Genomic DNA, 141,922 nt, shown 5'->3' on the forward strand with positions numbered 1-141,922 from the left:
CTCTGTAACTTCATAAATATTTGAAGGTTATGTACATGCTGTTGTGATATATAATAAACATATCTCTGAATGTATACATACCTTGTCTCTCCTTTTACCTCTACAGCACTAAGCAGGAAGACTTCTCACCTTTCACATGAACAATTATTTGTCAAAACATCTCACATACATGGTGCTTTTCTCAGTTTAATCAAGCACGCTGCTAAAAAAGTTTATTTAAAATATTTGGGGCTTGCTTATATGAAAACCCACTTGTGTATAAAGTTTCAATAGAATAAAGAAATGAGCCCCTGAATAGGTATGCCTGTTTTTCCTTCTCTTAGCAGTAAGGCTTGAACTAGATGTGGCATTTGGTACCCAGATGGGTCCCTGCATGCAACTTGCATGAGATTACAGTCAAACATTCTTGTTTTTAAAAAGTTTGCAAATGCATGGGGCAGGGCGGGGGGAAGGCACTAACCCAGATTAGGACCAGAGCGAAGGGGAGAGGGGGCTTCTGCCTCCCCCCATACCATTTTCCCTGAGTTGAACCAGCCTCACAATGGGGCAAATAATATCAACCCCCCCCCTCCACACACAGTTTGACCCTCTGTGGTGCCACAGTCCCTGTCTGCTGTGGGTGCAAACTTTATTTAAAGAGAGTAATGCTAGGTTGTAACTCTGTAAGAGTTGGGTCAGAGCTCCCTCTCCCTGCCCACTCAAACTTGTGCCAAATTTCTAGTTTGGCCCTTAGTGACAAGCTGATAAACACTCAGATTCATTCTGCGTGATTTATAGAAGCTCCTTAAATGTATCAGGGCTTTGACTAGTATCCTGCTCTAGCATGGGTTGTAATAATTACTGTAAGACTAGAGATAAGAGTTCAAATCCTAACTGCTATGAAGTAGAAGAGCAAGATCTGGGTCCAGTAGCATCTTGGAGACCAATTGGATTTCCAGGGTATGAGCTTTTGAGAGTCAGAGCTGTCTTCAGAGAGTCAAAGCTAATACCGTGGAAATCTAGCTGGGTCTCCAAGGTACTACGGGACCTCTCTTGACCTAACCTACCTCAAAGAGTTGTCATAAGAATAAAATGGAAGATAGAATAACCACATATGCTACCCTGAAGGGTTGAACAATGACAAAATTGGGTCAAAGTCCTGTGTATTCATAAAAATGCAAAGGGCTTTCCCATAAGGATTCACTCCATTGGGTGATCCACCAGCTTTATTTTTAGAAATTAAAATGGATTCTTTCCACTGCACACATCACCATCTGCTGCAGCAATCACCCTAAGAAAGCATCTCAAGCTACCATGTAATAGGCTTCTTGTGCTAAAACATGACAGCTGCGCCATCACTAAGCTGCTCACCTTCCCGCACCCCATGGTCAGTTTGTTCTGTCAAAGGCCTTTTCCACAGTGTAAATAGGTAAGAAAAACAACCCATAATCACCTAGATTCTGTCGGTCTTTCAGCTTTATGTAAATCCCACACCACATTTTTCTTAATAGCCATGCTCCTTTCCCAAGAAAACTAGTATTCTAGAATAGAGTACTGATTCTGTACAACATGCCTTACCTACTCACTGCTGGGTAACTACAGCCTGTCAATTGCACACGAGTGTGATTTTAGCCGCAATTGATCAGAAGTTAAGACCAATGAATTTAATGGATTTTGCTCCCAAGTAAATGAACACAGGATTGTGGCTTTGGAATCAAGGCACACGGCTTCCTTTGAGCGCAGAAAGCAAGACTTGAGTAATCTGAATCCTACATTCAAAGTGACACTGGGTAGCCACTAGGCAGTTGTAGACTCCCAGCTAGTGCATAAATATAAGTCCTTGAACCTAATGCCTGATAACCTCTACATTCCTTTAACTATGTTAAATTGTATAAGAAAATTGTAACGTTCTGCATTCTTAGAACACAACCTTTGAAGGAGGGAGGGAAAAGCCCTCCCCCTCAGATTCTGAGAACTCAACATGCCCAGTGTCAAGGCTAGTTCACTATATATCCTTGGGCTTTTTCTCTCTGTGATCCATTGACTTGCCTTTTTAAAAACAGACATTGCATAGTTTTGCGATGCTAATGTACTTTTTTGGCATCCTGAGGTACAGGGCTGGCAGTATAAAAATCCTTTCAAAAGTTTTCCCGGTGTGGTACTTCAAATATACATCTCATGACTTGCTGAAAGGTATAGAGAGCTTCCTCACTTGAAAAGATATTTGAATCTGTACAGCTGCTTGCATCAAATGGCAATGCTTAAGTAAACTCAAGATGGCCCCCAAGTCCCATGTGCCAGGGTAATCTCTCACTGCAGAAGCATGGAGGGGAGGGAGAATATGTGAGACTAGATTTTCCAGAATGAGGGTTGCTGGTTAATCAAATGTGCCAGACATTCAAGCTTATTTGTTTGCCCTTGTTCTTGTTTGGGGGAATCAGCAGTGACCAAACCCTGTTGGAAACCCCTTCTCAACAGCTCCCACACACCTGGTAGGACCCTTTCCTCAGAGCCAGAGCTATCCTACGCAGCAAGCAGACAAGCCTGCCAGCTGGCCAGGACTATCTGGCAGAACTGGCTCCTGACAGCTCGAGGCAGGTTAAGAGGGAAGGTGGCACTTAAGGACAATGTGTGCAGGCTGTCACAAGCCCAGGACTGAGCTGGCCAGCTGCAGAGGCTCGAGTGGGGCATGTGTGCACCTAAAGATGTAGGTGTGTGGTGGCTGAGAGGCAGGCGCTTGCCCTCTTGTGATGCCAGTTAAATTAGCATTCTGGATAGTCAAGTGCCAAATAACAAAGCCTTTACTGTACTTAAGGAAGCTTCCGTTAGCTTTTCAAACTTCTCAGCTACCACCCCCATCCCTCCAACTTTTATTTGTTAAAAGCTGTAATTCACAGAAGCTAGTTTTGTGCTTGGAAAGGACACAGCCCTAGTTATGCCCATAACGGAAGCAGCAACCAACTGTGAATGGAGGAGGAAGACCATTCAGTGAAAACTCAGTAATACAATTCAACAAAGCAGCACTAATATAGAGATTTTATTCAACTGTATTGAATTTCTTACAGCACATTGTTTTGTCACAAAGCTATTGATCTGATTTTGGAGGGTGGGTTTGTTTTTTGTTTTTCCTGAAGACAGTGACACAAATTCATGAGAGCTGAAAGGAGTTTGGATTAACCATGGCTGACTTCTCTCTCTCTCCAAGTTTTTGTTGTTTGCAAGTCTGTGCAAATGAGCCGAAAATGGAAACAGACCTGAACTTCTTTCACACATACACACTTCTGTACAGATAAAGTTCAGAGCGTGGCAAACTACAAGATCCCACCTTTTGCCATTAAGAAGTGACTCACTCCCTGAAAGGGGCCATGGGGCAATTCAGGGACAGATCCAGTGTTAAGAGGACGATGCTGGCTTTTAGGCCCAAGACCCAAAGCAGGCTGAAATGTGGAAGGTAGTGAAATAGAGAGAAACACTGAATCTGCTGACAATTTAAAAATCCAGCAAAGAGTGAGATGCTGGCATGAATTCAAGCCTGGCCGCGGAGAAGATAGCATTTCAGGTTCTTCTTGAGACGAGAGGCCTAGCACACCCTTCCAACATGGAGGGTCAAATGATCCTTGAGTTAGCTGGGGGAAAAAATACCTCATCATCTTGTTTGTTCTAACCTCCCCCCCACACACACCCGGGGCCCCCCAGATATATATTTCAGGATAAAACGGCATGGGCTTTGCTCATGAAGATCAGTAAAAATGTCAGCAGAGTCACTCTCCCCTTTCAGGAAGTGCTGATCAATAATTGTTTGGATGGAAGTAAAAGTCTCCACGATGGAACAGCCAGAGCTCATGAGACCCCTTTCCAAAAAAGAAATTTACTGACGTCAGATTGAACTGAGGAACATCGTTGCAATGATGATGATGGTCTTTTTATCGTCCCTTGCACCTTCTTGAGTGACAGGAACAGGGGAAAGGTCCCAGGTTAGCCAGTGTTCTCTGTCTCCCATGTATGAGATTGGCATCCCCCCATCCCATTTATTTTCCAGACTACAGTTTTTTTAAGTGCAGAGAAATAACATTAGCAGCATTTTGGACTGAAACCCTCAAGCACACTAAACAGCACATTCCAGGAGGAAAAGAAAACCACGTCGTCTGCCTGCCCTCCAGGCATCAGGTTTTCAGGATAAAGAGCAACCAGAAATAGGTAGACACAAGTGCAGCATAAGGGAGGGGAGAATACACCCGTGGTACGAATCCAGGGAGGCTCAAGATGTCGCTCCTGTGAAAACACCAGTCTGGAACCAGCTACCCAACACCCACAGTGGGCGGGCAGGAAGAGCAGCAAGACAAACTCAATTCTGCTTTCCACATACAACAGCCAGCTGCCAGGACAAAGAGTCTGTTCCCTGTAAGATCACAGGGATTTTGCAGAGAGAGACTCTGCTTGCTTGATAAGGGAGTCTCTCCTCCTCATTTTGGTATCAGTGCTGGCCTTGAGCCCATCAGGGAAGCGGCTGGCAAGCCAAACGCTACTGAAATATTACTACTGCAGCCAGAGCTTTCCTGTAGATAGGCCATTCTGAGGCTGCCTTCTTTCTTGCAGAATTCAGCCTGCCTGCCTTTGTGAGGTGGGGCAAAGAGGGTCTTTACTCTGCTCATGCCTTCCTATTGCTTTGGGGAACAAGGCAGTATCCTGCACCACGTCACTTGCCAACCCTCTGAAGAAAGACACCGTGGTCTCAGATTTAGCCTGAGGTCTCCTGACCATACACAGTACCATAACGTGGGCCATATCATACTCTTTAATCCAATTTCCTCATCTCCAATACATGGGGCACCAAGTGGGGGGGAAAATCGCCAACAGTGCATACAAGGCTCGGTGGTCAAGCGCTGCGTTACCGACCTCCTCAGCTGTAGCAGAGACAGCCCTTTCCTTCCAGTCTGCAAGTTGAAAAGCCAGGCTTGGATTGGCTCCCTTCTTCTGGCATTCAGCTAGAAGCTGTGGCAATGGGCTTCTTCAGGTGCTGGCTCATTAGTTCCCTGGCACGGGAAACCTGGATGTGATCGTAACAGGAATTGCAAACGAGGACTGGATCATAGAGCTGCTGATCGGGAATGGGAAGCTTCAGGTGGCAGCAGCCGGCACAGAACACATTCCCGCAATTCCTGCGCAAGGGATAAAAGACAGAGGGTAACCGGAAAGCATGGGCAAAATTAGGCTGGCGTATGGAGAATTATTCCTTAAGGCAGGAGGCTGAACCTGACCACAGCTGGCTCAGAGATGGATCTGATAATATTGTGCATTCTTTTGTGCTGTGGTCCCTTAGACTTAAAGAATGAACCTGCCTTGGGGACAGCGGAACTTGGCATGAATAAACACAGTTCCTCATCTCTGCTATGCTGGCTTTGTTTGCAGGTGGGAATGGAAAAAAGGTGGCTGCCAGTCAGTGAGATTCTTCTACAAGAACTCCTGCTGAGACCACATTTCCCCTAGTCCACTACTCCTGTTTTGTCCCCCAGCATTTCCATCCCATCCCCACTATTTTCCCCTCTCATTGAATTAAGTTTCTGTCCCTTCTATCTTTTTGCCCTCTTGTAACCTGTACTGGGTTGTTGTTTTTTTGTCCTGTACTGGGCTCTCCTTCCTTGGAGGTATTTAAGAAGAAGTTAAATGGCCATCTGACAGCAATGATGATTCTATGACTCAACATGAATGCACACAGATCGGGAGAGGGAGGGTATGAAGGGAGAAGCTGGCGCTAGGCTCTCGTGGCCCTTTCTTACATGCCCAGGGTAATATCAATCGCCACTTCGGAGTCAAGAAATAATTTTCCTCCAGGCCAGATTGGCTGGGGATTCTAGAGGTTTTCTGCATTCCTCTGGGCACAGAGCAGGGGTCACTGGAGGAGGTGAAGGCAGGAAAAAGCTGTGAATTTCCTGCACTGTACAGGGGGCTGGACTAGATGATCCTTGGTGTGCCTCCCAGCTCTATGTTTTTATAATTTCCTCTTCCTCCTGCCTTAGCAATGCCTTCCCCATATCGTTCTTTCATATTGCTATACTATTACTATACATACACCCATTATCTTCTCTTGGTTTCTGGTGATTGTAACTGTATTCTAATGCAGTAATTCTTAAACTGTGACCTACAGACCACCAGCATCATATAGAGCACTTCCAAGAAAATAGAACGAGCTACCCACAAATACTTTCAGTTATGTAGCCGAGTTGGTCTGCAGTAGAACAGCAGAGTCCAACAGCACCTTATAGACCAACAAGATTTTCAGGGCATAAGCTTTTGAGAGTCAAAGCTATATCTGAAGAAGGGAGCTTTGACTCTCAAAAGCTTATATCCTGAAAATTGTGTTGGTCTCTAAGGTGCTACTGGACTCAAATCCTGCTTCCCCCAAATACCGTTTTCCATACAACACAGTTTAATAATTCTGTTCTAGAGACAAACATTGTCCCAGATTTTTCCCCTTGGAAATCCAAGTTTCCTCTGTCAATATGTAACAACAGGGAATGGTATGTATATAACATTTCTAAGGCCAACAGATATAACTGCCTTGAGTGAGTAGTAACGCAGGATAAACATTTCTAAACAAACAAAAAATCTCATTCATCAAAATAGTGACGTTTTGAACATCTTTTCTTTTTTCCTATATTCTAAATGGGAAAGACCATGTAACTCAACCTTAAGAATTTAAACAATGGTCAATTAGACTAGTGGTGGCTGCTGCTAATTTTTTGGACAAGTGCGATTATAATGAGCTTCCATGTCCTACCAATTCCTAATAAGGAAATATTCATGGAATGCTTCCATTTCCCCCAATCCCAATAAATATTTGGGATACAGTTATCAAGGGAAAAGAACTATATGAAAGGAGCAGAAGTATAGTAACTGGCAAGTATTACCTGCAGTGGTGCCTGCGTTTGGCCAGCCAGAACTCACAATCACAGTTAAAGCAATGTGAGGCCATGTGGTCAGGAACCCAGCGCGTGACCTGCAAAGAAACCACCGTTAACACATTAAGGCTTGTTTTGGCTCTGTTCGTTAGATAGATCAATGTTTGGACAAGGTATTATTAATGGCTTGTTTAGAATTCTTTGTTGCAAGCACTTTTTAAAAAATGGATGTTTGAGGGCTGGGGAAGAATTCAGAGGGGAACATTACAAGGTTGATGGAAGTGGAAAAAGACAAGATGCAGAAGGAATTTTCACCCAGAGAAAAGGAAAACACACTGAACATTTTCAAGCATTTGAAAGGAAATTGGAAGAAAAATGATTATTCCGTAGAGTGAATAACAAAGAACTGGGTTAACTGGTTTAGGCTGGGTACACTACAGAGTAATAAAAAATTTTATGTATCCAGAGCTGACGACTGCCAGAGAAAGGACACTGGAATGGATAAAGCCATTTACCTGAACTGGAGGATTATTCTTATTAAAAGGAGCAAAAGAAAAAAAATCAATGTTATACACCTGGCTTTGAGGAGGCGGAAAAATCGAAATAACTGAAAATACATCGTATCATCCTGCGTCCTACCTCATCGTACTCCTATAAATGGCGTAACAGCTACCGAACAGAAGCAGCCACTCTCCAACATCGTAACTGGCCATTCCAAGGAGAAAAAATTATGTACCTCAGTTTCCCTTTTATCAACAGGCTCCCAGCTTGCTTCAGACAGGCAATCTTCACTATGATCAGAGTAGAAATCTTCATTTTCACTGCCATCAGATTCCTTGAGACAGGTCTGCAAGGAAGGTGGTAAGAGACATTTGCTACTGGTTACACATTGCACACACACCTCTCTTTTGAGCCTCAGGGTCAAACTATGTTTGAGTTTTTAATGAGCTTGGTCCAGATTCCCTGGGCCCAACTTGAGTTCCCCACAGCCACACAGCAGCTGCAGGAAATGGCCTCTAAAAATACAAGATATCCCAGACAGGTTTGGAACACTGTCATGGAGCGAGGAAACGTTCCTCCCCCCAGCTGTTTTCCCAACCAGAAAACAGCACTGGCGGGGGGCACGGATTTCGCTGTTTTCTGCTCCACGTGGAGAATTCCGTGCACGTGCAGCAGTGAAAACAAGGATGTAACTCTGCTCCCCAGAGTGCCGCTGTGTTGCTGAGGGAACCTTGACTCTACTTTTTAAAATGCAAACATGTAATTTGTGGCCCTCAGCTTCAACTTTCCAGTAGCCAAGTGGGAAAAACTGTTCTCCAACCACCAGTACAAAAGAGTGGGAGAAGGCAAAAATGCTGGCATGTTATTTTGGGAAATAGACATGCAGTGAAGAAGGAGGAAAGAAGAAGTATCCTTAAACAGTAGGAATTGGGAAAAGGAAGGAAAGGGAGTCTGACAACCTATATGTTTGTCTGCTCTGCAGCAAACAGCATTATAGTGGATTGTGATCCACTGCTTATGACCATCAGAGGAGGAAGAATCAGCAGCCATGCATCCTTCCGTTATGGCTGGATCCAGCTGCAACTAAGGTCTCTCCCCCCCGCCTTCTTTTCCAGTTATCAACTGTGGCCATCAGAGGGAGGTGGGGATGAGCAGCCCAGCACCCTTTCCCCAGGCTGTGCTGAGAATCTCCAATCAAAGTAGCATTTGCTTATTACTTTAAAAAAAACAACAACGCTGGCGTTTGAATTGGCTGTTAAGTGCGGTTAGCAACTTTGGGAGCCAATTTTTGGCTGAAAAGCCAGATAGCAATACAGTAAAAAAGTAACTAGGACTGGATAATGGATAAACAGAGAACCTTTGGGGTGCATGTGCATATAAAGAAGGGTTTATAAGCCCTTTGGCCCCTTCAATGCATCATTCTGTAACTGATTGCCTTTGCTAAGAAGAAGCTGTGTGGAGAGAACCACAGGAAGTGACCTGGGGCCTTCACTTACAAAGTCATCTTCATAGTCCATCTGTGGTTCAGCTGGAGGTGCGTAGCAATGGCGGATGTCCAATCTAAGCTGCAGCTCTCGCACCTGCCTGCGCAGCTGCTCAACCTCCTGCTTGTAGGTGGCTTCGATCTGCCGTAGCCTGTGCTGGATCACATCTGTGGGGAAGGGGAGCCCATCGTCGTCTAGATAGAGAGGAGGCACTGGGGAAGGACTGTTTGGAGGCACGTGCTTGGTGCCGAGTGCCTGCTTCAAATGGCAGGGGAGCCACAGCCGGCTGGATTTTGTGGCGAGGCCTGTGCAGTGTGTGCCAGAATGGCCCGTGCCAGCTGGGGGCTTTGCACCGTCTTTCAAAGGCCATTGGCCACTGAGACATAGTCCAGAGGTCCAAAAGGGCCTGCTGCTCAGCCTCTTGTTACAGCAGCCGTAGGAGAAGAACCTCCGAGGACCCATGTCACCCCCAGGAAGTGAAGTCCCCAGCCCCTGAAAACTGTCCCAGTTGGCTCCTAGAAGAGAGAATTCACTGGTCTGGCTCTGTGAAATTCCTTTTCGCCACCACTCTGGAGGAGTTTTTCCTATCTGGCTGCTTTCCTCTCTGTGCCCGACACAGCTCCGTTTACCATCTTCCTCATTTTGACAACCTGGAGCATCTTGTTTTGGGACACTAGGGGCTGGCGGGTTCCAAACAGGAGCACATGCTGAAGGCCGCAGGGAAGGCTGTATGAAGTCCCAGGTGCCATTGGATTCCAAGCCAACACCTTTCACATTGCTGCAGGGGGGCTGTTCTAATTGCTCCTCAGTTCTGTCCAAATCCCGTGAAGGTTTCTTTTGGCCCAAAACACTTTGAGCTGGGCAGATGCCTTCCGCTGCTGCTGGACTCACTTCGTTGACCACCTCCTGAGAGATGCCGTTTAATTTCTGAGTCTCCCCATCATCCTGCGTATGTGGCTGATCAATTCTGTAACTGCCAGCGCTGCAACTCCCAACTATGTGCGGGGGATGGAGTTCCTGCTGCTCTGGCATCTGAGGCGGCTCCTCTGTTGTGCTCTCGTTGACTGCCACTGCCTCCCCAGCATTAGGATGTCTAGGCTCCAGGCCTACTCGGACGTCTTGACAGTGGTTGTTAAGATTTGGATCACTTGATGTGCGGGTCAGCAGGCTGCCAGGATCACAGCCTGAGAGCAGGTCATCCATGGATCTTGTCTTTGGTAACCTAAAAACAGAAGACATAGTCAAGGTATCGAAGAACGAACATTTATCATCTAAGAAGGCTCTCATGGAGCCTGAACTAGGAAAAACAAATATTCCCCTAAACTGAGTGGCCGTCATCACCTTCTAGTTTGAGCCCTGCTAACTGATTCTTGGTCTCCAAGTAAATAAATCTTCATGGCCAGCAAATCAGAACACAGTGATGTTGGGCTCTTGCAGCCATAACAGCATTATCTAGTGACCTCTTTCCTATGCGCAAAAGCTCAGCACATCTGCAATTAAGGCCACGTGTCTCAAGATGAACTGAAAAAGTTGAGTTTCAGGTGGATAGCCATGTTGGTCTGCAGTAGAACAGCAAGATCAACAAGATTTTCAGGGTCTAAGCTTTCAAGAGTCAAAGCTCCCTTCTTCAGAACTCATACCTGAAAGTCTTGTTGGTCTTTAAGGTGTCGATGGATTTGAATCTTGCAGAAAAAGCTAAATATCACTGGAGAGGCATCCAGTTCATATAATGTACTTGTCATTTCTAAATGTGTCTGATAAAATCCTTTGTCCAAATTTTTCAAAACAAAAATCCAAGTATTCACTATGCAAGTCAAAGTATTCTGTCCTGTGTTAAGATTAAAATGTGCAGCATATGTGACAATGAATACAACAAAGGTCAAACACAACCTCCAGGGTTTTCACTTCTACAAACTCTGCTGGAACTGGGGAAACTGCAAGAAGGAATGTGGGGTGTGCTCTAGACATGGGTCCTGATGAAAGAGGCATCTCTGGAAGCCTTGTCTGACAAGCTGCAGAGGAGACGGCTCACTTTCTCCTACCTGTCAAGCGATCTGCTGCTAAATTCCTGGCACTGGGACCCAGAAGGCAAGTAAAGGTCCATGTCCTCTTCTCCAAGAGGACATGGAGATGACGCTGGGAGATACACTGCTGTCCAGAGGTGCAGTGCACGCACGTGGCACACTGGATGCAGCACCTGTGATGGGAGGAGAACAGACTCAGGAACAGAGCAGAAAACCTCCCTCTTCTCCAGGCCTTCCTTCGCCGGTGGATATTCCACTCACCTGTTCATTTCCAGGCATGTAGAGCAGATTGTGAAAATTCTTGTTGCCGGCTCTCAGAAGGGACCACACGGAGCAGGTGCGCTTGGCAATGTTGTGCATCTCTCGCTCACAAGGGCTGTTTCCGAGAAAGGTCCCGTAAAGGCAGGAGTAGGTGTGTTGAACCAATTTCACCTGCAGCATCAAGAGAAATTATTTCAGGGCTTTGGATTGAACTCCAACAGGAGTCTTCAAGCGTGCTTCTTTTTTAACCTTCTGGTTTTTCAAAATGTTAAATACAGAAGTCTCTGAACACAGTGTGTACCAAATCGAACGAAATGAATTCAAGAGATATGAATGATTACTTTGGAAGTTTGCTAGATTATCAATGTTTATCTGCATTCATGCATAATAACAACATACTTTGGATGTATACAGTACTTTCACTGCTCAATGATTCAGACATATAATGTAGTAGCAAAAGATTCAGTAGTAAATAAGTTTGGCCGTAAACTACTGAAACTGCTTTCTATGTCCAACCGGCATATTTTGCACGGCGCCTCTTTTGATTCTACAGGGGGGGTCCTTTACATACATGGTGGCATCTGGTACCAGCACTGTTGACTACATAGCCATATCCCCTGATCTATTTAACCGAGTTTTCAACTTCAAGGTTTTAGATATAACATTAAGTGACCACTGTCCCTTGAGACTGTCTCTTACTGCCAACGTTAATGTCCTAGCGAAACCAGTACCAGACCTTGCTGAGAGCATGAATCCCAATCTTAGGAGGCTCAAATGGTCCAGGAAACTACATTGCACTATATCCAATACCTTGTCATCTTTGGAAGTGAATAGACTGAGATCATCTCTTTTACAAAACACCACAGATGTGATTAAAACTTTTGATGAAATTAATTTCCAGCTTAAACCTGCCTTAACAAATAACAGGCCTATGAAGTCGATATTACATGCTCAAAGTGGTTGGTTCGACCACAAATGCAGAGCGCTTAAAAAAGAACTCCTTTACACTATGAGACAGGTCAGGCATAATAGGGATCGGGCTCAGATCAGCAGTCTAACAAAGCTAAGGTCCCAGTATAAAGCTCTAATCAAACAGAAGAAATTAGAACATGCTAAATTTCTCTGGAATCAGTTAGACCGCACAGTATCTGAAAGAAATGACTTGCGATTTTGGGACTTGGTTGCATTGAAAAGAAGCTCCCTCTACTGCCATATTGATTCATTTATTCCAGGCCACCTCTGGTCTTCTTACTTTAATAAAATCTTCAGGCCTCAATATCCCCAACTAGAGGGATCTTGGACTTGCCAACAGGTTATACATCAGGATTCTCCGGACCTGCCAGAATGGGCACCAGTCTCCGAAGCTGAAATTAGAGGACTAATTGCCTCATTACCCACTGGTAAATCTCCAGGTGAGGATATGTTACCACCTGAACTGTATAAAGCCTTCCCAGACTGGTGGGCCCCAGTAGTGGCTAGGGTGTTTACTCAAATTAATGGTTCAACCCTAATCCCCCCTGGATGGAAGCTGAGCATAGTGGTACCTATACACAAAAAAGGGGATAAATCTGACCCGCAAAACTATAGACCAATAAGTCTACTTGACATAATGTAGTAATCCTTACATGAGTCCAGAAAAACAGAACAGCATTTTTAGCTGTGATAACTTAAGAGTGGTGATAAGTGGGGACTGACCAGGAAGTAGCTTGCCAAAACTATTTGGTGAGTTCATGGTAGAGGTGAGAGCTGAACTGGTGAAATGATCACACCTCTTTACTTTAGCCTCTATGCTATTACAGCTCATGACCAAGGCCCTTTCCTGAAACAAATTACTGGTCTGGCATATTGTCAAGTGGAAGTAATATATAAAAACAGAAAAATGTGGAACATAGCATTACACACATTTTTGGACTCTTGTCAAATAGCTAGATACAATCTTGTTATTTATTGTGTGTACTTCACTCAATACCTACCTTTAGTCAAGTCTAAGTATACACATTTTGGTACGCAGTTTTCTTGTCAACTCAATCTAGATTGGATCCCAGACCCAACAAGTTTTGCTGTGGCCATCTTTAGCTGATAAACTCAGACCTCTGAAAAGCTTGCTCTTACCAAGAAAGCTTCGTTGAATTCAAAAAGGCAGGGGAATTGCTTGAGCAGCTGGTGTACAGAATCCAGCCACTGCAGAAACACGGGGCACTGCTCGTTCTGATCTTCTGCCTTTTCCTGATGGCCACAGCGATCCGCAAACTTGTGGCCAAAATCCAGCCAATCTGATTCGACCAACACCTGGAAACCCTGCGAGCAAAAGGAGTGTAAGAATTTCAGCACTGTGTACTCTCTGGTCATGCTACAACAGAAAGGACTGGAGACCTTAGATGCCTCTTTAGATTATCTCTTCCACTACTCAGATCACAACACCTCTCGTCCTCAAATCCCTTAGATGACATCCCTACACTTCTACAGCCAGCATTAACTTTCCTTTTCCCTACTTTTAAAGCTCTCTATAGCAGAATCCCACTTTTAGGCCCTTGTTTTCTGTTATATTTTTGCCCCATTTCCTTCATTCTTCTAATTCATCTACCCTGAGACTTTTGTTTTTTTTAATATGATTCTGCGTATTCTCACTTGCTGTCCCATATGAGGAATGTTTCCTCCCTGAGAGTGCTTACTAACCATCTCCCGCTTGTCCTTCATTTCCCAACCTTAGTTGTAGCCCCTTAGTTCTCATCTCAGCTACAAATACATAATGTAACCGGCTCTGCTTACACTGATCTCTCATCGCCATTGTCTTCCTCCCTTCCCCTATTGTCTTCTCTACTGTCTATTTTAAGTCCTTGGGGGTCATGTATTATTCCTGAAACAATAAACTCAATAAGCTACCCGAAGTCTACAAGAAGGCATGTGGCCTACTGCTTGATCAGCTGAGGATCCAAAATGAGAAATATTCTTGCTTTACAGAAAGACATGGGCCTTTGCAAGATGAACACTCACTACCTCTGACAAAGATCTGTTAAATTAAGCAGCACAGATGACATCAAAAGGGACAAGGAAGTTGGGGATCTGTGAACATCACTTTACTTTTGTCTGCAAAGCAACTTAAAAACAAAGAACAGCTATGCCAGCCTGTGTTTTCCCAGCATCCATCCCTTCCCCAAAGCAAAGAGCCCACAACCAGCTTTTCTCCACTTCACTGGAGTAGGAGGTTCTTCAGAAGAGCCTAAGAGACATCACCTTCATGTCTGTAGGTGCTGCTCATTTGGAAAAACAGCTGCTTCCATTACAGAAGGATGCTTGGCTTGCAAAAGTTTTGTCATCGGACGTGGTTCTCACTGCATCAATTTTGTTACCAATCCCACCCCACAACAGCCCTTTTGTTGTAGCACTCACAACCTGTTTTCAAAATTCAAAAACTGTTCAAAGATTCAACCAAGTTTGGGACTCCTGGACCATACACATGATTGAATTTCATTAAAACTGCCTGTTCAGCCCAACATGATGGTGGCACTCTACCTCCATGGTCCTGTAATAAGGGTCCAGAAGAATCTTTGCCAGGGCAACAATCTGGGGAGTTCTGTCCCAGCCATCTGAACAGTGAACCAGCACAGGGCGCCCTTCCCGGTCTATGGCGTTTGAGACCAATACAGCAGCCTTCAGCATGACAGATAGGTGTTGCAGCCATTTGGTGCTCTCTAGAGCTGACAGCCAACTGAAAGGTACATGTGAAAGGGAAAACCATTACGCCTGTGAATGACATAAAGAATCTCTGAAGCCTTCAGAATTGCAAAGAGAGAATCCAGAACTAGGTGGATCAACTGTACAGAAGGTTTCTAATTCAGAGCTACAGAAAATACGGCTTTCCTTGTTTTTCAGGGAGAAAAGAGAACACACCTTACAAAAGACACGGTTCCCATTTATTTTTTAAATAAATGTTCTTAAATGTAACCTTTTCAATACCAGCAACTGGCAAGCACAAAGGAGCCTAACACAACATAGAAAGCTCCCTTCAGCTCTTTAAACTACTAGCCCTCAATAAGGTGCAAAGAAACATTTCCATAGCAACCGGTGAAAAGAAGGGCAATGCGCCGAGGCAGAAAAGGCAGGAAGAGAGACAGCTGCTGAGAGGGAAGTGATTAATATGGGGGTCACCGCCCTGTGCCGAACGCCACGAGTGAGAGGCAGACTACATTTGAAAAGGAACAAAAAGGAGCAAACAAGAGAAGTCAGGAAAAGCAGCCGTGGAGAAAAGGGCCAGATCAGTCCCTAACACATCTAAGCAGCAGCATGTGGCACAGAAGGCAGACTGGCAGAACTGGGCCAGCGGGACCCTGGGTTGAGATCTTTGCATAGCTGTTAAGTTCAAATAGGTAACCTTGAGCCAGTCACCATCTCAGGTTTGTTGCAAGGGTAAAAAGGAGAGATTTCATGACAGTTGCTGTGAGCTTCTTTGGAAAAGGATTAGTATAAAATATGCAGAAATTAAGGTGGTCAGACCAAAGATCCATCAAGCCCAGTATCTTGTTTCCAGCAGAAGCCAACCAGATGCCCCTGTAAGTCCACAAGCAAGGCATGAAGGCAACAGTCCTTTCTCACTTTTTGCCCTCTGGTACTCTTTGGTATTTAAAGGTACACTGTCTCTGAATATGGAGGTTCCATTTAGCCATCGTGGCTGATCACGGACCAGTGGTTTCCTGTAAACTTCTCTAACCCCCCTTTAAAGCCACTTAAGCTACCAGCCATATCCTATGGCAGTGCATGCCAGACATTCTTTTTTAAAATTCATTTTGTCTGATCTGAATTCTACTGAATTCTTTTTTTATATATATCCCCAAGTTCTAGCTTTACAAGAGCGGCAGAAAACAATCTCTCTCTATTTACACTCTTCGTGCCATTCATAATTTTAAAAGACTTCAACATGTTCCACTCTTTAGATGTCTTTTTTTCCTAACTTGAAATATATATATATTATGCCCATCCAATGCTTAAAGGAAAACAGAGCAATGGGAACTGCCTCCAGCAGAATGCGTCCTTATTTACATTAACATCCTCGTATTCTGCCAGCAGAAAAGAATGCCCGCTGCAGTCCCATCCCGACCACAACCCTCTCAACTGGAAGCAAGGTATCAGCCCACAGCAAACTGGGAAATGCTGGCTGGACGGGTGTGGCGCTTACTTGCTGGGATCTGGCATCTGACTGCATACTGCCCGCAGGTACTGGAAGCTGTTTCGGATGGAGTGGATGTTGGCCATCCCCATGAACACCACCTCGCAGTTGGGGTAATACTCTGAAACACAACACGGAGGACGGAATCAGCTGGTTGCCGGCCTTGAGTGTCAGAGGGAGTGTTTCACAGCAGCCACTTGACCGTAAGTCAGTAGACAGGCCCTGCTGTCTCACTTGATCATAAGGAAGAGCAGAATTCATGGTGCACATGTAAGTACATCAGCGCGTAGATGCACTGTGAAAAGTAGTGGGTAAGTTTCTCTAAAGGACACCACGTGCTGCCTTTCAGTTCAAATCGCTCACCAACCGCACGACGCATCCTCTATGAGCCCTCAGCCTTCTTAAATCAAGACAGGAAGTTGAAGAGTGGAGACACTGGAGTGACGCGGCCAGGCTTTTGTTCATGCCTCTGCCCCTTATGTGCCTTTGGGGTCCCAGCAAGGGTTATAGTGCCCAATGAAACCTGTACCTTCACACTCGCAGCCTCCTCCCTTGGCTCTGTTGGCAACAGCTGCTGTGTAAGACCGGGCATCTAAAATCAACAGCTTCTGTGGTGTTGCTGAACTCTCCACGCTTGAACCGGCAGTCAGTGATGAATCTGCAAGGAAAGAAATCTGAATCCTCCCATCCCTTGAATGAGTGAGAATGCTACAAAGTCTGCTCTGCGACACACCACTCAGAGGAAAGCTGAAGCAAGCAGAAGGCTGAGATGACGTGTGAGGTGACTAGGACAAAGCTTCTCATTCGCTGAATTCATAAAAGCAGAATTAACTGTAGTAGCATTAAGTGAAGGGGATGGAACAAACATCTCTGCTGTCAGAATGAAGACATCAATTGGATACAGCAGAAGTCTTTTTCCTTCTTTGTTGTTTCCAGCTGCACTGGAGTATTCCAGATGTCGCCTTAGCAGTGCCATGCAGAAGGTGACCAATACTTCCCGATTTCTACTAGGAATAACAGATAGCACCAAGACTTTGCTCTCTCTTTGCGGTCATATCACTACGGTGAATGCATTAGGAGGCAGGGCACTGGTAAGACCACATCCATAATACCATGTCTGGTTTTGGACTTGAGAACTCACTTTCTACAAGGAAGAAGTTTGATTGTAACGGGCATAAATGAACGACCACTTGAACAATTTTAAGACTGAAGAACAGAAAAGGAACATGATCACACACCTCACAAATCCATCATGATAACAGATAACGATGAGCTAAGGAGATAAATGAAGAGTGCAGGCGCAACTGTTAACAGCCATGAACTAGCAATTAACACATTTTTGATAATAAAGTTCTCTTTGTGCTCCCAACAGAATTCTTCTGATTTTATTAAGTTCAAGGCAGAGCTGGGAAAATTTGTAACTTTACTGTCACTTTCTCTTTTGGGATCAGGAAGGATTCTCCTTCAGTACAAGTGTGGAGCCTTCCTTCCTTCCCAGTAGGAACACATATGGAGGTGTTTGCCCTGCTAGAACCTTTTGGTAGCACATCAGTCACTACTGTCTGTGGCTCACTGCGGTCTGGAACGCAGACAGGATGGGTGAGCAGACAGTCTTACCCTGAGACAAGGGACTGGCCTAGAAAGGATGCTGCGGTCCCCTTTAATTTCATCCCCGTGCCCCTGTAACTATTTTTATTTAAAATGTTTATGTCCCACTTTTCTCCGTATCAATGGGATTCAAAGCGACTCGAAATGAACCAGACTCATCGCTCTGGCGAAGGGGCCAAATTCTGTCAAGGGCCATATAGCTCTGAAGAAACAAGGGGGAAAGAACCAAAACACATCTCGCTTACCAAACCCAGCATCACAAGCCTCGTTCCCATCGCTGAGCCCAGAATGTGGAGTCCCCCCAGCCACTCTCTGTCCAGGGTTCAAGGCACAGGCTTTGGCAATGGAGGTCACTAGGTACTCATCATCTGCATTGCGCCAGCCCCACCAGCTTATTTCAGGCTGGCTGCAGCGTGCAATCACTGCCCCGTTGCGCAAGTGTCTGAAAGAGAAGCCAAGTTCAGCTAGCCCTAGAGTCCAGGGCCCTCTTCCAAAAAGCCAGTTATTGAATGACTTTGTTTTCTTCACTCTAAAATCAAATCACCAATTTAGAACATAAGGGCCCCTTGCTAAATACAAGCAAGCAACACAAATTAGCTCTGTATTAGACCAGTAGGTCTAATGACAGGGTTTTGACATTATATCAATCCTGGAATACACCAGAGGCGATCAGCAAGTATGAACGAAGGGGGCAGAGATGCAAGAAACATCCCTTGGCTTTCCAGGATCTTCTGCAAAAATATTAAATCTTGCTTGGAAATTTCCTTACTGGAGATGGGTCTTTACGTTTTGCCCCATAACACTGTTAGCAGAATAATTTATTAAAATGAAATATTCTGAGGAAGGCAGAACAATGGAACTCAATCTCACAATGGCCCGATATGTAAGGGACTATGTCTAAAACTATGTTGAACAGCAAGAGAGATACTTAAGTCAAGTGCATAATCCCATACTTGGCCATGAACGCAACAGGCCACCTACAGTGGTAGTCTTCAGCCTTCCAGACACATGACCCACCTTTAACCCAAACATGCAAAAGTGTACAGGGTGATAGTGCTGGTGGTGGGACCCATCTTCGGTCAGGTTGTCACCCAGTTGTGAGTCTTTACCCACTAGCTGAAAGTCAACTATCCTAGACAGTCTGCCCTAATGCAGGTCACTCTATCACTATGTACAACTGCCTTTAGGGTCTGATTTTGGTCAAAAGGTTGACTAGAAATTTAAAAATAAAGCATCTGATGAGATACTCATGAAATCTTGTTTTGGGAGTCTCCAAAGAAAGACAATTCCCAGAATTCTCGGACATAACTGTTTCAGTTCGCAACAGCTCTTTTAGTTCATCACACAGACATAAATCTAATCTTCTCAGTTAAAAGCTGCTGCTTTCTGACCCATTCTCTTGGTGGACAATGTGACGAATTAACACCTCAGTGAAGTTCTGCAGTACTGTTTTAAGAAGCCAAGAAAAACTGGACGGAGGAGAGTGTGAATATCAAATAGAGTTGCAGCAACTCTACCAACACATCCCCTTCAACTGTCCCTGGACTCGTGATCTTCTACAGAACAGATGTTTTCTTACCTGTACACAACTGCTGGAATTCTCTTCCAAGACCGAAAAGAAGCCACATTCTCCAGCTCCTTATCGGTGATCCAGACAGGAACAAGGAGCTTCTGCGGATAGCTTGTACACAACCTACAGAGGAAAAAAACCCCCACAGAGTCTGGCCATGAGATGGGAATAACTGAAGTGACATCAAACTTCAAAACTTTTTAACTTGTAAAGGAATCTGTATTAAGGGACCATCAATAAGCACACTTGATGCTTCCAAAAATGCCATTTGGTTGGGAACAGGAAAGCCAGGGATCTTGACAGATGACAAGGTGGCTATTAGGTACTAAGAAAATGGAATCACTGAAAGGCAAACGTGCTCCCAGCCAAGCCTGGTCCAGACTGAAAGGGATCCATGGGAATTGGGGAAGGAGTTTATTTGTGCTCAGATAATACAATTATTTTCAGCACCAGCTGGAGCTTTTGCAACACAGAACACACCTATATCCACACGACAAGGATACTGATTCTTGAGGCTAGAGAGAAATAGGGAACAGCTCAGCACCCTTCTATTGTACAGAGACCCACTCCTCGCTAAGAACTGCTTTCCCAAACACCTTTTAATAGATTTTTAATTTATGCTCGTATTTTAAATTGCTATTAAGCAAATTTAGGAGCTGGCCTCTGCCTGAAAAGAAGGGTCAACAATCCAACAACTTGCTGGGCTTTTTGCCACTGTATTGTGAAGTCAGTCCTGCATTTCTAGTCTGAACTTCATCAAGCATCCTGCACTGCCACTGTGGGTGCTCTCTCTCTCTCTCTCTCTCTCTCTCTGGAGGATCAAACAGAACTCACGACTCACTTGTAATTGTTGTTGATGCCAGAAACCCTCCAAACGTTCTGCAAGTCAAAGCCCATCCGGGCCAGCTCCATCTCAAATCGGTATTTTACATGGTCTCCTGCAAAGGCAAACATGGTTAATGATGGTCCACACAGAGGACTCCAGACAAAAGAATGTCATGCATTCTGGTGGCGCTTCTGATATGTCTCTCGATAGTTGAGAAAGGGAGAACAATACACAGCACCAATATGCCATGTCAAAAGGTCATCAACATCACCCCCATGACCTTTTGGAAATCATCTTGGAAGCTGCCTGAGAGTTCACCTGGGCGGCAGAGGTGGGCATGTTGGTCCTCTTCATCAGCACAAACCCCCAAGCACCAGGCATGATAAGCAAACGCAAACAGATCTTCTGGCTTTGTAGGGCGAGCGATGGCTCGGCTTAGCCGCTTCAGCCACTCCTGGCATTGCTTGAAAGTAGAGAAATGGCACCTGCAAAACACAGAGATGTACCCATTCACCTGCTGCAAGAAGGTAACACTTACCAGGGGTTTTTCATCTGGACTGTGCGTGTGTATGTCAAAATAAACATGTCCAAAAAACCCTGAATGCAGTAAACACTGAACTATGCACTCTTTTCTGGGACTAGTGGCAACAGCGACTAGCCTAGATGACTAACACAAACACAGCTGGACAGCTTAAGGTAGAGCCGGTCTATCAACTACTATTAGCCACGCCAGCTAAAAACAACCTGCATGTATAGAGCCCATCTGCCTCCGAGAAACAGATGCTGGCGAAGTTCCTCCAGGCATCTAGTGAGCTGCTGTGGGATACTGGCCCTGATCCAACATGACAACAGTCAGGTTTTGATGGCAGCAGTTGGACTACAGATGGGCCACATTGCAGGATGAAGAGCCCAGTTCTATTCTGCCCCAGCTGTAATACTCAAGATGGCATAAGGCAGCAGCTACCTGACTACTTTGGAATCCTTGCAGACAATATGAAGCTGGAACATGTCCCGACTCTCCACGCTTTCCATCATCCTCAAAGGCACCTAAAACAGAGACGCCGGCACACGTGAGCAGGCAGACGCTATTCCGGACTCTACAAGCAGACACCCTGCACACCATGCCCTAGAGTCACCTGGCTCCAAATTGCATGCCATCCGAAATGCTACATGGAAGCAATTTCACAGGTTGGATACAAGTGGTGAATGTGGAAGACAGAGAAAGAAACAGAGATGTGAAGGCCCAGAAAAAGCCCAGAACAATGAGAGGGGGGGGTGTATAGCATTCCCCCCTCCAAGGTCTTTTAATGAGTTTTTTCCAGTAGATTGAAAATTTTAGAAAGGACTAAAAAAAACCCTGCCATGAAACATCATTTCTTTTGGAATGACAAGGTTTCACCCCGAATGTACAGTATGCAGATTTTATGTAAGACAATCTACAGCATTAGAGAATGTTTATGTTCAAATAACACTCTTTCTCCCCTCTACTAATATTGTGTTTTCAATTTTTATTTTTTCCTCCCTCCTCAGTGACCAAAAACTAAGATAAAATGTGTTACAGTAGCACAAGAGACAGCTTTTTGCAGTTCTCTCTCCTGAACAGAATATATTTGCAATTTCGCTTGTAGGAAAAAAAATATTTTCTTTTTGAATTTCATAAATATACTAAATAGTACAGTTTTGTATGTTCTCAGTTATAAATTATGCACCTTATACTGTCAAAGCAGTAAAAGAAGTTTAGGGTGGATTCGGAACTAAGTAGTGTATGTATTGCAATTTCCACAAAATCCATTTTTCCGCCAGGGAAAAAGAACACCTTTGCCATGGCTTCAAGACATCCAGAATATCTCTAGACAGAAACTCATCCTGAGAGAGAGGGGGAGGATTTTGGGAACAAAAAGGCTCAATAAGGCCAAAGAACCTTGAACATTCATTTCAAGGGACCAGAAATCACAAGTCAGCTGGTCTGGAAAGGCCCCTTTGAAAAGAGAATACTCCTCCGCTCATAGGCACAGCTTGAAAGAAGGGCTCACAGATCAGTCCTTTGCTTTCAGGTGACAACAACCAAGTGGACACTCAGCATCAATTCCATGAGGAGCTATTAGCTGGTCTGCAACTCACAAAAGCCAAAAATCATCTAGCAGGAATCAGAGTTGCAGAGGTTCTGTGATCACAAAAGCAAGGCAGTTGCCTTGCCTAACACGGGATTTTAATGGGCTTCAGTTCCTATTCAAAATGTTTTTTGGATGGTGGCGGCTTTTGTTAGAAAAGCTAGGAGAACCGTGTTGACAGCAGGACAGCTTCGCTCTCCCTCTTTCTCAAGGGAGCCTTCATGCAAAATTGCCTAGAGGAGAAGAGGCAGCCAAAGCAAGCAGTAGATCAGTCAGAGGTGACTGGCCTATAAGCTGCAGAAGTGACCCATCCCTGTGACCTGGTCCACGCATGGCTAAAATAGGTTATCTCAATTTAGTTTAAAGAGACTAAGGAAGAGGAACAACGTAGGAGTCTCAGTGCCGCAGAGAGTAAGAACAGAAAAGGGACTACACAGATTTTGCTACCTCCAGTGCAGCAATCGTGGCTTCTCAGTACCAGCTCAAGGCAACGTATGGAGGAAGCAGAATGCCATTATATTCCCCTAAACAAAGCAAGGGCCTAGCTTTGCTCAGGCAATACAAGAGAAACTGACCCTCCCATTCCCTAGCAGTACTCCTTTCCTTGCTGGTGCATGGGTCATGTGGAAAGATCTGCTCTGCAAGCAGTCTGGGTTGACTGGGAACATGGAGTGGGTGTGAGGGTAAGTGCCTAAATGGGTCAGCAGGGGTGGAAGGGAAGACCAAATAGCCTTCTGGCTCCTTCCAACTTCCTGTGTGTGTGTGTATGGGGGGGGTCACCGCTGTCATAAACCACTGGCAGAACAAACTACCCAACATACAGCAAGACTTACATTGATTACAGAGTCCTTAAACTTGATATGGAGCCGGTAGTTGGAGATGGCAATGATGGCGTCACTCGCATGGCCCAGGTATTCCACACCCTCTCCCTGCAGCACCGTGAATGGGACCTGGGAAGAGGAGAAAGGAGCACAGCTGAAGCAACTGGCACTCTGGTCTCACACCCCACATGCTCTCTTGAGCAGATTCTGGAGAGGCAGGGTACAAATAACCCAAACCAAAAAAAAAAAAAAGGCATTCCCACATGCACAGGATAGGAGTGGAGGTTCACAACAAAGGTCAAAGGCTGAAATGTAGGGTCTGGCATTTTGAGGCCTTGTTTTTAAGGAAGACATGCCGGTCTGCAGCACAGGCCCCCTATTTGAAAATAAAACTGGTCTTGGTCCGAGAGGCATTGTGAAGATGGAATGTAAACTAAACCACTGCTTCTGTTCTTCAGCAGCATATGTTCACCCTTCAGAATTGCAGCCTGGGGCTGATCTGTCAATAGGAGGTGCTTTGCGGGCAGAAGGCTGAGCGACCAGAGCGTAGTGCCTGGACCTTGCTCTCTATTTTTTAGTATTCTGGGGCTGTTCTTATCCATTTTCAGCTCCTCCCCATGGAGACCCTTGTTGTCTGTGACATAGGAAGACAGCATGGAGGAGCGCTCTCTCCCTAAACCAGCTGGGCCAAGAAGGAGCAAAGAAATGGCAGAAATTCTGGGAGGCGTCGCATCCAACAGAGAAGTTCTTGACTGAATCACAAATGAACATGACCAGCTCCATCAAGGGTTCTATTTTAACAATTATCTTCCAATTTGATTTGGAAGCAGGGTGTGATATAAGCAAGAAATAAATAAATAAAGCCATATTTTAAAAGAGCTTGATGAGGAAAAGATACCAAGTCCTATAGAAGTTTGCACAGCTCAGTATTTGCTGCATTTAAACCCTAGTGTTCAATCTTTTCTTATCCCCCTGGCTGAAATAGTTTGGTGTAGTGGATGTTAAAAGCAGCAGGACTCTAATCTGGAGAGCCAGGTTTGATTCCCCACTCCTCTGCTTGAAGCCAGCTGGGTGACCTTGGGTCAGTCACAGCTCTTTCAGAGCTCTCTCTGCCCCACCCACCTCACAGGGTGATTGCTGTGAGAATAACAACACACTTTATAAACTGCTCTAAGAGTGGCATTAAGTTGTCCTGAAGGGCGGTATATAAACCAAATATTATTATTGTTTATAAATGGATCTAATAGTTTTGCTGGTTAACTGGAAAGTTTAACACTTGAAATTCCCACAGGACTGTGGAATCATGTTGGCAGAGTGTGATCTGGCTGCTGGCACCAGAAGGGGTTCTGCAGCATCCATAGGACCTTGCATTTCTTTTACCTCTTCAGAGCCAACCCTCATATCTCTGAAGCAGCACTGAGAAATTATGAGGTTTCATGCCCCTAAAATGGGTGGGTGGTGGGGGGAATGCCCATGTTCAATGGAAAGCCAATCTGGGTTTTTTGTCCCTATACTGCTTCAGCCAACAGTGACACAGCAGAACTGAAGGCTATTCCAAAATCTACTCACTGGAAGTTCTCGGTCATTCCTAAGTTTAATCAATCATCAACGAGCAGTGCACATAATTGTGCTCACAAAAGAGAAGGGAGAGTTAAGTTGAATCTTGACTCTTGAAACTGGACACAGCATCTATTTTACTTTGAATTAATATTGTCAGGCCTGGGATGGTGTTTTAAAACATCAAGCCAACAAAAGAAATGAGCTACAAATGCATTCCCAATAAAAACTTGATGCCCAGTCATGTCAAAAGCAAACCCCTCTTGCAGTGCTTCGGAAAGAGGATTTAGCAAACCACTGGAGAAATGGAAGTCCCCAGGTATGGGACAGTCACTGAAAGTTCCTCTCATTTTCCTAGGGCTCACTGCTGGATGGTTTCGAAGCAGAAGTATAAGAAATGCACAGTCCAGAGCATGGCATCCAGAGGACAGCTTGATCCAAACTTTGAATCTCCCGAGGCCCTATTTGATGTGCTCACACCTGCAGAGATGTGGCAAGTAGCCACCGAGAATAAGATGTTCTCTGCTGTGGTGCCTTGCTCATCAAAACTCTCTGCAACACTCCGCATGGCACCAAAGCTATTAGCTTTACAGCTGTAGGCTAAATCTTGCTTTTTGCCCAGGTACTTGGAGATTGCTGGTGTTTCTGTCAATTTGGCCTGCCACTTTGCTTTGCGGCTCTTGGTTTTACAGCCATGCTGAAGTACTTTATATTACTGCTGCAAGTTTTTTTATCTATTATTAATGCTCTTCTATTGTATCGTATTGATGAAGGACAGTTTTAATGGATTTTAATGAGGTTTCGGAAACTGCCTTCAGTACCTTAAAATGGAGGTGGGGAAGAAAAGCAAAGTATAAATAAAATTTAAATTAAAAAAAATATATAGTTGTGCGCATCTGCCTAAGTATATTTGGAGAACTGTGGTATCCATGTCCATGTGACATTTCACCCTTGCTTAACCTGGATGGTGACTTTCACCATAACCACCAGTTTTAACTTAGCACTTTTAATTCAGATGGAAACCTCCATCACTTGGGTTTCCTCTTCATCTTCCTAGTACATCTATTCCCCTACTCAGGGTTGCCCATCTGACATCCACCAGAGCTTGCTCCTTTCTGCAGTGGCTCCCACTTTGTGGAAGAGGCTCCTAGAGGAGGTATAAAGGATAGGTGGCATTTGCTTGTTGTCTTTAGAAGACACTGCAAACCATTAATGCTCATCCAGGGCTTTAAAGGTGGTGTGAGGACTTCAGGCAGTGAAATTTCTGTGTTCTTTTGTGATTTTGATTGCGGTTTTTAATGAAATGTTGTGAGCTGCCTTGAGTCCATGCAGGAAAGAGAGAATATGAATATTTTAATCAATCAATCCAAAAATAAACTGCAAGGTAAATGAATGTAAATGTGGCTATGGAACATCCTAAAAATTCAAGGACACCAGGATAAGGGAAGCCTTTGAAAGTGTTACATCAATTGCTTCTAGAGGTTATTTTAAAAAGTTAAGCAGCAAGAGCTAATTTCACAGCCATATTTTTCTGCCCTAGATATCGATGTCTGAAGAAGAAATCTGTGTAACCCTAAAACTTTGTTTCCTGTTATTATAAACATTAACTGGCCCAATAAAAAGGGTGATCTTTCTTACTATATTTTTCTCATTCTCTGGGGCCAACAATGGTCACTGCCAGTAAGCTCTGCAACTTTCAAAAAATTTCTTTTCTTGCCTGTTAACTGCCCCAGCTTATTGCCATGAATAGCTCAGATTGGCACTTAATGATAACCCACTTTGGGCCACAAAGAACACGGCGACTTTTTGATTTCTTGCCTAGTATTTAACAGTCTTTTTTCCTCACAAATCTCCAGCACTTCGGAGGGAAAATGTACTGTAACAGCGAACGTAGCAAACTGACATTGCCTGGATTCCTCTGACCCCTCCAAGTAGGAGAAGCATAGCAGAAGGAACTAGATTAACAAGCCTTGTTAGGCAAACAAGCCTTGAGCAGCACCTGAGAGGCAGCTGTGCATCCCCAAAAGTCTTAAGACCAGGATCTTCAGCTTCCTGCTTGCAACAAGATGCCTTTCAGACATGCGGTCCCCCGTTCCGGCCTTAAACTCCACCCAGTTCTACAATGCAAACAATACCACTTGATAGGCCCCACCCGCCCCAACCCTAGGTTGCGTACCTGTAAAGATTCTTCTTCCTTAACCAGCTCTTTGTGGGGAAACAAGTCCTTGGCCTGGATGTACTCCAGACTGGGAGGGCCTTCCTCACCCTGAATGCCAAACACAAGAGGACGAGTTCAGACATGCATGTCAGATTAACACAAACATGCGCACGCACACACAAACAGCTACCCCACTGCAGAGAACACACCCTCCCCCAGTGCAAAAGAGACTGGTTGTTCCCACACCTGCTGTGCCCCACCTATCAAATAATCTATTCCCTTACAGGATGTAGCTTTACATGGGCACAGGCAATGCAGCCTTTCTCGGGAGAGATTAACCAGCAAAGATTACAGGACCTAGATGTTACAGAGCATCTGCAATGAGGAGTAACTTATTCTATTGATTTTTTGCATTGCTATGGAACCATGACTGCAGCTCAGGACTTGTATCAGAGGGGAGTAAGCCTCCACCAAAAGGGAAAATCTCACTGTATATATTAAAAAACAAAATGAAAAAGCCCAAAGTTTTTTTTGGGGGGGGGGATATTCCAAAGGATTAGCATGTCTAATCTAAAATATCTATTAGATAAAGTATGATCAACATCTACTTTTCAAGGTCTAGAATGTGGCCACATTCCTTTGCCCAGAATCGCTATCCTTTTTTGTCACAGCTAGGCAAGTTGTCTCTAAGGTGTGGACTGGATCCTGGATCATCTTTGCTTTAATTCTAAAGGCTTCACAGCCAATCTCTGCTTTTCATTTTTTACAAACATGCCCCTTTCCCTAAGTGACATGCTTCTACTCTCCTTCCAAGTCCAGGCAGCTTTCTGATCTAATTTTAGATTCTGTCTCAGTGCCCCTAATCCTAAAACCACTTTGTGAACCATCTTCCACAGTCCTTCTTGGATCACGTTGGCACTAACCAAGTTAAATCAGTATGAGACTGATATACCTGTAATGGCTCCCTTTAAATACTGTGGGAACCGTACTCCAAGCATGATGCAGAGCATTCTCAGTCAGTCAATACGAGTCACCGTAAGGAAACTACAGTTCCCAGCATTCTTGGGTAGGATGCTATGACAATTCAGATGGATTTAAAACTGTGGTGCAGATAAGCTGCCTGTTATTTTTCTAAGGCTGTTCTCTTTGCTGAGGCTGGGTAGCCATGTTAGTCTGTAGCAGTGGAAAAGAGCAAGAGTCCAGTAGCACCTATAAGACTAACAAAATTTGTGGTAGGGTATGAGCTTTCGTGAGTCACAGCTCAATTATTCAGAACTGAAGAAGTGAGCTGTGACTCATGAAAGCTCATACCGTACTATAAATTTTGTTAGTCTTATAGGTGCTACTGGACTCTTGCTCTTTGCTCTTTTCCCAGAAATTGATTGCTTTTATTTGCACAAGAGAAGTGAGATGGGGGGGGGGGGGAACCCTACGCTTTTTTGCAGTCCTGGTCCTGTTCTTAACATGGCCAGGGCAGCCTTCAGGCAGCTCTCTCATTAAGATTGGGATTCCCCTTGCAATTTCTCATCTGCCCTTTTCAGAGCATAGAAGGAGCCGCAAGTCTTTTGTTGGCTTTGGGGTTTACTCAGGAAGTTAGCAGGATGGGGGGAAATATTTCAAATTCCTAGGAAGCAGCATACATTCCTTTTAAGGGGCCAGGTGTTCGAGATATTTCATCCAGCCCTGGAGGGAGTGGGTGGGTTTCATTTTTAACCTGGCTATAACTTCCAACGTGGTTCCATTCATTTCTCCACTGATATTTTCCATAGCCTTAAAATTCCATTTTCACCCCTTGCAGGGACATCAAGTAAGGCTTGGGGCTGCTTTTTTCTTTCCTTCTCATATTATTTTATTTTTACCAATAGCTGATCTGACAAAGTGAGCTTTGACTCATGAAAGCTTATACTCTAGAAAACTTAATCTACATCTACAGACTAATACTGCTACCCACCCGAAACTATCTCCCCATGATATTATTTATCTCAACTTCATAAAACATGAGGAAAATCTGAGGACACTATAAGGACAGTCAGAGCTTCTGAGAAATCAGTGTATTATGCAAGGTGACCTAGGTCCTGGCTTCACACTTCCCTCTTTTAAAGGACAGCGTTTTTGCTGGGAATGGACAGTGATGGCTGGGGATTTAAAGCCATGTGAAAAAAGGATGTAGGCCTTATGCCTTTATAATCCTAATCTAAAAGGGTAGCACATTTATGTGTTCAGAAGGTCCCAGGAACAATGAAGTTTAAAAGTTTCTCAGACAGAAGTACTACGGAAGACCCTCTGTCTGCTTGAAAGAGCTGTTGTCCGTTCAGAGTGCTGTACTTAATAGACCAATGAGCTGAACTGATATAAAGCAGCTTCACCCATTTACTTTTTCTGCTAAACCTGTGACCCACTGCCAGCAGTGGTATTCAAGAAGAACACAGCCAAAGCATTTATATTTTTAAAAAGACAAAAGTTTTAAACTCCACAAAGGGCTGCAGTTACTAGCGGACCTTGCTGAAGTGGAAACGTTTTGGGAGAAGAAAGCCTATGTTCCAGCCACATAATAAAAGTAGTGGCTCAGGGCTACAGCACAGGCATTACACGCAAAAAGTGCCCTGCCTGCCTTCCTTCCTTCTCTGCCTGAAATCTTGGAGAGCTACTGCCAGCTCAGATGATGAAAGACGGAGCTACGTGTACTAAGCATCTGAATATAAGGCAGCTTCATAGGTTCCTTTTCAAGCCTTGGAGAAATTCATTTTGGATGCCCCTGCACTTGATCCTATTAGAGGCGTGGCTTTATGCATTCTGGATTTAGCAATCACTTTGGGCTACTTTCAGGCATGGAAAAAGACCAGAATTTCAAGTATGCATTAAAAGAAAAGAAAAAAAAACCTTTCCCCCTTGGAAAATGACATCATCCTTAATTGGAAATTCAGCACTGAAACATGCACATTCGCTACTAAATATATCAAACTAGATTTTTGCTTGCTTTTCAACTTCACGATGTGAGTCGTTTCACCTTTTATTAAACACTTGGCTTCTCTTCCACATTTGGGGGTGGGGAGGCATTTAATAGGGCAAGAGAGGAAACAGGGAGAAAAGGGTTTAGGAATTACCATTTTTCAGCCTTTTTAAAAAAAGTAATACTTGTAAGGGCTCGTGCCTCTGCTAAGAGAGGGATCAAGACTGCGCTATTTTGTTGGCAGCGCTGAGGAGAAACTTCCTGCAGTTACCCCCAAAGCTTTAACGCAACCTCAAATGTCTTTCACAGTGCAATAATCCTAAATAGAGTTACTCTGCTTAGAATTGCACTGTCAGTCTCAACAGTTCCCCCAATAAGAAACTATCAAACATACTTTGGATATGCACGGAGATTGTGCGTTAATGAGCCACTAAGATACATGACAAGCTTATACCATCTGGTTGCATATTCAAGATGGCAGCACCCAATCCCTTGACAGCAGCGCTGCTGGCAGATATGGGAATACTGTTTTCTATAAGCATGCACAGTACATTTCCAGTACAGAAGTGTTATATCAAGCCAGATACTCAGAAAACCTGGCAAGCCAGAATCTTGGTGGCGGGGGGGGGGGGGGAGGGTTCAGTTGAGATGAAACTGCAAAAACTGAAGACAAGTAGCAAAGTCCACTGGACTTTAGCTTGTCTATAATACAACTGAATGCTAAAAAATGGTCCCATGGCAAGTATGTTTGTGACAGACAATCTGATAACACGTGTTCTATTTGGTGTTAGAGACATTTAAAAATTTTTTTTTATTTCAATTAATGAACTCAAACACACAAGACATAAGCTACAATCATACTATTATCTAAATCATACCGCTACAATCAACCATTACTACAGTCACCAATAATCATCTAGATCAAGCATATAATCTAAACACATCATCTGGATCATATAGAAAAAGACAATGAATAAACTATCATCATTTAAATCATATTGTCATCAATTAAATCATATATCTAAATAGAACTTCCTTATGTACAGTTCTTAATTTTTCACTTGTATTTAAGTATCTTTCCGTCTGGCTTCATTTCTAATAATAAATGTTCTTAATTATTCTTAATTTTTGACTATGTAATCAAAAAACACTTTCCATTTATCTTGAAATTCTGAAAATGGCCTATTGTGTAAATAAGATGTTCCAAGACAGAACCTTTATAGGCATAACCGTAACAGTGTCAAAATAAGATGTTAATTTTGCCACTGACGCATATTCACACAGCTTATTCTTTCATGCCATCAGATCTGGACATCTTTCTGCCTTCCATTTTGCTTGCCGACTTACGGAAACATTTGATCCACTACTGGATTTCATATTTTCAGCGGGAGGCTGCCATTTCCCTTCTTCCCAAAAGACCTGAAGAAGCAGTCTTATACCAGCTCTACCCATCACTATCTATTCAAATCTCCCTATATAGGACGTAGTCAAGAGGCCTTAAAATCAGGGCTTGAAAATCTTTTCCCTCTCTTCCCTCTTCACCTCTTTTGTTTCTTAACATTGAGTCTAATTAAAAGTTCTGGAGAGTTCTGCACACTGGTTTGTGAGATTGGGTTGGTCCTAATTGAGTGTGTGATATGGCTTTTTTAAATATCAAAAATTAAATCATCAGTACAAAACACTGAACAGCAACGTTTTTAATAAGAGATCTTGCCATTTGATTACTCCCAAGTATGCAATATAAAGTACTTGATATTCAGTGAAGGCAGAGAGGCCTGGCCATAGCACAGGAGATCAATTTTAACCATTTGCCCACATCTTTCTTATCACCATTAACTTTGGTCAGACCTTCACACACATGCACATGTCCATTCCTGCCACAGGATCAACATAGTCAGTTTATAACCTGCACTCACGCCCTGCATGGTGGAGGGCACTCCTCGCCGCAGGGCAAACTGCATGCCCAGATCTATGCATAAGGACACTTCCTTATGGTGCTATTCTTTTTTCTCCTCTCATTTCCCTCCTTTAGAACATGCCTCAGTTCTCAGTACCTAAGTACATGTGCCTCATATCCTTTCCCTGGTCTCTGCACCGCTGTCTGTCCCTTGCCGTCTTCTGCTCGGTCAAAATTTAGACAACAGGATTCTTGGGGCAGGGACCTTGTGGAAAAAAACCCGTATGTTCCTCTGCAAAGCACCACATGCATTGGTAAGCAGTAATAAAAACAGTAGCAAACATCCCAGGAAGAACACAGAGATTCAGCCACTCCTCCACTACCACCCCAGCTGCCCCTGGAGTTAGGGTTCCTGTACATTTCTGTTCACAGAGCACACGCCAGTTCAAAGAAGGGGCCGTGACTTAGTGGTAGAGCATGCAGAAGATCCTAGGTAAAATCCCTGGCACCTCAAATTAGACACAGAGAAGATATTAGGAAAGACCTTTCTCTGCCCATGACCCTGGAAATGTGAATAGCGGTTAAGTGGTTGGACTGCAAATCAGCATTCTGCTGGTTCAAATCACACTACTGCCATGAACTCGGCAAATGGTCTTGGGTAAGCCAAGACCTCAGCCCCAGCTCGTATTAGGGGATAATAACAACACTAACTTTGTTCATTGTTCTAAGTGGGGTGCTAATCTGTCTAAAAGAGCAGTATAAAACTGCATTATTATTAGTAGTATTATTGCTGCTGCTGCTATTGCTACTGCTGAGGGAAGACAATGGGGTAGTTTGGGTCTACCTCACCACAAGGCACCTTTCACATGTTCATCAAGAGAAATCAGCAGTTACAATGTTTTGCTTTTAGCCACAGGAGATGCAGCTCTGAGGCTGAGCACATCCTGGCACATTAGGGAGTGGGTGCTGGGAAAGACCCACCAATGTCTGAGACCCAGGAGAGCCAATGCCAATTAAAGGAGATAATACCAAGCAAGATGGACTGGGGGCCTGGCTTGATAGCTTCAGAGGCACAGTTAATAACATGTAAAAATGCCTACCTTCTTAATTTGTACTGTATGACACTACAACAACTAGCAAGGGCTCTGCTGCTCACGCGCACATGCACAGGGACATCTCTCAATCGACTGGTGAGGCTAGCACACCATTCTAGAACTAAAAGATTTTCCACAAGATTCCTTTTTCCTTTCAGAATCAGTAAGTCCAAGCTGCACATACTTTGTGGCCTGGTCAATGCTGTTCCTACGGCTCAGCCATCGAGAGGTCAGAGCACTTCATGCTAAGTAAACTGCACACAGAAGTGCAACCCGTTACAGCCTGCTGTGGGCAGGGTGGAGAGGAGGGACCTCCCTCAGAGGAGGTTAGCTTACCACAGGCAGGGAGCAGGGCACTTTCCCCACTCCTACTCAGCTGGTGGACCATCTCCTCATCCTTCAATCAAGAAAGAATCGGCAGCAGCTGCCCATCCTGGTTTCAGCAACAAATCAGCAACCGCAATGATGGAAAGGCCTGCACTTCACCAAGTCTGGACCCCTTTCCCAGACAGCCATGTGACTGTGATCCAGGGAAGCCCGAGACAGAAGCACCAGAGCTGTCAGAAAGAGAGACCGGCACTTGCAAGACTGATGGGGAATTTGTCCTCAGCAGGCCAAGGCCACTGCACTGCGTCCTCCCGGAGCAGGGATCTGACTTCCTGCCTGCCTTGCCCATTGGGCTTTGCTCAATGAGGGCCTATGCAACTATTTTGCAATCACAGGGGCTGTGACCTCTAACCTTCCAGAAGGGATCAGCCCAACAGCATCTGCAGGAAGCATATGAGATCAATGGGGGGAGGAGGAGAGGGAGCTGCAGAAAAGGGTCAGATTGCCTCTAGGGGGGCAATTCATTGGATGCTGAGCTTTCAGCCTCCTTGCCCTCTCCTCCCTCACCCTTCTGAAGACATGGAGGGAAATGCAGACTTACCAGCAGCCTCACATGCAAGCAGGCAGCACAGAAAAGAAAAGGGGCGGGGTGCGGGGGGGAGGGAGGATGAGAAAGGGAGACCACTTACAAAGCAGTTGAGCATGGAACAGGAGACACGGCCTGGCAGAGTCATAGCTGCTTCCAGCGGGGGTGGCGTGGCCAGGGGCGCACGAGTGGCATTGTTTTCTTCTGCCCCTTTCGGTGCAATGTACTCAGACGCAGACAGATGCCTGGAAGCGCAACCTCCAAAAGAGAGCTAGAGCATCTCCGTCGCAGAGACGGAAGCAGGTGCACCGGCTGCTTCAGCGGCTGCCGACAATGGAGGGGAGGGGAGGAGAGGAGGAGGGAGAGACTCCACCTCCTTCCAATGGAAGTGAGACAAGGCTCTGCCATGCAAGGGACTCCCCAGCAGCCAGCACAGAAAATGGAGTCTCCAGCTCAGCCTGCTAGGAAGATTCACAGCTCTCTGACTCCGCATTCTCTTCTGAATTAGCGCTACGGCATGGAATCCGCCCAGAGATTGCTGCTCTGCCTGCACCCGAGCTGCTGTCCAGAGTGCAGGAATGCAAGGGAACAATAATAGCGGACGGCTTTTGTGCGTTCTGGCAGGAAGCAAGAAGACCTGGCTAGGATTCCGCTCAGAATTCACGTCCTCCCAAGTCCGTGGGACTCGTGCAAAGCACAGCCTCCTGCTGGCCTTGTTGCGTGAGAAGCAAAAGGGACACGGTGATTCTGCCAACTCTGCTGTACAGCTACTGGGCCCGCAATCTCCTCTGGCCAGGAGCCAAAAAATATTCAGCTGACATCTCAGAACCAACACCCACCCACCCTGATAAAGCAGGACACAATGAACCTGGGCCACACAGCCGTGCAAGGAAGAAATGTTGCTAAAATCTTGGTCAGAATTCAGAGGCCAGTCTTCATCTACACACCCAAGCCAGCCAAAGAAGCTTCACTAAAGGTTACTGTATCCGTTGTACCAGAAGCAAGGTAGTTGGGTGTGTTGTAAATGGAGTTCCCTGAGCTAAGAGAAGGACTGAATAGGCAAGACGGAGAGAGTTTAGCCTGGAACGTTTCCCATCATATGCTTGGGAGACAAACAGAAAAGGGTGGGAGAAGGGGCACAGAGCAAAATGCTTTCTTTCACTTGGGAAAAGGGGCAACAGCCTCCACAACGTGGGTGAGCATCCTGATTCCTGGACCAATTAAAACTGTTCTGGGCGATGGTATTGACCCTCCTCCCTCACCTGCCTGTGCTTCACTAGAAACCTTCACATTATGCTTCTGGGCAGCCCACATACTATGATCATCTTTCCACTGGAACTTTCAAAGCACCTCATTGCTCATGCTCAAGAGGGATGCATACACGTAAAATAAGCTGAATTTTTTTTTTTAAAAAACAGACAAAATAAAACAAATCTCACCCAATTAAAATGTACCCCCCTTGTCTAACCTTGTTGTGCTTCCAACAGCTTCTGGCTAGTTCCCAGACCACGGAAAGGAATTATATAATGCAAGCCATGACAAATTTCATTTGGCTTTAGGAATCAGCCCCAAAACTTAGGAGCCAGACTCTTTTTTCAGCTTTCAGGGTTTTCTGATTATTGCTACTATAAAACCTATTTCTAAGATCTTCACAATTTCTCGTAATTTAGTTAAAGCGCTGACAAAAGTGTAAATATAAGATAAGCCTGGCTGTCATCCCCACAGCAAAAAGCTAGCCTCTAATCAACAACAACATTCGATTTATATACCGCCGTCTGCAATTTCTCATAATTTCATTATTGCTTTAAAACATTCAATTTAATTGAACATTGAAACCAGTAAAGAGAGCAACTGGTTAACAAACGAACTGATTTGTTGACATGTAATGGTGTAAAGTTAACATACAAATAAGCAATAACAAGCAATTCTTGCAAATGCATTTTATGTCATACAGAAACATATCCTAATGCGGAAAATACTTTGATGAGAAATGTGCTTTGTACCTATACTGGGGGTTGCAGAGAGACACCAGAATAAAATCACTGCTGAAAATGCTATGTGCTGAAATGAAATTTCTAGACACCATGGCACCTGGGATTTGTTGAGCCTTGGCATAGCGCTCAGCAGAAATCCCTTTGCTACAGACCCAATTAAACATTATTTAAATTTTAGTCTTTACAGAAAGAACCCACATTGTTAAGAACGAAGTACATGCACTTGAAATCATATTTTTTTTAAATTATAAAGTGCAAACAGTTTGTATTAGAACCTGGGAAGGAAGTCAAGCATTTATTAAGTAGTTTTGAGTCTTCCAGTAACAAAATACAGGAAGATTCTAGTTTTCTGGGATCCTTGCAAGGAATATTTGATATGGTTTATTGCTCTGTTCCGCTTCTGATATATACCGTAGGCCTATCTTTTTATGAATCTCAAACATTAGAGTTTTGGTTATTTTAACATTACAGTTCAAAAAATGTAGTGAGTATTAATAATGAGCATTTTCTAGGCAAGGCTAAAGAGCAGAAGAGCTGAAGCAGACTGGGGGGGGGGGAGACCCTCCCGTTTCTAGGCACCAGCATCAGGTCTCCATGTGCTTTGGCAAGCAGCTGTCTGGGATAATTCCTGTACTATGCTGCCCACGCAATCGCAAAACATGGCAACAAATGTATGGGCACACTCTGGCCGTTCACATGAAACTCCCCTCCACGTTCACAGATGTGACCGTAGCAACAATTCACGGCAAGTTCCAATCTGTAGCTTGCACTTGCCCTCAGGAGCAGACGAAAGATTCTTATGTCGTTTAAAGACCAAGTATTTTCCTCACTACACTATGCACCCCACAAGCTGCTAGGGCAAACAGCAGTTGTGATGCAACCACAAAACCCAGAGAAGAAATTGCATCTGGACTGTTACAGAGGGGGGGAAGAGTCCCGCGAACAATTTAAAGATCAACAGATTTATATTATCATTATCATTATTATGCAGGTCTACTTTGTTACATGCAAGACGCATGTCCTCAGTTGGCAGAGACATATATAGAGGCCTGGAGGGAAGGACCATTGTGAACAGTGAGGTCAACATTTCTATGCAGAGTTTAACTCTACACAAGGTAAGCAAGTGAACCTTCACTGCAGAAACAACAGGTGCCAATATCAGCTCACTGGACTTGCTAAGCAAAAGCTAATTTGACTACTATAGCATGCGGAACCCATAATTTCATGTAGGCCCTAACAAGATAGTGTCAAGTTGCTCGATAAATTCTAATTCAGCAATTTCAAAGACTTCCTTTGAAGCTCTTTTGTTGAAGAATGCTGATTTTCAGCAGCAGTGTGTCCTAGACGACCAAAACATTCTCCCACTAGTTTCTGAATGTTGCTGTGTTTTAATGTCAGGTTTGTGTCCATTTATTCTTTTGCACAGAGTTATCTAATTATCCTACATAGACAGCAGAAGTATAGTGTTGGCAGACAAAAGACAGATGACCCTGGAGGATGAGCTCTTGATGATATGGATGACATTATTAGGTCCGTAATAGTGCTGCCTGAGTGTAAATGGGGACAGAGTTGGCACCTGCATCTTTGATAGAGTGGTTTTAGATGACAGCTGTGGGCGAAAACTAGTAGAGCTCTGTCACTTTCTTTTGTGGACCTATCCTGTAGCATTCTGATTACCAATCTGGCCTTGACACTCTGTTTCTTCACTTCACTGGATGCCGGATGTATGAGTCCCTGTCCAAGGATCTAGAACAAATACAACTGCATCACAGAGGTTGGCTGTAGATACTGTTTATATGAGTGGGTAGCTGGAAGCATGAAGTTGTGTAGCGGTCCATGGGTTTTTGGTACAAGATGATACTTCTGTACTCAACATACTGCTGTGCAGTGGTGTCCAGAAAGTGAAGCAGCTGAAGGGACGTGTCCAGACTTATGAAGTCCTGATGCAATCTCTCATGGGATTTCTTCCCGTAAGTCTGGTTATTTAAAAAGTCATCAGTGCACAGGCATTTGGGGAAAGGAGCTGAAGGGGTTGTTCCAAGCCAGCCATCAATTTGTTGGCATGCTGTGAATGCCATTAATCTAAAAGTGCAAGCAAGTGTGAGTGCTAAACTTTGGGGGCCAGGTATGCTAGGGTTTTTTAGTGACAGACTGCAGTCTATCTCTGTGAAGGATGTTAAAGTATAGAGGTTCTAGATGCATAGTTGACAGGATGGTTATTTTCTAGCAGAATGCCAATTTATTACAGCTTCCTCAGGAAATCAGCAGTATCCCAGCCCCATGTATACAATTTACTGGTAGCAAAGGGTCTAACAGGTCCATCCATCCTAAGAACGCTTTCCTGACAGTAAAGCCCACCAAAGGGACCTGAATAGCATTCTGAGTAGATTTGCTTAAGATTGTTCTCTAACAGTGGAAACTGTACAACTGGGCACCTCTAGTAGATTTACTCCAGGACACCTGCAAGAAATTCCTTCATCAGGTTAGGCAGCTTGTAAAACATGGAGGTGAGACTTGCTGAGCATAATCTGATTTGCTCGTGAAAGTAACTGTTCCTTCTTTGTCAGCCTTTTCAATTATGTCAGAATTGTTTATGAGGCTGTATGATGCCTTGCTCTGGCCAGCTGAGGCTGTGGCAAGTGATGCTATAATAACACTGTTTGGTAGTGCGGTGAAAGCATTTCTGGAATCATAGGTGGCAGGAAAAAGCCCCGACGTCAATGTAGAACTGGAACACGTGTGAGAATTTTGCCGGGCAGAAGAAGAGCCCCTCCCTGCAACCGGCCCTTCTGCCTGGCTCAGTGTGGGACAGATAGATTAGACCTCCTGTCTGTAACTGCCAGGTGGGTGGTTTCCCTCCCCCTGACAACTTTTTGTTAGGAGTTGGGGTGAGGAGAAACATTTGCCCCTCTCCATTTCTGACGGAATTCAAGTAAGGAATCCTGACAAAGAAAATGCTTAGAAAAGCTCTGGGAATAGAGAACATTTCCTGTGATAACCTTACATGCCCCAACTTTATTACTGGCACCTCTACATGAACACAAGCCATAGAAATCACAACTGCTTCCTTCCCTCGGGGAAAAAAAAGTTTCTTGTCTTGACTGAAAGTGTGTGGCCAACGTCCAGCCAAAGCTAAGAATCTAAACTCTGGTGAGGGGTTTGTGTGTGTGACAAAAAAGGGAGGAATACTGGGTCTCAGCACCCCGCCCCCCATAGATTTTTCCCATCCCTTCTATTATATACAAAGTAAAAGATGTGTGTGTGTGAGTGCTTTATTCTGTGCAAAGTCCTGCTTTTGAGCTACAAAGTTTTGAGGGTTGCTTTCATCCACCATGTGTGTACTCTTGGACTGTCCCATCATTGTCTCAGTCCGCTTTTGCATCTCAGCAAATGATACCAGAAACCTGCAATTTTCTATAATACCCGAGGGAGTTTTACTTTTTGATGCCCCGGGACTGAGAGCAGAACTGCATGTTACAAGGCAAACACAGGGCAATCTACTGATTACCCACTGCAAACCCCGCTTTAAAAAACTACCTAAGGAGAAAGAGAAGCTTGGGGTGGGATCTGAAGGGAGCAGAAGCAAGCAGAAGAAGGGTCAACCATCCCCCTCCCTCCTCTAAATGCTTTCACTGCATTTTAACAAGTGCAGCTTTGAGAACTCTGCTGTGTCAAGGAACAGCCATCTTGGCTGGAATGTATTTTACACACAAAAGTTCAATGACTTAATAACGCCTCCCCCAAGTAAAAAAGCTTCTCCATCAACAGAAAACTAAGACAATGTAAAGAAAGGTGGTTTGCCTGTTTATTGCTCTAAGTACCCTGAATAAAGAGACAAGTGTTGGACAAATCTCAGTGGAAGCACTTAAAGCAGGGTCAGCAAAAACATTTCAACAAAATAAACTGTATTAAATATTTAGACATGAAAGTACTATTCCAGTGCAGAGTGATGACATTGTTCAGCACAAGCAATTGCTTTTCTGAGATTATATACGAAGAATAATACTTAGACAAATCTCTACACCTTTGGAACCCAACGTCCTCTCCCACGTTTGTGGTATATTTCAACTGCTGTGAAACATGAACATTTCCTCATTCAAACAAACTCAGGGCAGTTCCACAAGATGGTACCCCACATGGCCCGATAAAGCCAACCCTTCTTAAAATACACTGTTGTTCGTCAGTAGCATGTCTACTTTCTCCAACTTAAAACATGCACGCATCAATCTCCAGGAACCTTAGACAGCTACAAGAGCGCCCAGGCACAGAATTCGTATTAGAAAATAATTTCTGGAGATGGCAAAGCTACAAGGCGTCACAGCAATTAGCTATATGGCTCAAGGACATCTACCTTGACCTTGATGAAGAAAAGCACAGATTTTTTTTTCTCCTCTTGTCTCTGATCTTAAGTAGGACAGCAATAGAGACTCAGTTCAGCAGATTTCATGAGCAAACTTTATAAAGGGATGAACCCGGTTAATTGTCATGCTCTCCATCCCTCCTCCCTGGGTGCTTAAGAATCCAACATATTGAGAAAGAAAGAAACCTCAGTTAGTGTAGGCCCATGCACTCAGACATCACAACCAACTGGTGCTAGTGGAAGACTTCTGTCTTCAGTCTCCATGAGCAATTCAAAGGGAAGAGGGAGGAAATGCATGTATGACAAAGAACTAGGTTCATGTCCATCAACTTGCTTGTGATGTATGAATCAAAATTACTCTCTTTTAGAGCAGCACCGGAATTTGGACATCACCTTCCAATGGGCCCTCTAAGAACACAGTATTAATATTTGTGGTTGCAAAATGCTTATAATTGCACTGACAGAAACAGAGCCCTACCCACAGGTTAAGTCAACTAAAGGAATTTCTCCAGGATACACATTACTTTCAGTCTGGTTTCCAGCCTGGTTATAGACAGAAGCTGCCTTGGTTGCCTAACCTGATGAAACAACAGTCTGTCGGAGGGAGTATGTCACCGTTAGCTTTTTTTCTGTTTTTTAATACCATCAAGCACATAATCCTTATATTGTCTGGGATGAGGGGGGAGATAAAAGTTTTGCAGGGGCTATGCTTCTTCATGGCAGAGGGTGGTGCTTGAAGATCACTGCTCAGCCCCTTGGCCTCTGAGGTTCCATCTTGCCTCCCATGCTAGTTAACATCTACACAGAATCACTGGTAGGGGCCACCCACAGATTTGGAGTACAGCACCACCAATCTGCTGACAATGCACAACTCCTTCTCATTTCTATCAAATTCTAGGCATGTAGGAGTAACCCTTAACTGGCATCTGGAGGTGGTGAAGGAATAGACGTAGATAAACAAACTGAATTTTAATCCAGATAAAATGAAAGCTCTGGTGCTTGGAAGCAAAGCTGACCCAATATTAGGGTTACAATATGTTGTAGATGAGTTGTACTCCCCATGAAGGAACATAGGGCTGCTCTTAAACCCACCTCTGCTTCTAGGAGTGCATTTTACGAGTTTAAGAGGGTTTACCAACTGAAACTGTCCTTGTGAAGTTGATCAGGCCACAATTACAAACGCCTTATTAATATCTCTATTTGACTAACATATTCTGTGTGTGGCAGGACTCTGAAGACAGCCTGGAAGCTTCAACTGATGCAGAACACAGCAGAAAGGGTTTTTACGAGAACCCACCACAGCCATCATAAACCTCCTGCACCGGGTGCAGATCTTCTTCTGGGCCCAATTCAAGGTTCTGTGGCTTGTATTTTACTGCTAATCTTCATTTGCTTTCTTGATTTTGTTTTGTTTTCTAAACTAAGCACAATCATTCTGGCTAACAATAAACAGTAAACAAGCTTCAAAAACCTGCTGCGCAAAGAGATCTGTGACAGTTGCATCAAGTCTGTAAGGTCAGATCTGCTTGGTCTGTCTTCCCCAGCACTCGGCATCCCCATCCTTCAGAAACCAACCAATCCATGCAGACATGGAACCAAGCATTGGCAGCCACTGTAGCTGAGTCTAGAGAAAAGATTCTACAGAGTAATCTAAAGGCAGGACAGAAAACAATGCACACTCACCATTGCAGTTCTCTAGATGCCAACTCTGTCTGTTCTCTTTCTGGATTTGCTCGAAAAGATCCACCTATGGGAAAAGTCAACAAAGCCAGTGAAGGAGCTGGATATATTGACCGAGAAGTAACTCTGCTTTCAGCAAAGCAATCCATGTGGCTCCCAAAGGAGCCTTTCCTTCATGGAGTCTTTTATGGCCTACACTACCTGAGGTTTGAGTTACCAAATCTTGGGGTAGAAAAGGTATCAGGTTACATCCCATCCAGAATGAGAGAACAAGTTTTACTGGGGGTGAGGTGGAAGGAGAAATTCTCATGGCCTTCTTTTCCCCAAAGCTGAGCAAACAAAACACAAGTAACTATACCTGTTCTGAGTGTGCTTGAAAAACAGAGCTCCTCTTGGAACAAAAGGCACAACTGCTGACCAGTGAGGAGGAAGCAGTATCAGGGACAAGAACAGAAACTTCCTTCCACCACACCTTCCTCTTTACACTAGTCACTACTTGAGTGAGTTTGGGGGGAAAAAAAGAGGAAAATTCCCTGTCTGCTATGGACACCAAGACTGTACATCTCTTGCATACATAAAAGCCAGTTCTTGGCTTTGGTCTTTTGACCGCAACCCACTGTAACAACCCATTCTCAGCTTCCTCAAGCAGTGAGATAGCCAATGGGCTGAGATGCACAGGACAGAAGAGACGCCTGCTCCCCACAGCCCAGTCCTAAACTCTGCAATCCAGGATGCTATTGACGGATGAGGAGGGACAAACCTGATTCTTCCCATTTTCGGGGTGGGGCATTTTACTGCCCTATCATTCAAGCATTCAGCAAAGGGGCAAAGGTGAACATTCCAGGAGAACTGAGTTTCTGTGCAAGAACAAATCCTGTGTTCTTGTAAGATCAAATTCTGAGCCTCAAAAAAACGATAAGCGATAATTGCCAGAAAAACAGTGATAAGCAATAAATGCCAGAAAAGGAAGGAAGGAGGGAGCCCCCCTGCATGAGTCAACGTCAGAAAAGTAGGCTGATGTTGCTGATATATTATCTTGTACCATCACTTTCTCCGAATACGCAAGATTTCATTCATGATAAACATGTATACATGTAGGGGTGGGGGCTGGTTGATTATTTTGTTTGCATTTGTTTTTTAGTTTCCTCTTTTTATAATACCTGGATCTTTTAATGTGAAATTTTATTTCTAAATGCTTTAAAGCATAGCACACTGTATACACAACAACTTTCCCAAGAATATAAGATTCGCCAATTTAGATTCCTCAGTGTTTTCATAGCAAAGAATTACAATAAGTTAATCGACAGAATCTCTGATACATGAACTCTGGGGTAATACAGAGGAATCAGAAAATTCTAGTCTGCAATTAAAATTAACCATCTCTTTAATATAGCGTAATCCTAGTAAAATTAGCAAGATTACTCTGCAGTGATTTGTGAATTACTGCTTTGGTATATTTACACAAAAGAGTAGTCTATCATCTTTTGAGGTGGCTACTGGGCCCGACTCATGAAGAAGTATCTGGTAAACATTGGTGCCCTAACAGTTGTTTTTCAACACACAAAAGTGAATTTACAGTGCCAACTGGGACAGATCTCACATGTATAGGCTTTTATGCAAGTGCAAGAGTGAAGTAAAACTGAATTAAAAAAAAATACCTTGTGAAATCTCAATCTTCCTCTGCTCGCAGGTGCCTGATCTTATTGGAAACTGACATTTTCCTGAAGGGAAAAAAAGAATGGGAAAAAGACAGTCAGCTGCACAGAAATCACTGGGCGGGGAGCAGAGAGGAGAGAACTGAAAAATAAACAATATCTTTGCACATGCTCAGGAGCAATTTATCATTTCTCAACAGCTCTGCCCAGCGCCAACAAGCTCCAACTGTACTGGGAAAGATAATAAAGGGCAACTTGTACCTAGCTTACTGGTACAGATCATTTGGGCTAGATCTGCTTTGGGTCCCCATTGAGGAGAAAGAGTATAAATGAAATAAATAAGTAAGTAAATGGTAATGTAAATGTAAGTAAATTGATCCTAGTTCCCCATTTATGAATACAAAGGAACAACAAAAGATAGTGAAGTGATGTCAGACCTTGCAGGCCTGAAAAACACTCCTGTTCTTCACTTCAGCCAATGCACAGGACAGAAAAGCTGCCTTGTAAGAGGTATTCAGAAGAAGCCGCTAGCCGCTGCAGCTTAGCATCCAATGGTAAGAAACACCACACTTGCCACTAAAATTACAGCTTCCACACCTTATGGCAAGTAAAGGCGTTCTATTCTCTGCAGCTGGTCACTCTGCATTTGGGGCTCAGTAGAGTCTTCGCAACCAAACTGTGGTTAAGTAAGCACGATCTGATATGATTTCCGAACAGACAAAACTGTGGTTTGTGATCACCTGGCAAACCAAATCCAAAACTATAGCCTGAAACAAGTTTGCAAACCATAGCCTGGCGGGTTCTGGAGTGATGCGCTATCTGAATAGATGCACCAAAGTTATGGTCATTACTGTGCCTCTGGAAACTGCTGCATCACAGAAATGGGAAGGACAGACTTGGAAATCTGAGTGCTGAGAGGACGAAAATGAACGCAGACACGAAGCTATTGTAATTTTGGAAATACAATAAACCAGGGTTGGAGAAAAGCACCATTTGGTGTGATGCATGAAATGACATTCCCTGCCCCTTGCCTCAGCCTGCCTCTTTCTCAACCAACTTAGGACCCAAGGAAGGAATAAACAGTTGGTGTGGCCTTCACTCAGCAAGCACTAACTATTTGCTAGCTTGTGCTGGCACAACTACTTCAGAGTCATGCTCTGATACACAGTCAAACAATAAGATTAGGTATAGTTCTCCACCATTCCACCAGTGAAGATATGTTGCAACCAGGATATTGTTCCTCTACCTTTCAAACCTGCAACTGAATCAAGAGATGAGGCAGCCATGGTTTCACTTGCCTGTCATTCTCCTCACCCTGTGGTGTAGAACAGGATGCCTCATATGCCATACATTGGATACAGGAGAGGGAGAAACAGCAGTGGGGAAAATCAGAAGAAACTGCAGCTCCCACATCTCCCAGATCTGAAAAGGTACAGAAAGAATGCCTGGACTGCAATCTGGCAACCTCTAAATACATGCCTTTGGAAAACAGACTTCAGCTTATGCAAGCTTGCACCACAATGAGCCATGTAGCCTCTGAAGTGCTTGTTGTAACAGGCTAATGTTAACTATTCCTCCGAAAATGTGTCCAGCTAAATGTGGATGTGAATATCCTTGACATTAAATTCTGTTAAATTCTGGCTACTGGCTGCACTCACAGGGGGCAGTCCTCTGTTGAAAACTGATTGTCATAGATGCCACCCTACTGTCAATCTTGCTAAGGAAATTAGTTCTGACAGACAAGTTGTCACATAAGACAACAAGAGGATCTGAAGGCTTGAACCTCAATACCTGAAAATCAAGCCCCACCTTCTGCAAGCAAATACTACCAGGTTCGCTTGCTTACAGCCAGATTGCATAAGATACAACATCTGCAATATTGGGTCAATTCTGTTTTAGGAATACCTAGCGCTTGAACAACATGCAAGTAAACAGGCAATAATTCAGTAAAAGAAAAGCCCCATATACGTGATTTACATATCCCAGTAAGCACCTAATAAAAAAAATAGAAAGGGATGGGGGTAATTAAAATATGTGAATTCTGGTTAGCATGAAAAACTTATTTTGTGACTCAGATTAGTCGGCCATTTGTTATTTGCAGAAAGATTATTTAATAAATGTGTTTCATTTAAGGATTTCCACAAGTTAGAAATAAGTGAAGATTCAAGAGAAAGTTATGGCAGTACTAAAATTTATAGGAGACAGCTACATTTGGGAGGATGGAGAGATGCCAAGAGGATTTTAAATACTTAAAAAAGTATTCAAAAATCAAGAAAGGAAGAACTGTGCACAAGCCTCAATTGGAGCCAAAGCTCAGCAGCACCCAGGACTCTGGCAAGCCATCAGCATCCAGTCGTTGCTTCCATTCATCATGGCGGCCTGCCCAAGGACTACTCCCCACCCATCTGTGGTTAGGCCAGGATTAGGACTGCCCACCAAAATGCCAAATTGCATAACTTTCACTGAAAAAGCAGAGCCTATATCCATGGCCTAGAAAAAAACAGAGGTTGAAGATAGCAAAAAGTAGTGCTGCTAGGAGGAGTCAGGTGGTAGCAACAAATGGCCTGATTCTTAGACTCGGGGAAAATGAATCAAGGATGATTCAGGTCAAGGCTCTGCTGAAGAAGCAGCGACTGAGAGAACAGGTGAACTGGCTGCAGCAATACACTGGATAATGTGATCCACGTTATCTTCCAGCCCCTCCCGTTCTTCGGTTCTAGCATCTCTACAACATTCATTAAAATGCCTTCCCTCCACAAATGAACACACACCTAGGTTTACAGGAAAGGATCCACATGGATTTCTCATTTAAGACATTACATACCAAGTTCTATGTGCACATACATACAGTGGGTCACCCACCCACCCTGGAATCTGCTTTGAATGCTAACGAAACACATAACGAAAATGAAAATGCCTCTGAGAAGAGGAACTGATTTCCCAACACTGTCCCTTATTGACTATACAAAATGATTTCTTTTACATGGTTTGGACTATAAAGACACACAATACTTCCAACTACCTCCAATTTTAAGAATTTAGGCACACAAAATACACATTCTGAAGAGTCCTGGCACCTCTTTTCAATGCTTATAGCTAAGATTACAGTATATTTCATAGCACTGGTGAGAATAAAATTTCTTAACACTGCATTTCTCCTAGGCATACACATCTGGGACTGAGGAAGGGATAGTGATTGCAGTGCTTCTGGGCCCTCTCTTTTTAGAAAGCAAGTATCTAGTCCCCAGCGCATGCACATCACGCTGCAGGGTTTTCATCACCTCCGAGATTAATTTAGGTTCACCTAATACCGACGCTTCAGCACAACTAAAAAAAAAAACACATGACAAAGAGTCCCAGAAGGAGTGAAGGATGCAGATTTCAGGGTAATCCTCACACCAGCTTAGAATCAGAGATACACACTCTGCCAAGACTGAACACTCACAAGTATTTCTTATTCCTTGAAAATACTCACAGCCAGCAAAATGGGAAATGATAAGGTCCATGTTCATATGTGCTTTAAAAGGATATGCACATCTGCATCCCTTACATCATAGGACACCTCTCTATTCTACACCTTCTTTCATCTTTAGTATTTCCATTCTTGTATTGGAGAGGGCAGCCTTCCAATGCAGAGGAATATGCCCTTACAGGGTACATACCAACTGAAAAGCAAAGCATGCATACACCTTCACATATATCAACCTCCTCTCTAAACATATACACGAAAACCTTTCTACTTTCTCATCTCCTGCTCTCAGAGAGTTCACACAGCCTCTAACTCTGAAGCAAACACTGTTACAGTACATCTTTATTTAAAAGGATCAAATATATGTATAACCTTGACTATGACTAAGTGAACACAAAACAGCAAAAGGTGAAGCTGCATTCTGGACCCATTCAGACAGCAGTTGGGATGTCTGAACACACCACTATATAAAACTAACAAACTCTATTTGTAGACAAAAAATTAAGAGTATCAAGGTGAAGGGTTCTAAACATGAGAATTTGCACCTTTGGCTTTTTGCTGGATTTAAATCTTCACAAATTTGCATTTATATACCCTACATCATCGGGATTTGACTCCAGTGGCAACTTAGAGACCAACAAGAATTTCAGGATATTTTCAAGATACAAGCTTTGGAGAGTTAAAGCTCTCACTCAGATATACTGTTTACTGAAATGTCTTTGAAATTGACAGTACTGACTCACCCTACATAATCCGCCTTGATGAGGAAGGCAGACTATAAATAATGTAAATATTTTTTTTAAAAAAAGAGGCAACTATGGTTGACTTCATGACTATAAATGAAATAAAACATAAAAATATGCAGAGTACCTCTTTCCTTCTTAGGACTTTGCCCTCTCGTTAAACATTTAGAGTATGGAAGAAGAGAGGCTGTAATATGAGGCATAGCACCCCTTTACATGTTAAAAGAGCAAGGGCAACAAACACTCTGCACACGCCCAGAGGGCAGGTTTAAGTCGTTAGGGCTGAATCCATACCCATCCCCATGAATTTGTGTTGCTTCTCTTTAAGGGTGACCCTTTGGGGAGCCTTAGAGGCTGGACGAAGCGGGGTCTCCTCAACCTCGTAATGATAGCAGGGCTCATGTCGGGCTGTCACCTGAGCATGTGCAGAGCGCCGCCTCGTCCCCCAATCTCCGGCCTGGTGGGCGTGGCCTCCCAAGGGCCCTCCTCCGCGCTGCGAGGCCTGCCCGGCCGGGGCCTACAATGGAAACGACGCCTGCCACCGAGGCTCCGCCCAGGAAAGCTGCTGCTGCCGCCGCCGCCGCCCCGCCGAGGCGAGAGGGGCGGAGCAGGTAGGGCGCGAGGCGGCGACGGGGTCTCCCGCCCCCCCACACACTCACCTCACCTGCGCTGCTCCCACCTCAGCCGCCGCGTGCCGCTCCCGCCCACCTCGGCCGCCCTCGCCCACCGCCCTCCACCTCACAGCCAATCAGCACTCGCCGACGCCAGGCCCGGCTGCCCAATCGGAGGGCGGGCCTTGCCTCGGCCAAGGGGCGCCGCTCTGGCGTACTCTGCTGGGATTGGGCAAATCCGCCCGTCAATCTCTCAGAGCGAGGTGGGAAGGGAGGAGGGCCACGGCGGCCAATGAGAAATCACAGCGCGTCGTCCCGCTAGGCCAATGAAGGGAGAGGAGAGGAAGGGAACCGCCCCCACGGTATTCTCTCCCCCGCCCCCGCGAAGCTGTCAAAGAAGGGAGGGAAAAAGTAAAGTGGCTGATGATTGGCTGGGGAGGGAGGCGCGTCGGGCGGGGTTGGCAGCGAGACCCTTGTCCCCTCCGAGCCCGCCCTCAGCGCCACCTTTTGTCCCCGCCTCCAGTACGCCTTCGCCTTTGTCCAATGAGAAACCTAGGAGTAAAGAGGCGGGTTGTTAGCGGCTCTTGACCAATCAGAGTGCGAAGATTGCCTCCTGGCCCCTGACCGCCTTTACTATTGGGCGTGGTTATTGGGGAGTATGTGTCTAACATGCCAGATTAACTGTTATTTGTTTTAATGTTATTATTTTTCTTCACTTTAAATAAATAAATATTTTATTATTTATTTTATATTAGGATGACTAACGATTAATTAAATAAACGGAATATGCACGTTTGCAGGTTTTGGTTATGAATGCAATTAATGCAATCACTAATAGTCAACATTTATGCACAGTAAATTATATTGCAATTTAATTATTAATTAAACCTTAGAATAAGAATGTTTTTTGAGTGGGTGAAGGCCTTGGCTGCCAGCCATGGAGACTGTAGGGAACCTCCCTATTCACAAACAGTAAATAACACCCGTGGTTGGAGGCAAAAGTCGAGCTGGATGGATCGCTGCTCTAATCCAGCAGGGCTTTTCTTCTTAAATTCTTATGGATGACAAAAGGGTTATATAACATGAAAAATGTATAACCTAGTTGATCTCTAAGGTGGAATCAGATCTTGCTCTTCGTTATGTAAGACAATCTGTAACATTAATAAATGTCTGGTATTACAACATATCTTCAATGATGTGTTCATTTTTTATTTAAATGTAAATAATTTTGGCAATAATGGATATGCTATAATGTTACTACCTTGTTTGAAGAGTTGAGTGCTTTCAATGTTACAAAGTTTCACTTGATAACTCAATTAGCTGGTAGTTCTATTGTGACTGTAGGCAGGGCTTTTTTTTCTTGGAAAAGATGTGGTGGAACTCTGTGGTGGAAATCAGGACCGCACAATGATGTCACTTTGGGTCAGCTGGGACAAGGGTGGGAGTTTTTTAAAGTTTAAATCGCCCTTGGCGAATATGGTCACATGGCCGGTGGCCCCGCCCCCTGATCTCCAGACAGAGGGGAGTTTAGATTGCCCTCCGCGCAGCGGAGGGCAATCTAAACTCCCTCTGTCTGGAGATCAGGGGGCGTGGCCACTGGCCATGTGACCATTTTCAAGAGGTGCCGGAACTCCATTCCACCGCATTCCCACTGAAAAAAATCCCTGACTGTAGGAAACTGTTTCTATTCAAGATACTTTCAGGTGGGTAGCTGTGTTGGTCTGTAGTAAAAGAGCAAGATTCGAATTCAGTAGCACCTCTGACTCTTGAAGGCTCATCCCCTGGAATAAATCTAGTTTTTCAGCCCTGGCGCCAGCCTGGTGAAACACTCTCCCAGTTGAGATTTGGGCCCTGCAGAATCTATTGCAGTTCCATAGGGCCTATAAAACAGAGATGTTCCACCGGGCTTATGGTTGAGATGATGGCAGTTTATCCTCTTGGCCTTCTCTGCTTGCTTTCCCCACCTTGATCTTTGGGTGGATTTATGCAGCAGTTCCTTATCTGTGGGCGTCTTTAGTGGCTGCCATTCAAGTGGCTATTACTGTTTAATTAGGTATTTTAGATTGTGCCATTGTATATTTGTATTGTTTTATTGCATATTCTGTAGTTTACATTTTATTATTGTTGTACCCTGCCCTGAGCCTGCTTGCTAACTAAACTAAACTAGTTAGTCTTTCAGATGCAACTGGACCGGAAACTTGCTCTGTTTCAATTCAAAGAGCACACTTTCTTTTGTTTTCTACAATTTTAATTTTTTTCTACCTCTCAGATGGCAACATGTAAGATGTGCTACGGCAGCTTAGGGTGCAGTAGTTTGCAGCTCACTCTCTCTCACTTTCTAGTACTTATATTTGCAACTTTGCGGAGACATTTATACTTTCAAATGCCATGTGTATGCCCAATAGTACAAAGTTATATGCTTACTAAGATGTAAATGGCACATTTTGCAATTTTAAAGCATGAAGATAAATTAAGGTTTGAAGCACGTATTGCATATATTTCATTTCCCCACAGTCTTTCCCAAACAAAAAAAGCACACACACACCCCATGGCTTCAAAATTTCCAGAAATTTTATATCTTTGTTCTTATTGCACCTTAAAAACAAACAAACAAACACCTGGATTAACTCACAGGTCACTATTAGCTGTGCTAAAATTTTCTTCGTGGCCGGCAGAATTCATCATGAAATTTTATGTATAAATTTTAAATTTTAACTATTGGTCATTGGATGGACCAGTTCTGTTTTCCTATGACTTCACTATATAGTTATTGTTTCTGATTTGTACTGGTCAGTGACTGAATAAAGAAACTGATTGATTAAAACCCACTCATTATTTTTATTCTAGTTGAAAGGGACTCAGACAGTAGATGCTGAATCCCGTTTGATAGCGATACTGCATTTTGTATTAGTTTTACTATGACGTTTATATTTTGTAAGCCACTTTGGATATTTGTGCCCATGTTGGATTAGCCTGCCCTCAGGCATCCTGCACCCTAGCCCTCGGATGGCCTGCTTCTCCCTGAGAGCCAAGCTACCAGTGACGCCTGACACAGGTTGGACACTTGTCAGCTTCCATCAAATGTAGGCGTCCTGGTCTGGCAACTGTAATGGAGATCCAAGCTGTAAAATCAGAATGCCTACATTTCCCATCAAAACTTGAGGGAAGCTGACAAGTGTCCAACCTGGGTAAGGCGTCACTTGTAGCTTGGCTCTCAGTCTCAGTTCTAGTCGGAGTGGGTTACCAAGTATCCTTATCCTCTTCTTGGTGCTTCCCTTCTCTTTGAGCACCTCCTGAAGGAACACTCCTTGGCTCTCTCCTATTCATGCTCAACTGTTGCACCCCAATAACTGTGATGACTGGCCCGCCGCTTTCCTTCTTCTGTCTCCTGATCCATTTTCCTTTCAGCACAGTGGCTTGGTGCTCTGATCTGTGCACTGCTTTGGGCTCTTGCTTCTTCCTTCCCTCACAGCTCAACCAGTCTGGACCACAGAGGCGCATTCTCCCAAAAGCAGGGTAGAGGCTAAGAGCCAAGCTACAAGTAATGAATGACACTTGCCTGCAAGTAAACAGACTCACATGTATTCCTCCCTGTTCACTTGCCATTCACTTGCTCTTCCTGTCCACTTGCCATTCACTTGCTTTTGATCAAGTGGAGCACAAGTGAATGGCAAGTGAACAGGGAGGAATACACGTGAGTCTGTTCACTTGCCAGGCAAGTGTCATTCATCACTTGTAGCTTGGCTCTCAGTTGCCTCTCAGATGCCTCGCTGGATGGTGCCAAAAAGCTACATAGAATTGTTTTAATAAATGGAAATAAACATAGAGCCATATCTTTGTATCTCAGTGTGCAAGAATGCAATCGTCTTCTGAAATCTGGTTGTTTGTGTATTTGTACGTTTGTTCCCATGGAGGCCAAGCCCTCCTGAGACTTGGATCTGAAACCTCTACTCTATTCACTCCTTCCACTAACAATTCCAGCAGTAACATTACAGCTTGCTTTATCACACTATTTTAGATGTTTCGTTCAGTGTTGTTTTTAATTTAATTTAATTTATTATATTTATATTCCACCCTCCCCGCTTTCGCAGGCTCAGGGCGGATATAGCTGATGTAGTTAGTAAATAAATCTGAATTTAAATGGAAGGTGCCAGACTCCAGAGGGGTAGCCATTTTTATATCTAATTCTGAATGTGGCCCCACAGTGTGGATCAAAAATTCCATGCAAATTCCCTACAAACTGGGAAGAACTCCCCAGGTTTGCAGCAAACTCTGAGAAATAAAAAAAAAAAGAAAATTTTAAAATGCCCTCCAAATCGCAGAAGTTACTGAAAAAATGTGATTGCACAATGCTGTATCATGATTTATCAGCTGCCAATTTTGGGGGGTGGGGGGTTGCCTACTGCCTAGCAACTCCAATAAACACTGTTAGGGGCAGGCATGGGAGATGACTGACAGGCAGTGGTGGGGGCCAGGAAGGGGAAGAAAAGCTGGATAAGCAAGAATGTGGCAGGCAGCAACTATTTAGAGGAACAGAAAGAAGCAATGGCAGCAGCTGCCAAAAATGGGAAATACCAGAGGGAGATGGGTGGAAGTGACAGTCCCACCACCAATATGCAAGTGTGTGGACAGGAGAATGGCAGAAATAAGTGGGAAAGGAAGAAAAGAGGACTGTGGTAGCAATTAGAGGACCATTGTGGGATACATTCCTTGCACCCTTGTGCTACTGTCTCTCAGCCGATTGGAGATTCGGGTGTCAAGCAGAAAGCTGGTCCCCAATTAGCTGGGTGGTAGAGTGGCTTAGAGCACAAATCACTTTCTGGATGGCTTTCTCCTCTGAGCCTCCGCCACTGCTAGCTGGAAGGAAAAAGCATGTCTGCCACACTTTTGACCCAGCCCCCATCACCTGGCTATCTAGGGGGTACTTAAGCAGCCAGCAGTAGAATATAAAATGGTATGTCCCTGCTCCTGCAAGTCCTTAGCCCCAACCCCTCGTATTACTCTGATTCCTCAAGAACACTGATGATTCGGGTGTTACTTTGAAGAATTATAGATATCTGTGGCATAAGCTATCATGGACTGGATTAGGGTTGTTAGCTTTTTTAAATAGCTTGTTCTCCTGTACGTTTAAACTCCATGCCACATAAAAAAGGTCTCCTGTGAATTCCCTCAGGTGATGCGGGTGTTAAAAGCACACCCAAAAGGCTAAGAGAAAAAATTGGCAGCCCAGTCAGGTGCTTTTTAAACTCATCCTCCTCAAGTTTTGAAGGGGTTTGAGTAAATGTGAACACAAAAGGTAAAGCATTGATTTTTTTTAAAAAAAATGTGATCTGGCAAACTTAATTTTATTTTTTCTTCTTTATGAAACTTAAGGTATAAATAGAAAGAAAACATAATTCCAGAGATTGGTACTGGAGAAAATGAAAAGCGAAATCTTGTCTCAGTGTATCAAGAATGCCTCCACCACCCCCATCCTGCCCTGGTTTTGCTTTGAAACGTTTGACACAATCAGTTTGGTTGTGATAATTATACAGCAACAGCCTGCTTGGGAACATTTCTGTCATGAAGAAATGGCTGGAACATTCCTTCTTCTTTGTGACGCCCCCATGGCAGTCTGTCTGGCACACCAGTGTGCCATCAGTTATCAAGTTTATCCCCAATCTTTGGAGGGACCTACACAAAATTTCTGGAATAGTCCCAGTCACTTCGTGTATGAAAAGACAGGCTTTATTAATACTTCTTCCCTTCACCACATTTATGGTAGACTAGCAACAAAGCCCATTCTATTAAACAATACAATGGCTTCTAGCAGGGACTCAAATGGGTAGAAATTGGGCTGGTGTAGAGCACAGGAGCACTCCAGGGCCCATCGTGCCACCCCAGCAGTGTTCTTGCACCCTGCACCGGCTCGATTCGGCTTCGAATGGGTGAAAATCGGGCCAGTGCAGAGCGCAGGAGCACTCCACGGTCTGTCGCGCCATCCTGGCAGTGTTCCTATGCCCTGCACCAGCCTGATTCAGCCTCAAATGAGCAGAAATTGGGCTGGTGCATTTGAGGCTGGGGAGGGCAGCATAGGCAAGCTGGGCGTGCTTGCTGTCACCCCTCCCATCCCATCACGGCTTGGGGAGGGCGGGAGATGACAGGCTCACCCAGCTCATTTGTGGCTGGGGAGGGCTCTATGGGCAGCTTGCCTGTCCCGCCCCCTCTCCAGCTAGAGCAGCTTGCTCGTCTTGCTCCTTCCCCACCAATCAGCTAGGGAGAGTGGAGGCAGTGTGGCTGCTCCTTTCCAGAATGATCAGCTGGGGAGGGAGGCGGTGGCAGCCTGCCCCTTTCCAGGATGATCAACTGGGGAGGGCGGAGGCATGGTCTTGACTATCCCACCCCTTCCCCAGCTGATTGGCAGGGGAGGGCATGACTGTGCCTGTGCCAATATAAAAGGTGAGTCGTCGCCAATACGACTCATCTTTTATATAGTGGTAGATGTTCTCCAATGATGTATGTTAATGTATCTTATGAAATATGTCCGATATTCTCATTAAGAGAAGCAAAACAATAAAGTTGCCACTAAGAAGTGGTGCTGACCTAGAAGCCAAGGATAGATTGCTGAAGTCAGGCAGGAGGGTTAAAATAGTGGGACTCTGAAAAGGGAGACAAACAAGACCAGGAAACCTTGAAAATGTTGACCATTTATTGATTGATTCTAAGAAGTGCAAGTGACAGCTTGATGTTTACAGTTGTTTTTTAGTGCAGGAGAACAACACAAGCCTAGTTTGCAATTAAATCTCCTTACAGGTGCAATGCACTGGTACAGTGATTAGGCCATTTTAACGGATGATGCGAATTGAGGAAAAGGACACAGGTGGGACCAGGGTGGTGATGGAGACAGGTGAGGAAGTGGAGAAGCTGGCATCCAATCACCTTATCATGCTACACCCGCAAAACAGCTGCTGGAGTCTGCGGAGAGCCAAAGAGGAGGGCCCTCCCCTCTGCAGCAGAAGATACTTCAGAAGGTGCTTCAACATTGCCTGCAAGCCTGAGAAAAGTTACTGTCTTCAAACAGCTGTGCTAGACTTGATTCGAAGGAGAAAATGCGGAGAACATCTGGAGGGAGCTGGCTCCGCCCTCTCTTGCCAAGTTCACCGCCCACTTCCCCCTAGTGGCTGGTTTGGAAACCGTAGACTGAAGCTTTTAATTGTCTTCAATAGCCAGGGAAGAGGTAGAATCTTTTCAGCAGAGTGTCTCTCTCTTGGGTGGGCATCTGGTTGTGCCCCTGCTGAAGTCTTTGAAATTCCTGCCTGACCTGGAATGCAAGAAAGTCAGGAGAAATCATAGCAGAAATAGGAATTATATAGTAGGATATTTTTGTTTTCCTACCCAAGTTGGATTATCACATAAAACGGGGGCACAAGGCCCCCCCTCCCCAGCCTGATGAGAAACCAGCACACTTCGCTCATTTCGTACATGGAACTTTATCAGGGGCGTGATAATAATTCAAACTGAAACCTGCTAACATTAAATATTTATTTATAAAATATATTATAAGATACTAGACACAAAGCTCGTTGTGCAAATAAATACAATGGGCTCTAGAAAGCTGGGGCTGTGGAGGGCTGGCAGGTGGAGGGGCAAGGGGGGTACTGGGGAGAGCTGAGAGGCAGGAGGTGTCTGGGAAGAACTGGCAGATAGGAGGCAAGGGGGGTCTGGGGAGGGTTGGCAGGTGGAGGGGAAAGGGGGGGTCTGGGGCGGGCTGAGATGCAGGAAGGGTCTGGGGAGGATTGCTAGGTAGGGGCCAAGTGGGGTTTGGGGAGGGCTCAGAGGCAGGAGGGGTCTCGGGAGGGCTGGCAGGTGGAGGGGCAAGGGGGGGTCTGGGGAGGGCTGAGATGCAGGAAGGGTCTGGGGAGGATTGCTAGGTAGGGGCCAAGTGGGGTTTGGGGAGGGCTCAGAGGCAGGAGGGGTCTCGGGAGGGCTGGCAGGTGCAGGGGCAAGGGGGGGTCTGGGGACGGTTGGCAGGTGGAGGGGCAAAGGGGGTCTGGGGAGGGTTGGCAGGTGGAGGGGCAAGGGGGGGTCTGGGGAGGGCTGAGATGCAGGAAGGGTATGGGGAGGATTGCTAGGTAGGGGCCAAGTGGGGTCTGGGGAGGGCTCAGAGGCAGGAAGGGTCTCGGGAGGGCTGGCAGGTGGAGGGGCAAGGGGGGTCTGGGGAGGGCTCAGAGGCAGGAGGGGTCTTGGGAGGGCTGGCAGATGGAGGGGCAAGGGCGAGTCTGGGGAGGGTTGGCAGGTGGAGGGGCAAGGGGGGGTCTGGGGAGGGCTGAGATGCAGGAAGGGTCTGGGGAGGATTGCTAGGTAGGGGGCAAGTGGGGTCTGGGGAGGGCTCAGAGGCAGGAAGGGTCTCGGGAGGGCTGGCAGGTGGAGGGGCAAGGGCAGGTCTGGGGAGGGTTGGCAGGTGGAGGGGCAAGGGGGGGTCTGGGGAGGGCTGAGATGCAGGAAGGGTCTGGGGAGGATTGCTAGGTAGGGGGCAAGTGGGGTCTGGGGAGGGCTCAGAGGCAGGAAGGGTCTCGGGAGGGCTGGCAGGTGGAGGGGCAAGGGGGGTCTGGGGAGGGCTCAGAGGCAGGAGGGGTCTCAGGAGGGCTGGCAGGTAGAGCGGCAAGGGTGGGTCTGGGGAGGGTTGGCAGGTGGAGGGGCAAGGGGGGTCTGGGGAGGGCTCAGAGGCAGGAGGGGTCTTGGGAGGGCTGGCAGGTGGAGGGGCAAGGGCGAGTCTGGGGAGGGTTGGCAGGTGGAGGGGCAAGGGGGGGTCTGGGGAGGGCTGAGATGCAGGAAGGGTCTGGGGAGGATTGCTAGGTAGGGGGCAAGTGGGGTCTGGGGAGGGCTCAGAGGCAGGAGGGGTCTCGGGAGGGCTGGCAGGTAGAGCGGCAAGGGCGGGTCTGGGGACGGTTGGCAGGTGGATGGGCAAAGGGGGTCTGGGGAGAGCTGAGGCAGGAGGGGTCTGGTGAGGATTGGCAGATAGAGGGGCAAGGGGGGTCTGGGGAGGGCTGAGAGGCAGAAGGGGTCTGGGGAGGATTGGCAGGTAGAGGGGCAAGGGCGGGTCTGGGAAGGGCTGAAAATGGTGTGGCTCCGGTGGGGCTGAAGGCACGCCTGGTGCTTCTCCACTGCGTTGCCCCGGCCCTGCCAAGAGCAGCGCAGCTCCGGTGGGGGTGGGGCTGAGATGAGGGCGCCGCGGCTCCGGTGGGGGTGAGAGGGCGCCTGGCGTTTTGCCTCCGCCGTGGCCCCCCCGGCCCTGCTGAGAGCGGCGCAGCTCCGGTGGGGGTGGGGCTGAGAGGGCGCCGAGCGCTTCGCCCCGTCGCCTGGGCTGCACCGGGGCTTGCAGGCGCGTCAGTTTTCCTATGCCACCCTCCTCCTCCGGCTGGGCTTCGTAGGCCAGCGGCAGGAGGCTGGGCAGAGTTGCCTGACTCCGGCAGCCTTCCACGGCGCCCTTTTAACCTGATGCGCAGGCACACCAGGATAAAAGTGCGTCATCGGATAGAGACTAAGGGAATTATACAGTAGGATTTATAAAATCTTATAAATATCTTTTGTTCTTTGGTGTCAAGGAACATGCTGGTTTGATTTGTTGAAATTCCCTTGGTTGGGGTGAGTAGTTAATGTTCTCTGGAGTGTATGAGGGTGGATACTCTCGAAATATAAACTACAAGGGTGGTATTTATAAGATTTTATTTTAGCAGGTTTTAGTTTGGATTCTTATCACCACCTTGATAAAGTTCCATGTATGAAACGAGCTAAGTGTACTGGCTTCTCATCAGGCTGAGTTGGCCCTTGGAGAGGGAAGGGACCTCAGGTGGGTATAATGCCATTGAGCCTACCTTCCAAGGCAGCCATTTTGTCCAAGGAAATTGAGCTTTATCGCCTGGAGAGGATTTGTAATTCTGGGACATCTCCAGCCACCACCTGGAGACTGGCAACTCTAGGCTTTGGTGGCAAGAGGGCAAGCAAGAGAGGTTTGCCAGCTGCTGCGTGCCCCCCACCCCCCAGTATGGTGGCTTTGGGGGGAGGGGAGGGGAGCGATGCTTTTCTGCTGCCATGACCCCCGCCCCAGAATCATGGCTTTGGCAGGGAGGAGGGCAGGCGGGCGAGGCTTGCCGCCCACCTCATGCCCCCACCCCCAGGATCGTAGCTTTGGTGGTGGGAGGGCAGGCAAGTGAGATTTGCCCACTGCTGTGCCCCCGCCCCCCGCCTCCCAGGATTGTGGCTTTGGCAGGGGGAGGGCAGGTGAGTGAAGCTTGTTGCTGCCGTGCCCCCGCCGCACCCGCCAGGATCACGGTTTTGGCAGGGGGAAGGCAGACGAGCTAGGCTTGCCTGCCACCACACACACCCTTTCCCATCCCCCACAATTGCAACTTTTTTGGGGAAAGGTGAGTGAGGCTTGCCTGCCTCTGCATACCCCCTGCCCCCACTGTCCACAATTGTGGCATGGGAGGTGGGGGAGCGAGGCTTGTCCGTGCTGCCGGGGCATCCTGGGCCTCCAGAAGCCCCAAGGAGACGGCAGAAATGCAAACTGTGTTGCCAGTCTTCTAAGTTCTTATCCCCACGTACTGCACCTGCACGGGGATAAGATGTGAGTCGTTGCGAACACTGTTTGCCTGTTATGTTTAAGGATATTTATTGTATTTACTGATGGAATTATATTTATAGGAATATTGATTGTTTTATATGACTCTTTCATTGTTCTTATGGGAACTATTGGTATACTATTAATTGAGGGGATCATAACAAATGTTTATTTAATAGATGCATTGTCACTTTACACTTTATAAATATCGTATGATTGATTCATTCCTCAAGTGAAATTATTGAACTTTCCATATCCTACTATATATAATTCCCTTAGCATCTTTCTGACGACGCACATTTATGCTGGTGTGCCTACGCGGGTGCACCAAGATAAAAGGGCGCCATGGAACACCGCTTCCAGAGGGCACCGCTAGTGGCGGAGTAGGCCCGGCCTGCTGCCGCCGGGCTTTATAGCCCAGTTGGAGGCGGGTGGTGGGCAGTGGTGCAGGAAAGGTGGTATGCCTGCAAGCCCCGAGGGAGCCGCAGCAGGGGAGAAGCGCCTGTGGCCTGCCGCCCTCTAACCCCTGCCTGCCACCTGTTCCCAGACCCCTCCTGCCCCTCCACCCTCCCCAAACCCCCATTGCCTCCCTACCTGCCATCCCTCCCCAGACCCCTCCTGCCTCTCAGCCCACCCCAGACCTGTCCTTGACCATCTACCTGCTAACACTCCCCAGACCCTTCCTGCCTCTCAGCCCACCCTAGACTCGCCCTTGCCCCTCTACCTGCCAATCCTCCCCAGACCCCTCCTGCCTCTCAGCCCTCCCCAGACCCACCCTTGCCCCTCTACCTGCCAACCCTCCCCAGACCCCTCCTGCCTCTCATCCCTCCCCAGACCCGCCCTTGCCCCTCTACCTGCCAACCCTCCCGAGACCCCTCCTGCCTCTCATCCCACCCCAGACCCGCCCTTGCTCTTCTACCTGCCAATCCTCCCCAGACCCCTCCTGCCTCTCAGCTCTCCCCAGACCCCCTTGCCCCTCTACCTGCCAATCCTCCCCAAACCCCTCCTGCCTCTCCACCCTCCCCAAACCCCTCATGCTTCTCACCTCTCTCCAGAGCCCTGTTGCCCCCCACCTGCCAGCCCTTCCTAACCACCCCCCACCAGCCCTCCCGAGCCCCAGCTTTCTAGAACCCGTTTTATTTATTTGCACAACGGGCTCTGTTTCTAGTTGGATATATCTCCAGTTGGTTGGGCACATGCCCTGTTTTAGTTACAGTCTTTCCCAGAGCAGCCTCTTTTTGCTTGTAACCTCCAGGTGGGGGCCTGGAGATCACCTGGAATTACAACTGATCTCAAGACTACATGGATCAGTTTGCCAAGAGAAAATGGCTGCTTTGGAGGGTCGACTCTTATCAGCCCACCTCCTTGGCGGTGTCTGTATGTTTTTATTTTATTGTTAAACAGTTATATATGTGTTTTAATTATTGTTTTAAATATTTTAATGTCTCTTGTTTGCTACCCTATTTGAGTGGAAAGTCAGCATATAAATGTTTTAAATAAATAAATACCGCACTGAGGTATCTCCCCTCCCCAAACCCTGCCCTCCCCAGGCTCCACCCCCAAATCACCAGGAATTTTCTAACCTGGAGTTGGACACCCTAATTGGCACTAGACTTGCAGTGTGCACACACAGACCTGCCTTCAGGACACAGCTTGTTTGTACAACAGAGGGAAATGTTTGGGTGCATTTACTCCATGGCTGAACACATGCTTGGCATCAAGGCAGAAGGTGCCAGCTTCAGTCCCTTCAAGGTTCTCAGGTGTTGGGAAAGATCCTTCCTAGTCTGAGAGTTGGAAAGCTGCTCCCATTCAGACAAAGCAGAGAGGAGTTGGTCTGATTCGGTGTAAGTTGGTGGTGTCTTTCTTTTGCCTACTGAAGGCCCAACAAAGGTTAAGTTCCCACCTTTTCCGTAAAAAATTCTCAGCAAGTTGGGGATTATCTTGGCCTGAGAGCAGATAGAACAGAGCTGGATGGAGCAGTGCTCTGTCTTTTTTCTTAGGCGAGCAGCTTCATATACATTCGCTGAAAGCACAGAGACATATCCCAAGCCAAATGATGCTCAGAGGGCCTACCTTCAAGAAGATCTCTTCCAAGTGGCAGTTCCAGGCATGTTCCTGCATCTGCTTCCTCAGCTGGAAAATGAAGTTGGATCCTGTCTGGGGGCTTCTATAGGACTTGTGATCTATAAGAGGCAATGATGGTTGTAGACCACCGTTTTTTAAGGTTATCACAAGAATGCAAGTGAGACCAGAGCCAAGAGTCTACAGGCATGTCAACAACGCAGATGGGAGCCACCAAGTGGAGCAGAAGACATGCAGGCTCCGGTGCCTTTAATAGCACTGGGCCACCTTGGAAATTTTGACCAATGCTTTTATAGGATCTTGAAGAGCCAGGTTCGAATTCCCACTCTGCCATGGAAACTCACTGAGTGATCTTAGCCAGTCACACACTCTGAGCCTAACCTTATCCCATAGGGTGGTTCTTGTGAGGATAAAGGAGTAGAGAACAATGGCGGCTGCTTTGGGTCACCATTGAGGAGAAAGGTGAAGTATAAATGAAGTTATATAAATAAATACGTTTCACTGTATTTATGCAAATGGAAGACAAACCTGAATGTAAGGCACCTCCCCCTTAAAAAAGCTTTACACACAAAAATTATTATTGAACATAACTGTTTTATGTAAATGTAAGATGCCCCCCCCTCTTTTTTTTAATGGCACATCCGTGAAAAAATCCTAGTCTTGCATTTTAGTAAACATTAATTTGTAATGTTTTCATTATTTAGTTACCTATAGAGCCAAGAGGAAAGACAAGGTGGAGCCAGGCTATTCAGAACCAGAGTGTTGCTTGTGTCACTCCAGAAAAAGCAAGCGGCGCTTTCCCTTCTCTGGGTCTGCCCTGGTACCATCAGCTGTTGCTGCCGCCGCCCTCACAGGTGGCCCAAGCCTCAGAGAGTGGAGAAAAGTGCCCTAGGCAGCCACACCCCCTGGTTCTCTGCCAAACAGCTTGGTGCTCTTTGGGTGGCTTCCAGCCCTCACCTTCCTGCTTGCTGCATTGCCACCTCCCTCCAACCTGTTTTCCTGCCTGGCCATGTGATCACTTCTCTCCAACTTGCTCACTTGCCCGACACATCCTGTGTGGTTTTTCCTGCCACTGTGGGGCTGTTCACGGGAAGGAACAACAATTACAAATTAATAAACAACTCTATTATAAGTGCCCAAAGGGCCATATGTATTTCTTATATAAATCAATCAGTGGGATGACCAAATACAATTTATACAATGATTCTTCCTTAAACTTGAAAAATACAAAGGTCCAAACAAAATGTGTCCTGTGTCTTCTTTAAATAAAGTAGCATTCATGCACAGCTATGTCCACACATGGTAAGGGAATCCACGGCTGCACACCCAGATTGGGTGTGCAGCCGTGGATTCCCTTACCATGTGTGGACATAGCTGTGCATGAATGCTACTTTATTTAAAGAAGACACAGGACACATTTTGTTTGGACCTTTGTATTTTTCAAGTTTAAGGAAGAATCATTGTATAAATTGTATTTGGTCATCCCACTGATTGATTTATATAAGAAATACATATGGCCCTTTGGGCACTTATAATAGAGTTGTTTATTAATTTGTAATTGTTGTTCCTTCCCGTGAGGGTTCTCTTTAGTTTTACTGTTACAGTACGGGAAGTGCCATTGTTTTGTTGTACTGTGGGGCTGTTGGCTGTGGCAGTGCCGCTCCTGCCTCGCAGGCCATTCCTTTCTTGCCTGCCTTTGGATTGGGAGGCAACCCAGCAATTCTCCCATTGACGCCATGGCATCACCAACTGCAGCAGTGGCAGCCTGATGGTTCTGGCTCCCGGGCTGCCTTCCCACCGCTCGCTCGGCCATCCTCCCTCCCTGGACCCGCAGTGCAGGAGTGCCCTGGCACCACACCTGGGGAGCTGGTGGTCACAAGGGCCATTGCTGCTTCCTTGGTGTGCGCCACCACCACAGCCTCCCCAACACCTCTCACCTCTGTCACCACCAGGTGAGTGCTCGCAGCAGTGGGAAGGGCTGAGAGGGCTGTGCTTTGGGCGTGAGCGGCCCCAGGAGACAAGGCATGAAGACCACTCACTTATCTAACTTTTTTGCTGTGCTGTTAAAAACTCAGGAGCAAGGCTAGTGGGAAAAGCCATCCACCCTAGCTATTAATCCTGCACCCATTCCCCAAACCTGTTGAGCTATTTCCTCCAAAAGCCTCTTACGTGGGGTTGAAGAACAGAAAAAGATTAAGTCACTCTCCACATGCACTTGCTGAAGGATTAAGTCACTTTTCACATGTGTTCGCTGAATGGCATCACTTTCGTACTCTTCCAGGAGCCCCAGGTCAGATGAGAGGGAGTTAGCAGAGGGGTCCTTCGTTTTCACATATATCACGCCATCTTTTCCTGGAAAACCAAATGGTGGCCATTGGCCAAGGACAATTGGACATGACATTACATGGATGCAGGGGCTTTCCACTGTCCAAATGGGGAACGATTCCCCTTGTGGAAGCAGCCTCCTTGCCTAGTCAGTTCGCATGTGGCCCTCTAGATCTGGTGCTCATCTCATTGGGCTCCTCTTCAGACCAAAATCTTTTCTGCACCTCGCAATTGCCATGAGGAAAATAAACACTGCAGTTTCCCACCAGAAAGACGGAAAGTGCAGATATCATGTGTCTTTAAAAGCCTGTATGTGCACATCTGGAAACCTCTGCCCAAGCAGATACATTCAGTCAGTGTGGTGAAGGGCCAAGCTAGAAGTGACGAATTACGCTTGAATGGCAAGTGAACAGACTGACATGTATCCCTCCCTGTTCACTTGCGCTCCATTTGCACTCCACGTAGTGATTGAGTGGAGCACAAGTGAACAGGGAGGGATACATGTCAGTCTGTTCACTTGCCATTCAAGCGTAATTCGTCACTTCTAGCTTGGTCCATAGTCATTAGAGAGTCAGGCTAAGATCTGGGACACCCTCGATACCCACCATGGAAGCTTGCCAGGTGACCTTTGGTCACTCTCACTCTCTGTCCTCTAGCCTAGTCTACTTATCAGAGCTGTTGTAAGGAAAAATGGAAAAGAGAACTATGTATTCCACTTTGGGACCACATTGGGAAGAAAGGTGGGGTATAAATGCAACAAATCAATATTTGTGTCGTAGCAGTTTAATAAATTTGTTGTTTTATTACTCACTTTCAGAACTATGAGTTTTACATGACATTCAAACTTCAAGTGGCTCTTGTGAAGAATGCTGGTATTCCACACTGAAGGTACTGAAACATCCTATAATATAATTCAGTAAGTAGATTTCCAATGACTCACTGGGATTCCGCAGTGCAGGCGCACTAGTGCACCCCTAGCAGGGATAAGAGGAGAGTCAGTCCTCTCCTACAGTGGTACGATCTCACACAGATGGGCCAGAATGGAGGCTGAATGGGCTGCTGTTGGCGCAGGAGCCGGGTGCCTGGCACGTCCCCCCCAAGCCTGCAGCCCCAGATCCTGGAGATGGGCGGGCACACCTGCAGGCCTTTGTGGCTGCAATCAGGGCTGCAAAGGGCTGGGAGACGTGCCTGCCCACCAAGGCTCTAGTCCCAGAGCCTGGAGATGGGTGGGCACACTTCGCAGCTCCAATCGTGACTGCAAAGGGCTAGGAGGCATGGCTGCAAAGGGCTGGAAGGCACACCTGCCCATCTGCCAAGGTTCCAGCCCCAGAGAATGCCCTCCTCCCCCCACCCTTCCCTCCTCCCCCAACCCAGATTGGGGCACTTGGAAGGGGGCAATGCCCAGCCAGACTGCCCTGCCCTCCTCTCCCCTGCCCCTTATAGGAGCTTGGGGGGAAATGGCCAGCACAGCCCCCCTGCTCTTTCTAGAGCCCGTTGAATTTTTTGCCACATTGGCTTTCTTGCTAGTTCTAAGGCATAAAGCCAGTGGTGAAAAGCAGGCGAGGATGAACGCTATATTCTGTGACGGGATTGCCAAGCGGCTAGAAGAAAACCCACCTGTCCTACTCCTGTGCCTCTGACAGCAACTTGATCTACAGAAATCAGCTAGGGAAATCTTGCCCAGCTTGGAGATAAACATTTGCTGATGGAGCAGCTGTGAAAGGCAGAAGGACTGAGACAGGCAAACAAGTTGGCCCCCTTACAAGAAGACTTGCCATGCCTACAAGACAATCCTGCCTGCTTCTACCACCTTTTGCCTCTTCTCTTTCCTTGAATTCCATGCCCCAAACCTACCTCCACGGCACGCTTGGATGATGATCACTTTGGGCTTATCCCTCAGAGCCGGGCAGTTCTTGTTGTTGAGGATAGAGCAGATGGTGTCTTGGGACAGGATGTCCGAGTTCTCGCCCTGACTCTTCACGCCACACAGGCCGGACCGCAGACCGTGAGACATGAGCACCACGAAGGTGCTGTCCGAGGTCTTGTGTTCCTCCTGGGCAGCAAAGGCTTTCAAACAATCAGCCATGCCCTGCAAGCAACGAGCCAGGAGGTCGGATCAGTCTTGCAATGACAACCAACTGAACTGTGCACCCTTTTAGAGGAAAACTGGGGTGCTCTGGTGCTCTCTTCCTTTATTACAATGCTGCATGCTGGATAGTGCACTTTCAGTCCACTTCACTACTGCAGCAGAAGAGCTCCATTACCCATAACACTGCTCCTCCTTGTCATCTGGGGTGTCCAGAATTCACCAGTGTTAGCCCATGTACCCACGTATCAGGAACCTACGTACCTTTGAGCATAAATTTGTCTTCAGTTCCACCTTGTACCCCAGGCCTGTCAGGAGGCATCCCATCCCTTTCATGTCCTCTTCAGCTCCATCCCTCCTGGAGAAGACCGTAGACTCAAACTCTATGTTGCAGATGATCAAGGCTAAGCGGGTGCGTGTCTTCAAGTCCCGGATAATAGGATAGATCTGTTGGGGTGGGAGGAAGAGCAGGGCCTTTTTTAAGTGGGAACGCGGTGGAACGGAGTTCCGGCACCTCTTGAAAATGGTCACATGGCTGGTGGCCCCACCCCGATCTCCAGACAGAGGGGAATTTAGATTGCCCTCTGTGCAGCGGTGTGGAGGGCAATCTAAATTCCCCCCTCTGTCTGGAGATCAGGGGGCGGGGCCACCGGCCATGTGACCATTTTTGCCAAGGGCAATTTAAACTTTAAAAAACTCCCCCCTTGTTCCAGCTGACCTAAAGTGACATCATTGTGTGGTCCTGAGTTCCACCACCTCTTTTCCCAGAAAAAAAGCCCTGGGGAAGAGTAACACTAAGCTAGGCTTGAAGAAGATTAGGAGAAGCTTCTAGAGCACATAGTCATTTGGGACCATAGAGGAGTTTTATAAGTCCCCTTACTTCATGGGATCTGTTTTCACTCCACACAGCAAAGAACTGGAGTTCCTCTTAAAACATAGCACCTTTGCAAGATGATTTGTGGCTACAGAGGTTTTTGGACAACATAATCATGACAAGAAGAGCATCACTCTTTTGCCATGAATGGCTACTGAAGAGGTACATGTCAGAGATTAAACAATATCTATAGCTGAGACCATCACTGCAAATCTCAGATATGGGAAGGGTCAGCTTTAAAAATTTGGGCGGATAGGATGCTTCACAGATGATATCTTATTCTGTTCCTCTGTCTTGAATAACAGCTGGTGTTAGCCAGTGATAATATTTATTTCCATCCCAGGGAAGGCAACACAAGCTAATTCCCGTTGATATCAGAAACAGTGACTGAAGCTATGATAAGTTGGCAGTCCTGGCCAGAACTCTCCAAAAACCCTTTCCTGGGTTGAAAATTTATACCGAAAGTCTTCTTGGCCAGCAATCAGAAGCCAAACCTTAACATCTTTTCCTTTAGCAAAAATGTTTTCGGGACCTGGAAGGTCAGTCCTCACCTATTGCCAATCAGAAGAATACTGGCTCACCCACCTGGATTCCATTTCTTTCAAACTCAAGCCTTATAATTAGAGCCAGAATCTGTCCCCATAGTTGACTTCAGATAAGATCCAAAGCATGCATATGTTTATATAACGGCTTGAGCTCCCTTCTGTGGTAGCAGATTTATCTTTTTGGATTACTGGTAGAAACTGCTTAGATAGGCTGTTATGAGCCTACAATTTCCCCTCATGTGCTGCTTTGACATGAGGGTTATTCCTCACATGGATAGCAGGAAGCCCCCACAGTAAAAGAGAGTATCCATATGACACCGAGCACCATTTTGTGCATGTGTCTGGCCCCTGTTATATTCTGCTTTACTCCAGACAACCCATAAGCTTCCTTTTCTTCATTTTCACAGCCACATCTATCTGTTAAGCAGAATTGTCAAGTGGCAACAGCTGCCCCTATCCTGTTGGGCCCACCAAATCCCCAGTCCTAAAAGTCAACTTGGTTCTGTCAGCACCTCGCCAGCTTTCTCATTTTGGATCTTCTCAAAGACGTTTGGAGGACAAAGCTTGATCCCCTGCCTGGATTCCGCTGGCTGGCTTTTTTCCACGATGCATGCTGGATTGGGAGCTGGGGGCAGTAGTTGAGATGAACTTCCTGGAGCCAAGATGGAAGATCTCCATTAATTTATATATTGCCTTTCAACACAAATGGTTGACATTTCATAAAGTGAAAAAATCATTAAAAGATTGTAACTGTATTCTTCACGAGTAACAAAAGGCGAAAGATTTATGCGATCTGAAAAGAAACCAGAGTGTCTCTTCACGAGTAACAAAGAGAGCCCGTATGGTGTAGTGTTTAGAGTGTTGGACTAGAATCTGGGGAGACTCGGGTTCTAATCCCTGCTCTGCTATGGAAGCTTGCTGGGGGGCCATGGGCCAGTCACTCTCTCTCAGGCTAACCTACCTCACAGGATAAAATGGAAAAAGGGAGAACCATGTAAACTGCTTTGGGTCCCCATTGGGGAGAAGAGCAGGATATATAAATGAATACGCAAGGAGGCTTGTGTTACCCTAAAGACTACCAAATTTATCGTGGTACTTTTGAAGAGCTCAGGCCCACTTCATCAGATGCATGAAGTGTTATATTCAGCTGGCAGAATGGTTTGGGTGTATAGGTGGGGGAGTTATTGCAAAGAGAAGGCCAAGTTTTGCAGGATGCCGCATGGCAGAGCACAGATGAATGATTGTCAATCTACCCAGCTGGGTGAGAACTACTCTCAGCTACACTTCCCACTATTTCCCCCTTGTCATGCAAATAAAGGACAATACCACTGATCTATTGCAAGAAATTAAAACAACGAAGCTGTTGGAATGTCTTGCCTTGATACTTCAGCATGGGGCGGAGCATTCAGTTCAATATGTGACATCAGGTTGGCTGCATCCACATGGAGGTGATTCCTCATACACTCATTGGTAACATAAATGCAGATGCATTGGCCGTGGCAACAAACAGGGGTGGGGTGAGTATTCTCCAGGTTTCCCTTGGACTCTCCATATGCCTGTCATTCCCTCCCTTTGCCATCTTTAAAAACAAACTATAGCTATATTGGTGAGGTGCTATAATGCTATAGCAACTTGTTCTGGTTAGGAAAGGGAGAAAAGGGGCTTTCCTTGCTGGGTAGAACCTCAGACCAAGGTTTCCCTGAAAACCACCCTGGTAGTCGCTTGCCACTGCTGAGGCACCACCTGAGAACATCTAGACTGACCTATGGGGAAGCAGCCATTCCAGCTCAGTACTAGCAAAATAACAAAGTAACTGGATGGAAACCCTGAAAAAATTAAAACTATGTAGGCCCAAACAGTCTGGCACAGAGGGAAGATAGAGAAATATCCCAGAAAAATGCATTGTACAAGGAAGCCAAAAATGGGTTTATAGAAAGGTTTATTATAGAAAAAAAGGGGGGAAAGGTGGGTGGATTCAAAAGGGGTAGGAAGGTGGACAAAATACAGGGAAAGGCACAATATCACACAATGAACAGTTTCTCAAATAAAAGTTGAACTAACTCAGGTAAGTACACTTTACCTAAGTTGTAGAAGGTTCCTCAGAGCATGTTCAGAGTTCCTTGTAGTACCAAGATAGTGGAGTGGTCCTTAACCCCTGGCCCACTGGTCATGGGGTGTCCCTCTGTTCCAAAGTGGGGACAAAGAAAAGTCCAGACCTCCCCAATATTTATGGTAAATGGAGTCTGACCTAAGCCCACCTCCTTGGTGAGAATGATTAGCAAATCTAACCAGTCCCAAGTAAAGCTCCATCTCTGTTGTCAGAGGCTATTTCCACCAATCAGAGAATTATTATACGATGGTCCTGCCATTTTAATGGTTGTGCACTAACATGACAAAAAGGGAATCTGGCCCAAATTGGTTGCCTGTTGTAAAAAAATGATTGTCCAGTGGCATTCTCCAGTGGCAGGGAGAATGGTGGGCACAGAGGGATAGAGAAGGAAAATGGTGCAAATGCTGGTGAGGAAGACCAGAAATCCACATTTCCTGATCCACAGGATGGGCACACCCACTTTGATGCCAATCTTTCAGAAAAAAACAAGCGTTAAATTGGTTTGGGAAACTTGGGGACAAACCTGTGGAAACCTCAACAGGAGACAGATGGAGGGGAACTGGAGGACAATGTTGTGTGGATGCTCCAAAACAACCACGTGGAAGCACCCAAGTGATATTCCGTGTTTGATTTAAAAAAAGGATTTTCCAAACTCCTGCATAGCCAGCCTGGCTGCACAAGCAATCTTGGGAACAGGTCTTGGTTCGGGACCAGCTGTGGGAAGCATCTTTGGAACTAAGTTGGGGTCATTTGCTTGGGGGCAGCCAAATGCATCGAGCCTGGGCATACCCCGGATAGAGGCTAAACTGCAAGATTACACATACCTTCCAAGAAGGCTGTCAGACCCAGTTTGTCAGCCAGCAAGCGGTCTCTGGAGCATATCTTCGTGATGGCGATGTAGCAGGGTCTGGAGCCCTTCCTCCTGACATGATCAATCAACATTCTGGCTTGCTCCTTCGAGGTAGCATATTTGTCCTTCACCTTTTCCACTTCCTCATCATTGAGGACTTCTTCTCTCAGCAGATCATCCAGGATGAGGCTGATGACATCTTTTTTCACCATCTCCACAAAGTGTTTTTGCACTTCTCCCAATTTCCTGTCTGTAATGAAAATACACACACACACACACCCCACTCAGTCCTTGTCTTAGCTGGAAGGAGGTGAAGAGCCGAGGGTGCATGCAATGTGGCTAGTGGGGCTAGAATGTTGGAAGGGAACCAGAGATCAAAGGCTCAAGTCCTGAAAATACAGTAGGTGACCACGGATAAGTAACTTTCTTCCTTCTTGTGAGTCACATTTGGGGTGTTGGCAAGTGGAGAGAGGCAAGTACAAGCCATCTTAGAAGATCTCCCAATAAATAAAGTGGAAGTGTACAAGACCACAGTAGCCCAGGGCCCTACACTCACTCAAGCAGGGCAGAGGAGCTGGAAGACTGAGAAACATCTATTTCCTACACTAGTGTTTAGTGATCTGTGTTGGCATTAGGGTTGCCAGCTCCAGGTTGGGAAATTCCTGGAGATTTTGGAGGCGGAGCCTGGAGAGAGTGGGGTTTGGAGAGGGAAGGGACCTCAGAAGGATATAATGCCATAGAGTCCACCCTCTAAAGCAGCCATTTTCTCCAGGGGAACTGAACATTGTCACCTGGATATCAGTTGCAATTCCAGGAGTTCTCCAGCCACCACCTGGAGATTGGCAACCCTAGTTAGGATCAAAATCAAAAAGAGTCCAGTAGCACCTTTAAGACTAACCAATTTTATTGTAGCATGCTACAATATTGTAGCATGCTACAATAAAATTGGTTAGTCTTAAAGGTGCTACTGGACTCTTTTTGATTTTGCTACTACAGACTAACACTGCTAACTCCTCTGGATCTAGTTAGGATCAGTCTTTGAACAAAGCTTGCACTCTCTGGGCAGAGCTGTGGACTTCGGAGGGCCTAGACCCAACAGGAATACTTGGGATGCAACCTCAAAAGAGGTGGGGTGGTAGCGAATAAAATAGCTATGATCAAATTTAAAACATTTTGTGTGAAAAAACAGCTATGATCAGCCCTGGTTATTTTCTATCTCCAAAGCAGGCATTTTCTCCAGGGGAACTGATATCTGTTGCCTGGAGATCAGTTGTAATTCCGGGAGATCTCTAGCCACCACCTGGAGGCTGGCAAGCGTCTTTCTTCGAGTCACGCCAGGCTCAATCGTTTCTGAACGCTGCAGCCCTTGCGGTAAGACTCCATTCTCCCACAAGTGACGGAGAACAGGCTGCGAATGGACGTCAACAACCAATTCCGAAGGACGGTTCTGATCCAACGGGCTGCAGCAGCTCTGAGCAGAAGAGCGCGCCTCGCCGCTTTCACAGTGCAGAAGCAGCGGTGGCCAGCAAACAGTTTTCACTGTGTGCACAGAAGGGTGGGGTGGGGTGGGGAGACAGCTGATCTCTGGCAACGGAGACCTCCGAGGCAAGAATCAAGGGGGGAAGGCAGAAGCCGGGGCAGGGGGTGAATGAGAAGCAAAGCGTAGCCTCCCTTCCAAAAATCCCCAACCGGATGAAAAGTTTCCAAGCAAGTCACCTACCTGCCATTATCCCAGCCTCTTCGGAAGCCCAGCGCGGTCTGCTAAGAATGAAAGCAAAACCAAGAACACCCCTCGCCTCCTCCTGCTATTGAAAAGGGGAAGGGCCTCCCCAGGACAGATAAGGCTCTTTTATCCTTCCCCACTGCCAGAGTCCCAGCTGGAGAACCTGGGCGGGAACGCTGGCCACTTCTTCTCCTGCCCCTTATTATTACTGCTGATGTTTTTTTCCTGTTCTACCGCTGTTCTTTGACTGTTAGGGCGTAGCAAGTCACAGTAGAGAGACAGGGACGCTCAAGTGAAAGATCTTAACTTTTTCTCCCATTGTGGATACACTACACTGCAAGGGAGACAGGGCACACTTGAATATAAGACCACACAGAAAGTAAATCACTTGAACGTCCCCCTGATATCTTGTGCAGAGACTCCAGTCTGAGTATTGGGACACCTCCCACCAGGACCCTGCCTAAATCTTGGAAGGAGCTTTAGGGGCTCATTGCTGGTCTCTCTCTGAGCATAGAGGTCTTGCCCAACACCATGCAAAGATCCAGCAGCCAGGATTGGGACCTGGGAGGACTTTCTGTACGTAAAGGAAGTACCACACCTGGACAGAAGTTGCCCTCCTCTCTCATATGACCAACCCAAAACATATCTCCAGTGGTTGTGGAATCCGCTGTTTTGTGTCATTAGCTCTACCCCCCCCCCCCAAGCGTGTTCCACGGTGTTTCCCAGTCACGTTTTGTACATATTTGGTGTGAGTTGGAGTCTAGTTAACATGAATCTCTCCTGTGAACTTGGTCTAAATCAGACTGCAAAATGTGTAGGGATTTTTTTTTCTTGAACGTTTAGGTACATAAGCATAAGAACATAAGCAAAGCCATGTTGGATCAGGCCAGTGGCCCATCCAGTCCAACATTCTGTCACACACAGTGGCTAGAAATCCAGTGCCATCTAAAGGACTGTCAGTGAGGCCAGGACACCAGAAGCCCTCCCACTGCCTTCCTTCCAGCACCAAGACAACAGAGCACCACCTCCCCACAAAGAGAATACCATCTATCTCCTGTGGCTAATAGCCACTGATGGACCTCTGCTCCATATATTTGTCCAGTCCCCTCTTGAAGCTGGCAATGCTTGTAGCTGCCACCACCTCCTGTGGCAACGAATTCCATGTGTTTATCACCCTTTGTGTAAAGTAGTATTTTCTTCTATCTGTTCTAACCCGACTGCTCAATAATTTCATAGAGTGCCCACGAGTTCTTGTATTGTGAGAAAGGGAGAAAAACACATCTTTCTTGACCTTCTCTAACCCGTGCATTATCTTGTAAACCTCTATCATGTCTCCCCTCAGTCGTCTTTTCTCCAGGCTAAAGAGCCCCAAGCGCCTCAATCTTTCCTCATAGGGAAAGTGTTCCAACCCTTTAATCATTTTAGTTGCCCTTCTCTGTACTTTTTCCAGTGCTATGATATCTTTTTTAAGGTGTGGCGACCAGAACTGTACACAGTACTCCAAAAGAGGCCTCACCATCGATTTATACAGAGGCATTATGATACCGGCTGATTTGTTTTCAATCCCTTTCCTAATAACCCCTAGCATAGCATTAGCTTTTTTTATGGCAGTCGCACACTGTGCTGACGTTTTTAGTGAGTTATCTATCATGACTCCAAGATCTGTCTCTTGGTCAGTCTCCGCCAGTTCAGACCCCATCAACTTGTATTTATATTTTGGATTTTTGGTTCCAATGTGCATTACTTTGCACTTGGCTACATTGAACCTCATTTGCCACATGGATGCCCACTCTTCTAGCCTCGACAGATCCCTTTGGAGTGCCTCACAATCCTCTCTGGCTTTCACCACCCTGAACAATTTCGTGTCATCTGCAAATTTAGCCACTTCACTGCTTAATCCCAATTCCAAATCATTAATAAACAAGTTAAAAAGCATTGGACCCAATACCGACCCCTGTGGCACCCCACTGCTCACCACCCTCCACTGTGAGAAGTGCCCGTTTATGCTCACTCCTTCCTCCTTGATTTATGATTGTGGAGAGTGCCCTCAGGTCATAGCTTGAGGGCGACCCCTAGTGGGGTTTTCATGGCAAGTGACTAACAGAGGACCAATCTCCCTCATAAATGTAAAAAACAAACCTACTCACTGCTACACTAGCTAAGTGATTGATCAAATGCTTGTCCACAATTCTCTTCCCCATTCCCTGGTCCAGGCAGGACGAGGAATTGACCTGGTATTTGTAGATCGAAAGTGTTCTCTGGCTCTAGTTTTCTCCCTGGGTGTGGAGAAAACTTTTAATTGTATCAAATGGATCATATTCACCAAGTAAATGCAATTTATAAATGTACAGGTCAGTTGACTGCATCTCCTCTGGTACTGTCTAGTCATACTAAATTTTTAAGAAGTCATGAAGAAGAGGAAGAAGAAGAGGAAGAAGAACTATTCTTCTAGACAGACTAGTGCCCCACTCAGAGCGGTAACAAAGTCAGTGTTATTCACACAATACAGCTGGAGAGCTGGGGCTGAGAGGAGGGGCTTACGCAAGGCTACCTGCTGAGCTCATGGCAGTACTGGGATTCGATCCAGCAGAGTACTCAGAGCCAAGCTACAAGTGACGCCTGACACAGGTTGGACACTCGTCAGTTTACCTCAAGTTTTGATGGGAAATTTAGGCGTCCTGGTTTTACAGCTTGGCTCTCCATTACAGCTGCAAGACCAGGACGCCTACATTTCCCATCAAAACTTGAGGGAAGCTGACAAGTGTCCAACCTGTGTCAGGCATCACTTGTAGCTTGGCTCTGATTCACAGCCCAATCACTTAACCACTGGTATGTCTCTCAGCTCCCATTTCACAATCATGCATGCCATCCCATGAAAATAGACAGAGTGTGAGCTGTGCAAAACCCCCTATGGGCCTGGTTCCTCAGAGCTACCTGCGTGACAAAATCAGTGGTGCCGTCAGGGTCAGGTTTGGGGGCAGAAATCTGGGGGTACCAAAAAACTGTTGTATGACGTACTTATGTGCTACACAAATATGGAACACATTTTGATTCTACTAGTTTGTTTAACCTATTACTGTTGAATTCTTATTCAGTTTTCTTTCTTTTATTACTGTTGTTGTTCTATGATAAACCTAAATTAAAGAGTAAAAAAAAATTTGGGGCCAAAGTATATGTGTTTGGCAAGGTCCACCCAACAACAGGCTGCAGCTGGCAAGCCCTATAGATAGAATGAGACTTCTCTGGGCAGAGGGTGAGATGGGTTGAGTTAAACTTGCTGAACGTTTATTCTGTGCTTTGCATTCGAAACATAGTTTACCATCTAAAGGGCGCCCTTCATAAAACTATTAAGTCCAGAGTGCACAGTTACCAAACGGCAGCACTGGGCAAAAGGTATTTTATTGTGTGCTGGGAAATCGGTCACACCCTGGGTGAGAAACTTGTTGAGCTTTGCAGCCTTAGGACCGACATCTCAGAACAGACTCATGCTACGTTTTCTGGGATGATATTCTGGAATGTTGATTTAAAAAATGAGGGGAGCAAGATTTCAGTCCCATCGCACCTTAAAGACTAACAAGATTTCCAGGGCCTAAAGACAAGCTCCATCCAATACCTGACATCAGATACTTTTGCATCTGATAAAGGGAGTTTGATTCTCGGATGCTTACACCCTGGGAATTTTGTTGGTCTTTAAGGTGCTCCTGGACTGAAATCTTATTCTGCTACTGCAGACCGACGTGGCTACCCACTTGAAATTACAAAACAAGGGGGATTTTACACTGTCATACAGTCATGGGTAAGAGTTTAGCTACCCTTTCCTTCTTGCCTTCTTTCATTTCTGCTTTCTCTTTTATTGATTGAGTTTTTTCTTTATTTTCCCCATGCTCTTCCTTTCCCCCTATTTCCTCCAAGTTTGAATCACAGATGTCAGGGCATGATTAGGAAGAATGTAAAAAAAGTTGGGAGAATAGGTAGCCAAAGGCCACTGGAGTAGGGTTGCCAGCTCCAAGTTGGGAAATTCCTGGAGATCTGGGGGATGAAACCTGGAGAAACCTGGAGAAAGTGGGGTTTGGGGAGGGAAAGGACCTTGGCATGGCATAATTCCATAGAGTCCACCCCCCCCCAAAGCAGCCATTTTCTCCAGGTGAACTGATCTCTGTGGCCTGGAGACCAGTTGTAATTCCGGGAGATCTCCAGCCACTGCCTGGAAGCTGGCAACCCTACACTGGAGTGAGAACGAGGGGTGTGCAATTCTGGGGAGCCAGGCAAGGTTCCACTGGGGGGGGGGGGAATTGGAGCAGCATATCTGTTCTTAATCATGCATCGTGGTGGGTGCATTCTTCTGAATGTGAAGGAGGGGCTCAGAGGGTGGCCTTGTGGCTCTGTGTGCAAAATGTTAACTCTTGCTTATAAAGAAGTCAAACGCCATTAAAACATTTAAAACAAAGGCTTGTAAGATCTTGAATGCCTGGCTATTTCCTGCTGTCCCTGTTATGACCCCATCAACAGCCCCTGGAAGCTGGAGGGAGTAGGCTTTCAGTCAGAGCCAGGCCCAGGTTCCTGGCTCTGGCCTCCCTACATTCATAAGCTGCTTTTTGGAAAAAATTTTATTCAAAACAGGGTGAATAAAACTCTGAGGTTAGGTTCTAGACCCTGAGGGCCAAGCTACAAGTGATGCCTGACACAGGTTGGACACTTGTCAGCTTCCCTCAAGTTTTGATGGGAAATGTAGGCATCCTGGTCTTGCAGCCTGACTCTCTGACTGCTGTCCAATGGACTTTTCAACTGTCACTTGTCCAACATTCCACCAAGGTGCCTACATTTCCCATCAAAACTTGAGGGAAGCTGACATGTGTCCAACCTGTGTCATTTGTCACTTGCAGTTTGGCCCTAGTAGTGGCACTTAAGAGTCTCTTCTGGCAAATCTCACCCTGGAGGAACACCCCATGCCATTCCCACGTCAAATCAGAGGAAAGAGAGACATGCTGAGGCATCTTGGGAAATTAAAATGGCTCCAGAATATGCCAGCACTGCAGGGGTTACTCAGCTCAGCCCCGGAACGTGGTGCCAATCCCGTGTGTTAGTTCACTCCCTGCATTGGAAACTGGTGAACTGACACCCATTCTTGCTGATGCTCAAGCATCTTGGGGGGAAAGGGGGGGGATTCCCTCCGTGGTAAACAACACCAATTTCAAGTTTTGAAAAACTGTTTTTTAAAGTGCAAATGTGCTAAGTGCTGTCAGCTTGTGGTTCAACAAAAGTTGCCTTTCAGATTATTTCTTGCAAAAAGACATGAGTCCTTTGTTTTCAAAGAGTTTACTGAATAAAAGCAGTCATTGAAATCCACTGACCAAGATAGGTATCCTGGCTGGTACACAGAAATTGTTGCGAATGGTGATACAAAGCTAGTTACAGTCAGAACAGCATAGCCCAGCAGTTCCCATTCTCCCCCCACTGTTCCCAAAACAAGCTGCTTGAAGCTGCGAAACGAAACTTTCTCAGGGTTAGCAAAACAGTATATAAAACACTCCCAGCTATAAGCTGCACCTGCAAGAAAGAAGCTTGAAAGAGACACAAAGTTAAAATGGCGTTTCTTTGGCCATACAGAAATCAAAGTCAGACCTGACATGTGCTACAAGTGAGAGCAATAAGTACCAATATCAAAAATATCATATATACACATTAATAAATAGATGACAAGAGGGATGCCGACTAAGATACCAAATATCACAATGAAAATGTCAGTTACAATTTCTGCTGGTTGAGGCAACAACAATTACACAATGTAACAATTTTTATACAAAGTAACCATTTTCTCCTATGCAGGTACCACAGTTCTCAAGCCAAAGCTGCTTCTGGGATCTGACGTAGGTAACAATTGTATAATAACGTTGCATATTTTCTGTATTACAGGTCCTGGAGAAGCTGCAAAAATCACCATTACGTTGTATAATTATTGTTGCCTCAACTAGCAGAAATTGTAACTGTGACATATTTGTTGTGATATTTTGTATCTTGGTCATCATTACTGTTGTCTTCTAGCACTTAGCACATTTGCACTTTAAAAGATTTTCAAAACTTGAAATCGGTGTGAATTATTTACTATGGAGGGAACCCCGCCCATCTTTTTTCTGTATTCACCCATGGTGGCTTCTCCTTTGTTGTTGTGCTCAAGCATCTGAACCAAGCAGACCCTGTGAGGGTGACCAAACACCCTTTCCAGGGCTCATTTCGAGGAGGAATGCACAGGAACGCAGCTCCGGCAGTTCTCCAAAGAGGTCACGTCAGGTGGCCCCACCACCTGACTCTTGGCCATTTTGGGCCTGTTTCAGCCTGGATTGGGACCGAAATGGCCCGGATTGGGTTTCTGATGGGTGGTGGATCACTCTCCTGCTCAGCAGTGGCCTGATCCTGACCATTTGGGCCCCTTTTCGGCCATTTTCTTCCCCCTTTTGCCATTTTGGGCCCAATTTCGGCCCTGAATGGCCAGGATTGGGTCCAAAACAGCCAGGATCGGTGATGCCAGGGGGTGTGGCATATGCAAATCAGTTATGTTAATGACAGACTTCCAGTGATGTCAAGGGGCATGACATATGCTAATGAGTTCCTCCAGCTCTTTTTCTATGAAATGACCCCTGACCCTTTCTAAAAGTCTGGACTATTGTAGAAGACCTGTTCAAATCACCTGGTCCTTCTTTATCCTCAGCTAATCTTTTGAGCTGGTAGCAGCATCTCCCCTCACTTTAGTTTCATTCACATTAGACTGGGAGGGGAGAATTGCATAGCTTGGGGTCCCCAGCCTTTTTAAGCCTTCAGGCACCTTTGGGATTCTGATGCGGGAGGTGGGAGCAGCCACAAAATGGCTGCTGCAGGAGGTGGAGCCAACTACGTGTCATGGAGTGCATGGTTATGTGTACCTCTCATAGTCACTTCTCAACATTTCAGGCAGAAGCTCTGCTTAACAGAGTGCCTTTTAAAATCAATTTATTGAATTTAAATATTATTTATTAATAATTTATTAAAATTTAAAATGAATTTTTCACCATCCAGGTTCCCACAGGATGCGGTAGAAATCTTGGATCGATGCCTGACACCTGTGGTGAAATGACCAAAAACGAACAAATTGAAATTGAACCCAGACAAGACAGAAGTGATGCTTGTTGGGAAGGCAGGAGGTCTTGAAGGACATTGTACTCCCCAATTTTGATGGAGTTTGTCTGTCCCTTGCCAACTCTGTTAAGAGCCATGGGGTTATACTGGATCCAGTGCTACTACTAGAAAAACAAGTTAAGGCAGCCACAAAAAAACTCTTTCTACTACATCACTCTAGCCTGGAAAATGGCTTCTTACCTCGATCTTGCCGCCTGGATCCATGCTATGGTAACATCAAGACTTGACCCACCTAAGTTAACTAGGAGACTCCAATTGGTGCAAAACACTGTGGCATGACTGTTAGCAGCGAGCAGGAGCATGAACATCACTCCCATTCTGCAGTCACTCCATTGGCTACCTATCAGTTACCGTGCTCTGTTCAAGGTACTGGTTATCACATACAAAGCTCTTCATGGCCTTGGTCCAGCATATCTTCGGGAAGGCCTCTCTCCCTATGGCAACTTCTCTCATCTGAACAGGGTCTCCTGTAGGTGCCACCCTGCACATGGGCAAAATCAACAGCTGCCCGTTCACGGGCCTTCTCTGTGGTGGCCCCTACCCGGAGGAATGGCCTGAGAGCCCCCACTCTCCTAGCTTTCCACAAATGATGCAAAACCGAACCATTCAAAAAAGCCTTTGTATTGTAGGGAGAGGGGTCTCAGATGCTTTGCTAACGAGTTAGGGACTATAGACTTCACCACTTTGCATATATACACCTTACCAGCCACACAGTGAAGATTGTTATACTGTAGTGACAGCAGCTACTGAATAAAAGCCCCGCTAGGACATGCCCACTTTCTAAAAACACTTGGCGGGTGCCAGGAAAGGTGTTCCTGGGCACAGTGGTGCTCACAGACATCATGATAGGGACTTTGGCTTCTGTGTCACTGTAAAAATATGGAGACTATCACTAAAACCAGAAGCAAGCAATTCAAATGGGGAACTTGGTGGAATTCAAGTGTTTTGTACCTCATAGGGTTCCCAGGTGCCTGATGGTGGCGACGAGTGAACTCCCAGGGATATGCCCCCTTGTCCGATGATCGCCCAGTGATTGGCAGGAGGTGCCAAGCTCCCAGAGGTTGTCTGCCACCGGCAGAGCCCTCAGGAACAGGAGGTGCACGTACGCCCCCAACAGGTGTGGCAATGTCACTTCTGGAAGTGATGTCGTGCCAGCCGTGGGAGTGTTCCCGCTCTTTGTTTGGGGCGGATTTGGGTCCCCAATAGGCCGAATTGGCCCCATGCAGAGCGTGGGAGTGCTTGCACGGCCGGCATAGTGACATCACTTCCAGAAGTGACGTCATCGTGTCAGCCCCGCATGCACGTGTGCACTTTACCTGGTGGGAGGGACCTGGCAACTTTTGCACCTCTACATGTAGAAGATGATTTGTCGCAATATGCAACTGCTGAAAAAATCAGCGGGAAGCATCACTTTGTGGTGATTCTTCTTTGTTAACAAAAAGGATCTTGCAAACATACCCAGAGCCAGCCGGACTGCACAAGCAATCCTGGGGAATGGCTTTTGGCTTGGGCCTAGTTGTGGTGCGTACCTCTGGAGGTGGGTGAGGTAATCGCTTGGGGGCAGCCAAATGCATTGAGCCTGGGCATACCCCAGGTGAGAGGCTAAACTGCAAGGTGGCACACACCTGCCAAGAAAGCTTTCAGGCCCAGCTCTTCAGCCAGGAAGGCATCTCGGGAGCAGAGGCACTTGATGGCAATGAGGCTGGCACTGGGGCCTTTCCTCCTGATGCCGTCGATCAACATTCTGGCCTGTTCCCGCGTCAGAGTAGATTGCTGCTTCACCTCTTCCATCTCTGCCTTGTTCAAGGCCATTCATTTATTGATTCTAAGAAGTGCAAGTGACAGATCGGTGCTTACAGTTGTTTTTTAGAGCAGGAGAACAACACAAGCCTAGGTTTGCAACTAGACCGCACTCTGGTGCAATGCACTGGTACAGTGATTAGGACATTTTAATGGATGGTGCAAATTGAGGACCAGGGTGGTGATGGAGACAGGTGAGGAAGTGGAGAAGTTGGCATCCAATCACCTTTCCATGCTACACCAGCAAGACAGCTGCTGTAGTCTGTGGAGAGCCAAAGAGGAGGGCCTTCCCCTCTCCAGCACAAGATACTTCTGAAGGTACTTCAACATTGCCTGCAAGCCTGAGAAAAGTTTCTGTCTGTGAACAGCTGCACTAGACTTGGTACGAAGGAGAACATGTGGAGGGAGCTGGCTCCGCCCTCTCTTGCCATGTTGCTCCACCCACTTCCCCCTTGAGGCTGGTTTGGAAACTGCAGACTGAGAGCGGAACTACAAGTGACAAAAGGCACAGGTTGGACACTTGTCAGCTTCCCTCAAGTTTTGGCGGGAAATGTAGGCAGCTTGGCGGAATGTTGGACAAGTGACAGTTGAAAAGTCCATTGGACAGCAGACAGAGAGCCAAGCTGCAAGACTAGGATGCCTACATTTCCCATCAAAACTTGAGGGAAGCTGGCAAGTGTCCAACCTGTGCCTTTTGTCACTTGTAGTTCCGCTCTGAGGTCCTTAATTGTCTTCAGTGGCCTGGGAAGAGGTAGAATCTTTTCAGCAGAGTGGCTCTCTCTTTGGTGGGCATCTGCAGTGGGTTGTTTTGAAATTCTTGCTGGACCTGGGATGCAAGAGAGTCAGGAGAAATTGCATCAGAAATAGGAGGAGGGAAAAATGAAGTAAGATAGGAGGACTGGGTGCCCAGCAAATCAAGTGCCTGAGTTGGTTATCCTCCACCCCCAACTTTCACCCCTGTCCCTGCTCACCTGGCTGATGGGAAGGAGTAGTGGAGAGACAGGCCAGAAGCCACCAGAACACCTGAGAAAAGGTGTGCTGGGCATGAGCTTCAGAAGCCCTGATGACAATACATCGACATCACTTCTGTTTGAAAACCAGAAGCTGTGGGTCTCCGTGGGGCCAAATTGGTCCCAAACACATTGAAAATGCTATGTTTGGGGCTGATTTTGGCCCTGCTAAGACCCTGTTGCTTCCAGTTTTCAACTGCAAGTGACATCATTGGTCCTCTGAAGTGTATTCTTTGTATTTTATTGCAGGTGGAGCCAGTAAAAACCTTTCAAAGCGGTATGACATGAATTTGGCTTTTTTGAACTTATAGTTGCCAACCTCCAGGTGGAGCCACCGGCACCGTGACAGGCTAACTAAGTACAATCATTTAGAAAATGTAATAAATATCAATGAAAGATGTCTTGTTTGTGAATATTTTATAAATATCTTAATACAATTTCAATAACACATTCACTGCCAAACAAACATGGACTCTGAGGCAGTCACCCATAATCAATCAGTCAAATATACTCCATTTCATTCAAGATCTTTAAACTAAACACTAACTCCAGAAGGATTAAATGTTAACATGGATTTGTCATGCTTCCTGAATTAACTTATTTCAGTTTAGTGTTCTGGCTCCTTTAATTATGTATTGAATGGGTTTATTCCCTTTACCTGTTTTTTAGCTATCATTGTCAGACCCAAAGTTTAGCTTGTTGCTGCCTGGAAAGTATGTTTGATATATGCCGGGGATACCTCTTATGATAGACCGTACTGTTGGACTCTAAGTATGTTTTATGTCTGTTTCTCTATAATGTTTTTGTAAATTAATATATTTGGTGGATAAATGTAATTTTAAAATGTTTTTAGTTTGTAACTGCCAGGAAGAAGGAAATCAGAAAAGGGACGTGAACGCTTGCACACCCGTTGCAGTTACACAGAAGAAGGAACAGCAGCTATGCAGAAGAATGAATTGGAGTAAACCCCTTTGGATTTAATGGACATTGTTCCTATTGAATTTTTGAATTCTATATATTTGGCATATTTCTGTAGTTTGCAATATTATGTGCAATGATCCAGACGAGTTAGCTGTGTTAGTCGGTAGTAGCAAAATAGTAAAGAGTCCAGTAGCACCTTTAAGACTAACCAACTTTACCGTAGCATAAGCTTTTGAGAACCACAGTTCTCGCTTATGCATCTGATAAAGTTGGTTAGTCTTAAAGGTGCTACTGGACTCTTTACTATGTGCAATGAGGCTCTGTCACTTTAATTGAATAAGCACTGGCCACTTAAAATTTACCTTATGTTTACATCTTGACTGTTTGTAAGTACTCAGCACTTTACTATAGTCTAGGGGACTACTTTGATTTTGCTATAAAGTTTGTGACCTTGGTTTGCTATATTTGACTGGTAGGCAGGGGTCATTTCGTAGAAAAAGAGCTGCAGGAACTCATTTGCAGAACTCATTAGCATAGGCCACGCCCCTTGCCATCACCAGAAGTGTAATTGGCATAACTGATTTGCATATGCCACACCGCCTGACCTCACCTATCCTGGCTGTTTTGGACCCAATCCTGGCCATTCAGGGCCAAAATTGGGCCCAATATGGCAAAAGGGGCTGACAATGACTGAAAAGGAGCCAAAAATGGTCAGAATTGGGCCACTGCTGAGCGGGAGAGTAATCCACCACTCGTAAGAGGCCTGATCCTGGCCATTTTGGGACCAATTCTGGCTGTTTTAAGCCCAATCCTGGCCATTTTGGGCCCAATCCAGGCCAAAACGGGCCCAAAATGTCTGAGAGTCAGGTGGGCAGGGCCACTTGACATGTGACCTCTTTGGAGAACTACTGGAACTGCATTCCTGCGCTTTCCTCCTCAAAATGAGCCCTGATTATAGGTGACTTCCTCAGAGTTCATGTTTGTTTGGCAGCGACTGCATTATTGAAATTATATTAAGATATTTATAAAATAAAACAAAAATATTCAAAACCAAGATGTCTTTCGTTGATAGTTATTACATTTTCTAAATGATTGCAATTAGTTAAGTTTGTCACGGGCTAGTTGCTCTTCTTCTTGTGTTTCTACCGTGACTCTTTCCCCTCCATTTTGGACCTCCAGGTGAAGCCTGGAGATCTCCTGGGATCACAACTGATCTCCAGACCACAGAGATCAGTTTGCCTGGAGAAAATGGGTGCTTTGGAGGGTGGACTCTTATTGACTCTCCTTCCTGGCTGTGTCTGCATGTTTTTATTTTATTGTTAAATAGTTATATATGCATTTTAAGTATTGTTTTCATGTTTTTAATATTTTGATGTCTCTTGTTTGCTGCTCTATATGAGTGGAAAGTCAGCATATAAATGTTTTAAATAAATAAATGTACCGCACTGAGGTATCTGTCCTTCCCAAACCCTGCCCTCCCCAGGCTCCACCCCCAAATCACCAGGAATTTCCTAACCTGGAGTTGGCCACCCTAATTGGCATTTGCATTGCAGCGTGCACACACAGACCTGCCTTCAGGATACAGCTTGTTTGCACATCAGAGGGAAATATCTGGGTGCATTTACTCCGTGGCAGAACATGTACTTGGCGTCAAGGCAGAAGGTGCCAGCTTCAGTCCTTTCAAGGTACTCAGGTGTTGGGAAAGATCCTTCCCAGTCTGAGAGTTGGAAAGCTGCTCCCATTCAGACAAAGCAGAGAGGAGCTGGTCTGATTTGGTGTAAGGCAGTTAGTTGGGCAGTGCCTTTGCTTTGCCTGCTCAAGGCCCAACAAAGGTTAAGTTCCCTCCTCTCTAGTAAAAGATTCTCAGCAAGTTGGAGATAATCTTGGCCTGAGACTCAGAGCAGACAGAACAGAGCTGGATGGAGCAGTGCTCTGCCTTTTTTTGTGGGGGGAGCAACTTCAGATAATTCCCCTGTGGCATGGAGACATATCCCAAGCCAAACGATGCTCAGAGGGCATACCTTCCTGAAGATCTCTTCCAAGTGGCAGCGCCAGGCATGTTCCTGCATCTGCTTTATAAGATGGACAATGAAGACGGATCCTGTTTGGGGGCTTCTCCAGGACACGTTATCTATAAGAGGCAATGATGGTTGCAGACCACAGTCTTTTAAGGTTATCATAAGAACGCAAGTGAGGCCAGAGCCAAGAGTCTACAGGCATGTCAACAATGCAGATGGGAGCCACCAAGTGGAGCAGAGGACATGCATGCTCCTGTGCCTTTAATAGCACTGGGCCACATAGGAAATTTTGACCAATACTTTTATAGGATCTTGAAGACCCAGGTTTGAATTCCCACTCTGCCAACCAGCAAAGGGAATCAACCCTGCCCGGCTATGAAGCCAATCTTATACAACGTCTATTAGAAATTTACAAAAAAAAAAACCCCGAACAATATCTTACTACATATTTCAGTAAGCGTATGCCAGATGACTTACCCCGTATCCCAGAGCACAGGCGCATCAGTGCGCCCCTAGTGGGGATAAGGGGGAGTTGCTCCCGGCAGTGCCCCAAACCGGCACCAATGGGCACAGGGGAGGGAGCAATGCTGGGCACATAAGCCTCCAGGGCACCTGGCCCACCAAAAGACAGCGCAAGCGGGTGGGCAGGCAGGGGCCGCTCTGCCTTAACCCTCCCGGTGCTGGGCTGGGCTGGCTGGGGGCTCCTCCTATGCCAGGGGTGTCTAGCCAACTGAGCTGTGGTGAAGGAGAGCCTGGCTGCGGTCCCCTGAGGCTGCCCTGTCCCCCCCACCCATCTGGAGTTCAAAAGGCAGAAGGAGGCAAACTTTGGGGTTGCCAGCTCCAGGTGGGGAAATTCCGGGGGATGGGGGGTGGAGCCTGGAGAGGGTGGGCTTTGGGGACCTCAGTGGGGTGTAATGCCATAGAGGCCACCCTCCGAAGCAGCCCTGTCCTCCAGTGGAAGGGATCTCTGTCAGCTGGAGACCAGTTGTGACTCCAGGAGATTCCCTTTGCTGGTTGGCGATTTGGTCTTTAGGGCTGCTTCTCTCTCTGCTCTCTCGAATTCCCACTTTGCTATGGAAACTCACTGAGTGACCTTGGCCAGTCACACACTGTCAGCCTAACCCATCTCAGAGAGTTGTGGTGAGGATTATTTAATTGCTCATAGAGCCAAGAGGAAACACAAGGTGGAGCCAGGCTATTCAAAACCAGAGTGTTGGTTGTGTCTCTCCAGAAAAGGCACAAAGACTACTCCCTTGGCTAACTTTTCTGCTCTGCTGTTAAAAACCCAGGAGCAAGGCTAGAGAAAACAGCCAGCAACCCTAGCCAATACCCCTGCCCCCTTCCCCAAAGCTTGTTGAATCATTTCCTCCCAGAGCCTCTTCTTACCTGGGGTTGTAGAACAGAAGCAGATTAAGTCACTCTCCACATGCGTTCGCCGAATGGCATCACTTTCGTACTCTTCCAGGGGCCCCAGGTCAGGTGAGAGGGAGTCGGCAAAGAGCATCTTTGTGTCACTCACATATATAATGCCTTTGTTTTCTGGAAAACAAAATGGAGGCCGTTGACCAAGGACAATTGGACATGACATCACATGGATGCAGGGGCTTTCCACTGATGACATGGGGAACAATCCCCTTGTGGAAACAGCCTCCTTGCCCAGCCAGTTCGCATGTGGCCCTCTAGATCTGGTGCTCATCTCATTGGGCTCCTCTTCAGACTGAAATCTGTTCTGCACCTCGCAATTGCCATGAGGAAAATAAATACTGCAGTTTCCTACCAGAAAGACGTAAAGTGCAGGTATTGTGCATCTTTAAATGCCTGTGCGTGCACATCTGGAAACCTCTGCCCAAGCAGATACATCCAATTTGATGTAGTCATTAGAGTCAGACTATGATCTGGGACACCCTCAATACCCGCCATGGAAGCTTGCCAGGTGACCTTCGGTCACTCACTCTCCGCTAGCCTAGCCTACTATTCAGAGCTGTTGAAAGGAAAAATGGAAAAGAGAACTATGTATTCCACTTTGTGTCCCCTTTGGGAAGAAAGGTGGGGTATAAATGCAGCAAATAAATCAGTATTTTGCATTGTGGCTGTTTGATAAATATGCTGTTTTATGACCCACTTCACAGGTATTAATTTTGCATGACATCCATACTTTTAAGTGGGTCTTGTGAAGAATGCTGGTATTCCACACTGAAGGTGTTGAAACATTCTAAGGCATAAAGCCAGTGGTGAAAAGCAGGCGAGGATTAGCGCTATGTTCTGTGATGGAATTACCAAGCAGCTAGAAGAAAATCCACCTGTCCTACTCCTGTGCCTCTGACAGCAACTTGATCTACAGAAATCAGCTAGGGAAATCTTGCCCAGCCTGGAGATAAACATCTGCTGATGGAGCAGATGTGAAAGGCAGAAGGACAGAGACAGGCAAAAAAGTTGGCCACCTTACATCAAGGCTTGCTGTGCTTACAAAACAATTTCCTGCTTCCACCACCTTTTGCCTCTTCTCTTTCCTAGAATTCCATACCCCAAACCTACCTCCACGGCACGCTTGGATGATGATCACTTTGGGCTTATCCCTCAGAGCCGGGCAGTTCTTGTTGTTGAGGATGGAGTAGATGGTGTCGTGGGACAGGATGTCCGAGTTCTCACCCTGACTCTTCACGCCACACAGGCCGGACCGCAGACCGTGAGACATGAGCACCACGAAGGTGCTGTCTGAGGTCTTGTGTTCCTCCTGGGCAGCAAAGGCTTTCAAACAATCAGCCATGCCCTGCAAGCAACGAGCCAGGAGGTCGGGTCAGTCTTGCAATAGCAACCAACTGAACTGTGCACCCTTTTAGAGGAAAACCACGGTGCTCTGACGCTCTTCTTCCTTTATTGTAATACTGCTTTCACACACGCTGGATAGTGCGCTCCCAATCCACTTTCGATGCTGCGGCAGAAGAGCTCCACTGACTGCTCCTCCTTGTCATCTGGCGCGTCACCAGTGGCAGTCCAAGTCTCTACCTGTCACATGCCGTCTATGTGGTGCCCCCAACCCTCATAGGGCCTTTTATTCCTTCCCTCTTGCACCCGCTCCCACCACTTGTCCTTTGAGGGACTTGCCTATGGAGAGGCCAAGACTCTCCACTCCCCTGGGCAGGTTTATCACTTCGAGCCCTGCCTTCTGCCCAGCACCGGGTGACCACAGGGACTGTTTACTGCACTTGTGTACCACTCGGGGATCAGACAATTGCCAACAGACCACCTCCTTCATGTGGCACCTTTTGTGGGTAGTGTGGTTGAGCAGTGGGAGTCTATGTGGCAGAGAGAACAGCTACCAGCATTTAAGAATTTTAAAAGCATTTACTGAAGAAAAGAGAAAAGAAAATGTTCACGCTCACACTTCTAAGCACAGCACCAGAGCAAGCAAGGGCCCTCAAAAAGAAATGGGTAAAAATGCAATCCCCCTGTCCCTCCTGCAGTACACGCCTAACTTAGATCTGTTTAGGCAGGCTCTCGGTCTTAGGAAGTTCCAGTTTATCGAGATGTCCTCATATCTTTTATGGTTCAGGCCTCCAGCCTCCACCATGGGCAATGGCTGCCACCTGCAAGGAATCAGGTCTCAGCTCCTTCATCTTCCAGCTCAAATCAGCCAAAGAGACCCTCCTCCATGATCCAGGAGGTTTTATTCTCTCCCTTTTCTTTTCTTGGAGGTTCCAGGAAGAAACCTTTCTGGCATTTTACCTCCAAGTCTCTGTGTCTCCCCCCCACCCTAATACACTTAGGAGGGGAAGGTTTTAGCAGAAAGCCTTCTGGCCACATCTGCATAACTAAATCCCAAGCCTGAGCATGTCTTGGAAAAGCATCTAGCTTTCCCTTCCCCTTCCTACCTGATCTCATCTACGAGACTTTTTAAACCAGGGGTGACATAGTCTAAACCTACAAATAAAAGCATTTCTCCACAGATATGCTTCAGAGTTAGTTTGCTAGTGGACTTTCCCATATCACACGGTAAAATGCTGTTGCAAAGTGCATTGAAATGTGAACAGGATAATCCTTATTATACAATACCTGCAACTCTGAGTCAAATTTTATAGGACACAGGAGACTGGGAAATGTCAGATGTGTCACTTGGACTTAAAAAGCAGTGGGGGAGAGCCCCTGATCTGCAACGGAGTCATGGCACTGGGGAGGGTTAACTATTCCTCCCCGTGCCTGCTTGGCAGTTGCTAAAAATACAAGAAACTTCACAAAATAGATAAACCAGCAACCCTAACTGAGCAAAGACAATAACATCTCTTGTTCATTAGTCAGCCCGGTGAAGGACAGGCCCTGGCCTCCAACCATCCCAGTGCCCTACCTACCTCTGAGCATAAATTCGTCTTCAGTTCCACCTCGTACCCCAGGCCTGTCAGGAGGCATTCCATCCCTTCCATGTCCTTTTCAGCTCCATCCCTCCTGGGGAAGTTGTTAGACTCAAACTCTAAGTTGCAGATGATCAAGGCCAAGCGGGTGCGCATCTTCATGTCCTGGATAACAGGATAGATCTGTTGGGGGCGGGGGAGAGAGTAACGCTAAGCCAAGCTTGAAGAAGAAGATTAGGAGTAGCTTCTAGAGCACATAGTCATTTGGGACCATAGAGGAGTTTTATAAGTTCCCTGACTTCCTGGGATCAGTTTTCTCTCAGCAGAACAAAGAACTGGAGTTCCTCTTAAAACGTAGCACCTTTGCAAGATGGTTGGTGGCTACAGAGGTCTTTGGACAACGTAATTGCAACAGGAAGGGCATCGCTGTCTTGCCATGAATGGCTGCTGAAGAGGTACATGTCAGAGATTAAACAATATCTACAGCTGAGACCATCACTGCAAATCTCAGATATGGAAAAGGTCACCTTTAAAAAATTGGGGGGATAGGATGGTTCACCAATGATTTCTTACGCTGTTCCTCTTTCTTGAATAACAGCTGGATGAGCAGGTGTTAGACAGAGATATTTATTTCCATCCCAGGGATGGCGACACCAGCTAATTCCTGCTGATATCAGATACAGTGACTGAAGATGGTTGAAAAGTTGGCAGTCCTGGCCAGAACTCTCCAAAAACCCTTTCCTGGGTTGGAAATTTATACAGAAAGTGTTCTTGGCCAGCAATCAGAAGCCAGACCTTAACATCCTTTCCTTAGCAAAAAATGTTTTCGGGACCTAGAAGGTCAGTCCTCACTTATCACCAATCAGAGAGAATACTGGCTCATCCACCTGGATTCCACTCCTTCCTCCAAACTGGGGGGAAAGGAACCTTTGATTTACCATTCAAACTCAAGTTCTATAACTAGAGCCAGAATCTGTCCTCTAGTTTGCTTCAGATATGCTCCAAAGCATGAAGGCAGATTTACCTTTTTGGATTATTGGCAGGCCCTGCTTAGATAGGATTTTTTTAGCCTACAATTTCCCCTCGTGTGCTGCTTTGACATGAGGGTTATTCCCCACCATAGATAGCAGGAAGCCCCCACAGTAAAAGAGAGTATCCATATGACACCGAGCACCATTTTGTGCACAACATGTTTGGCCCCTGTTATATTCTGCTTTACTCCAGACAAACCATAAGTTTCCTTTTCTTCATTTTCACGGCCACATCTATTTGTTAAGCAGAATTGTCAAGTGGCAACAGCTGCCCCTATCCTGTTAGGGCCACCGAACCCCAAGTGCTAAAAGACAACTTAGTTCTGTCAGCACCTCGCCAGCTTTCTCATTTTGGATCTTCTCAAAGACATTTTGAGGACAAAGCTTGATCCCCTGCCTGGATTCCACCGGCTCGCTTTCTTCCACGATGCATGCTGGACTGGGAGCTGGGGGCAGTAGTTGAGATGAACTTCCTGGAGCCAAGATGGAAGATCTCCATTAATTTATATATTGCCTTTCAATACAAGTGGTTGACATTTCATAAAGTGAAAAAATCATTAAAATAAAAGATTGTAACTGTACTCTTCATGAGTAACAAAGAGAGCCCATATGGTGTAGTGGTTAGAGTGTTGGACTAGAATATGGGGAGACTCAGGTTCTAATCCCTGCTCTGCTATGGAAGCTTGCTGGGGGGCCATGGGCCAGTCACTCTCTCTCGGCCTAACCTACCTCAAGATAAAATGGAAAAGGGGAGAACCATGTAAACTGCTTTGGGTTCCCATTGGGGAAAAAACAGGATATATAAATGAATAAGCAAGGAGGCTTGTGGTACCCTAAAGACTACCAAATTTATTGTGGTACTTTTGAAGAGCTCAGGCCCACTTCATCAGATGCATGAAGTGTTATATTTGACAGGCAGAATGGTTTGGGTTTATGAGTGGGGGAGTTAATGCAAAGAGAAGGCCAAGCTGTCCGCATGGCAGAGCGTAGATGAATGATTGTCAATCTACCCAGCTGGGTGAGAACTACTCTCAACTGCACTTCCCACCTATCATTTCCCCCTTTTCATGCAAATAAAGGACAATACCACTGATCTGTTGCAATAATTAAAACAACGAAGCTGTTGGAATGTCTTGCCTTGATACTTCAGCATGGGGCGGAGCATTCAGTACAATATGTGACATCAGGTTGGCTGCATCCACGTGGAGGTGATTCCTCATTATACACTCATTGGTAACATTAATGCAGATGCATTGGCCGTGGCAACAAACAGGGGTGGGGTGAATATTCTCCAGGTTTCCCTTGGACTCTCCATATGCCTGCCATTCCCTCCCTTTGCCATCTTTTAAAAACAAACTGGTAGTAGCTATATTGGTGAGGTGTTATAATGCTATAGCAACTTGTTACGGTTAGGAAAGGGAGGAAGGGGGCTTTCCTTGCTGGGTAGAACCTCAGACCAAGGTTTCCCTGAAAACCACCCTGGTAGTCGCTTGCCACTGCTGAGGCACGACCTGAGAACATCTAGACTGACCCGTGGGGAAGCAGCCATTCCAGCTCAGTACTAGCAAAATAACAAAGTAACTGGATGGAAACCCTGAAAAAAATTCAAACTGTAGGCCCAAATGGTCTGGCACAGAGGGAAGATAAATATCCCAGAAAAATGCATTGTACAATGAAGCCAAAAATGGCTTTATAGAAAGAAGGTTTATTATAGAAAAAAAAGGGGGAAAGGTGGGTGGATTCAAAAGTGGTAGGAAGGTGGACAAAATATAGGGGAAAGCACAATATCTCACAATGAACAGTTTCTCAAATAAAACAAAGTTGAGCTAACTCAGGTAAGCACACTTTACCTAAGTTATAGAAGGTTCCTCAGAGCATGTTCAGAGTTCCTTGTAGTACCAAGATAGTGGAGGAGTCCTTAACCCCTGGCCCACTGGTCATGGGGTGTCCCGCTGTTCCAAAGTGGGGACAAAGAAAAGTCCAGACCTGCCCAATTTATTGTGTTTTAATGAAGATATGAGCCGCCCTGCGCCCATTCGTGGGGAGGGTGGGAGATAAGTCAAAATAAATAAATATGGGCAATAGAGTCTGACCTAAGCCAGCCTCCTTGGTGAGACTGATTAGCAAATCTAACTAATCCCAAGTAAAGCTCCATCTCTGATGTCAGAGACTATTTCCACCAATCAGAGAATTATTATACGATGGTCCTGCCATTTTAATGGTTGTGCACTAACATGACAAAAAGGGAAAACTGGCCCAAATCAGTTGCCTGTTGTAAAAAAAAAGATTAAGTTGGCCAGGTAGCCCTAATGTGGAATGGAGTATAAAGACTTAGGCCGAATCCATACTTCCCTACCTTCCGCTTTTTATGTGCATTAATTGCGCTGGATTCTATCCTGCAATGTCCCAGTCTGTGTTCACATCCCTTCTCTTACTGCTGCTGCCTCACGCTATACTTCGTCCATATTCCTGGTAGAATCGCGCAATACGGGGCGGGTTTACATCCGACGTCGCCGATGACATCACGTTCACCCCCCCCCCATTTTTTCATCAGATTTCCGCTATAGCGTTTTTTTACTAAATTGCTATGGCGAGGCCACACCCCTATGATGCCTGTGATTGGTTAATGTTATTCTATGCCTTCTTCTTTGAAATCCATTGGACCAGTATTCTGGCGGGCTAATTTGAATTGATATTTATGGTGGGGGTGATCCAAACTCTCCAAACGGGCAGACTAATTATTTGACGCTTGAATGTAATGTTAGAATGACGGATTTCTGCTATAACGGTAATTTCAACAGTTAAAAAAAAATAATTTTAACAGCCACCGATATTTCCGACTGTCCGGCATCCTAAAAATGACACGGAAATGGAAATGACGCCACCCCTTGATGTCTCCGTGGGGGATTTTGGAGCACCCCGATTAAGATTTATAGCTGGGATTGTGCAACAATGCTGGGAAAGTCCCCTTTAAAAAAAGGGGGGGGGAAGGGGGGCAGGCAGGCATGCTGTGGAGACAGTGGAAAAGCTTGATAATTGCACGGCAAAGAGGGATGGTGTTCCGGAAAGGCTGCAAACATGGAAGTGGGGTGGTTTGAAGGGGGCGGTCTACTTGTGAAACGCTTCTATTTGTCCACATCCATGGTGAGAACCGCGCAAGAGAAGCGTTTGAACGCATGACAAATTCATCTGAGGTGCAACGCGAAAGAAGCGAGAGAATGTAAATCTTTACCATTAAGTTTAAAATGACAGCTAAGCGATAGTATTTGTAACAGAAACGGGGGGTTGTAGTGCTGTTGGAAGTCAATAGAGGAAAGGGGGAGGGGAGGGGGTGGGGAGCATACACTATATCTATAGGGGATAATTAGTAAGTAAGATGTATTAACAGTATATATGTTATGTTAACCATCCAATAAAAATTTTAATTAAAAAAGAAAAGAAAGAAGCGAGAGAATGGCGGGATTGAGGTAAGAGTATGTGAACAGCCCTCTGAGAAGTGAATAATGGGCAGGAAAAAAGCAGAAAACTTGAGACGTGTGGATTTGGCCTTACCCTCATTTAAACCCCAGGGGTCCAAGAATCCAGACGCTCAAGGTGGTGCTCTTGAGCCACATGGAATCTTAGGGTTCTGTCACACCACTATAAATAAAAAAGCCGGCAAAATGCCTTCCAGCGGCAGGGAGAATGGTGGGCACAGAGGGATATGGAGGGAAAATAAAGCAGATGCTGATGGGGAAGACCAGAAATCCACATTTCCCGATCCACAGGATGGGCACACTCACTTTGACACCAATCTTGCAGAAAAAAAATGAGCCTTAAACAGGTTTGCAACCACGTGGAAGCAGCCAAGTGATATTCCATGTTTGATTAAAAAAAGGATTGTCCAAACTCCTGCATAGCCAGCCTGACTGCACAAGCAATCTTGGGAACAGGTCTTGGTTTGGGACCAGCTGTGGGAAGCATCTTTGGAACTAAGTTGGGGTCATTTGCTTGGGGGCAGCCAAATGCATTGAGCCTGGGCATACCCTGGGTAGAGGCTAAACTGCAAGATTACACATACCTTCCAAGAAGGCTGTCAGACCCAGCTCCTTAGCCAGCAAGCTGTCTCTGGAGCAGATACTCTCAATGGCAATGAAGTAGGCTTTGGGGCCCTTCTTCTTGGCAATATCCATCAACATTTTGGCTTGCTCCCGTGACTTAGCATCTTTCTCCTTCACCTTTTCCACGTCCTCATCATTTAGGACCCCTTCTTTTAGCAGATCCTCCAGGATGTGGCCGACGACAGCTTTAGTCACCCTCTCTACCAACTGTTTTCGCACTTCTCCCCACTTCTTGCCTGTAAGGAAAACACACACACCCCACTCAGTCCTTGTCTTAGTTGGAAGGGGGTGAAAAGCCGAGGGTGGATGCAATGTGGCCCGTGGACTAGAATGTTGGAAAGGAACCAGAGATCAAAGACTCAAGTCCTGAAAATACAGTAGGTGACCACGGATAAGTAACTTTCTTCCTTGTGAGTCACATTTAGGGTGTTGCAGGTACAAGCAATCATAGAAGATCTCCCATTTAAATAAAGTGTAGGTGTACAAGACCACAGTAGGCTAGGGCCCTACACTCAAGCAGGGCAGAGGAGCTGAAAGACTGAAAATCACACTCTGGGTAGAGGCTGTGGACTTCAAAGGGCCTAGACATAGCCAGCAGAGGTGGGGAGGTATTGGACAAAATGGCTGTGATCAAATTTAAAACATTTTTTTAAAAAGGCTATGATCAGCCCTGGTTATTCTTGATCTCCAAAGCAGGCAGTTTCGCCAGGGGCACTGATGTCTGTTGCCTGGAGATCAGTTGTAATTCCGAAAGATCTCCAGGCCCCACAGGGAGGCTGGCAAGCCTCTTTCTCGGAGTCACAGAAAACTGCAGCCCTTGCGGTAAAACTCCATTCTCCAGCAAGGGGCTGAAAACAGGCTGCCGCTGCGAAATGACGTCAACGATCAATTCTTTTTTTAAAGACCAGGAAGCAAGAGAAAGACGGTTCTGATCCAACGAGCTGCAGCAGCTCAGAGCAGAAGAGCGCGCCGCGCCTCTTTCACAGTGCAGAAGCAGCGGTGCCCAGATGTTTGCCATCCGATCTGAGCGCCTGCGACTCCCCAGGGAAACTGCGTTTCTACCAGCCAAGCAACTGAGCTTCAAACAGTTTTGTGTGCGCAGAAGGGTGAGGTGGGGTGGGGAGACAGCTGATCTCTGGCAACGGAGACCTCCGAGGCAAGAATCAAGGGGGGGGGGAGGCAGAAGCCGGGGCAGGGGATTGTACCCACTAACAAAATTCTGACGCCAGGGGTGAATGAGAAAGCAAAGTGTAGCCTCCCTTCCAAAAATTCCCAACCCGATGAAAAGTTTCCAAGCACGCCACCTACCCGCCATGATCCCAGCCTCTTCGGAAGCCCAGCGCGGTCTGCTAAGAATGAAAGCAAAACTAAGACCAGGTCTTGCTTCCTCCTGCTATTGCAAAGGGGAAGGGCCTCCCCAGGACAGATAAGGCTCTTTTATCCTTCCCCACTGCCGGAGTCCCAGCGGGAGAACCTGGGTGGGGAACGCTGGCCACTTCTCCTGACCCTTATTATTACTGCTGATGTTCTACTGCTGTTCTTTGACTGTTGGAGTGTAGCAAGTTACAGCAGAGAGACAGGGACGCTCAAGTGAAAGATCTTACACTTTTTCTCCCATTGTGGATACGCTGCACTGCAAGGGAGACAGAGCACAAGTCTCTTGAGCGTCCTCCTGATGTTTTGTGTAAGGTAAAGGTAAAGGGAGTCCCCTGTGCAAGCACCGAGTCATTACTGCCCCATGGGGGAATGTCGCATCATGACATTTTCTTGGCAGACTTTTGTTACAGGGTGGTTTGCCATTGCCTTCCCCAGTCATCTACACTTTACCCCCAGGAAACTGGGTACTCATTTACTGACCTCAGAAGGATGGAAGGCTGAGTCAACCTTGAGCCAGCTACCTGAACCCAGCTTCTGCCAGGATCGAACTCAGATCGCGAGCGGAGCTTGGGCTCCTGTACTGCAGCTTACCACTCTGCAAGACTCAAGTCTGAGTATTGGGAAATCTTCCACCAGGGCCCTACCTGCATCTAGGAAGGAGCTTCTACTTCTCGCTGTTATGGGCTCATTTTTTTTCCCCTTTGAGCATAGAGGTCTTACCTAACACGATGCAAAGATCCAGCAGCTGGGATTGGGACCTGGGAGGGCTTTCTGTACGCAAAGCAAGTACCACACCTGGACAGAAGTCGCCCTCTCATCTGCCCAACCCAACACACGTCGCCAGTGGTTGTGGAATCCGCTGCTTTGTGTCGTCAGCCCTGCTGCCCCAGGTGTGTTCCACAGTGTTTCCCAGTCACGTTTTGTACACATTTGAGTTTGGAGTCTAGTTAACATGAATCTCTCCTGTGAACTTGGTCTAAATCAGACTGCAAAATGCATAGGGATTTATTTTTTTTACCTGAACGTTTAGGTATTCCTCCTCGATGTATGGTTGTGGAGAGTGCCCTCAGGTCATAGCTTGAGGGCAACCCCTAGTGGGGTTTTCATGGCAAGAGACTAACAGAGGACCAATCTCCCTCATAAATATAAAAAACAAAACTACTCCCTGCTGTACTAGCTAAGTGATTGTGCAAATGCTTGGCCATAATTCTCTTCCCCATTCCCTGGTCCAGGCAGGACGAGGAATTGACCTGGTATTTGTAGATCAAAAGTGTTCTCTGGCTCTAGTTTTCTCCCTGGGTATGGAGAAAACATTTAAATTGTATCAAATGAATCTTATTGACCGAATAAATGCAATTTATAAAGGTACAAGGTCCCGCAACAGCTGGTACTGTCTAGTCATACTAGATTTTTAAGAAGAAGTCATGAAGAACAACTGCAATTATATACCATTCTTCTAGACAGACTAGAGCCCCACTCAGAGCAGTAACAAAGTCAGTGTTATTCACACAATACAGCTGGAGAGCTGGGGCTGAGAAGAGCGGCTTACTCAAGGCCACCTGCTGAGCTCATGGCAGTAGTGGGATTCGAACCAGCAGAGTGCTGATCCACAACCCAAACACTTAAGCATTGGTATGTCTCTCAGCTCTCATTTTACAGTCATGCATGCCATCCCATGAAAATACACACAGAGTGTGGGCCATGCAAAACCCCCTATGGGCCTGGTTCCTCAGAGCTACCTGGGTGACAAAATCAGTGGTCCCATCTGGGTCAGATTTAGAGGCAGAAATCGAGGGGCACCAAAAAACTGTTGCATGACACATGCTTATTAAGTACTTCTTTGCAAATATGATAGTATGATTTCTGTAAAAAGCATTAATAGACCAGTTATTGGAACATACTTTGATCCGACTAGTATGTTTAACCAATTACTGTTGAATTCTGTTCTCTTTTTTGTCGATTTTTGTAAAAAGCATTAATATTGGAACACGTTTTCATCCTACTAGTATTTTTAACCTATTACTGTTGAATTCTTATTCTATTTTCTTTATTACTGTTGTTGTTCTATGATAAACCTAAAGAGTAAAAACAAAAATCTGGAGCCACTGTGTGTTTGGCAAGCTCCACCCAACAGCAGGCTGCAGCTGGCAAGCCCTATAGATAGAATGAGGCTTCTCTAGGCAGAGGGTGGGATGGGTTGAGTTAAACTTGCTGAACGTTTATTCTGTGCTTTGCATTCGAAACATAATTACCATCTAAAGGGAGGCCTTCATAAAACCATTAAGTCCAGAGTCCAAAGTTACCAAACGGAAGCACTGGGCATGATATATTTTACTGCGTGCTGAGAAATCGGGCACACCTGCAAAAATAAACCTTGGGTCAGAATCTTGTTGGGCTTTGCAGCCTTAGGGCAGACATCCCAGAACAGACTCTTGCTAAGAGTTTTCTGGGATGATGTTCTGGAATGTTGACTAAAAAATGAGGGGAGCAAGATTTCAGTCCCGTTGCACCTTAAAGATTAACAAGATTTCCAGGGCATGAAGACAAGCTCCATCCAATACCTGACATCAGATACTTTTGCATCTGATAAAGGGAGTTTGACTCTCGAAAGCTTACACCCTGGGAATTTTGTTGGTCCTTAAGGTGCTCCTGGACTGAAATCTTATTCTGCTACTGCAGACCGACGTGGCTACCCACTTGAAATTACAAAACAAGGGGGACTTTACACTGTCATATAGTCATGGGTAAGAGTTTAGCTACCCTTTCCTTCTTGCCTTCTTTCATTTCTGCTTTCTCTTTTATTGATTGACTTTCCTGTTTATTTTCCCCACGCTCTTCCTTTTTTCTATTTCCTCCAAGATTGAATCATAGATGTCAGGGCATATGATTAGGAAGAATATTTAAAAAGTTGGGATAATGGGTAGCGAAGGGCCACTGGGGCGAGAACAAGGGGTGCACAGTTCTGGGGAGCTAGGCAAGGTGCCGCTGGGGGAAATTGGAGCAGCATATCTGTTCTTAATCATGCATCGTGGTGGGTGCATTCTTCTGAATGTGAAGGAGGGGCTCAGGGAGAATCTTTGGTGGCCTTGTGCAAGCACCGAGTCATTACTGACCCATGGAGGGGATGTCACATCATGATGTTTTCTTGGCAGACTTTTTATGGGGTGGTTTGCCACTGCCTTACCCAGTCATTTATACTTTATCCCCAGGAAACTGGGTACTCATTTTACCAACCTCAGAAGGATGGAAGGCTGAGTCAACCTTGAGCTGGCTACCTGAACCTGGCTTCCGCCAGGATCAAACTCAGGTCATGAGCAGAGCTTGGGCTGCAGTACTGCCGCTTACCACTCTGCACCACGGGGCTCTTACGGTCCTTCTTTATCATCGGTTTCAGACTGGAAGGGGAGAATTGCGTAGCTCAGGGGGCCCCAACCTTTTTAAGCCTGCAGGCACCTTTGGGATTCTGATGTGGGAGCAGCCACAGCTACAACATGTCGTGGAGTGCAGGGTTATGTGTACCTCTCATAGTCAGTTTTCAACATTTCAGGCAGAAGCTCTGCTTCAGAGTGCCTTTTAAAATGAATGTATTGAATTTAAATATTATTTATTGATAATTTATTAAAATTTAAAACGAATTTTTCACCATCCAGGTTCCCACAGGATGCAGTAGAAATCTTGGATTGATGCCTGACACCTGTGGTGAAATGACCAAAAACGAACAAATTGAAATTGAACCCAGACAAGACAGAAGTGATGCTTGTTGGGAAGGCAGGAGATCTTGAAGGACATTGTACTCCCCAATTTTGATGGAGTTTGTCTGTCCCTTGCAGACTCTGTTAAGAGCCATGGGGTTATACTGGACATTGTACTCCCCACTTTTAATGGAGTTCATCTGTCCCATGTAGACTCGGTTAAGAGCCTAAGGGTTATACTGGATCCAGTGCTACTACTAGAAAAACAATTTAAGGCAGCCACAAAAAACACTTTCTGCAACCTCACTCTAGCCTGAGCTTCTTACCTCGATCTTTCCACCTGGATCCATGCTACTTGACCCATCTAAGTTAACTAGGAGACTCCAATTGGTGCAAAACACTGTGGCATGGCTGTTATCAGAAGTAAGCAGGAGCACGAACATCACTCCCATTCTGCAGTCACTCCATTGGCTACCTATCAATTACCATGCTCTCTTCAAGGTATTGGTTATTACATACAAAGCTCTTCATGGCCTTGGTCCAGCATATCTTCGGGAAGGCCTCTCCCCCTATGTTCCACCACGGCAACTTCTCTCATCTGAACGGGTCTCCTGTAGGTGCCACCCTGCACATGGGCAAAATCAACAGCTGCCTGTACACGGGCCTTCTCTGTGGTGGCCCCTACCCTGTGGAATGGACTGCCTAAGAGTCCCCACTCTCCTAGCTTTCCACAAATGATGCAAAACTGATTAAAAAAGGCTTTAGTATTGTATTGTAGGGAGGGGGGTCTCAGAAGCTTTGCTAATGAATACAGACTTCACCACTATGTTGCCTTATGTACTACCTGTTGTCTTAAATATGTGCTCCTATGAGCTACTTGTGCTTCATGTGTCTAATGTCAGCCCTAGAATTGCTTATGCTCTGTTTCAGCATTTCTTCAACTCTGCATTGGATTCTTGCTAATGCTATGACTTTGTAAACTTGTGTTTATTTACTCTATGGCATTATTTATGGAAATGTCCTTGAAATTGACTGTACTAATCTCACACTGTGTAATCTGCGTTGAGTCTCAGTGAGAAAGGCGGACTGTAAATGACATAAATAAAATAGTTGAAAAATATTCTTTTTTGCATACACACAGCTTACCAGTCACACAGTGAAGATTGTTACACTATAGTGACAGCAGCTGTTGAACAAAATCCCCATTTGACCGTGCCCACTTTCTAAAGACGCTTGGTGGGTGCCAGGAAAGGTGTTCCTGGACACTATTGTGCCCACAGACATCATGATGGGGACTTTGGCATCTGTGCCAGTGCAAAAACAAAGGAGACTATCACTAAAACCAGAAACAAGCAATTCAAATGGGGAACTTGGGGGATTCCAGGTTTTGTATCTCTACATGTGGAAGATGATTTGTTGAAATATGCAACTGCTGAAGCATCACTTTGTGGTGATTCTTCTTTGTTAAAAAAAAGGATCTTGCAAACATACCCAGAGCCAGCCGGACTGCACAAGCAATCCTGGGGAATGGCTTTTGGCTTGGGCCAAGTTGTGGTGCGTACCTCTGGAGGTTGGTGGGTAAATTGCTTGGGGGCAGCCAAATGCATTGAGCCTGGGCATACCCCAGGTTAGAGGCTAAATTGCAAGGTGGCACACGCCCGCCAAGAAAGCTTTCAGGCCCAGCTCTTCAGCCAGGAAGGCATCTCGGGAGCAGAGGCACTTGATGGCAATGAGGCTGGCACTGGGGCCTTTCCTCCTGACGCTGTCGATCAACATTCTGGCCTGTTCCCGCGTCAGAGTAGATTGCTGCTTCACCTCTTCTGGCTCTGCTTCATTCAAGACCATTCATTTATTGATTCTAAGAAGTGCAAGTGACAGATTGGTGTTTACAGTTGTTTTTCAGTGCAGGAGAACAACACAACAACACAAGCCTAGGTATGCAGCTAAACTCGCTCTCTGGTGCAATGCACTGATACAGTGATTAGGACATTTTGACGGATGGTGCAAATTGAGGGAAAGGACACAGGTGGGACCAGGGTGGTGATGGAGACAGGTGAGGAAGTGGAGAAGTTGGCATCCAATCACCTTTCCATGCTACACCAGCAAAACAGCTGCTGGAGTCTGTGGAGAGCCAAAGAGGAGGGCCCTCCCCTCTGCAGCAGAAGATACTTCTGAAGGCACTTCAACATTGCCTGAAAGCCTGAGAAAAGTTACTGTCTGTAAACAGCTGTGCTAGACTTGGTTTGAAGTGCTGCTCTGCTTGTGAGGAGAAAATGCGGAGAACATCTGGAGGGAGCTGGCTCCGCCCTCTCTTGCCATGTTGCTCCACCCACTTCTCCCTAGAGGCTGGTTTGGAAACTGCAGACTGAGGCCCTTAATTGTCTTCAGTGGCCCGGGAAGAGGTAGAATCTTTTCAGCAGAGTGGCTCTCTCTTTGGTGGGCATCTGCAGCGGGTTGTTTTGAAATTCCTGCTGGACCTGGGATGCAAGAGAGTCAGGAGAAATCATGTCAGAAATAGGAGGAGGGAAAGATGGAGCAAGATAGGAGGGCTGGGTGCCCAGCAAATCAAGTGCCTGAGCTGGTTATCCTCCACCCCCAACTTTCACCCCTGTCCCTGCTCACCTGGCTGATAGGGGGGTGGCAGTGGAGAGACAGGCCAGAAGCCACCAGAACACCTGGCAAAAGGGTGTGTGAGCTTCAGAAGCCCCGATGATGTCACTTCTGGTTGAAAACCAAAAACTGTGGGTCTCTGGGACCAATTTGGCCCCAGTGAAAATGCTATGTTTGTGGCTGATTTTAGCCCTGCTAAGACCCCATAGCTTCCAGTTTTCAACTAGAAGGGACATGATTGGTCCTCTGAAGTTTGCCACCTGTCTAGTGACCACCCTGTCCCTTGGTTTAAAGGAAGGTGGGCTGGCAACTTTACAAATAAGCCAGCACTATCACCAGCCTCAGCATTCTTCCCCTAGCCCAGGTGCCTACCTGTGCCAAAGGTGCTCAAATATCAGCAGCATGAAAGGAGAAAAAAGAATGACCAACTGTTAAAAGCTTCCCTGCCTGGTTCTCTGGAGGTGCCAGGAGTGACTTCACCAGTGGCTGGTTACAAGGCAGCTTGGTAGATTAGAAAACTTCAGCAGGGACAACTTTTCTCACTGCAGCATGGCCAGTTGAATCTTTTAGAGGGGCCTCGTCCTCTTTTGTGCTACCTGTACTAGCCGAGCTGGGGCCGGATCTGGCGGCTGCGGAGCACAGGAGAGCTCCAGGACCTTTTCTGCCACCCCCACCAGCACTCCCAAGCCCACAGCCACCTGATCTGGCCCGAATTAAGGCTGGATTGGGCAGCCGCGGAGCAGAGGAGCACTCCAGGTCCCTGTCGTGGGTTGGGCTAGCCCAAGCAGAGTTGTCCAATTCCAGTCCAAAGTTGGCACACAAGTCCCAGGCCAGAGGTGAGTCCAAAATTCAAAAGCTAAGTCGGGGGGGTGGGAGTGGGTCTGTAAGTCAGTTACCGGTAAGATCAGGTCTAGGTGCAGGCAGAGACAGGCCACAGTCCAAAGCTACAGGAGCAAGGCCAGGTTCAAGGGAGTGGTTGCGGCAGTAGCAAGAACGAAACACATTGCTTCCACACCAGGCAGTTCCTGTAGACTGGCTTTTATATCCAGACGTGGTTTGTAGCCAGCTGCTTGGGCTCTATCCTGATGCGACTCATCTTCACTCTCCACGAGCAGCTAGTGTCGGCCCAGGAGGCGAGCCCAGGAGGCGATCTCCCCTGCAGCTCCACTCTCTGCCTTTGTCTGTGACGCTCTGTGGGTGAACTGGGCAAGGGGGGGAAGGGGGGGTGGAAGCCCCTGGCTAGGCTTCACCTGTGGTGTTGGAAATTCCTGGCTGAGCTTCCTCTATGACTTTGGGGCTTGAGGGTGTGTCAGCTGCTGGCTGTGGACTCTGATTAGCCAGCAGCTGTTCTTCCTGATTGCCAGCTTCTGCTGAGTCAGGGGCTCAGCAGAGCTCCTCTCCTCCTGAGTAGTCCTCATTTTCACTGAACTCAGACTGGCCCATGACAGGCCCTTCCCCTGCGCCCCCCCCCCCCAGCACTCCCGGTCACACGGCCTCCCAGCATAGCCCGAATCAGGGCCAGATCGGACAACTGTGGAGTGGAGGAGCGCTCCCAGGCCCAATTCCGTCCAAATCGGGCCCATTTGGGGCCAATTCAGCCCCCTGCGGAGTGCAGCCAAATCAGTTTTCTAGAGCTCGTTGTATTTTTTCTCACAATGGGCTTTGTTGCTAGTTGTTTTAATGTTTTAAATATTTTAATGTCTCTTGTTCACTGCCATGGGGACCCTATTTGAGTGGAAAGGCAGCATATAAATGTTTTAAATAAATTATAAATGATACCCCACTGAGGTCTCTCCCTTCCCCAAACCCTGCCCTCCCCAGGCTCCACCCCCAAATCGCCAGGAATTTCCTAACCTGGAGCTGGCCACCCTAATTGGCACTAGACTTGCAGCGTGCACATGCAGACCTGCCTTCAGGACACAGGCCGTTGCCACACAGCTTACCTTGTTCCGGAAAACAGCAAAATCTTGCACAAAATCTCGTGAGAAGATGCTGTTATCACGCAAGAAGACATGACAACAGCATCTTCTCGCGAGATTTCGCACGAGATTTCACTGTTTTCTGAAACAAGGTAAGCCGTGTGGAAATGGCCCCAGTGTGTTTGCACAGCAAAGGGAAACATCTGGATGCATTTACTCCATGGCTGAACACATGCTTGGCATCAAGGCAGAAAGTGCCAGCTTCAGTCCTTCAAGGTTCTCAGGTGTTGGGAAAGATCCTTCCCAGTCTGGGAGCTTGGAAAGCTGCTACCATTCAGAGAAAGCACAGAGGAGTTGGTCTGATTTGGTGTAAGGCGGTTAGTTGGGCAGTGCCTGTCCTTTGCCTGCTGCAGGCCCAACAAAGGTTAAGTTCCCTCCTCTCTAGTAAAAGATTCTCAGCAAGTCGACGATTATCTTGGCCTGAGACTCAGAGCAGACAGAACAGAGATGGATGGAGCAGTGCTCTGCCTTTTTTTGTGGGGGGAGCAACTTCAGATACATTCCCCTGTAGCATGGAGACATATCCCAAGCCAAACGATGCTCAGAGGGCATACCTTCCTGAAGATCTCGTCCAAGTGGCAGCGCCAGGCATGTTCCTGCATCTGCTTTCTCAGCTGGACAATGAAGACGGATCCTGTCTGGGGGCTTCTCCAGGACACGTTATCTATAAGAGGCAATGTTGGTTGCAGACCACAGTTTTTTAAGGTTATCACAAGAATGCACGTGAGACCAGAGCCAAGAGTCTACAGGCATGTCAACAACGCAGATGGGAGCCACCAAGTGGAGCAGAGGACACGCAGGCTCCTGTGCCTTTAATAGCACTGGGCCACACTGGAATTTTGATCAATGCTTTTACAGGATATTGAAGACCCAGGTTCGAATTCCCACTCTGTCAACCAGAAAAGGGAATCAACCCTGCCTGGCTATGAAGCCAATCTTATACAACATCTATTAGAAATTTACAGAAAAAAGTGAGTGACCTTAGGTAGTCACACACACTAAGCCTAGCCCACCTCAGAGGGTTGCTGTGAGGATAAAGTGGAAGAGTAGAGAACAATGGTGTCCGCTTTGGGTCACCACTGGGGAGAAAGGTGGGGTATAAATGAAGTTAAGTAAATAAATTTTATTGTGTTTATGCAAATGGAAAACAAACCTGAATGTAAGGAAACTCCCACCTTAAAAAACCTATACATTCTCACACACAAATTCTTATTGGACATAACTGTTTGTATGTAAACATAAGACTCTCATCTTTTTTTAATGACATACTTGTGAAAAAAAACCTTGTCTTGCATTTCAGTAAACATTATTTACTTACTTACAGAGCCAAGAGGAAAGGTGAGGTGGGGCCAAGCTATTCACTCCAGAGAAGGCACCTTTCTGCTGGGCAGTTAAAAACCCAGGAGGAAAGCTAGAGAAAAAAGCCAGCAACCCTAGCCGCTAATCCTGCCTCCGTCTCCAAAACTTGCTCCCAGAGCCTCTTCTTACCTGGGGTTGTAGAACAGAAGCAGATTAAGTCACTCTCCACATGCGTTCGCCGAATGGCATCACTTTCGTACTCTTCCAGGGGCCCCAGGTCAGGTGAGAGGGAGTCAGCAGAGAGCATCTTTGTGTCACTCACATATATAATGCCTTTGTTTTCTGGAAAACAAAATGGAGGCCGTTGACCAAGGGCAACTGGTGTCGTAAGTCAGCCTTGTTCTGTGCTCAGTGAAGATTCATCAGAGAAGAGCTGCCTGCAGTTTGCTCTCAAGCTGACCCAGCTGCAGCTGACCTCAAGTTAGATGAAGAGCAACAAGTACACTGTACGGCTGCTCCACTATCCTTGCTATTACCCAGCTCTGGAACTCTGACCCTTGGACTGGACCAGACTCTTGGCCTTTCTGCAACCCCTGACATGTGGATTGGATTCTGTTTACTCTTTGTTGCCTGGTCGTGACTGGCCTCCTAACTCCAACCTCTGGCTCCTGGGGACTACGGCAGCATAACTGGACATGACATCACATGGACGCTCCTATTTATTGCAGGGGCTTTCCACTGTCCAAGTGGGAAACAATCTCCTTGTGGTAGTAGCTTCCTTGCCCAGCCAATTTGCATGTGGCCCTCTAGATCTGGTGCTCACCTCATTGGGCTCCTGTTCAGACCGAAATCTGTTCTGCACCTTGCAATTGCCGTGAGGAAAATAAACACTGCAGTTTCCTACCAGAAAGACTTAAAGTGTGGATATCTGACACCGAGAGCCATTTGATACAGTTACTCGGCATGAGCCATTTGATACAGTGAAAAGTTAAATGCCTGCACATCCACATCTGGAAACCTCTGCCCAAGCAGATACATTCAGCCAGTGTGGTGTAGTCATTAGAGAGCCAGGCTAAGATCTGGGACACCCACAACACCTGCCATGGAAGCTTGCCAGGTGACCTTTGGTCACTCTCACTCTCTCTCTGCTAGCCTAGCCTACTTCTCAGAGCTGTTGTAAGGAAAAATGGAAAAGAGAACTATGTATTCCACTTTGGGTCCACATTGGGAAGAAAGGTGGGGTATAAATGCAGAAAATAAATTAATATTTTGCACTGTGGCTGGTTGATAAATGTGCTTCTGTTTTATGACTCACTTTCAGAGCTATTCGTTTTGCGTGACGTCCACACTTTGAAGTGGGTCCTGTGAAGAATGCTGGCATTCCACAGAGAAGGAGTTGAAACATTCTAAGGCATAAAGCCAGTGGTGAAAAGCAGGCGAGGATTAGCGCTATGTTCTGTGACGGGATTGCCAAGCGGCTAGAAGAAAACCCACCTGTCCTACTCCTGTGCCTCTGACAGCAACTTGATCTACAGAAATCAGCTAGGGAAATCTTGCCCAGCCTGGAGATAAACATTTGCTGATGGAGCAGATGTGAAAGGCAGAAGGACTGAGACAGGCAAACAAGTTGGCCCCCTTACAAGAAGACTTGCCATGCCTACAAGACAATCCTGCCTGCTTCCACCACCTTTTGCCTCTTCTCTTTCCTAGAATTCCATGCCCCAAACCTACCTCCACGGCACGCTTGGATGATGATCACTTTGGGCTTATCCCTCAGAGCCGGGCAGTTCTTGTTGTTGAGGATGGAGTAGATGGTGTCGTGGGACAGGATGTCCGAGTTCTCGCCCTGACTCTTCACGCCACACAGGCCGGACCGCAGACCATGAGACATGAGCACCACGAAGGTGCTGTCCGAGGTCTTGTGTTCCTCCCGGGCAGCAAAGGATTTCAAACAATTGGCCATGCCCTGCAAGCAATGAGCCAGGAGGTTGGGTCAGTCTTGCAATGACAACCAACTGAACTGTGCACCCTTTTAGAGGAAAACTGGGGTGCTCTGATGCTCTTCTTCCTTTATTGTAATGCTGCTTTCACACACGCTGGATAGTGCACTTTCAATCCAATTTCGATGTACTCGAGCATTAGTTTGCAAGTGGATTTTCCCATTTCTCATGGTAAAATGCCATTGCAAACTGCACTGAAAGTGCAGTGTGCACTTATTCAGCGTGTGTGAAGATCACTGCCCGAGTATCTCTTTCCCTTCTTACAGTTCTTCTCTACTTGCAGTGAGTTGTCCTTCTGCCACAATACCCCTCCATTCCATGAATGTTGGGAACTTGTGTGTTGCTAAACTGATTGCAACTTTTTTGGGGGATAAAACAACCTTTCATTGATGTCTGAATCTCTGTGAACCAGATTGTCCTTGCTAAAGAATACCTACAACTCTAAGTCAAATTTTACAGGACCCAGGAGACTGGGAAATGCCAGATGTGTCAACTGGCCATAAAAAGCAGTGGGGGAGAGCCCCCTGATCTGCAGTGGCATCAAGGCACAGGGGAGGGTTAACTATTCCTCTCTGTGCCTGCTTGGCAGCTGCTAAAAATACTAAAAACCTTGCAAAATTGATAAACCAGCAACCCTAACTGAGCATAGACAATAACATCTCTTGCTCATTAGTCAGCCCGGTAAAGGACGGGCCCTGGCCTCCAACCATCCCAGTGCACTTCCTACCTCTGAGCATAAATTCTTCTTCATTTCCACCTTGTACCCCAGGCCTGTCAGGAGGCACTCCATCCCTTCCATGTCCTTTTCTGCTCCATCCCTCCTGGAGAAGTTGTTAGACTCAAACTCTATGTTGCAGATGATCAAGGCCATGCGGGTGCGCATCTTCAAGTCCCCGATAATAGGATAGATCTGTTGGGGTGGGAGGGATGGGGAGTGACAAGCCTTCTTCAGCCCGGATTGCTGAAGAAGGCTAGGAGGACCTCCTAGAGCACACGGTCATTCCGGATCCTAGGGTCAGTTTTCTCTCCACAGAGCAAAGAACTAGAACTCTTCTTAAAATGGAGCACGTTTGCAACATGCATATCTTGCTTTTTCCTTAGATTGACTTTTTTGGATTATTGGTGGTCCAAATGTTGGGGACGCCTATCTGGAAAACCAGGACTCTAATCTGGAGAACCAGGTTTGATTTTCTAATCCTCCGCTTGAATCCAGCTGGGTGACACTGCGGCAGTCACAGCTCTCTCAGAGCTCTCTCAACCCCACCCACCTCACAGGTGATTGTCGTGAGGATAACAACAACATACTTTGCAAACCACTCTGAGTGGGCATTAAGTTGTCCTGAAGGGTAGTATATAAATCAAATGTTGTTGTTGTTATTATTAAATTTCTGCTCAGAACTTGCTTTGATAAGCTGCTATAAGCCTACAATTTCCCCTCTTAGGCTGATTCAACATGAGGATTATTCCCCACTTGGATAACAGGAAGCCCCCACAGTAAAATGGAGCCTCCAAATGACATCTAGTACCATCTGTACACAACTTGCCTGGCTCCAGTTATATTCTCCTTTGGTGGTGGAAAATGCCTTCAAGTCACAGCTGACTTATGGCAACCCCTACTGCATTTTTCAATGCAAGAGACCTTAACAGAAATGGTTTGCCATTGCCCTGCCTCTGCAGCCACCCTAGTTTTCCTTGGAGGTCTCCCCTCCAATTACTAACCAAAGTTGACGCTGCTTAGCTTTTAAGATCTGGCAAGATCTTGGATAGCCTGGGCTATCCAAGTCAGGGCATATGTTCCTTTACTCCAAACAAGATATAAGCTTCCTTGTCTTCATTTTCACAAACACATCTATCTGTTAAGCAGAAATGTCAAGTGGCAACAGCTGCTCCTATCCTGTTGGGGCCACCAAATCCCCAGTCCTAAAAGTCAATTTAGTTCTGCCAGCACCTTGTCAGCTTTCTCATTTTGGATCTTCTCAAAGACGTTCAGAGGACAAAGCTTGATCCCCTGCCTGGATTCCACAGGCTGGGTTTCTTCCACAGAGAGGACAGTTCTTGATCTGGCAGCTTGGAGGGGCTGTGGAGATGGACTTCCTGGAGCCAAGATGGAAGATCTCTGTTAATGCATATATTGCGTTTCAATACAAGTAGTTTCAAAAAGTGAAAACAATGAAAAAATCTTTAAAATAGAAAACTTTAACTGCACTCTTCATGAGTAACAAAGAAAGCCTGTGTGGTATAGTGGTTAGAGCAAGTTCTAATCCCCACTCTGCCATGGAAGCTCGCTGGGTGACCTTAGGCCTGTCACTCTCTCTCAGCCTAACTTACCTCACAGGGTTGTTGTTGTGAGGATAAAATAGAAGAGGGGAAAACTATGTAAGCTGCCTTGGGTCCCCATTGGGAAGAAAAGCAGGATATATAAATAAATAAGCAAGGAATCTTGTGGTACCTAAAAGACTACTGAATCTATTGCGGTAGTCCAGAAGAGCCAAGGCCCACTTCATTAGATGCATGAAGTGTAACATTCAGTAGGCAGAATGCATTGGGTGAATAGGTGGGGGAGTTACTGCAAAGAGAAGGCCAAGTTTCGCAGGACACGCATGGCAGAGCACAAATTGTGAAAAGAGTGAACAATCTACCCAGTTGGGTGTGAACTACTCTCTGCTGAACTTCCCACCTGTCATTTCCCCCCTTTCATGCAAAAAAGATGCCTACACCATGGATAGGCTACAAGCAATTAAAACAGGGAAGCTGGTGGAATGCCCTGCCTTGATACTTCAGCACATGGCAGAGCATTGATCACAATGTACGACCACTGAAAAATCTCAGGAAACATCAGGTTGGCTGCTTCCACATGGTGGCGATTCCTCGTTATACACTTTTTGGTACCACAAACGCAGAGGCATCGCCAATGGCAACAGACCAGTGGGGAAATTCTCCAAGTTTCCCCTTGGAATCTTCATATACCTACCATTCCATCCCCTTGCCAGCTTTTAAAAACAAACTGGTAGCAGCTATATTGCTGTGCAGTTATAATGCTATAGCTACTACAGATAAAAAGGCCAGCAAAAAGCCTTCCAGCGGCAAGAGGAATGGCAGGTGCAAGGAGATGCGGAGGAAAAATGGAGCAGAAACAGAAATTGGGGACAATATCATACGGATGCTCCAAAACAACCATGCCGAAGCAGCCTTCGGAAGTGACATTTCCTTTGTGTGTTTTTTTTAAGGATTGTTCAAACTCATACATAACAAGCCTGCCTACACAAGCAGTCCTGAGGAATGGCTCTTGGTTTGGGACCTACTGTGGGAAGCACCCCTGGAAGTTGGTGGGCCAATTGCTTGAGGGCAGCCAAATGCATTGAGCCTGGACATAACCTGAGTAGAGGCTAAACTGCAAGTTCACACATACCTTCCAAGAAGGCGGTCAGACCCAGCTCGCCGGCCAAGAAGCCATCTCGCGAGACGATGCTCTTGATGGCAACGAGGCTGGCTCTGGGGCCTTTCTTCCTGACGTCATCAATCAGCATTCTGGCTTGTTCCCGCGTCACAGCTGATTTCTCCTTCACCTTCTCCACCTCCTCGTCATTTAGGACCTCTTCTTTTAGCAGATCGTCCAGCATAAGGCCAATGACAGCTTTGTTCACCCTCTCCACAAACTGTGTTCGCGCTTCTCCCAACTTCTTGTCTGTAAGAAAAACACACACCCCACTCAGTCCTTGTCTTAGCTGGAAGGAGGTCAAGAGCCGAGGGTGGATGCAATGTGGTCAGTGGGGCTAGAATGTTGGAAAAGAACCTGAGATCAAAGTCTCAAGTCCTGAAAATACACTAGGTGATCAAGGAGAAGTACCTTCCTTCTTTGGAGTCACATTTGGGGTGTTGCCAAGTGGACAGAGGCAGGTACAAGCCATCTTAGAAGAGCTGCTATTTAAATAAAGTGGAGGCATACAAGACGACCACAGTAGCCCAAAGCCCTAAACTCAAGCAGGGAAGAGGAGCTGGAAGACGGAAAAACATCTCTTTCCTTCACCAGCGCTTCATGTTCTGTGTTGAGATCAAAGAGCCAAAACACACGTTAAGAAAAACCTAGGTTCAGCACGTGTTCTCTTACCTCAAGGTTTGCCGGGATCTGTAGGAGTCCTGGAAGCTTAAAGTTTAGCATTTACAGAGCAGCAAAAAGGGGAAGGGAAATACAGGCGCCTGTATTTTAAGCTTTAAGCTTCCAGGACGCCTTTAAGCTTCCAGGACGCTTACAGATCCTTTAAGCTTCCAGGACTTTAAGCTTCCAGGACCCCTACAGATCTTTAAGCTTCCAGGACGCCTACTTTAAGCTTCCAGGACGCCTACAGATCCCGGCAAACCTTGAGGTAAGAGAACACGTGCTGAACCTAGGTATTTCTTAACGTGTGTTTTGGCTCAAAGTCTTTCAACAAAGCTCGTACACTCATGGCAGAGCCACGGACTCCAGACAGCCTAACACAGGAGGAATTTTGGGGAAGCAACCTTAGCAGAACTGGGGAGGTATTGGACAAAACAGCTATGATCAAACTTAAAACAAAATCCGGCTATGATCAGCCCACGTTATTCTTGTTCTAGCTGCGGACCATGAAGTGTTTCCTAGCTCAAGAAGAAACAGGAGTCCAGTAACACTTTAAAGACTCATCAGCTTTTTCTTATTCCAGCAAAAGTTTTTGGGTCCTGTTTCTCATAAGGAACGGAGAGGGTTTCCACGCAGCACAGCCTACATGCCTTTGACAAAGTGGGCTGTCCTGTCCTAATGCTTAGGCTGGAATAAAAAGTCGGACGAGTCTTTAAAGCGTTCCTTGCTTCCAGCTTCTTTTCACTGCTGCTGATAAACACCATGGGAGAGAAGGGCCAAGATCACAAAATGAGGGCCTTGGTACAGGAAGCTTTCATTTCAGTCCGAAGTAGAGATTTCAGAATCCCCTGTGCTCCCGCTCTTTCCAGAAAATGTGGGTGAATTTGCATTTGAAGATGAGGAAAGGAAATAAAGCATCTCCGGCAAAGCAGCAGGAGGGGGAGAGGGTCAAACATTTGGGGAGGCAAGCAGGTTTTCCAGCAAGCATTTGGGCAGAAGTGATGGAGATTTGTGTGGGACCGAAGGAATCCTGCTCCAGTTTTGTGTCCCAGACTCTTCCTGGGATGTTTTGAATCCAGAAAACAACGCAGGCTTGTGAGGGAGGGTGGACTTAAGTCCTTTGAGGGTTGCCAACTCTGAGTTGGGGAATTCCTAGAGATTTGGGGTGGAGCCTGGAGAGGGTGGGGGGTTTGGGGTGGTTGCTCAGTGGTGTATAATGCCATACAGTCCACCCTCCAAAGCAGGCAAAACTGATGACTATTGCCTGGAGATCAGTTGTAATTCCGGGAGATCTCTAGGTCCCACCTGGAGACTGGCAAGCCTCTTTCTCGGAGTCACACGAGGCCCCATCGTTTCTGAAAACTGCAGCTCTTGCGGTAAGGCTATTCTCCTGGAAGTGGCTGAGAACAAGCTGCGAACTGATGTCGACAATCAATTCCCTTTTTAAAAAACCAGGAAGCAAGAGAAAGAAGTTTCCGACCCGAGGGGCCGCAGCAGGTCAGAACAGAAGAGCATGCCTCGCCTCTTTCACAGTGCAGAAGCAGCGATCTTTGCCATCCGATCTAAGCACCTGCGAGACCCCCAGGGAACCTGCCTTTCCTAGCAGCCACGCGACTGAGCAGCAAACGGTTTTCTTTGTGCAAAGAACGGCGGGAAGTGTAGGGTGGGATGGAGACAGCCTGATCTCTGGCAATGGAGCCCCCCCCCCCCACTTCAAGGCAAGAATCAAGTGAGGGAAGCAGAAGCAGGCAAGCAAATATTTCACAAAACGGGGGAGGCGATGAATGAAAGTGTAGCCTCCCTTCCAAAAAACCCCAACCGGACGAAAAGTTTCCAAGCGAGCCACCTACCCGCCATGATCCCAGCCTCTTCGGAAGCCCAGCGCGGTCTGCTAAGAATGAAAGCAAAAGGAAGACCAGCCCTCGCTTCCTCCTGCTGTTGCAAAGGGGGAGGGCAGAGGAGGCGCTTTTATCCCTTCCCGTTGCTGGAGTCCCCGCCGCGTGGCTGCCTCTCCTGCCCGTTATTGTTCTTGCTGCATTTTTCTTTGCTGTTCTATGGCTGCTCTTTGACTGTTGGAAGTGTAGAGAGTTACTAAGAGCCAAGCCACAAGTGACGAATGACACTTGCCTGGCAAGTGAACAGACTCACGTGTATTCCTCCCTGTTCACTTGCCGCTCACTTGCTCACATTTGATCAATGTGGCATGCAAGTGAATGGCAAGTGAACAGGGATGAATACACGTGAGTCTGTTCACTTGCCAGGCAAGTGTCATTCGTCACTTGTGGCTTTGCTCTGAGCAGTGGGAGATCCCCCACCAGGACCCCGCCTGCCTCCCGGAAGGCGTTTCTGCTCCTCGCTGTGTCATTACGGGTTCGTGACTGTCCCCCCTTGAGCGTCATGTGTAAGAGTCTCTCTACAAGTTACTAAGTAGTAGCTAGGGACACTCAAGTGCAGGATTGTATGTGCAGTCCTCAATTCCCCTGCAGGCTGTTCTTGCTCTGCGCACATGAGTGCCGCTTTCATAGTGAGCCCAATCTGTGTGATCGCATCTGCAAGTGATTCCAGAGGGTAAAGTGCTGATTCAGCTCTGTTTTCGCTGCCAGAACAAGTACTGTAGGCTCCTTTGACTTGCCAATTTTTATTTCTTTAAGGAGTGAGACCATGTCAAGATCTGCATTTCAATGAATGGAGGTGGGGGAAACTGGGATACTTTTAGCAGTTGAGGAGGAGGAACTGATATCGAACACGTGATGTGGAGCAAATTGAAGTGTGACTGTGCAAGCGAGTGCATGGAAAGTTGGAGGGGGGACTCATGATATAGCAATGTGTAGAGAGACCACAAATAGGATCAAGCAAAATAACTTACACTTGTTCTTTCTTTGGGGATACACGTGCACCGCTACGGAGACAGAGTACACTTGAATATAAGACCACTCCGTGTAAAACACGGATGATAATATCACATAATAAATGATAGTAACAGCCTTTATCAAAGTAAACCAAAATGATGCCAAACAGGCAGAATTCTTAATAATAAGCACACACCAACCCTCCTGAGAACCTATAAAGAGGTCCAGAAATGTATCAGCCTATAGGTGAAAACGAATTCAGAACAAAACTCAGATTTCCATGCAACCAGGATTGGAACTCAAGATCCATCAAATAGTTGTTAGACTTTTATTCAGCATTATACAAAAACAAAATTAATTCCCAACATGAAATAACTGGAAGCCTTCAGAGATTCTCTCAGCCAGGGTCTTTCAGGAGTGCAGCAGGACTACCTTAGGTTTCCTTCCAGCTCTGAAACAGCAAACAATGAAACTGATGAAATACAGAAAGGTCCCAGGCCCAGATACCTATGCCTGAAAAGGGTATAAAGCGTAGCGTATAACGTTTTCTCCACTTGGAACAAATGTGGTCAGTGAAATTTCTGGAATCTCCAACTTGCCTCAGTCAGTGTATGAAACTATCTTATCTGTCTTGCTAAAATCACCTCAGGGCCCTCCAATATGTCCTAACTATAGATCAACCTCCCTCATAAATATAAAAACAAAACTACTCACTGCTCTGCTAGCGAAGTGTTTGAGCAAATGCTTGTCCACAATTCTTTTCCCCATTCCCTGGTCCAGGTAGGCTCTGTACCCAGAGGACGAACGGCTAACCACTTTAGACTCCTTTACGCTATCCTGGCATTTGTAGTTCAAATGTGTTCCCTGGCTCTAATTTTCTCCCTGGGTGTGGAGGTCAAATGGATCCTATTGACCAAGTAAATGCAGCTTATAAATACACAGGTCAGTTGACTATGTCTCCTCTGGTACTAATACTAGATTTTTGAGAAGAAGAAGTCATGATCAGGTTTGGAGGAGGAAGAAGTACTACAGTTTTATGTTGTTCTTCTGGACAGATTAGTGCCCCACTCAGAGTGGTGAACAAAGTTGGTGTTATTATTATCCCCACAATACAGCTGGGGAGCTGGGGCTGAGAGGAGTAGCTTACGCAAGGCCACCTACTGAGCTCATGGCAGGAGTGGGATTCGAACCAGCAGAGTGCTGATTGATAACCCAGCCACTTAACTACTGGTATTTTTATTTTATTTATTTTGTCATTTGTCTCGCAGCTTCCATTTTGCAATCACGCATGCCATCCCATGACAATACATGTACAATATGGGGCATGCAAAAACCCCTATGGGTATGGTTCCTACATGGGTGACAAAATCAGAGGCAGATTTTGGAGCAGAAATCTGGGGGCATCAAAATGTTGTATGATACATACTTATTAAGTACTTTTACACAAATATGATAGTATGATTTCTGTAAAAAGTATTAATAGACCAACTATTGGAACAGACTTTGATCCTAATAGTATGTTTAACCTATTACTGTTGAATTCTATTATCTTTTTGTCCTTTTGGCAAGGTCCACCCAACAGCAGGCTGCAGCTGGCAAGCCCTATAGATAGAATTAGACTTCTCTGTGCAGAGGGTGGAATGAGTTGAGTTACATTTGCTGAATGTTTTATTCTGTGCTTTGCATTCGAAACATACCTTTCCATCTAACGGGAGGCCTTCATAAAACCATTAAGCCCAGAGTCCAAAGTTACCAAAAGGCAGGACTGGACAAAATGTATTTTATTGCAACCCCAGCAAGTCAGGCACACACCCCAAAATGAACCTTGGGTCAGAATTGTTGGGCTTTGCAATCTTAGGATAGACACCCCAGAACAGGCTCTAGTTAGGAGTTTTCTGGGATGTTGTTCTGGAATGTTGACTAAAACATCAGGGGAGCAAGATTTCAGTCCTGTAGCACCTTAAAGACCAACAAGATTACCAGGGGATAAAGTCAAGCTTCCTTCATCCAATACTTTTTAAAAAATTCGATTTATATACCACCCTTCAGGACAACTTAATGCCCACTCAGAGTGGTTTACAAAGTATGTTATTATTATCCCCACAACAAACACGCTGTGAGGTGGGTGGGGCTGAGAGAGCTCCAGGGAGCTGTGACTGACCCAAGGTCACCCAGCTGGCATAAAGTGGAGGAGTAGGGAATCAAACCCGGCTCTCCAGATTACAGTCCTTTGCTCTTAACCACTACATCAAACTGGTTCTCATCAGATACCGGACATCAGATACTTTTGCATCTGATAAAGGGAGCTTTGACTCTCAAAAGCTTACACCCTGGGAATCTTGTTGGTCTTGAAGGTGCTACTGGACTGAAATCTTATTCTTCTACTGCAGACCAACATGGCTACCCACTTGAAATTAAAAAAAATGAGGGGGTTCTGCAGTGTCATACACCCATGGGAAAGATCAAGATGGGTAGCTGTGTTTGTCTGTAGCAGTAGAAAAGGGCAAGAGTCCAGGAGCACCTATAAGAATATGGGAGGGAGTTTAGCTACCGTTGCCTTCTGAGTTTTTTGCTTTCTCTTTTATTGATTGACTTTCCTGTTTATTTTCCCCACGCTTTTCCTTTTTTTCTATTTCCTTCCAGTTTGAATCATAGATGTGGGGGCATAGGATTAGGCAGACTATCAAAAAGTTGGGCTAAGGGGCAGCCAAGGGACACTGGGGAGAGAACAAGGGGTGCGCAATTCTGGGGAGCCAGGCAAGGTGCCGCTGGGGGAAATTGGAGCAGCATACCTGTTCTTAATCATGCATCATGGTGGGTGCATTCTTCTGAATGTGAAGGAGGGGCTCAGGGAGAATCTTTGTTTGGTGGCCTTGTGGCTCTGTGTGCAGAATGTTAAACCTTGTTTACAAAGAGGTCAAAAGCCATTAAAACATAATAAAAACTTGTAAGAGCTTGAATGCCTGGCTGCTTCCTGCCGTCCCTGTTAGGGCCCCATCAACAGCCTCTGGAAGCTGGAGGGAAAAGTTTTCTTGGTTGCAGTCAGGCCCAGGTTCCTGGCTGTGGCCTCTCTACATTCATAAGCTGTTTTTTGGAAAAGTCTTATTCAAAACAGGGTGAATAAAAAGCTCTGGGGTTAAGTTCGAGACTAGTCAGTGGGTGACACAGAATCCCTTGGGGTAAATCTTTATCAAATCAGAGGCAAGAGAGACATGCCAAGACATCTTGGGAAGTTAAAGGGGCTCCAGAATACACCAAGCTGAGCAGTTCTAATTCCAGCACTGCAGGGGGTCACTCAGCTTAGTGGTGCCAATCCCATGCGTTAGTTCACTCACTGCATTGGAAACTGGTGAACTGACACCAACTCTTGTTGATGCTCAAGTATCTGAACCAAACAGACCCTGTGATGGTGACCAAACACCCTTTCTAAAAGTCTGGGCTATTGTAGGAGAGGACATCTGTCCAAGTCATATGGTCCTTCTTTATCCTCAGCTAATCTTTTGAGTCAGCAGCAGCCTCTCCCCTCAAATTAGTTTCAGACTGGGAAAGGAGAATTGCATAGCTCAGGGGTCCCCAACCTTTATAAGCCTGCAGGCACCTTTGGGATTCTGATGTGCGTGGTGGATACAGCCACAACACGGCTGCTGCAGGAGGCATAGCTAACTACAAAATGTCAGGCAGTGCAGGGTTATGCATACTTCTCATAATAACTTTTCAACATTTCCAGCAGAAGCTCTGCTTAACAGAGTGCATTTTAAAATAAATGTATTGTTGAAAAGTATTTTTTTGCATACACACAGCTTACCAGTCACACAGTGAAGACTGTTATACTGTAGTGATGGCTGCTGAAACAAAAGCCCTGCTAGGCTGTGCCCACTTTCTAAAGACACTTGGTGGGTGCCAGGAAAAGTGTTCCTGGGCACGATGGTGCCCACAGACATCATGATGGGGACACTGGCATCTGTGCCACTGCAAAATTAAAGGAGACTATCACTAAGACCAGGTGCTAGCAATTCAAATGGGGAACTTGGTGGAATTCCAGGTTTTGTACCTCTTAGGGCTCCCAGGTGCCTGCTGGTGGCGGGCAAATTCCCAGGGATTTGCCGCCTTGTACACCAATTGCCCAGTGATTGGTGGGAGGTGGCAAGCTCCTGGAGGTTGCCCACCACCGGCAGGGCCCTCAGGAATGGGAGGTGCATGTGTGCTCCCAACAGGCGTGGTGACATCACTTCTGGAAGTGATGTCATTGCGCCAGCCACAGGAGTGTTCCCGCTCTTTGTTTGGGGCTGATTTGGGTCCCCAATAGGTCAAAGTGGCCCCATGCACAGTGCGGGAGTGCTTGCACAGCCGGCATAGTGATGTCACTTGCAGAAATGACGCCATCGTGTCAGCCCCGCATGCACATGTGCTTTACCTGGTGGGAGGGACCTGGCAACTTTTGCACCTCTACATGTGGAAGATGATTTGTCGCAATATGCAACTGCTGAAAAAATCACCAGGAAGCATCACTTTGTGGTGATTCTTCTTTGTTAACAAAAAGGATCTTGCAAACATACCCAGAGTCAGCCGGACTGCACAAGCAATCCTGGGGAATGGCTTTTGGCTTGGGCCTAGTTGTGGTGCGTACCTCTGGAGGTGGGTGGGGTAATCGCTTGGGGGCAGCCAAATGCATTGAGCCTGGGCATACCCCAGGTTAGAGGCTAAACTGCAAGGTGGCACACACCTGCCAAGAAAGCTTTCAGGCCCAGCTCTTCAGCCAGGAAGGCATCTCGGGAGCAGAGGCACTTGATGGCAATGAGGCTGGCACTGGGGCCTTTCCTCCTGACGCCGTCGATCAACATTCTGGCCTGTTCCTGCGTCAGAGTAGATTGCTGCTTCACCTCTTCCGTCTCTGCCTCGTTCAAGACCTGTTCTTCTTGCAGGTCATCCAAGACTCCGTAGATGACAGCTTTGTTCACCTTCGCCACAAACTGCGTTCGCACTTCTCTCAATTTTGTGTCTGTAAAAAAAAAAAGGTCCCTCCCCAATTTAGTTGGGGCAGTTAGGGCTTACGACACAGAGGGTGGTCCCTGGCCATCTACCATGGTCTGCTAGCTAGAACATTGGGACTGGACTTCATTCCTTCCCTTCGGGCTAAGCTGGCATTTAGATCTGGGAAGCAGCTCTCAAAAAAAGTATTTGCAGAGTTTAAAGTTGCAGAAGAGGAGAGCTAATTTGAGTAAGGGGTTGGAGCATCTTTCTTGGGGGGGGGAGTCAGCTACAGGGACTGGGGCTTTTCAGCATATTGAAAAGGAGCAGATATGAGAGAGGTTTATAAAATCATGCCTCGGGTGGAGAGAGTGGAAAGAGATAATTTTTTCTCCTTTGTCCCATAATACTAAAACCCAATGATAGTGATGGTCAATAAATACCACATTTTAAGAAACAAAATTTTAGTAAATCCTTGCCAAGCCTTTTCAGAAAAGATAAGATAGTCTCACCTCAATCCTGATTTAAGAAATTTGGGTGGTTTGGCTTTCTATAGACACAGTTGTATGAGCCTCACATGACTTTCTTAAAATATGTGATCCATGGTTTCTAAAGGTGTGATATAAGACAGGCAGAGCGTTCTGAACAGTAACTGTTGCAAACTTTGTCCCATTGTTCAGAGACTCATTCTGGACATAAAGCCATTGATGCATAAGTCATCTTTCTCAAGGCTGAAGTTGTAGGTTTGCAGGAAGAGTTAAAAAAGCATTTTTGCAAATTAACATAGGTACCTAAAAGCAAACAGGCCTATTGTCTCAGAACATACTAAATAGTGGTTTAAAGTTAAAATCTGCAGCCCTCTGATATAAGAAGTTTCTTCCAAGCTTCTTACATCAGAGGAAGGCTCCCCTGTCTCATAATACTAAAACCCAATGAAAGTGATGGACAATATATTCAGGATATAAGGAAGTGAGCAGCAGAGGACGGCCTCAGCCTCTAAGCTGTTTGTTGGCCATCCAGGGCGACTGGTTGAGCAGTATGAGACAGGATTCTGGACTTAGCTGGACCACTGGTCTGATCCAACAGAGCACCTTTTATGTTCTTGTGACTCCAGGTAACATTTCTTTTTGACCTGGCTTTCTAATGCATTGTATTTTAGCTCATCTGCCTTCAGACATTATTATTATTATTTTTTATTTGATTTGGTTTATAATCCGCTCTCCCCTCAAGCAGGCTCAGAGCAGATAAACAACATAATAAATACAACATAATACAACAACATAATAAAATATTATTTTTATTGCCATTACTGTTTAAATGTCTTCAGCGTTATCACCTCGTTTCCCTGTTTTTGCTGCTGTGATTGCACAATGAATTTTTATTGAAATACTTCTACTCTGAATACTGGCATGTTGTTTTATATAGGACTTGTATTCCTCTGATGCCAGTCCATATTTTCATGTTGTGGGTTATTTCATTTGGTTTTTTAAAAAATGTTCTCATTATGAGATTATACTCATAGCACAGATTTTTAAACCACCTTGAACAATTTGTATTTGAGAGTGTGGGATTCATTTTTTTTCAATGAATAAATAAATGACAAACTACTAATTAAGTTCCATCAGTACTATGGGTGGCCTTGGGTAAAAAGGTAAAGGTAGTCTTTCTTGGCAGTCTTTTTACGGGCAGGTTTGCTGTTGCCTTCCCCAGTCTTCTACACTTTACCCCCAGGAAACTGGGTACTCATTTTACCAACCTCGGAAGGATGGAAGGCTGAGTCAACCTTGAGAGGGCTATCTGAACTTGGCTTCCTCCAGGATCGAACTCAGGTCGTGAGCAGAGCTTGGGCTGCAGTACTGCGGCTTACCACGCTGCACCACGGGGCTCTTTTTCATCGTTTTCAGTCTAGGGTTGGCTCTTCTTAGATGGAGGGTTTGGAGTACCATATTGGGAAATCTTTATCCCCAATAACAACATTTGATTTATATACCGGCCTTCAAGACAACTTAATGCTCACTCAGAGCGGTTTACAAAGTATGTCATTATTATCCCCACAACAAACACCTTTGCGAGGTGGGTGGGGCTGAGAGAGCTCCAGAGAGCCGTGACTAGACCAAGGTCACCCAGCTGGCTTCAAGTGGAGGAAGGGGGAATCAAACCCGGATCTCCAGATTAGAGTCCTGCGCTCTTAACCACTACACCAAACTGGCTCCTGCAATATTATATAGCCACCTGCAACATTAGTACAGAAAAGGCTGACATGGAATGAAAAGTGGACCTCAAAGACGATTTCGACTTCCCAAGAGCCTAGAAATAGAGCGAGCATTTTGTTCTTTTGTTGCTTGTGCTTCTGATACTCAGCAGTGCCTCAAGGGCTGACCTGGGCTGTACTCGCTGCATCTGTTTTAAACATTTAAACTTCTCAGTGATGTTTCCGTTCCTCAGGAAACAGACATCTGAATGATTCTCAAGCATTCAATAGCTCCTGACGCCATGATTTGAATCTGCTTTACTTGAGGAAGATACTGGTGGGACTGGTCGGGGGCAACAGAGATCCATGCACAGCATCTTAAAAAGTTAAAAGTTGCCTCCACTTTGCATCAAAGTTGTGCAGGGGGTGGTGGTGGTTAATCTTTCCACTCCTGCATGGTTTTGCCTCCCATAAAGCACCATCCTTATCCCTCAGTAGCAAGCTGATGAGCAAGAAGCCGTGTGTCTTTTTTTCTCTCTACCAGGGCTGATAATTGCACTGGGAGGCAGGGCTTCTTTGGCTTGCTATTAGAGAACTGGAATATCTGAATATTCCCTCTAGCAAGTCAGAAAAAAGGTCAGGACTGCCTACTGGGATTGGCAGTGGCTCTCCAACGTCCCCCATACAGGGAGGTCTTTCTGGACACCTGCCACAGTTTGAATAGACGTTGCCCAATGAACCTGGGATCTCCTGAATGTAAAAGAGGTGCTCTTTGAACTGAGCCATGGCTCCATCTTAGAGAACAGGAACAAGATAGCTGAAGGGGCGCTCCTTTCTGCTTGGCGTCTTTGCAGAAAGGAGGAGCAGGATGTCGGGGAGTGGGTGGTGGGGGATGTGAAAGAGAAAGCAAAGCTTGATTTCCCCTACCTAGTAACACACATGTCGAGAAAACAAGGAGATTTTCATGACAGAAGCCAAAGTCACCTACCCGCCATGTCCCCTTAGAAGCCACGATCCTCCTGGCAAAAAATCCCAGCGGGGTTCCCCAGCACGGTTCAACGTGGTGGCTGCCGATTGTGAAAGTAAAACATTCTTCCTTTCCTGCTCATGTGAAAAAGGGAAGGGCTGGCCCCAGGAACTCAGGAAACTGTATTATGCCACATCAGTCCCTTGTACCTTCTTACCCAACATGGTCTACTCACAGGCAGTAGCCCTCCAGGTCTTTCCTGGCACCTGCTACCTAATGCCAGGTAGTTACCAACCTCCAGGTAGGGCAAGGAAATCTCCCCGAATTACAACTGATCTCCAGATCATAGAGACAAGTTCCCTCCCCTCTCCAAACCTTGCCCTTCCCAGGCTCCATTCCCCAAATCTCCAGGAATTTTCCAATGCAGAATTGGCAACCCTAGTGCCAGGGAATGAAACTGGAACTTTCTACAGATGTAAGACGTGCTCTGCCCACAGCCAGAACATTTCTCAGGATTTCTGAGAATTGAAAAAGCTATCAGGGTTGCAATTCTGTGTATGCTTACTTGGGGAAAAGCCCCACTGAAAACAGGGGGGCTGACTTCTGAATACGCATGTGTAAGTCTATGCAATGTGTTGCTATCTGCAGAGAGGGCTTATCTCCATACCGAATGCTCAGGCATTTGGCTAATTCATAAAAGATTGAACAGATTTTGAATTATTTCTACTGCAACTACTCAGCCAAGTATGAAGCTTTTTTCTTCGTACAGAGTTACTCCCACCTGTGCGTGTGTGTGGCAGGGGTGTGTGTATGTTTACTTAAAACTGGCACATGGAAACCAAAAAGCGACTTGGCTGTTTTAAAGCAACACATGGAATCAGTAAACCACGGGGCTGTGTGATGAATGATCAGTCTCGCCAATGATCATTCAGTACAGGTATCAGTCTTCTAACTGGAAGGAAGCCAGAAGTATATTCCAGGTCTTGAAAACCTTCAATGCCAAAGAGCATTCAATATTGTCTTTTATGAACTTCATTTAAAATCACTCTAGTTACTCTTGAACAGATTAAATAAACCAAAATCAGAGTTATGCAGAAAACACTAGAATTTGTAAACAAGATTATAACTAAAAAAGCATTTTCATCATCCCTTCTCCTACCTGTCCTGCATTTAAAGATAAAATGCAGCTTCTTAAATCCTTACCAAGCTTTTCCAGAAAAGATAGTCTTACTGCGACCCAGATTTAAGAGATGTGGGTGGTTTGGGGTGTGGCTGATTTCTATAGACACAGTTGTATGAGCCTCACATGATTTTCTTAAACCATGTCATCCATGGTTTCCAAAGGTGTGATGTTAGACACTCGGAGCATTCTAAACAGTAACTGTGGCAAACTTTGTCCCATTGTTCGGAGACTCATTCTGGACATAAAGCCATTGATGCAGAAGTCATCTTTCTCGAGGCTGAAGTTGTGGGTTTGCTGCAAGAGTTAAAATCGCATGTTTGCAAACTTACATAGGAACCTACAGGCCTATGGTCTCAGAACATCCTAAACAGTGATTTACGGTGAAATCCTAAGCAGAGCTACTCCAGTATAAGCCCATTTATTTCAATGGGCTTACACTGGAGTAACTCCGCTTAGGATTTCACTGTGAAAGTTAAAATCGGCAACACTCTGACATAAGAAGCTTTTTATGTCAGTGGGAGGCTCTTGGTTCCGGAAGAGGGCTTCAGACTTGGCTGAACGAGGTGGAAGGACACAAGGGTCACAGCCCAGTAGTACAGCAACAGCTTTGTATGAAGAAGGTCCCAGGTTCAATCCTCGGCATCTCCAGTTCAGGTAGGAGGGGATGTGTAAGATCTCTGCCTGAGATCTTGGAGAGCTGGTCCCAATCACAGATGACAATAATGACCTTGACAGACCCAGGAGAAGGCAGCTTCCTGCATGTGTTTGATCCACAGCCAGGACTGCATCCTCTGGGGAGTTATCAACAGAATTATCGACAAACCGAAGCCTTTGGCTGAAACGCCATAGCCAGTGACATAAAGCCGCCCGCCATTTAACCCTCCTCAAGGGCTTGGGAATCTCTCTCACACATTTGCATCCCACTCTTCTTCTAAGGAACTCAAGCAGGTGAACCTGGTTCTCCCCTCTTCCATTTTATCCTCAAAACAACTCTGTGAAGGACGTTAGGCTGAGAGGTCACCAATGAGGGTTATGGTGGCATCAGAAGTGGAACCTGGATATCTCAGTCTGCAGAGGGATGTTCTAACCACTACGCCGCACTGGCTTTGCACACGATGGGATACCTACCATGCTCAGTCCCTGTCGGAGAGGAATTCTGCACACTTATTTATTGCACATGGTTAAAGATAACACTGGCACAGCTCTTAACCATGATTCAAGCTCATCAGGGTTCTTTGTTAACTACGGCCTGAAATTAACCTGTTTACAAATGATTCTCCCCTTTCTGATGAGCAGGAAGATTCTTGCTTGCCCCGGTGATGCAGCGAATGACTGTCCTTGCAAGAGTGATGCAGCTGAAAGTGGGCTGCTGTAAGAGGGGGGCCAAGATAGGATAATCCTCTGCTGCCGTCACGGTTTTTTAAATTTTAATTGCAAGATGGGGGTCTAAAATATCCCATAAAAAGAGGAGATACCAGCCCACCTGGCACGTTCCTGGCTGCCTCCCTTTCTCCTCAGCCTCTCGGAGGTCAGAGACAACCTATCTAGAAAAAGAAACCAAACAAACCATCACTTAATTTTAATATTAAATACTGTACAGAGGGGACGTGGGGAAAGTGGCGTTCCGGCCACCACAGGGTTCGGCTCGCAGCACTGCAACATGGCACACCCACTTAGGCCTCTGGGGAAGCTGGTCGTGGCAGGAATCACAGGTGTAGCCAGCCCCAGTCAGAGCTTGCAGAATTAACAGATGGACCTGGCAGAAGAAACTGCTGGCCGGAAGGAAGGACACACTCCTGCCTTACTTCTGCCCCAGGAGGCCAGTTTGTAAAGTTCCTTCTGGAGAGTCTATCGTGGAGACAGCTCCAGGAAGTTGCACACAGCGGTGAGGAACTGCTGGGGTTGATCAGCATGAACCCAGTGCCCAGCATCCGGCACGTACTGGATCTCTGCTTCGGGAAAAAGCCGTTCAATCTCCGGGTAGTCGTTGGAGCTACAGAAAGGGACAGAGAGCAGCCCTGAGCAGGAGTGACCCTAGTAGTTCCCCCAGTAAAGAACTACTAGTGTCGTTTCCCTCTGTAAAGAACTCAGGCCAGTCTGGAAACCATCACGTTGGATCCAGCCAGGTTTTCCACTGGTGAAAAAGGGAGGCGGAAGTCCCGTCTAACCACCAAAAAAAGGCTATGCTGGGCATCATGCATGGACAAAAGCCACATGACACAGACGAAGCAGCAATAACAACGACAACGACAACAGTAACAACAACATTCGATTTATATACTGGCCTTCAGGACAACTTAATGTCCACTCAGAGCAGTTTATAAAGTGTGTTTTTATTATCAAGAGAGGAATTCGGTGAGATTGAGTGAAAAAGCCAGCGGGATCCAACCCACGTGCAGCATCCCAGCTCAGCAGCCTTGCTTCAGAACAACAGATGCCAATAAAGACTCAGCGCATTCAGAGGCATGCTCTAGGTCCAGAGAAATCCCAGCTAATACATGATTACGTGAGACTTGGGGTTAATCTGTACATCGACTCTTTCACGTGTACATAGTGCAACAAAGCAGGTGTGGCCTTCACCACATTACCTTTCTGAGATGAAACCTGATTACAAGAACGGTTTTGGGAGCCGAGGCCTTGCACATCCCGGTGCAAACTAAGCTCCGGATGATTTTTCTAAATCTCAGAACGAAAACTCTCACCTGATGTACTCAGATTTTGAGCCTCCCAGGAAGAGAGCGGGACCTGAGTAGGGCTTCTGGAAGTCAGGGAAACTCAAGATTTCATTCAGATGATTAGAGACGGCCTCTAGGTTCACCCGCCACATGAACTTGCCCTCGGAAGACACCAGGTTGGTAAGCAGAAAGTTGCGGATGGCTGGCTCCTGGCCAGAGAAAAGACAGGAGGGGCTTGAGGCGTGCAAGAGTGACACCCTGTTCCAACAACACACACTCCATGCAATTATACTGCACAAACACAAAAATATGGAATCGGTATAAATCTTCACGCCCTTCTCTTTTGTTCTTCCTCTTAAAACGGAAACAAGTTTCTGAATGAAGTTTTTCCTCCTATGGAAAGTAAACTCCTTCTAAGCTGCTCCCCCTCCCACCCTGCCAAACGCACACCACGCACAGCAAAAAGGTACTAGGGAATAAACAGAACAGGAAGTGGAGGGACAGAAGGGGAGAAAAAGGCGGAAGGGGGGTAGAATTCAAACATTGCTGTAGCAGAGGTAAAATAAACCAGTACATAAGGCAATTTTGCCAGATTCAAGTAAAAAACCTGAAGAGGTGGTTCATAATACTTTGGTAAAATCTATTGATTTCTGTTTCATCAGTTTCTTTGGGAAGGGATTGTCACCACCTAATAAGAACCAATATGGGCATCTGAATGCTGCCCTATAGGGATCAGAACTTTGGTCCAACTAGCTCAGTATTGCCTGCTCTGACCGGCAGCACTTCTCCAGGGTCTTGGTAAGAGAAAGGTCCTCCCCAATGCCCACTCTCCGCGATGCTCTTCAACAGGAGATGCCAGGCCTGAACACGCTAGCATGTGCTGTGCCAGTGGGCCATGGCCACTCCCCCGAAGGCACCATACTGTCAAAAGCTCTCCAAATTTAGCTTTGCCCCAGATTCCCTTTAGCTTCAACATTGTATTTCCAGTCCAGATAGAAACTTGAGCAATGCTGGGTGAAATCCCAGAAACCAGAGCAGGAATCTAAGCAGGATTACCTGGGGACCTCGCAAAGCAGGCCTGTGTGTCCCCTACCTGTTCTCCTTTAGGAAAAGCCCATTTGGACCTTCTTATGTTAGAAAGCTTTCAGCTGACCGACTGGGGTATTTTAACAGTGGCAAACTGGGTCATCCCCCCCCCCCCCCCCGCACACACACACTTTTCATCCTTTGCCTTGTTAATTGTTGGAAGCCTGTAATTGCATCTCAAATGACTGGGATTTTACTGCATCTGGGGTGTTACCTGGATGGTGGAGCGCAGCTGCTCTTCAGCCAGCCGGCGAGCAGCAGAGCGGGGAAAGCCCTGAGGGATGTCTACGGCCCGCATAGCAGCCACGAAGGCTTGGAAGCTGGTGACAGCTGATGTCTCGCTGGGGCTGATGTCCACACATACCAGACGCTCCACCAGCTCGGGCTGAGGGGAAACAAGCAAGCCGAGTGGATCAGAAGAACAGCAAGCAAGAACGGGCAGCTGCAAAAGACAGATTCCTCCCTGGGAAAGCTGGAGAATCCATTCAAAAGAATTGCAGAAGAGCCCCGCTAGATCACACCGAAAGCCCTTCTAATACGGCATCCTGTTCTCTGCAAAGACCAAACAAAGGCTACTAGAAGGCTGCAAGAGGGAAACAGAGGCTGACCCCCCGCCTTGTTGTCCCTCTCCCCCAGCAATTTGTATTAGGACACATCTCTGAACATGAGGGTCCCATATAACTAGCATGGCCAATATACTTCCTATGTGAATTTGTCTAATCCATTTTGAAACCAAAAAAGTAAGAAGGAAACCTCCTATAAATCCACCTGCATGTAGAGAGCCCAAGCTCAAGGAGGTACAAGAAGGAGTAGGAAGTACACACCTTTCATCCTGCAGTGGTTAGTCCCATCAGTTAACTGGGTGTTGTTAAGGAAGAGATACTTTCTGTTCTGAATCTACAGCCCATTTGCTTCACCGGGTGCCTTGTGCAGGCTAATACTTGGGAAGAGGGAGGAAAAGGTTCCCTCTCCGCTTTCATTACTATCTGCATAATTTTTATAAACCTCTTTGACTTCTCTCTCTCCACCCCCAGCCATTTCCCCCTCTAAGCCAAAACAGTCCAACTCTTTAGCCATTCCTTGAATGGAAGGTGCTCCAACCCTGACTTGCTTTGGTTGCCTTTTTCTATACTTTTCTCACCTCTACAATATTCTTTTTGAGATGAGTTGGCCAGAACTGTCCACGTGCACCACAGAAAGGCAACAGGATCTGTAGAGCCTTCAGTTTCAAGCACAGTCTAGCCCTCAGGGCTGCAGGGAAAAAATGGACCTAGTGTTTGGCATCGTCTCAGAAGAGGCAACGCCATGGCCCTTTGTCCCGGCTATTCTTCTTCCCTGGAACGATGCAAGCTCCCACATCCCATCAGCACAGTCATCTAAGGCACTGAATTGCTCTGCACACTTTTGCTTCATCCTGCTCACTGTTGTCTACTCTGACAGGCAGCAGCTCTCCAGAAACCTCCTGTACGCAAGGCAGGCAGTCTACTGCCGAGCCACAGAATTCCCCCACATATGAAGCTGCCTGGTATAGAGTCAGGCTGTCGGCCTATCCAGCTCTGTACTGCCTGTTCTGACTGGCAGCAGCTCTCCAGGGTCTTAGTCCGGCCTTTCCCAGCATCCGCTACCCAAGATCCTTTTAACTGGAGATGCCAGGGGTTCTACGTGGAGGCTTCTGCATTGCAAGGCGGATGAACTGCCGGGGAGCTATGGCATCTCCGGTTAAAAGCAGAAGGGTGTAGCAGAGACTTTCCCCTCCTGGGCATCTGAAGCTGCCTTCTACTGAATCAGACCACTGCTCCATTTGGCCTTAGTCTCGCCTTCTCTGGCTGGCGGGGGGGGGGGGGTCCTCTGGAACATACTTGGGACATTCTGCAGGTAAAGCAGGAGGTGCACCGCTAAGCCGCAGCCCCCTCCTTGCAAAACAATCGCCAGACCCTTCAAAATCCCGGACCCTGGGACCTGAATCAGATATGGGGAAAGCGTACAGGGCATGTTAACGAGCAGAACATGCGTTATTTTGCCTGTTCACAGAAAGAGCTTCCTTGGTGGGTAATTTAGATCCGTAAAGACCAGAGCGCACACAACTGAGCAGGGAGCCTGCAAGGCTGCCACCCCCACATCGATCCCCTCCTGTAATCAGGTGCAGCAGTCTGGGCAGCGGCATACCTACCCGTTGGAGTGAGAGTACCATGGCTGTCTTGCCACCCATGCTGTGCCCAATCAAGACACACCTGTTGAGGTGCAGCTGGTGGAGGAGGAGCTGGACGTCGGCGCTCATGGCTTCGTAGGACATCATGGAGCTGTGGGAGCTGCTGCCGTGGTTACGGGCATCTACTGTTAGCACCTAACTGGGCAGGAAAAGATGAAGAGTGCTAGGATGGCACAGGGCAGGCTTTGCTTAGACCCTGGCAGGGGCCACATTAGACAATGAATAAACCGCTTCTTCCCAAGCTGGCAGAACGTTCTGTAATCTTTGGGTCTGCTGTCACAAACCAACAACCCCGGCACAAACACACAAGATGGTTATAATTTTTACTACAGATGCTATCCTGAGTTTTAGAGTTGGATAGGCTGTAATAGAGATTTTAACTGTTGCTGTTTTGCTGTTGGGTTGGAGCCAACCAACTTTTCCACTCAATCTCACTGGAAAAACCTACTCTGGACCCCAGAGAGTTGAGTAACTACTGTCCAGTCTCAAGTGCACCATTTCTGAGCAAGGTGATTGAAGAAGTGGTGGCTGGCCAACTTCGGGGATTTGTGAATGAAGTGCATTGGCTACAGGACTGAAATGGCCTTGGGTGCCCTGGTGAATGACATGCACTGGGAGACGCACAGGGGGGTGCGAGCCTGTTAATTTTCCAGGGCCTTTCAGCAGCTTTCAGTACCTTTGATCATGGTATCCTTTTGGACTCCCTTTTGGGGTTGGGACTGAAAGGCACTGTTTGGTAGGGTTCTAGTCCTACCTCAAAGGTAGGTTTCAAAGTGTGGCGCTGTAGGAATGCTGCCCCGTGCCTTGGACTCTCGCCTACAGGGTTCTGCAAGGTTTTTACCTTGCCCCACATGCTTTTCAACAACTATGTAAAGCCACTGGAAAAGGTCATCTGGAGGTTTGGGCTGACTCGCCACCAATACACAGATGGCACTCAGCTCTACCTCGTACTTTCTGTAGATCCCACAGAGGCTGTGGAAGCTACGAACAGGTGCCTGGAGGCAGTTTTGGGATGAATGAGGGCCAATAAGCTAAAACTTAATCCCAACAAAACAGAGGTGCTACTGGTGGGGGAAAGGTATGATCTAGGAAACAGGTTTATCTCGTTCTGGAGGTTTGTCTGTCTCCCTGTTGTCTTCTGCCAGTGGATGATTTTTTTTTGTTCTGTTTGATATATCCCCAATAACTTTTATTGGCGACCGTCCTGTTTTTTGATGTTTTGTGTATTTATATGTTTTTACTGAATTATTGTGGTTGTGGAGAGTGCCTGCAAATCACAGCTGACTTCTAGCGACCTCTGGTGGGATTTTCATGGCAAGAGACTAACTGAGATGGTTTGCCATTGCCTGCCTCTGCAGCTCTTGTCTTCCTTGGAGGTCTCCCATCCAATTGCTAACCAAGACCCTGCTTAGCTTCTGAGATCTGACAAGGTCAGGCTCACCTAGGCTACCCAGGTCAGGGTACTGAATGATTGTATATATACTTTATTTTAAATGTTTTTAATGCTGAAATGTTTTAATGTTTGCTGCCTTGGGGACTGTATTTAAATGCAAAGGTGTCATAGAAAAGTTCTGAATAAATAAAAACTTTCCTGCTTACTGCAGCACCTGCCTCTCATATAGCTTTTGTCCATGCAGGTCCCATGACACCCAGCATAACCTTTTCAGATGGACAAAGGGGACCCTTCCTCCGTTTTGTTAGCGGAAAAGCTGGATGGGTCCACATCATTGTCTGTCTTACTGACTTGGTTATTCTATTTTTATTTTTTTCTAGCTAATTTTTCATGTATTTATTTATTTGTTATTTTATTTGTAAGCCATCCTAAATGCTTTTTAAGTAGAAGCGAGAGATAGAACTCTTCGCAATAACAAATCAGTAGGTGTCAAGGGTGACACAAGTTGATTGGAGATCCTCATAGCTATCCCAACATAGCAGCATCCATTTCCCAAGCGCCACCCCCCTCACATACCGTGCGGCCAGTCTGGAGCACCAACTTTTTGGCGAGGGATTGGAAGTTGGCTTTACTTCCAAACAGCCCATGTAGAAAAACGAGTGGAGGTTGAGGTGAGGATCCATCAAATACTGTGTAGGAGAGGGGCACTGGCCTGCCAACGGAAGAGGGAGGCAATTAGCAGGATCTGGACTTCCGACACGCTGGGAAAACATGAGAGACTGGCAGAACTACTAGGTAATTGCCAGAGTCTCCAGCTATTAAACTAGCATTGAGCTTCAATAACTATACAACATGATATCTGGAAGCCTGCATGCTATGATCATTGTACAGAGTGAAGAATACAGTAAAATCCAATGTTTGTTCGAAATCCTAAACATGCTGGAAAACATGGCTTACTTGAAGTATAGAAAAATGTGGAAATGCTTAAATGAATGTATTGTGAAAGTAGCATTCAGAGAAACTGTGAAGCAGTGGTTGGACTTGAAGTGCAACTCCAGTATAGCCAGAGACTCGCTCTTTTGTGCCCTTTTGTGAGGCTTTTGTTGACCTCAATGCCCTTGACCATGGATGGAACATGGAAAACATAGCAGACAACATCATCCCAATCTCTGTTATGTAGTTTTGGTGTTCCTTTCTAGTGTTACATTTGAGATGGAAACACTAACTTTTCTAAATAACTTTTTTTTCCGCAATGCCTTACATCAGGAGTAGGTAGAGAGGAGGCACTGGACAGTGAGTGGTGGCATGTTCATCCCTCTGCCCCATGCTTACACATTTTTGGACAGTCAGACCACATCTATTTCCCCTGTGGAGTTTTGTAATGAAGATTATTAAGCACATATACGTCTATCTACTTCATAAGACTCTTTAAAATATATGTATCTAATCAAAGAAAACTTGAGAAAATCAGAATGGGAAACAGGCCTGAACTTCAGGCTGGCCACAACATAAGGTACTTGACACTGCTGCCCAAGGAATAGGTTTACATCCGGGCGCTCTGCACAGCTGCCCATAGCATGGGTTTACATCCGGGCACTTTGCACAGCTGCCCATAGACTATGTTTACATCCGGGCATTCGCGATAGTCAAATTCTAGCTACATCCAGATGTTCATGGACTTTGAGATAGTAGCGCAACCCACGCGGGGAATTCTAGGGGGGGGGAGGCACAGCCCCACATAACTCCTCCTCTTCCTCTGGGGCACTTACGTAATCACGTTGCTGGCGAACGCCCTCCTTTTCTTGGGCAGGCTAATGAGGCAGAGTCGAAGGGGCCAAGGTTGAACCCACTTCGAGGCGGCGAGCGCGCGGAGCATCTCTGGGCGGGCTTGGCGGTCACCAGGGAGACACAGAAGGCCGGAAGAAGGAAGGGATAGGGCAAGGAGCTACTTCCGGGTGTGTTGCCATGGGAACAGGGTACGTCCGGAACTGGGCGGAACTGCCCGCTTTGAGGGCAGAGAGGGAACGTGATGTGCGCATGCACCACCAGGGGGAGCAAGAGAGGCGTGCAGAGATGAGTTTGTGCAAGCGTCTGAGTGACACAGAACGCTTCTTTGGGACGGGTTTCTTTCTTTCTTTCAAGGGCAGGGTTAGGTTTCATGCAGTTCTGGAGTTTCCTTCAAAGACGAAAGCACGAAACTCATCGCCTGTGAATAGATAAATAGCGAAGTAGTACCTTTAAGATTAACCAACTTTATTGTAGCATAAGCTTTCAAGAGCCACAGCTCTCTTCGTCAGATGCATGATAGAATCTGCTATTTTGCAACTGCAGACTAACACGGCTAACTCGTTACTCTGGATCTGTGAATAGATAGGGGAGTACGGAAAGGGGAAGATCCCAGCACGAGGGCTTTTTGCTTCTTCCTCTCCACAGCCTTTCAACACCGGTACCAAGGACAGAACACAGAAAATTGCAACCAAAAGTGCCTCTGAGCACATGCAAACGACTTCCTAGTCTACAGTGTGTCTACCCCTCCCCCCCAAGGGGGCAGGGCTTGTACAGGAGAGGATTTTCATTTCTTTAGACTTCCTGATTCTTTATTTTTCAAAATTAACGGCTGTGAGAAATAGAAAGTGCTGTTCTGTCTCTCCCGCCCCCCCCCCCCACCTACTTCGCCCTTCCCACAAGGCAAACAGAAGCTTTGGCAGGGAATGTTTACAGAAACAGACCATTTGTCACTCCTAACGATGGGTTAGAAAAGAGCAGCCTCCTCTTTAGCACAGAGATAGTTGCTGGAATTGAGAGAGGACCTGGAGAAGCCACGTAGAGCAGGAAACTCTGAAGATATAAATTACTATCTTGTGGGGTCAGAAGGCTGGTGGTGTTGCTGCAAACCTAATTGAACACAGAAATGAATGTGTCTCAACCAACCCACTGATTTCTACAGAGGCATCAGTGCATTTCACTTTCTGTTGGATTGTGGCCATTTCCCTTCATAATTCCAGATTGCTGCCTTGTCCCTAGTGGATTGGCTGAACCCTTTCTCTGAGTCAGTGAAACTAAAAACATGCAAGACGGACTAAATGAAACTCCCATGTCCAAAGTCAGTATATCTCTGAAGACCACATTCCAGGGGCGAGCAACTGGAGAAGAATATTTATTTGTTTTGTACCAATCTATCCCCAGTGGTCTTCACCAAAGCTTAGGAATCATCTAATCAATGTTGCAAAGAATATCAGAAACAGCAAACGCAACGAAAAGCACATTAAACAAGCTGCCAACAGTGGCTAACAGTAAGATCTAGCGGTATCCAATGCACACGCACGCACTCACAGATGTCAACAGCAACACACGTCAGCCACAGCATTCCTGGACTCAGTCTATCAATGTATTAATAACTAGGTTGGCTAAACTGAACCTCTATTCAGATACAGTACACCTTTGAACAGGTGCAGAGGATGGGAGGGCTGTTGTTTTTATGCCCTGCTTGTGAGTTTCTGGGGCACCTGGCTGACAGCCCATAGAAACAGTGCTGCACTGGGTGGATCTTGGTGTGCCAGGTTTCATTTTCTGCTGTAGTATATTGCATGATTCCATTTGCTTCAGTCTCCGGTAGTCATTTTGTGGCGTATCTCCTAGCACTTGATGCCAGGTCACACATTCCACAACGTGCAGGTTGGCTTTGGGGTCTCCACCCTGGGTCAGATGTTGACACAGACATGAGTTTTCAAGGTTTCCCCCCCAATTTCTGTGTGGTGCAGGGCCCAGTTTGGATTAGGACCATGGCACATTTGGAGAAGAGTCTCTTCACCCCCCTGTTCCAGTGCCGGTTTTTCAACCTGCAGCAGTACCGAGAGGAGGTACTATTTAGTCTTGCAGAAATGTGTGTGTATTCCAAGAATGTAGATTTGTGCCAAACAGCCTCACCTGATACTATTTCATGTTGGGGAAATGGCCGCTTCTCTATGCATGCTGTGAGTCTGAGCCAAACTCGGTACCACGTGGGAACTGGTTGCAACTTAAGCCTGACATGGTGGGGATCCCAGTCTCTTGACCTGTGTAATCTATGAACATGATGTCTTTCTTCAAGGTTTTCTGTCCCGTCTCTCTTCCCCTGTGGTGCAGTGGCCATGATTTCTTTGTTGCTCTGTGGAAATGGCAAAATGGCTTTTTCTGTTTTTGAACAAGGGCTAGGTCAGAGGAGTTTTTAGTCTCATTTAGCTCTAAACTACCAACTCCCTCCAGATCAAAACTCTGACAAACACACACACCCATCCCTGGAACCTCTGCCAATGCCCAGCCTCAGAAACTTGATGGAGCGTGAAAGAATAGATAGGGAGCATCTCTGAGCGTGTGCAGTGTGCTTTCCCTTAACTGCTGGATAATCACAACCACCTCCTTTCACCCAGCAGGACTACAGAGTGAGATCCATGAACAGAACGCAGATCATCAGCTAGTGAATGACAGCCCACCGGGGGCCTCCATATACCCTTTTCATTGCTATCTGTAAAAATGGGGTGTTTGTGTCAAACATTTGATGTATCGGTGGATTGCATGTGATTTGATAGCTCTCCCTCCAGGAACAGCACAGCTTACAGCGGTCCACCTGTGCTTCACGTCTGCCTTTTAAAAAGAAGGCTCTGACCCTTTTCTCAGGGGAAATAGCAGGTGAGCAGCCTTGGCCATGTGTATTTAGAGATCTGCACTGACTCCTCCAGAGAAGGCAGCAGGCATTCCCAAGCCCTACCAGACCAGTCTGGGCTTTCACCCTGGATGGCAGAGGAAGAGTTAAATGGTAGCACAGTACGCAGGTTGGCTGCCGGCCAAGAATCTTGCACCTGTCGCAGGTATCGGTCACGTGCTTCGGGGTGTGGAGGCCCCACAAACTCGTCCTTTGTTCCAGGTTCAGCCTGCACAGAGCAGTCCTTGTGTCTGCCTACAGACAACAGCTCTGTCACCGGGAGCTCCACAAACCCTATCTGGATGGCAGCTTCCCCCCGTAGAAGAAGCAGACAAATAGCCGTGTGTTGCATTCTAAAAATTATGTTACCAAGAACTAAGTTGGCTGAGAGTGGGTGAGGGATTCAAATTCTTAAAGTCAGCAATGAAGGGGCCACCAACAGCCATCATTCCTGTTTTGATATCCACGCTGCTGTGCCACCGACATGGCCTACCAGTGTATTTTGACACTCAGTAATCTGTCCATTGCACAGAATAACCTAGAGGTGGTATTTTTGTTGAGTGAAGCGTTTTAGCCAGTGTGACCCCAAAACGACTGTCCTCATTACTCCCTTGTGCCTGGTAATCTCAGAATAACTTCAGGGTGTTACCTCCACCCCACTAAGATTCCCCCTGCATCTCTGCAGGACCACAGATGCCTTCAATCCAAAGAGAGTGGAATATTTAACTTGTGGAACTCATTGACACAAAGTGCAGTGAAAACTCAGTTTAGATGGCTTTAAAAGGGGGATTGACAGATTCCGTGGAGAGGTATTGGAATAGCAATGAGTAGTGATGACTTAATGGAACCTCCATGTTCAGAGGCAGTGTTCTTTTGAATATAAGCAGTTGGGGGCAACAAGGGGGAGGCTTTGCCCTCTAGATTGTAGGCTTCCAGCAGGTCAGTAAATCTGACCTTTAATATCTGCAAAAGGAGTTTAAATGCAAGAAGAACTGGATAAGAAAGGTTTCCCTTATCCCTGTTCCAGAGTTAAATGCATTGTCCAGGGACAAAGGAGGACATTGGGACTCGTGTATTTGTAAGGAATTTGGGTTCTGCAACTTCTCGTACAGAGCAAAATCTTCTATCTGACTGTTGCCAACGTGGGTGCCTTGCTGTCTTCAAGTGTATTGCTATACTGGGATGCCAAACAATGCCTCTTGGCTCTTCTTTCTAGGCCATTTCCTTGTCCTGTTCCCTTTACATCTCTCTCTCCCCCTTACTTTGGGTTGCTCTGCACTGAGTTTACATAGCTTGTTTGGTGGCAGGTGAACTGAGCCAAGCGGGAGGGTGTGGACCGACTGTCATGTTAGGTGCAGCTCAGAACAGGCGAATACAAACAGAAGCTTGCTCAATCTGCCCCAAACCCAGAGCTTGAAGCGAAGAGGAGATCCGTCTCCTCCAGGCAGAACCAAGCAGCCTAAATCTGTATTTATTGCAATATGGGCTTTGCTCTGGTCTCTCTCCCTCCCATTTATTTCTCTATCAATTTATGGTATTATGATTACTCCAGCTTCCTACCCAGGGGATAAAGGTTGGCCTTATGTCGTCTCGCCCCGACAACAAGCCATGAGCTTTGATCCAAAGTTTTCAGTAATTCTATCCATGGCACTGCAGCCAATGATTCCAAACAGCTTCCATTGATCAGTTCCTGTGCTAACCTTCATTGTCCTTATCTACTATTTACCCCAGGGACTGTCCAGACTCCAGGTGCAAAGGGATTCCAGCTGTTTGAACGGGGATACTCAGATCTCAAGGCCAGAGAGCACCGTAACCACTAAAGAAATGGCAGTTATGGGGTGGGAGTCTGGCCAACTCAGGGCATTTCGGTATCCAAAGTAAAAAAAAAAATCTAAATATCCCCCCCACCCACACACTCACAAATAGAAAGATGCACAAAATTAGGGTTACATTTGATACAGTGCGTAAAGCCATGTTGCTTTGCATGTGCCCCTTCCATGCAACAAGTGGGGTGTAAATGTGGCTCTAATTTTAGCAAATGGATGCTTGACTGAGGGGCTCTCAAGCTCCCCCAGTGCATAGAAGACCATTTCCAAAACTTGAGCCTCAAAAGCAGCCCAGGAGATGGGCAGGGACAAAATGGAGGAGGAAAATAGAAAAACTTGCACTTGCTATATCTCCAACAATTGACCCCCTTTTCAATGGTAAAATGAATTCCATGCTTTATACAGATATGGGGACGATCCATGAACCAAGATGGCTGTCCACCCCCATCAAGTATAACATGGCCCTGATATGGGATGAGAGAATCACAGTGAATTTGATGGAATTCGATTCATAGTGGAGCCCACGTTCTGCTCTGGAACACTATGCATTTTCTATGCATTTTCTTTAAAATATTTTAAAATAACCAATGATTCTCAAGTGACTTCAGAAGAACCGTGGTGGATCCATCAAGTCCATGATCCTGTTTCCAAGGGATGCTCCAAGGGGAGGTCTTCAAGGAGCACCTGGAATGGTCAATAAATACATTGAGATGGTCCCATTGGATCAAGACAAGGGACCATTCAGTGGCCATATGGACAAGGCATGATGTTGACAGCCCTCCTGCTCAGATGTATACTACTTCTGTTTATGGAAGTTCTATTTATTGTGACCGAATATCCACCTTGAATTTGTCTACTGCTTTGTATGAATATAAACAATTATGTTGCTGCTTCAGGAACCCTCCAGACCAGCATTTGGTTCTGTTTCCACCAGTGGCCAGACAGATTACTGGAATGGTTTACAGGTAGAGAATGATAGCCCACTCCCTAGAGCCCCAGCTTCTTCTACTCAGAAATAATCTGCTTCTGAATATGTTTGGCTGCAATAACTAAAAGCTTCTGGAATATATCTAATATTTTTTAAATGCCACCCAAGCCTGTGGCTATTGCCACATCTTGTGGCAGTAAGTTCCATAAGTTGTTACATCTTGTCCAGGGAGCAACTTGCTTCTGTACTGCCCAAGATCATCACTGGGTAAGGAAGGGGGAAACGTCCGTCTCCCTCACTCTGTATTCACTTTTGCACAGATCCCCATTCATTTCAATGGTGCTTTGGCAGGGGAACTTCCTGGTATATTATGTCAGGAGTCAGATCTGTTTTATCTCCCGCTCATCTTCGCTTAACGGCACCCTAAATGTACTGCCTGAGGCATCCACCTGTCCTTAATTTAGGTAGGATTCTGGATTGTGGTTCAGGAAGAGGGCAAGCTCAGGCTAGCGCTAAGCAGAAAAATATCTATTTAATAATCGCTCTCAAGGTCTTTCTCTGTTTAGAAACCTTCCCCATTTTCAGAATACTTGAGACTAGCCTTCAGCTTCCCGTGGATCATTGCTGAGATGCACTCATGCTTTTGAGCTAAGATTAGGATGTGCCAAGTCCAAAGCTCTGGCCGCTAGAAACCCTGCAGGCCTCTCACCCCCTGGTGCCCCCTGCAAGCAAAAAACTGCAGTGGAAACACTGAACCACAAAGCAAATGTAGAGCAAGAATGCAGAATGCACACCAGTAAACACAGGCAGATGCCCCAGTGCAGCCCCACTGATCCTGGGAATTCGGGAGCTGCAGCTAGTCAGGCTAGACCCAAATCATCAAGAATGCAACATTAGTTACTAAAACAGAGTTTTATTTGTGGGGAAAGGCTGGGGGGAGGAAGAAGGAAACATCATATAACTTAGTACAAACACAAAGCAGGAGGGGAAAATCCCAGTTACCCTCAAGCCCCGTGTAACAATGAAAACTGTTTCCTCCTAGCTTGGCATCCCTGGTTAAAACGTCCATGAAATAAGGGCTTAAGAGGTACCAGTCAGGGTTAATTTCATCAGCTAGCTAGGCAGCTTCTTGAATATTATTCCGCCCTGTTCCAGTGGTTGCCACCATCCAAGAAGGTGATCGTACTGCTAGTCAGCTTGGTTTCTCACGAACAGGGTAGTTCTCGCTTGTGCTAAAGGGCCAGGCTTGAGGAAATGAGAGATGTCGGCCATCTTTATTGCTCACTCACCAACCAACCGCGAGCTTCTCACCCACAGCAATGGCTGACTGGTTGCCCAAATAGACCATCCACCTTTGCCCCTATAGCTGCTTCCGCATACATAAAGTAAAACGATTTATTTCCCAGAGGCCGGGTTTGGGACAAAGCTATTACCTCAGGACAGGTAAAAGCTATTACCTCAAGGGTAGGCTGGCCTAGAGGAGGAAGTGGAGGTGGAGGTCATCTTTATTCCTACCTGGAAGCATGTCACCTGCAAGACTGTTGGCCTCTTTGCCCAGTCAGAGCAAGTTCTGTCCCCTAAAGCTGCTATTTCAGCTTTAAAAGTGGCCCTGGTTTGGTACCGTCTCCTACCACCCATCACTTCCCAACAGTTCTCAACAGCAACCAGATCTCAAGCTTGGAGGATGTATCGCCCTACACAGTCTCTGTCCATTCGAATATCATGACACCCTCCCCCCACCCTTCAAATAAATCATTTCCCCCAGTAATCCCCACAGAAACAAAGGGCTGAAATATAAAGGAAAAGAGGGCCCAGCGTGCACTTTGAACAGCAAAGAGGCAACGTGAAGGCTGCACACACAGAGGCCTTCCCAGTCTTACAAACAGAGCAAAGCTAAGGCTGGCCCCCGCACCAACCTTCACTGGCTGAAAATGAAACTTGAGAGTTGGGGAGCAGGGTCTAATCTTGCAGAGGTGCTCATTGAAAGTCCAAAGCAGAGCAGGGGGGGTGTTAAGTCAAAGGCTATCCACAAGAAGAAAAGGAAAGACGAGCCGAAGGGCTCCCCTTCCCCTTTTCGGGGATTCTTTGTGTAGGGGGAACGCCAATCTGGAACCCATCATTCAACATATTGCTATCTCCAAAGTTTTAAGCCGAACATATCTCTGTACATTCATCCTCAAGAATTTATTTGGGTGTCTCTCTTCTCGTGCAAGTGAAGGTGAAGTTCAGGAGCCTCCTAGCAGGTGCAATGGCAAACTGTTGAGTTTCGTACCCAGGGTGGGCTGCCATGTTGCTTCATACATAGTTCTTCCTGTCATAGCTGGCTGCCGTCGACTTGGGGGCTGAGTAGGCCACATTTGTGGGTCTGTATTTGTCATCTTTAGGGGGGCAGGAACAGCACAGCAAGGCACCCCCAAAAACAAAGAGGGCAGACGCTGCCCAGCCGATGTAGAGCGAAGCTCCCAGCTCTCGCTTCTGGGCCTGGGGCACCAATACATTGTAGAAGTCGCGGATGATGGTATTGGCCGACCAGGAGACAGGGATAAGGATCATGATGCCGGTCAACAGGAAGACGACTCCAGAGACGATGGTGACCTTGGCCTTGGCGGACTCCTCCTCCATGCAGCGGGTGCACTGCGCCCCCATCAAGAAGATGAGTATGCCCAGCACACCCAGGACGATTGCAATGACCACCAGGGCGCGGGCAGCCTGCAGGTCAGGAGGCAGCGCCAGCATGGAGTCGTAGACCTTACATTGCATCTGGCCTGTACTCTGCACCACACAGTCCATCCACAGGCCCTCCCACATGATCTGCGCAGTGACTATGTTGGCGCCAATGAAGGCCGTCACCCGCCACATGGGCAGTCCGCAGCACAGGATGCAGCCGATCCAGCCCAGGACAGACAGGGATATCCCTCCGATTTCCAGGCCCATCGACATTTTGCCTCCACTTTGTCAGGCTAAGCAGCAGAATCAGTGGCTCTCACCGTGCAGCTTCAGGTAGAACTGTGCAGGCACCCAGGCTTGGGCTGATTTATAACCATCACTATAACTGGGGCGGGCCTTGTTAGCTCAGGTGCGGGGTGGGGCTTTGCCAACGGACTCTCACCCGGCCATTCCCTCTCACCGTCCTCTGTTGTTTGTTTGTGGAGATGGCATCCCTAAGAGATGGAGACCAAATGGGGAGGGCGAGCTGGAAGCGGGCCTGAATTCCAGCTGCTTGTTTGCCGTGACACTTTTGGTTTCAAGAGGAGGTTTGCAGGCAAGGACATGGCTGGCAGCAGATGAGAAACACCTCTCAGGGTACTTTGAGTGACACAGAATTTTCTTGACGTTTAAGCCGCTGTCTGGCCTCGCAAGGCCATGAATATTCATAGGTGTGGCTGGTGTTCTTGGCATTAAGTGACTGCAGGCATATGAACCCAGAACTTCATAACTGGAGGCTAGGATAGTCTTTTTACCAATTTGCTAATTAGGATTGTGGGTACTTGGATATCAGAGCCCCTTTTAGATGTAAAAGGGAGTATGGTTTTGTGACATGAGAGCTATGTTGCCAAAAATGACATAATTGGCCAGGACCGTGGGCGTGTGTTAGGTTGCCAGCCTCCAGGTAGTGGCTGGAGATCTCCTGGAATTACAACTGGTCTCCAGGCCATAGAGTTCAGTTCACCTGGAGAAAATGGCTACTTTGGGGGGGGGTGGACTGTATGGAATTATGCCATGCCAAGGTCCTTTCCCTCCCCAAACCCCACTTTCTCCAGATTTCTCCAGGTTTCACCCCCCAGATCTCCAGGAATTTCCCAACTTGGAGCTGGCAACCCTAGCATGTGTGCATGTGTCACATGTGTGCACAAGTCCCCATTGTGCCTCCTGTTCCCTACACCCGTCCCTTGTTTTTATACTGGGGAGACTTGGTGACACTGAGTAGGAGTCTCAGAGCGGGACCACAAGTGACGCCTGACACAGGTTGGACACTAGTCAGCTTCCCTCAAG

At 46.4% G+C, this 141,922-nt stretch overlaps 6 protein-coding genes across 9 annotated transcripts; all 6 read right to left on the reverse strand.

Annotated features, from left to right (window-relative positions):
- Nucleotides 1-3,000: 3,000 nt before the first annotated feature.
- MTMR4 (myotubularin related protein 4) lies at nt 3,001-48,444 on the reverse strand. 3 transcript variants are annotated; one of them, XM_055002088.1, is made up of 20 exons: nt 48,378-48,444; nt 43,510-43,572; nt 41,855-41,918; nt 26,982-27,071; nt 23,261-23,377; nt 21,281-21,363; nt 20,635-20,801; nt 20,332-20,428; nt 19,500-19,613; nt 18,166-18,362; nt 16,842-16,970; nt 16,322-16,433; nt 14,662-14,857; nt 13,261-13,446; nt 11,149-11,319; nt 10,906-11,060; nt 8,876-10,085; nt 7,615-7,725; nt 6,888-6,976; nt 3,001-5,138 (listed from the first exon to the last, which is right to left on the reverse strand). In XM_055002088.1, exons 3-20 carry the CDS (start codon nt 41,855-41,857, stop codon nt 4,961-4,963), a joined length of 3,405 nt encoding a protein of 1,134 aa, XP_054858063.1. In that variant the 5' UTR covers nt 41,858-41,918; nt 43,510-43,572; nt 48,378-48,444; the 3' UTR covers nt 3,001-4,960. The 3 variants fall into 3 exon arrangements, with proteins under 3 accessions (XP_054858063.1, XP_054858064.1, XP_054858065.1); XM_055002089.1 differs by having other exon boundaries at nt 48,383-48,432; XM_055002090.1 differs by lacking the exon at nt 48,378-48,444 and adding an exon at nt 48,134-48,340.
- A 6,577-nt stretch (nt 48,445-55,021) lies between these two features.
- LOC129345099 (caspase-1-like) lies at nt 55,022-71,669 on the reverse strand. The gene is made up of 8 exons (XM_055002091.1): nt 71,522-71,669; nt 69,776-70,051; nt 67,354-67,493; nt 65,687-65,869; nt 65,191-65,425; nt 63,181-63,363; nt 61,003-61,112; nt 55,022-55,629 (listed from the first exon to the last, which is right to left on the reverse strand). The coding sequence occupies exons 1-8, from the start codon at nt 71,526-71,528 to the stop codon at nt 55,528-55,530; spliced, it is 1,236 nt and encodes a 411-aa protein (XP_054858066.1). The 5' UTR covers nt 71,529-71,669; the 3' UTR covers nt 55,022-55,527.
- Nucleotides 71,670-78,651: 6,982 nt separating this feature from the next.
- LOC129344905 (uncharacterized) lies at nt 78,652-112,951 on the reverse strand. The gene is made up of 16 exons (XM_055001821.1): nt 112,824-112,951; nt 110,287-110,562; nt 108,826-108,971; nt 107,605-107,787; nt 106,609-106,843; nt 105,067-105,219; nt 104,133-104,242; nt 101,377-101,466; nt 95,229-95,313; nt 93,881-94,156; nt 90,154-90,293; nt 88,790-88,972; nt 86,979-87,213; nt 85,830-85,982; nt 84,447-84,556; nt 78,652-81,320 (listed from the first exon to the last, which is right to left on the reverse strand). Exons 1-16 carry the CDS (start codon nt 112,828-112,830, stop codon nt 81,228-81,230), a joined length of 2,475 nt encoding a protein of 824 aa, XP_054857796.1. The 5' UTR covers nt 112,831-112,951; the 3' UTR covers nt 78,652-81,227.
- A 1,185-nt stretch (nt 112,952-114,136) lies between these two features.
- On the reverse strand, nt 114,137-122,076 carry CARD16 (caspase recruitment domain family member 16). 2 transcript variants are annotated; one of them, XM_055001208.1, is made up of 4 exons: nt 121,970-122,076; nt 118,546-118,821; nt 116,615-116,703; nt 114,137-114,273 (listed from the first exon to the last, which is right to left on the reverse strand). In XM_055001208.1, the coding sequence occupies exons 1-3, from the start codon at nt 121,974-121,976 to the stop codon at nt 116,621-116,623; spliced, it is 366 nt and encodes a 121-aa protein (XP_054857183.1). In that variant the 5' UTR covers nt 121,977-122,076; the 3' UTR covers nt 114,137-114,273; nt 116,615-116,620. The 2 variants fall into 2 exon arrangements, with proteins under 2 accessions (XP_054857183.1, XP_054857184.1); XM_055001209.1 differs by lacking the exon at nt 116,615-116,703.
- Nucleotides 122,077-124,709: 2,633 nt separating this feature from the next.
- LOC129344760 (protein ABHD11-like) lies at nt 124,710-132,380 on the reverse strand. Its single transcript, XM_055001624.1, has 6 exons — nt 132,264-132,380; nt 131,071-131,206; nt 129,063-129,236; nt 127,107-127,277; nt 125,834-126,015; nt 124,710-125,124 (listed from the first exon to the last, which is right to left on the reverse strand). Exons 1-6 carry the CDS (start codon nt 132,368-132,370, stop codon nt 124,980-124,982), a joined length of 915 nt encoding a protein of 304 aa, XP_054857599.1. The 5' UTR covers nt 132,371-132,380; the 3' UTR covers nt 124,710-124,979.
- Nucleotides 132,381-138,822: 6,442 nt separating this feature from the next.
- CLDN3 (claudin 3) lies at nt 138,823-140,924 on the reverse strand. Its single transcript, XM_055001647.1, has one exon. It carries the CDS (start codon nt 140,867-140,869, stop codon nt 140,225-140,227), a length of 645 nt encoding a protein of 214 aa, XP_054857622.1. The 5' UTR covers nt 140,870-140,924; the 3' UTR covers nt 138,823-140,224.
- Nucleotides 140,925-141,922: the final 998 nt, after the last annotated feature.

Source organism: Eublepharis macularius, chromosome 17 (assembly GCF_028583425.1).
Source record: "Eublepharis macularius isolate TG4126 chromosome 17, MPM_Emac_v1.0, whole genome shotgun sequence".
In the NCBI taxonomy this organism is placed as follows: domain Eukaryota; kingdom Metazoa; phylum Chordata; class Lepidosauria; order Squamata; family Eublepharidae; genus Eublepharis; species Eublepharis macularius.

Excerpts from the sequence above, each read along its gene's own strand:
- MTMR4 (XM_055002088.1), bottom strand. Across the intron at positions 19,614-20,331 it reads GGCATCAACAACAATTACAA|GTTGTGTACAAGCTATCCGC; the intron begins GTGAGTCGTGAG and ends TTTCCTCTGTAG. Across the intron at positions 14,858-16,321 it reads CAGATGCCAGATCCCAGCAA|TTGGCTGTCAGCTCTAGAGA; the intron begins GTAAGCGCCACA and ends TGTACCTTTCAG.
- LOC129345099 (XM_055002091.1), bottom strand. Across the intron at positions 67,494-69,775 it reads TCTGACAGCCTTCTTGGAAG|GAAGTTCATCTCAACTACTG; the intron begins GTATGTGTAATC and ends TCTTGGCTCCAG. Across the intron at positions 63,364-65,190 it reads CATCCAAGCGTGCCGTGGAG|GAAAAGATGGCGTGATATAT; the intron begins GTAGGTTTGGGG and ends TTGGTTTTCCAG.
- LOC129344905 (XM_055001821.1), bottom strand. Across the intron at positions 105,220-106,608 it reads CATCCAAGCGTGCCGTGGAG|AAAACAAAGGCATTATATAT; the intron begins GTAGGTTTGGGG and ends TTTGTTTTCCAG. Across the intron at positions 95,314-101,376 it reads TCTACCTCTTCCCGGGCCAC|CAGGAGGAAGCAAGACCTGG; the intron begins TGAAGACAATTA and ends CCTTTGCAATAG.
- CARD16 (XM_055001208.1), bottom strand. Across the intron at positions 116,704-118,545 it reads CCTGAAAGCTTTCTTGGCAG|AGCCACAAGGCCACCAAACA; the intron begins GTGTGTGCCACC and ends TTCTGCACACAG.
- LOC129344760 (XM_055001624.1), bottom strand. The coding sequence starts at position 132,370 with ATGCTCCGCGCGCTCGCCGCCTCGAAGTGGGTTCAACCTTGGCCCCTT. Across the intron at positions 129,237-131,070 it reads TGCTCCAGACTGGCCGCACG|GTGCTAACAGTAGATGCCCG; the intron begins GTATGTGAGGGG and ends CTGCCCAGTTAG. Across the intron at positions 125,125-125,833 it reads TCAAAATCTGAGTACATCAG|CTCCAACGACTACCCGGAGA; the intron begins GTGAGAGTTTTC and ends CCCTTTCTGTAG.
- CLDN3 (XM_055001647.1), bottom strand. The coding sequence starts at position 140,869 with ATGTCGATGGGCCTGGAAATCGGAGGGATATCCCTGTCTGTCCTGGGC.